Source organism: Dendropsophus ebraccatus, chromosome 12 (genome assembly GCF_027789765.1).
Source record: "Dendropsophus ebraccatus isolate aDenEbr1 chromosome 12, aDenEbr1.pat, whole genome shotgun sequence".
Lineage (NCBI taxonomy): Eukaryota > Metazoa > Chordata > Amphibia > Anura > Hylidae > Dendropsophus > Dendropsophus ebraccatus.
Genome location: NC_091465.1, coordinates 81028269 through 81155768, shown reverse-complemented (window position 1 = coordinate 81155768; position 127500 = coordinate 81028269). Strand labels below are relative to the sequence as shown.

The following is a 127500-nucleotide window of genomic DNA, read 5'->3' as shown; positions in this document are numbered from 1 at the left end:
GATAGCTGCTTTTAATCCAAGATCTGTCCCGGGTCCGTTCAGCAGGTGATGCAGTTATTGTGCTAAAAAACAACTTTTAAACTTGCAGCCCCATGCCCAACGGGAGTGTCTGTGCCCTAACTTTGCACCACCCCTCCGTCCCTCCTCCCCACCCTCTTCATCATTAGGAATGCCACTGGAACATTTCCTCCTGTCTGAACATTGCGCAGGTGCCTTAACGATCCAGCCCATGTGCCGGGCTGACACAGGTGATGAACAGGAGACAATCTGCCTGGAGCATTCCTAATGATGAGGAGGGCGGGGAGGAGGGACGGAGAGGTTGTGCCAGCCTAATGCATACACAATCTAGGCCACGCCCGTTGGGCACAGGGCTGCAAGTTTAAAAGTAGTTTTTTAGGACAATAACTGCATCACCTGCCAAGCGGACCCCAGGACAGATCTTGGATCTTCTGATCTTAAAAGCAGCTATCTGAAGGTACAAGCGGTTTGGGAGGGACAGTTTGTGGGAACAAAGTCGCTTTTAAAGATACTATAGAAAGCCTCCTTGCATGGGCTTACCCCACCAACACAACCTCTTTCTATGTTCCCTATTAGGACTAGTTATGTCACATCAGGGAAACCGCCAAAGTATCTCTGCAAATCTTCAGTCTGCAAAGTTTTCATGAAATATTCTATTGACTTGCTATAAAATATTGATCCTAGGAAAGTTCAAGACACTTTTCTTGGAAGCCATACTGTGTGTCACTCAACAATTGGGAAAAATCTGTTTATAGGATTAACACAGCCCTTGCAGGACCTGTCCAGAGCAGGAGAGGTTTTCTATGGGGATTTGGGGGTCTGTTCTGGCAGTTCCTGACATGGACAGATGTGGCAGCAGAGAGCACTGTGTCAGACTGGAAAGAATACACCACTTCCTGCAGGACATACAGCAGCTGATAAGTACTGGTAGACTGGAGTTTTTTAAATAAACCAGTTGATTTGAAAGAAAAAGTTCCCATTTAAGTGAGCAAATATAATAATAATAAGGTTTTTAACCCGGCTGGTTCTGTAAAGAGTGAGGATCCTATGCATTTTTTTTAATAATTAATAATAAAAAAAAAATGTGTAGGATCGCCCACTTTCCATAACCAGCCGATACAGGGGGTGGGGCCTACCGGCCGGGGGCGGGGGCTCTTACAAGAACTGCTATCAAGGAAGCAGCAGGTAATTCTCAGCCCCTACCATCACACTCCCCCACCCCTACCCCCCATGGAGAGCTCATTGCATCTGCCACAGCAAGGAAGGGGACACTTAACCCCCTTCCTTGCTGGTGCAGATGCAGTGCCAGAACAGTCTGGTTCCTAGGGTCTTAAGTCCCTGGGAGCAAGACTGTAACTTCTGTGGGGGGATTTCAAATGCTTCTGGGTGGGAAATCCCGTAGGGCAGGGAATCCTGGCTTAATGAGGGAATTCCCTACTCCTGTACTGTAAGGTGGGGTGTGCTATGCACCTGTCCTTACTGTATAGCCCCAGAGGGTTAGTAGTGATGCTACTACATCACTACTTAACCCCTTACACTCCGTGTACTGTACCCGACCCACGGAGCATACCAGCTCCACATTAGGTGCTGAAATGCACCCCCTCTAGTGTGGAGTCAGTCTGCGGCCCATGTGCGACTATTTTCGTTAGGAGCACATGATAAATCATGCCTATTTTCAGAGTAAGCTGAAGTAGGCATGATTTGTGTAAGTGGCGCTAAAGTAGAAAAATTTTGCGCAGCTATGTAGTTGCGCAAAATTTTGTGACTTTTCCACTCCTAAAAAGTGGCTTATCTCTTTACCATTACATAAAATACAATAAACTCTGTAAGTCACTTTTTCACATTTTATGTTGCCAAACAAAATGCTAATTCCAGTTTTCCCCATCGTTCTGCACTCATTATTCCAGAATGAGAATGTGAGAACAGAATGGTAGAAATCTTTGCTAATTTACTGAAATCTCACTTTTTATTTACTCAGCATTAAAGGGGTAGTGCGGTCGGTAAGAAATTATTCACAAAATAAAACACACATTACAAAGTTATACAACTCCTCCTTCCCCGTGTTTCCCTACCCCCCGCTCGTGTACCTGGATGTGTAGTGCAATATACATACCTGATTCGTGTCGACCCCCGTCCGCCGTCTTCTGACAGTGATGTAATCTTCGGGAGGCCGGCCGACCCGCTCCTGCCAGCCCTCATGCCGACCCTCTGACTGTGCTCAGCCAATCGCGGCTGAGCAGCTGATGACGTGTGCCGCGTCATCAGCTGCTCAGCCGCGATTGGCTTAGCATAACTGTGCTTAGCCAATTGCGGCTGAGCATAGTTATGACACGGCAGAGAGGGCTGGCATGAGGGCCAGCAGGAGTGGGTCGGCCGTCCTCCCGAAGATTACATCACTGTCAGAAGACAGCGGACGGGGTCGACACGAATCAGGTGTGTATAATGCACTACACTTCCGGGTCCACGGGCGGGGGTCAGGAAACCTGGGGAAGGGGGACATTCACATACATAACATATATTACAATGTTGTGTAACTTTGCAATGTGTGTTATTTTGTAAATAATTTCTTACCGCCGCACTACCCCTTTAAGCTGAAGCCTTTCTGGCAGCGATTCTGGCCTCTGGTCTTCTTGGCTATGAGGCTACAAGGTTTCCAGCTGTATTTAGGGGTTTTCTGCCATTCTGCTCTGCAGATCCTCTCAAGCAGGTGGGATGTGGCTGTTGGTGAACATCATTGTCACTTCTATTCAGAAATGTTCCATTGGGGTTCAGATTAGGGCTCTAGCTGGGCCACTCAAGAACATTCACAGAGGCGTCCCTGAAGTGTTCAGAGATGATCAAGAAAAAAAAAAAAAAGTCCCCAAAGCTAAGGGTCAAGTGTCATAGCAAAGAGTCTGAATACTTACGTCCATGTAAAATTTTTGGCTTTCCCTTTAACTAAAAATTTCAAAAAATTCTACATTCTGTTATCACATCCAAACATTAAAATTAGTAATATAAAATAATAAAATAATAAAACTTTATGCTTTTATGTGTTTCTCTCTCCCCCCCCCCCCCCCCCCATAAATGTTTGTATTTTTTTTAAAGGTCTTCAGTCCAGCATTGCAGACTATTACATTAAACTTCCTACAACTCTTTGGGCGGTCAGAGGCTCCTGTGTGGTTATTCCCTGCCGTTATAACTATTCAACTCCTAAGCTACCAAGTGAGAATATTACGGGAATCTGGTATAACGCCAGTGATGAAAATGAGAAAGATGAAATATTTTTTGAAAGTAAAACTCCCAGGACCCACGCATCTTTCATCGGAGACCTGGGCACTGGTGACTGCTCCATAGAAATCCATAATGTCCAGATCAACAACTCGCAGATCTACAAATTCAGGGTAGAGATGGAACATTTTAAGTTTTCGTATCGACCTTTTGTCCAGTTGACAGTTTTAGGTAAGAAAATTATGGGATTTTTGCTCTTACTTAAATGAGATTGTCTTTTATAGATACATCCTCCCATTTAATTGTGGAATTTAATAAGTTAAATGGGGAATGTCACCAAAAACGGACATTTCAAAAGTTTTCATCATTTACGTTCAGAGTGTTCAGACTGAGACAGATCAGGAGAAAAAGCTGTGAGAAAACCGCACTAAGTCCATTCTGTCCTGGCTCTGTGTCACATGACGGCTGCATAATGTAAGTCATAGAGCGGGGAGAGGTGCATGGCAGCACATGTGTCTCCTGGCTCGTGCTCCTGATCGGTCACAATCTAAACACTCAGACCTACGATAAAATTTTTGACATGTCTCTGTGACATATCATATATTGAATATCCAACAGCCCCAAAAACAAAAGTTTAAACTGTGCCTTTCTCAGAAGTAGAAATGGGATCCACAACAGATGGTCCCCAATCCCTATAAGAGACCATGTATCATCACAAGTGAAGTGATCCAACAGCATCCAGTAGAATGTACCATCAGTTACATCGCTTTGGGTTTTTTACATTAATGGATCGGCATTAGCACAGGGATGCCGGTGGCGTGGTACTTTTTTTTAACTGCTGTCTGTTTTTTCCACTTTGCACTGGTCTATTCCTGAGCACCGGCCCGGCACGGACCACTGGGGGGGGCAAGCCCGCCAGCCCTCAGTGTGACGATCCTTCCTCCGTGACGCTGCTCTATTGATTCTAACAAAGCCATGTTACAGAGAAGAGGGGAATAATCACACTTGGGGCCAGCAGGCTTGCACCCAGTGGTCCGTTCCTGGCCGGTGCTCAGGAATAGACCAGCGCATTTTGCGGGGATTAGGCAAGGGTTCAATAAAAGGACTGTACCACCGGCATTCCTGCGCCGGCACTGATCCGTTAATGTAAAAAAAAAAAACAAAGATATGTAGCTGATGGTACATTTGCTTTAAAGGGGTTCTCCAGCACTACAAAAACACTGGCCACTTTCTTCCAGAGACAGCGCCGCTCTTGTCTCCAGGTTGGGTGCAGGTTTTGTAACTCAGTTCCATTCGAATGAATGGAGCTTAATTGTAAAAACCACCTGAACTGGAGGCAAGAGTGGTGCTGTCTCTGGAAGAAAGTGGCCATGTTTTTGTAGCGCTGGATAACCCCTTTAAGGATTAGTGAAGTTTATTCAAGCAACATACACAAGGGCAATGTTTCGATCCAGCAGGGTCTTTCTCAAGGCTAGACGTTTTTCTTGACAACCGGTACACTTTAAGCAGCAATACAGAAGGACAGGTGTGAGGCAGGGAATTCATATTCCTGTGTCTCCCCTGCTTGTTCTTTGCTTTATGGTTTAATTCATAACTTAAGACTTTTTCCATGTTTTCTCCATGTTTATGTTTGATATTTTATGTATATATGGTCATCCATTGGACACTTTTTTCATCTATTAAAAAAAAATATATATTTTTCAGATGACCCTCCAAATCCCATATTGGTCATTCCTAATGAGACAATCCCAGAGGCTGCAGATGTTACTCTGCAATGTTCCACAACCTACACATGTCCAGCGGATGTTGTGGATCTGGTCTGGTCTCTTCCTGGAGGACATGTTATTGTTACACGTTACTATCAGGGGGAAGGAGTGTGGAAAGTGGAATCTAATATAACACTTCGGACATCCAGGACTGATGAGATGGCCGTCAGCTGCCATGCGATCTACCATTCAGGGGCCAAGTCACAAGTCGTGAAAACAAATCTATGGATCGGCTCGAAGATTACATTGCAAAGTCAACTCAAAGGTATATGTATCAGCAGTAGTAGTGGAGAAACCCAGTCAGTTTGATCCAAAGCAGTGACCATATAGTGGAAGATACCAGCTCTACACAGGCTGTACGCAACATATATGTGATTACAGTGCAGTTATGGCATTCCAAATTCAGCTGAAACCTTCCCCCCCCCCCCATTTATTACCCAATAGCCACACAATATTGCTGGTATTATCGTAGTAACCACTACTGGGGTAGAAATGGGGGGCGTAGTTTATGCCCCATATAGAAAACATCCAAATACAAATGTGGAAACACAGCCGCATTGCCCACGTTAAGCAGGTGTTATCCAGTATACCAGGGACAGGATCCAAGAAAGTTTTACCATTCACAAATAAAAGACATAAATTTTTATGCTGTGACCAGCAGGTGGAGCTGTGTTGACATATGAGTTCTGCCAGATAACCCAGAACCTGGCCGTTTTTTGCCATACACAGTATAACAAGCGCAACTCCTGTTACATTTCATGCGTTTGTTAGAATTTAATTGTTGATATATTTAATTTAGTGAAATGATCTCACCTATTAGGATTATAATCTGTTATTGATAGAGTTTATTCTTTCTATTCTGTTCTGTCTGTAGTAACGTTTAGTAGGCGATATAATAACTGGTCGCGTTTTATTCTACAGTTGATTGGACGGAGTTTCTCCTGATTGGTGGAGGGATTCTCGCTTTCCTGGTACTGTGTATTATCGGTGCATTCTGTACCATCAGAAAATGCAGGTATATAAAGATCAGGCTCTAATTTACACCAACACTCAAGACTTATTGTAGTCAGTGATACGACCCCCTGTATTTCACAAGAGAACATGTGCTGTAAAACTTTTCAGTTTTTTCCAAAGTCCCAACGCACACAGTGTAAATGTTGCTATTACCCCTTTTACAAGATGCAGTACAGAATCACAAGGAATTTGAAATAATTGCAGAATGTTAAATTTGACTTTAAAAAGCTATTTTAAAGGTGCAGATACAGATCATCACAGTTTAGCAAATAGAACTTTTCTTGTAACAGACAGGAAACAGGTTTGTCGGCCAATTTTCCTTTAAGACAACTTAGACTTCTGCATTAGCAGGTATACTGAGACTTTTGGAAGACTTTACACTTGGGACTGAGCAGTCTCTGAGTTAGGTGACTTGAAGGGAGTAGCGACAGGGTAGACTACCGAGAGAAACACTGTCCAGGGTGTATGGTACTCTGCTGGAAAGGGTTCTCACAACTTTGCTTAGGTGTCACTGACTTCAACATGTAGAAAGAAGACCAGTACTCCAACCATGCTGTGTGGAGAGGCACATTCAGAAATACTTGCCACTAGCATGTTAACTGATAGGTGTCGAGCTTTGATATTTGCCAGAAAAGGATTTGGCAAAAGCAGAGGGGCACTTTGGCAAGATGTAGCTTCTCTAACCTATGACTTGACTACAAACAGTGCAGAATGCAGGACTTGACTGAAGTTGCAGGCAAGTTATGGTGGACTCATTTGTCTTTATGGGCTGTGCAGTTATAGTGAGATGAATATAACTAAACTGCATTACCACATATGACCCGTGGCCAGGTGTGGTGGTGTACCTGGAAGTAGAAACCAAGTTTTTCTAATCATGAACAATCTCTTTATCAAAATACAAAATACAGTAAATTCTGGGAGTAACTTTTTTCTCATTTTATGTTGCCAAATAAAGTAAAGATTCCAGTTTTCCCCAGTTTTGCCAACCTTTGTTGTTTGCCAGAAAAGGACTCGGCAAAAGCAGAGGGGCACTTCGGCAAGATGCAGCTTCTCTAACTTATGTCTTGACTACAAACAGTGCAGAATGCAGGACTTGACTGAAGACTTTAGACTGATGACCTTATGAGCGTGGACAGTCCCTTTGATGGTAGTCCTACCTCTGGTGTTTTAGCAGTCAGTGCTTAGATAGAAAGGAAACTGAAATAGACAGTAACATTTACTCTTCTAATACATTCTGTCTGCATTGAACTAAACTGAACTCATGGCCCTCTCCATAGACTATGGAGGCTCGCTCCCTATTGGTGGAGATGAGGATGAGGTAACTTGATAGACGATTGAAAAGGAGAGATGGGGAGATTTTGGCCAAGGCGGTGATAAGCCTAGGAGAGAAGTGAGGTACATACAGACTGGATCGACAAACATGTGGCAGACAGGTTAATTTTTGACTTATATCTACACTACTACTTATACTTGTCATATATCTATTGTTTTTTTTCTAGATCAAAAGAAAAGGAAACATCAAAACCAAACACTTATACAATGGCAGAGACAGTATATGATGTTGTTACCAAGGGTGCGGCCAGGAAGAGTCATATAAGTACAGACACAGAGGGTCCTTCTACTAAATGTATTTCTAACCTTCCTCCATGTTTTCCTTCAATAAAGGAGACAGAAAAAATTTACATGAATTCAGGATTTGAGGTATTGTATTACTAGAAATAGTGTTAAAGGGAACCTGTCCCTGTTTTCATGCTGTCTGAACATCAGGCAGCATGAAAGATTGACAGGAGTGATACAGAAATGGCTCTGAATAGCTGCACCATTTCAGAGTAATCATAGCTATAAGTTGGGCCGGAAAGGGGTCTCTGAGTCATTAGAGTGGTCCCTAGTCCTGACGGACTTTCTACAAACATACTGTAAATAGGGAAAGATCTGTCAATCATGGCCCCCAGTGTAACGAAACCCTTCTGTGACATGGCTCCATTAATTCTAATGTAGCCATGTCACAGATGGGAGGGGTCCATCACACTGGGGGCCGACAGGCCTGCCCCCAGTGCTTTATCCCGGGCCAGTGCATAGACTGGTGCCATGCACGAGAACGGAGAGGCGGTTCAATCAAGGATCACAGCACCGATATCCCTGTGCTGGTGCCAGTCTGTTCATGTAAAAAGAAAAAATACAAAAAAACTTTTCATATGTTGCTACCCGTGGTGCGACTAACTGTTCCTTCCATACTAGTTATTATCTATTCAGTCTCCCTTCTCCAGTTCTGAGCTGCTGCTTTCTGCTGAAGAAACAAAAAATTGTGTGTGAGTTTTTTTCTCTTTCTCCCGCTCCCTTCTGAGACAGCTGATGTAAATAATTCCCTATCTGGAACTTGGTGGCAATTCTGTAATGCCAGGAGGATTAATCACAGTGAGTTAATCAGCAACTTGACCTCTGAATAACCTTCCCATTATTACAGAGAAGCTACAGTGTTGCAGATGCAGCCTACCGGGGTTTTGTTTACATCAGTCGTCTCAGAAAGGAGGGGGAGAAGGGGGAGACAGAGAGAAAAACTCACACACAGATTTTTGTGTCTTCAGCAGAAAGCAGCAGCCCAGAACTGGGGGAAGGAGACTGAATAGATAATAACAAGTATGGAAGGAATTGTTAGTCTCACCATGAGCAACAACATATCAGAAGTTATGTTTGAGCAAAATACCCCTTTAATGATGGCGAGGTGGTGCTGTATAATCCTCTCAAAAGAAGTCATTGTGGATGTAGAATACAATGTAGTATTTTTTTCAAAAACTTTTTTATGTCAATATCTTTTTTTTTTTGTTTTATATACAGAATGGAAATGATAATGAAGGTTTTAGAGATTACATTAATGTGGAAGAAGAAAAAAAAAGAAAGTCGGAAAAGGAAGAAGGAGGAGGCTATGTGAACTACAAGCCAAATGTATAGGTGTATTATCTGGTTGCTTTATGCACAGCCAACGTTTCCTCCTATGAGAAAGATGAACTTTAAATATACTAGAGCCTCCATATTGCGGTCACATCTTTAATAGACTACTAAGCTGATGACAAGTATTATACTGTATTGCTTGGATGCTACTGAATGTTTTCTTGCATCTTTATTCTTTGTGTTACTGTAATTGTATGAACAGGCAAAATGGCAATAAGGCAACAAGGCAGGCTATCCTGGGTGCCACATGGCTGGGAGATTAGAGTTAGGCTTGGCATGGGAAGCTTTAGGCTAGACTGATTGGTGTATCTGATATCTGGCTGGTGTGAAGTGGCGCCACTGTTGTAATGGCGATGGCTACAGACCATCTGGGTGTAACAAAACCATCAATTACAAGAGAAGCGATGACTAAGAGAGTGTATCTACTGACTGGGCCCTGGAATTATGTAATTTCTATCAACAATATCTGGACTGGCAGCTAGAGCGGAGGACCCTTGGTACAAGAGGAAACTATCCAAGACATAAGAGACATCTATGCGAGTGCAGGATTAAAGGGGAACCATAGCTGATAGCTCCCTCCTCATCCTTGATGCCCTTCCTGCGCAGTTTAAATGTGCTGCTCTGTATGACCGTATGCCACACCACCAGAGCGTCGATCCGCCCCCAGATGGCCCACCCCTACTTATTATTGTCAATGGATCGGGCCATCCGAGAGTGGGCCTGATCAACATTCTGGGGGCCGGTCAGTTCTCCAAATGGCCTTACCGTACAGAACACTACATTAAAACTGTACGGGAACAGCACCAAGGATAAAGGTAAGGGACATGCGTATGTTTCTGGTAGACCTGTTTATCCACATACAGATACAGGGTATATGGGCCCATGGTTTAAAGTACCCCCCTGTCCACTAAACCTTGCCTAACACAATAGGAAGTTTGTCCTGACTTTGGGTCATAGTGACAGTAGCCATCTGTATAACCTACATTGGGCTTGACAAGAGGAGTGTATGCTTACCCAGATAACCATGGATTCTCTTAGCACAGTGGGTCCTATAATCTGCATAGTATGATGAGATAAACACATTGGCTCCATATTTGAGTTCTGATATTAGAATGGAGATTATATACCCCAGAGTAGAGGCTGGGCTTAATAGAGGTAATAGCCTAGGGGGAGGCCAACATGACATGGTTTGGAGGAACTATTAGCTAAAAGGATACAACAGGGCAGAGCAGATTAACAGTAGGTATGGTAAGGGTTAATAGAGAGCAGTTAGGGTACTGTAAATATATTATGGGGATTGGTGGAGATTGGGGAGTAGTTATGGAGGAAGCCTTGTGTGTGTGGTGTGTGTGTGTGTGTGTGGGGGGGGCTTATATAAGGCAGGGATCTTTGGGTCATCCTTGGATTATCCTTTGGAGGTTACAGAGTCTGAGGAAACAAATCTCTCATCCTTTCTCTATTTCTCGGCTTGTTCCTGTTGAGTGATTCGGGTGAGTTCTCACAGTGTGCCATGGAGGGGTGTTTTAATAATGGTATCCAATCAATGTCAAGGCAGTTAGGTTAGGGCATAGGGGTCCTTGAGGTTGGAGTAGTTTACTTATGGGGCTGGTGGTGTCTGAAGGGGGGGGAGCAAGGAGGTTCTGGGCTATCTAATTAATCAGACATGGTTGGATGGCAGTTTAGGTAGAGGAACTTGCTTGGTTTCTTGTGGGTGTAAGCCCGGGTCTATTAGCTGAACATGACATACACAGGTTTTTAGTGGACTTGCCTTCGAGCCAAGTGAGGTTGGCTGGAGGTTAATCCTGTGTAGGTGAACGTCAATGGGGGAACTGGTGGGTTGGGTGGGGGGTCAATAAGGTTGGTTAAACCTCATTGTATGAGAGATGCAAGGATGTTATTATGTTGGTTAATAAAACCACAGTTGTGACCAGCTCATTCCAGCATGGCCTCTTTCGTTATTAACAATGGATTTGGGGGGAGGGGGGGAGTGTGATAATATTTCCCATAATCACCACTACACATGAGATTTCTCATGATGAAGAAATATATATATTTATTTTTTAATCTTTATCACTCCCTATGACTAAATCCCCCCAATGCAATCATTGGTGGGGCTAAGAACATGACAACTTCTGCTTTTTCCCAGCAAGTACAGTTAAAATAGAGATAATCTAGGGAAGGGGAGAAAGAGGCTATAAGAGTAGAGATGAGCGAACCCGCGAGTCCGATCAGATTAAGATTTTTGGAAAGTCCGCTTCAATTTTTTTTTCTTGCTTTCTAAAATGACAGCTGACATTTTAGAAAGCAGAAAGTGTTCCAGGCGGGAAAAGCGCTTTCCCATGATGCCCGGAGCACATCCAATCAACAGGGATCTTGCACTAGCCCACCCCCTGTGATGTCGGTATAGCTTTAAGAGGAGCCGTCACATGACCGCATGAGGCAGTCTGCAGAAAGAGGAAGGAGACTGTTAGCAGTGCACAGAGCTCGTCAGTGACAAAACGCTGCTGCTGCTGTACTGAGAAGATATTCAACAAACGCAAAGACAAAAAGATTATTAGGAAAGCGGAGAGGAGAAACATAGTGATTGAGAGAGAAAAATAGAGAGGGGGCGAAAGATAGATAGGTAGATAGATTAGGCATAGGAGAGCAAAGGGTGCACAGAACAAAAACGTGCTATACAGATATCCAAGTACTATACTGCCACTATTCCTGCATAGTGCCTGTAATGGTGAATTTCCTGCATAGACCCTGTAATGGGGAGTTTCCTGCATAGACCCTATAACGGTGAATTTCCTGCATAGACCCTGTAATGGTGAATTTCCTGCATAGACCCTGTAATGGTGAGTTTCCTGCATAGACCCTGTAATGGTGAGTTTCCTGCATAGACCCTGTAATGGTAATTATTGAAGTCTAAAAAAATCGAGAAGATAATGATGTTACTGACATGTAGAGCCCTAAATTCAACCAAAAACACTACCCCCGTATCATATAGATGCTTTAAACTATGAAATCCGAAGAATTCCTAAATTCGGTTGAAATAAAAAAAATCCGTAAGTCCAGTCAGAACGAACTTTTGAAAAGTTCGCTCATCTCTATATAAGAGCGTATTGTGAAGGGATATATCATCCAAGATCAAGATCTTTAAAACATACAGGTAAGTCAATCATCACATTCTCTCTCTTGCAGCATACGCTATACTAACGGATTCCCTAATGTATATATCTGATGTTGACCTCTATGATGGGTGCCACTTAACTAGTTCAGAACGAGGATGCATAGTGCCCAATTGAGTGTGATGCATGGCTGAGAACCAAGGGGGATTTTTAAAGGGAACCTGTCACCCCCCGTGCCGGGGTGACAGGCTCCCGACCCCCTGCTACAGCCCCCTATACTCACCTGATCCCGCCGGGTCCCACTTCTGGATTCGGTCGGGTCACGGAGATCTCCCGGCGCGTGCGCTGAGAGATGAGTCCAATGCTCATAGAGAATGACAGGAGAGTCCAGGATCAGGTGAGTATAGGGGGCTGTAGCGGGGGGTCGGGAGCCTGTCACCCCAGCACGGGGGGTGACAGGTTCCCTTTAAGTATTTGCTCTACTGTACTGACACAGCATGTCAGTAAAGTAGCATGAACGTTTAAACAGCTTGGGAACTCTGAAACAGACATAGTTATCTCTACTAGTGTTGAGCGAACTTGGTGAACTGCTCGGATTTGGCAACATCCTTTGAACCCAAACTCTCAGCATTTGACTCCTGGTGGCTAGATATGTTGGATACAACCCTAGGGAGTCCTGGAAAACATGGATAAAGCTATAGGCCACAGGCTGTTTCCATGTTATCCTGGCAAACCTAGGGTGGCATTCAACATCTCCAGCCACCAGGAATCTAATGCCAAGTGCTCGGGTTCGAAGAACATTGCTAAATCCGCACAATTCGGCAAGTTTGGTCAACACTATTCTCTATTAGTACTAGTGTGATTTCTTGGTGAGAAGTGGGGGTGGTACTAAGAGCAGAATTATATGATAGTTTGTCTAATAAATGTTCTGTAGATAGAAAAGAGGAGAGTGCTTAAGACTGACCTCCGAGGAACCCCAACCACAAATGCAGGACAAGAAGTAGAGTTAGCTATTGGAAACCCCCCATTCTTGTGGTGAAAAGGTTGAGGAGTCTGAGGTTGTAGACCTGAAAGATACTGGAGGAATGGAAGGAACGCGCATTGTGTCTGTTCTGAGGTCTCAGGGTATGAGAATAGTGTAAACGACTACAAGTTACAGCAGTTGGGAAAGAGAGGAAGTGGGGGTAGATGAGGTAACACAATCTGAAGGGAGTAACTCACAAAATATTTTTGTTCCAGGACGCACAGAGAAATACAGTAGGTGAGAAGAAGCCGTATGGCAAATGGTGATCAGGTCTACACGATTTACTCGTGTAATAAGGCTGGCCAGGATTAGGGTACTATTACACGGAACGATAATCGTCCAAATCGGCACGATTCGGCCGATTATCGCTCCGTGTAATAAATACAATGATCAGCCGATGATTGCTGTCATCGGCTGATCGTTGATATGGGTTAGAACTAGAGATGAGCGAACCGGGTTAGGAACCCGATCGTTCAGCATTTGATTAGCTGGGGCTGCTGAACTTGGATAAAGCTCTAAGGTTGTCTGGAAAACATGGATACAGCCAATGACTATATCCATGTTTTCCACATAGCCTTAGGGCTTTATCCAAGTTCAGCAGCCACCGCTAATCAAATGCTGAAAGTTCAGGTTCGGATCGACTCGAGCATGCTTGAGGTTCGCTCATCTCTAGTTAGAACCTACATTTGTCGGGCGCCGACGTGTAATATGCTTAATAGCGGTGTGTGGCCGGTGACTGACAATATACATTACCTATCCACGCTCCAGGGCTGCTCCTGCGGTCCGCTTCCCCAAGTCCTGTGCGCTCTAGCTTCAGAGTGGCCTGTCAGCTGAGAGGTCATTCAGCCAATCACAGGCTGCGGCGGTCCCGGCCTGTGATTGGCTGAGCTAGAATGCGCTCTGTAGCTAGAATGCGCGAGATCCAGGGAGAAGCGGACCGCAGGAGCATCCCTGGAGCGTGGATAGGTAATGTATATAGTTCAAACAAGGGCTGCAAGGACATCGGTAACCCCTTGCAGCCCTTGTTAAACGATTATCGGGCGCTCGTTTACAGGTATTATCGGGCCCCCATCGGCCCGTGTAATATCACCCTTAGGAGAAATGACCCATGTATCTAATAGCAGGAGAACACAGAGAGGCAGCAGAGGGATTTACAGTATCAGGGTGTTTCCTTGTGGTGAAGAGTTCAATGGTTCAAGTGCTATACATGGATGGGGGATGGGGGGGGGAGGGCCATGCGGGTATGTATTGGTGGTAGGGCTAAAAGCCAAGAGTTGGTATAGGAGACAAGAAGCAGTGAACATGGGAATATGTAGATGAGAGAAGACAGTAAAACAGTATCCAAAAATAATCATGTTACATTGCGGTTCCCTTCTGGTGACATTGTGGTGTAGTTCTGTTTAGCACTCATACTGCACATTAATAACCACTTGTCCTAAATCTTTATACTGCTTGGGTGAAGTTGAACATGCCTGGTTCTAGACCGAGCATCCTGTAGTGTTTGGGTGCATTTAAAAAAACAAACAAAACTATATTTCCACAGCCCTAAAAACTTTCAAATCAGCCGGGTGCAGAAAGTGCCAGAGATTTGTAATTGACCTCTATTAAAAAATCTTTAGTCTTCCAGTACTTATCATGTCCTGCAGAAAGCAGTGTATTATTTCCAGTCTGGAGAGCAGGAGAGGTTTTTATGGGGGCTTGCTACTGCTCTGACATGGACAGAGGTGGCAGCAGAGAGCACTGTGTCAGACTGGAAAGAATACACCATTTCCTGCAGGACATACAGCAGCTGACAAATACTGGAAGACTGGAGATTTTTTTTCCCTTTTAAATAAAAGTAAATGACAAATCTCTGACATTTTCTTGCACCAGATGATTTGAAAGGGAAAAAAGAAATCACTGGAGTACCCCTTTAAACCCCATTAAAATTATACTTACCGCTTCAGTCTTCGAGCTTCACTATCGCCACCAATCAGCAGCTGCAGCATAGTAGCACAGATAGTCATCATCTCTGCCTGGTGGGAGAAGCTACAAGTAAGGATATAGGGATGAAATCAGAGAGGAAAGGAGATAGAAAGTAACATAAATACATGGATGTCATTAAAAGATGTGAGGAATAGATGGCCACAGCTATAGCTAAACTATGCTGGGATTTGTGGTGCGTCAGCGGTGGGGAACTCTGACAATACTTCCTGGAGACAGAAAGATTCTTCCCCTGTTTCTATTTTAAACAGTTTTTCTTAGTAAAAAAAAAAATATCGTTTTTGCACAATCTCTGAACCACAAGCCTGCGAGCGACTCCCGGCTCTCCGCAGTCACTATACAGCATCAAACAACAAATGGAAATGACTAGTATAATAGTGACCATATATACCAACTCCGGCCATTTCTACTTTTCAGCAAACTATCAGATATGGAAACACTGAATATACGGGTAAAAGGAAGGTTCTTAGCGCACAATTTCATCAACTTGTGTAAATCTGCTGTGACGAAGCGATCTCATGTTAGATAAGACCCCAAAATTAAAGGGGGTTGTCCAAGTTTAGAAAAAAAAAATGGCCACCACTCTGAGTTTTTCAATGGAGATGAATTTTAATACCACACACAACCTGAGGACAGGATCCTATTAGAAATTAATGGCAGGAGGGCTCACAAAATGTGAAGAAAATGTGCTGTAAAAATCTAGCGTTTGTACAAATCTGGTCTGCCACATATTTTTATTATTTAAAGTGATATTCTGAGTTCAAACATTTTATATTTATAAGGTTCTGAATCCACTATAAAAAAAATGAATACTCACCTTTCTGGGTCCCCCACTATTCCCGCTGTGACTTCTTTCAGTTTTCCACTCATCACTTTGCTTTCTACTTCTGAGACTAAGTCACTCACTGACTGCTATAGTTTATTGCTTCAGTCAGTGGCCGAGTGGGCTGTTACTACTGGGAGGAGGAGTGGGCACAGCGACGAGTTGGGAAGTAGAAGATGTCACAGCAGGAACCAGGAAGTTGAGTATGCCATATTTATTTTATAGGGGCTTCGGCTATATTTAAAAAATGTTATGTATCCAGAATACCCCTTTAAGTGACAGAATGCAGTTTCTTAAGGAAGACTTTGAAAACAATAACTTCATTTGTGATCAGAACACTCAGAAGGCCTCACTTAGATAAGAATCACCGTATCTCCTCTCATACACTTACTTACACAGAGCTTACACCTAGTGAGAGAAGGTCATATAGTCAAGTTCCTGAGAAATTCTGGTATCTCATATCAGGCATTGCTAAATATGTAGAGAGAATAGAGATCAGCTAAAAGTGGACACATCTGCATAGTAGATAAAGTAGAAATGCAGTTAAAAATAATTTACAATGGCTGCTTCTGTACCTCAAAAGTTTTTTCAAATTCCATGTAGAGACATTAGCGTTTTGGTTAGGCAGGATCACTACAGAACCCAAAAGTCCTTTTCAGGGCTAAGATCCAGCAAAAAAGGTCATCTTTGTGCCAATGCTAAGACATAGATGATATAACAGCAGCAGCAGGTGTATTCATTCCAGTACCCTGTGTGTACAAGTGACTTATAGTGTCCCTGGTTTAACCCACTAAGGGCACGTAAACGTTATACATATTGTGCCAGTTGCCCAGTAAAAGGCAAGTGATACGTATTGTGCCAGTTGCCCAGTAAAAGGCACGTGATACCTATTGTGCCAGTTGCCCAGTAAAAGGCACGTGATACCTATTGTGCCAGTTACCTAGTAAAAAGCATGTGATACCTATTGTGCCAGTTGCCTAATCTCTGCTCTGCTGCGACCTAGCATTCGTACAGCATGATGCGTGATACGCGCGAATAACGTGGCGCTCTACGGACGCACATTGGAATCATGTATGTAACGCTGCACACAAAATACGAAGGAAATGTTTGAACAGTGCAGTAAACATTCGTAAAGCGAGAGTGGCATTATACTGCGATTTTGGGGTGCACCCAGGCATGCTCCCCCTCATGTCAGAGTGTCATTCCGGAGGTTTTGGCATTGTTTAGGGAGGTTTCATGAGGACTTGGTGACCTCCAAGTGGTCGAATTTGGATTTCCAAGTGCCTCAAATTTTTTCCCCATAGACTATAATGGGAACGAATATTTGTTCGAATAGTCGGATATCGGAGCCTAGTCGAATATTTCACTACTCGCTCATCTCTAGTATCCAGTGTCCAGATGTCCCAGCCAAGCTTTCACATGATAGAGATCCAGTTGAAGCATCCACAATTTTTCGGGGGGCCAGCTCTTTACTTGGCTCATTTAAGTGTCATCTAAACCAGTACAGATTATTCAACCTGGGGGTGAATTGCAGGTAAGTATAGATTGCTGTATAAGAGCTAATAGGTAAGTACGTATGCTAACCAGAAGGTGGAAGCAAAACATTATCTTATCTTCTCTATCTACATTTATAGATGACGACATCTTTATGTCTGTATCACTGACCATTCTTCTGACTGATGCATGGCCCCTTACCGCATTTCTATCACTATCACATATGAAAACCTATATTAGGACAGCTGAGACCTGATCATGTATGTGATGTGGCAATACAGTTCCTATATAGAACAGGGAAATAACATAAAGGGGAAGTTGGTGATGAATACTGAGGACTGGGGGAGGACAGAACATAGAGAGCAGTGACGGCAGCCGGTGAGTATTATGCTGAGTGACAGGAGACACTTAGGTATACTTTATTTATTAGGGTTCTACATGTTTATAAGCTAATATTATCAGAGTGAACGTCCTGGGCCCTATTATATAATCAGTACTGGGGCCCCTGTTTACCCTGGGCTTTTTATATCTGGCAGAAGAGACGCTTTGAGCTCCCACTGGGGTCATATTATGGTGTTATCTACCTCTTACGGCTATAACCCTGAAAATTATATCTTAGACAGGCATTATAGGCCTATTAGTTCATTACTATTATATGCAGGTTAAGTTTTTACAGGGGTGACAAACTTCAACCCTGCAGCTGTTGCAAAACTACAATTCCCATCATCCCCCGACAGCCAAAGCTTTAGTTATCCAGGAGTGATGGGAACTGTGCAATAGCTGGAGGGTCACAGTTAGACACTTGTAATAGTATCTGGTTCTACTAATCTTTATTGATGAAGCAGCCCATAGGGAGCAAGGATGGAAGAAATAAAGAAGAACTTGTGGGAATGGAGCCCATATATGTCATGTTGTGTCTTCTTGGGAATTACTCTTTTCTACATATTGATGGATATTTTTTTTAAGGTGAAACTCCACCAATGGATTTTATTGTCAAAGAAAATTGCCAGGTTTTGCTTGGACTGTCACAATTTTTAAGGGACAGTCCCGTTAAAATAATGTCCTGGGTATTTCCTGCAAAGTCCCACCCCCTGGGAACATGGGAAGGCCCATCCCCTAATGCATGTTACCATAAGCACTCCTAATGAGTGCTTATAGTGCACTGACATAATGTCTCACCTTTCTTACTGTAACTCTTGTGCTACAAGAGGGTGCTCTCTCCCCCGGCTCCCATTGCATGAGTGACATGGGGGGAGGGTTAACTAACAGGGAAGATGCCTAACATTATGGGAGGGGGCTTTACAGGGGGTGTCTACAGTGAAATCCAAATTACATTACATGTTAGGGGAGGTAAGTGCCAGGAGGACTACCTCCATAGAATGCCTACTGGGGAGGAGGAGGTTAACTACCAGGGGGCATTACCCTAAACGGATGCCTTTATGTAGAAAACTACATACTGGGGGGATACCTTCGGGGGTGACTACCTGTCAGGGAGGCTACCTACAGAGGGACCTAACTTCTATACTGGGGCACTGAGAGCTGCTATCCTCTATATGGTGGCACAGAGGTATATCCACTATATGAGGGTGCAGATTATGGGGCCTTTTACTATATGAGAGCACAGAGGGGTCCTAAGTTTTATTTAAGGGCCCAAATTGGGCCTTCATACTTCCTGGGAGCACAAAATACATGGGACATGATTTATGGGAGCACAATGTGTGAAGCAGTACAGATATAGAGTTTACATAGAAGTGAGGATGGTGCTAATATTGGGGTCTGTAATATGCTGGGGTTCTGATACTGGGATGGGTAATATGCTGAAGGTCTGATACTAGCATGTGTATTATGCGGGAGGTCTGATACTGGGATGTGTATTATGCTGGGGGCCTAATACTGGGATGTGTAATATGCTGGGGGCCTGCTACTGGGGCGTGTATTACACTGGAGGCCTGATACTGGGATGTGTAATATGCTGGAGGTCTGATACTGGGATGTGTTATATGCTGGAGGTCCGATACTGGGATGTGCAATATGCTGAAGGTCTGATACTGGCATGTGTATCACACCGGAGGTCAGATACTGGGATGTGCAATATTCTGGAGGTCTGATACTGGATGTGTAATATGCTGGAGGTCTGATACTGGGATGTGTAATATGCTGGAGGTCCGATACTGGGATGTGTAATATGCTGGAGGTCTGATACTGGGTTGTGTAATATGCAGGGGGCCTGATACTGGGATGTTTAATATGCTGGAGGTCTGATACTGGCATGTGTATTATGCCGGAGGTCTGATACTGGGATTTGAAATATGTTTGGGCCTGATACTGGAATGTGTAATATGCTGGAGGTCTGATACTGGGATGTGTATTATTCTGGAGATCTGATGTGGAATTATACAATATACTTAACAAAAAAAGTGTGACACAATATTCTAGGTACTTCAGAGTAGCCCCTTTTTGCTTTGATTCCTTTTTTGCACACTCTTGGCATTGTCTCGATGAGCTTCTAGAGGTAGTCACCTGAAATGGTCTCCCAACAGTCTTGAAGGAGTTCCCAGAGATGTTTGGCACTTGTTGGCCCATTTGCCGTCACTCTGTGGTCCAGCTCACCCTAAACCATCTCGATTGGGTTCAGGTCTGGTGACTATGGAGGCCAGGTCATCTGGTGTAGCACCCCATCACTCTCCTTCTTGGTCACATAGCCATTACACAGCCTGGAGGTGTTTGGGGTCATTGTCCTGTTAGAAAATGAATGATGGTTCAACTAAACGCAAACCGGATGGAATAGCATGCTGCTACAATCTACAATTTTCATAGTCATGAAAATACAGAAAACACTTTGAATGAGAAGGTGTGTCCAAACTTTTGGTCCGTACTGTATATGCCAACAAACACTGACAATAGGTCACACCTAATAAACCACACCCACAAGAAGCCACACTCCTCACAGTCAAAGTGTCTGAATGTATGTCTGAGTCAGAAAAAATCAAGCCTTATAAAGATACAAATAAAATAAATACATAAATAAATAAATAAATAAGAACAACTTGGACCTTTATGATTTAAAGGGGATGTGTCTTCAGAAAATAACTTATTGTTTAAATAATGTTTTTATGTTAACCATATTTTTGTAATAAGTTAATTTACCATTTCACTGATTATTTTAGAAAATAATGCAGAAATCTTGCAGTTTTCTCACCACTGGGGCTAAAACTAAGCTGATACTTCCTGTTGCATCTGTGATGATAAGAGGAGGCTGCTGTACCCTCAAATGTATGTACACAGCATTGCAGCAACCACACCCACAAGAAGCCACACTCCTCACTGCCAAAGCCAAAGTGTCTATACTGGGGGGATTACCTACATAGAATACTGTGGAGGAGGGGGTTAACTACTAGAAGGCATTACCCTAAGGGGATGCCTTTATGTAGAAAAATACATACCGGGGTGGCTAGCTACCTATTAGCAAGGCTACCTACAGAGGGACCTAACTTCTATACTGAGGGTATGTACCGAATTGCAGCATCCACACCCACAAGAAGCCACACTCCTCACCATTAAAGCCAAAGAGGGGGCTGCTATACCCTTAACCCCTTAAGGACAGAGCCTGAAATGGCCTTAAGGACAGAGACAAATTTTATGAATATGACCTGTGTCACTTTATTCATTAATAACTTCGGGATGCTTTTACCTATCCGTCTGATTCTGAGATTGTTTTCTCGTGACATATGGTACTTTACATTTCTGGTAAATTGGAGTCGATACTTATAACGAATCTTTAATAATAATGTGAAAAAATGCATTTTTTCAACTTTGGAACTTTCTGCTTATACAGAAAATGGTTATGGCACATAAATTATTAACAACCGGGGACGCCGTGGTCTCACATGACTGTCAGCCGGCCGGACGGCACGCAGCTGCTGTGTCTTGCACTCAGGCTGAGTGACAGGTCGCCCGGCCGCTCAGCCTGCAGTGCACCAGCTGCAGTGAGACTGGACTCAGGAGGCCGGACCAATCAGCCTTTGGTCCGGGCTCCTGGTCCAGTATAAAGTCTAAGCATTGCCAGCATTTAATCGCTGGCTATTAGTTCATTCTGATCCCAGCTCCCCCCGTCCTATTCCTGTGAACCCCGTCCTAATTCCTTCTGCCTGATTTACTCGTGTTCTGACCTCCGCCTGACTTTTGACTATCCCTTGTGTTCCTGACTTTGTACTGCGTTGTCCGTGTGGTTTGACCTGGCTTGTTCCATTACTCTTTATTGTGTTCGTCTGTCTCTACTGTTCAGTATGTTCACTAACGTAGCGTAGGGAATGTCTCCGTGGTTGTCCGCGACCGCCTAGGGTCGGCTGAGGCAAGCAGGCAGGTGACAGTGGGCGGGTTCAGTTCAGGGCCCACTGTCTGGTTGTGTTTGTCCCTTCTGACAGGTTTAAAGTGTATTTGAGGGGACTGTATGTTAGAAAGCCCCACAAAGCACCCCATTTCAGAAACTGCACCCCCCAAACTCTGCAAAAGCACATCCAGAAAGTTTATTAACCCTGTAGTGGAGTTACAGAAATAAAAGCTAAGTATGTAAGAAATTTGAAAATTTTAATTTTCTGTGCAGAGATTTTATTGTAATCCAATATTTTTCATAATAATAAACCTATTACCAGAGAAACTTACCCCAATACTGATTGGCCCGTTTCTGCAGTTTATAGAAATACCCCATATGTGGCCCTAATGCGCTATTTGACGCAACCACAAGCCTCAGATATAAAGGAGCGCCTAGTAAATTTCAACGCCTCCGCTTTATTTGGTCATTTTTGACTTTACCACTTCAGGTTGGCAGAGGCTCTGGGGTGCCAAAACCTAAAAAACACCCCTAAAGGAACACCAATTAGAAAACGCAACAATTTTTAATGCACCATGGCCCTCAAATCCATTCCAGCCAAATCCAGGCTCCAAAAACCAAATGGCGCTCCTTCCCTTTGGAGGCTTACCCTGTACCCGCATGGCGCTTTATGTCCACATGTGGGGTATTTCCGTACTCAGTGGAAATTGCTCTACACATTTTGTGTTTTTTTTAATCTTTTAACGCCTTGTGAAAATGAAAAAATCAAGACAAGATCAATGATTTAGTGTAAAAATTAAACATTTTTTACACTAAATGTTGGTCTAGCCTTGATTTTTTTCCATTTCCACAAGGGGTTAAAAAAGAAAATGAATGCAAAAAAGTGAAGGGTAATTTCCCCTGAGTACGAAAATACCCCAAATGTGGACATAATGTGCCACATGGGCACAGGGCAAGCCACCAAAGGGACAGAGCGCCATTGAGAGGCTGGGATGGAGGATGGAGGCCAGGTTGCAATTACAAAGCTGCCAGGATAGTAGAAATCCCCCTTAAGTGATCCCATTCTGGAAACTACACCCCATAAGGAATCTAACAAGGGGTGCATTGAGCACATGGACCCCACTGGTGAAGGGCACATATGTAGAACATGTTCCGTGAAAATAAAGAATACCATTTTTTTTCATTTTCACGGCACAAATATGTCTGTCACCAGGGGGCCATATCCCCGCTGCCCCCCTTGTTAGATTCCTTATGGGGTGTAGTTTCCAGAATGGGGTCACTTGTGGGGGTTTTCTACTGTTCTGGCCGCACAGAGGCTTTGTAATTGCATCATGGCATCCTCTAATGGGAATGGCGGCCATACCTACTTAGCTGGGGAAAAGGGACAATTCTAATTTATTTGGGGTATTAGGCCAATTATTAGTTTATAAGGTTGAAAATGACAGGTGTCCATCAAATTCTATCTGTGTTGATCCAGAGGAAGGCAAAAAACCCTCGTGAGGCAGACGACAATAGCTTCATCACTGGGAAAAAAATCCTTCCCGACTCCATAATGGCGATCAGAATAATCCCTGGATCAACGTGACCCCTGAAATAGGAATAAGGGACAGAATTTAGAAAATGTAGAACCCCAGTGACGTGTGGTACGCCTTGAAGCGATCCAGTATGCAGAGGCCGGGGTGATCAGGACAGGTGTCACACTGGAAAATGGTGTCCTTCCTGATCCCCCTGTTACGCCACACTCTGCACTTCTTCTGGGGTCTCCTGTTTTCCAGTGTGGGGGACGTCACCTGGAAAATGTTTTCCTGGTGCGATACGGGGACCCACATATCCAAAAGCGCTGGGTCCGCTCCATGGCTGCTAAATATTAGGGCTTTATTACTGCTTCTGATATGTTCGGATCATGCCGCAAGCTACAGTAGCTCAGGCAGCGAGGGACCGGAAGAGGGGGGTGCTGGTAAAAAAGTTATCCCCGTACAGGTGGTAACCTTTATTCAGCAGTGGGAAGATCAGTTCCCGAACAATCTTCCCACTAACTCCGTGGATGGAGGGGGCATCTGGGGGCTGGATTTGTGTGTCCCTTCCCTCATACACTGTAAGGGTACGTGCAAACTGCGGAATGGTGAAGGATAACCCTTTGTGCATTCTGCAGCTGGCACCCGCTGGCGGACTGATACAGTCGCGCGTCTCCGCTCGAGTCACACTCCATTCTATGTAGGGTCAGATTCCGCCCTATGTCCAAAGAATGAACCTAAAAACACGCTGGGGGCCATCTTTATATGGGGACTAGTATATGGGGTATGTAAATGTGAAGTGGTGTAGTGTGAAACTTTATTTTGTGTAGTGCGGTGTAATGTAGTGTTTTTTAAGTTTTTTTTTTACTGTAAGAAAAAATATACCTACGCCAAGAAAGGAGCTGTTGATAAATGCCGCACTTATGTGCGGCACTTATCAACAGACAGTGGTGGTAAGATATAGGGGGAAAATAGGAGGAGTTGCTGATCAGCGGCGCACTTACGTGCAATGCTAATCAGCTCTCAGCGGCGTTAGGGCACATAAAAAGAAAAAAAAATTGAAAAAAAACAACAACTTTTTAACCCAATGCAACTGATCAGTAAATGTAATTCACTGATCAGCCGCTAGGGGGCAGTAGAGCGACGCTGCCAAAGACTTCCGAAGCCCGAAGAGCCGAAGATTTCCGAAGTTAGACGACGCTGGACCAGACCGAACCCGGAAGCGACGCGACAAAAACACGAGAACGCCGCCGATCGCCGATCCGGACGCCCAGATCAGGTGAGTATAGTGCACCTACACTATACACACCTGTTCTGCACCCCTCAGCTACCTAGCTGAGGGGTGCAGAACCCGGGGAAACAGATTTTTAACAGTTTGAAGGCCGTGATGGGCGATGGGCTATCTCGGCGATCGTGGGGGTGGCATCATTGTTTTCCGGGTCACCGGGTCACCGATGACCCAGAAAGCTGCATTTAGCTGCTATATGCTGATCTGTATTGATCAGCATATAGCAGCGATTGTCGGCACGGGGGGGGGTTTAATCACCCCCCGTGCCGACAAGCAGGGATGGCCTGCTATACATTATAGCAGGCCATCGGGCGTAAATGTACGTCCATTTGCGTTAAAGCCCACCCTGCGGGGAGGGGGGTACATTTACACCCGATGTTGTTAAGGGCTTAAATATATGTACAGATAGAGGAGACAATAGCAGCTCCCTGTGGAATAACCTCTTCACAGGTCACAGAGAGCGCTCAGTAATGTTTCACATTCATCTCAAGGGGACAGACTCCGTCTATTCTCGTCTGTATCCATGTGGAGTGGAGTCTAGTTGTAAAGTGTGTCACTAGATGCTGTTAAGAGCAGCCCAGGCAAGGTGGCTGCACCCATAACAATGTACAAAAAGTTGAAGTAGAAACTGATTAGAAAAAAAAAAAAAAAAGAACAATATTTTGTATCTGCCTCTATTCAGTAAAAAAAAATTTAGGTGGAACATCTCCCCTTTAAACCTGTTAGGATGCAGCCAATTTTTATTTTTAACCCCTAGACGACCCTGGATGTACCAGTACACCAGGGCCGCCTGTCACCGGACAACCAGACTCTATGTGTAAACCTTCAATCTGTGTAAACCTGCATATGGTTGTGTTCACACGGACCTATAGAATAATGGTATCATGTCAATTTTACCGTATAGTGCATTACAGGAGGGTTGAAAGTTGCCATCACAAAGTTCACCTGTTCCTGAAAAAATCAAGCCCTTACATGGCCCTGTAGAGAGAGAAATGAAAGTGCTAGAGCTCTTAGAAGGGGGGGGGGGGGGGGGAATGAAAGCACAAAAAAAAAATTGGTCATTTAGGTAATTTTTGTGCCGGGTAATGAAAGGGTTAAAGTGTTACTGACTAAACACGGGAATTCCGTCCAAAACAGAGAGTCACGGCTCAATTTGTCCATCAATCACACGACTGCCTTTCCTCTGCTAGCGGTCAGATGGTCCGGGATACACAGGACTTCCTGTTTTCTGACTGTTTCTTTTTTTGAGAAAAAAAAAGAGCCAGAAAACAGGAAGTGCCGTGTTCTCCATGATAACTTAAAAAAAAAAATAATGAATGTAATTTGTAAACTTGCTTTATATCACATCTACTGCAGATTTAGATTTTGAAAGTTATAAAGACGGTAACACTTTAACTCTGAATTTACTTCAAGCCAAAACACTCTTATTCTTCCATCTACAGAACCCAGTGTGTTTTTTTTTTTTTTCGTTAGATGTTAGCATTTTAAAAGAAAATTTATAAAAGCATTTTCAACCCCCGAAAAGAACTTTTAATTGCTTATCCAGTACATTGCAATACTATAGTATCACAGTGTACTGTCAGACCAGTGATTTCCTGATACACTTGTACACTTGAGGTTGTAATAGTAGTAGATTTCACATGGCAGCCGCTGAGTTTTGGGGTTTGGGAGTAAAGCAAGGAAACTAGTTGTTGTTCCAGACTTAGACTAGACAATGCTGAGATGAGTTGAATTAATTAAATAGTAAAAAACATTGTAAGTATTCTTAGGCTGTTTACACACAAAAGTCATAAGCTAATAATTTTACGGCTCATGAAAGGTCAAAATAAGGTCAATATAGAACTGGAAAAATGAAAAAATTCCTAGTAATTTCCATTCATTTAAAGGAGAAGTCCCACAAACTGTACAAATGGCAGGCAAGCGGGGGTGGGTGAGAAAATAACAAACAAGTGAACTTACCTATCCCCGGCCTCTGTAGAGTCGCTCACGGGTCCCGTTTAAAACAGCCAAGGTCTTGTAGCTCTGCTAGCGGCCACTCCCATGTCCCGTTCACATCAGCCAAGGTGTTGCAGCTCCGCTAGCTGCCGCTCCAGGGTCCTGTTCATCGCGGCCAGCTGTCATCTTCTGCAGGAAACCGGGTACATCACGGTGGGTGATTGCTCACCCAGCCAATCAGTGACTGGGGAGGACAGGGAAATAGATACGTGATAGATTGAACTGACAGTAGATGGTGCTGCCCCATCAGTGCATCATCTGTGAAATTGTTTTGAGCAGGAGAAGCTTTTTATGGCTACGCAAAATTTGACATCATTTTTTCATCATCAATTTTTCATCATTAGATGCAAGTGCCTTGATACATCTTGCCCAATTTATTGCACAATTAATGCCTGAGGCTGGGTTATCACTGCTTTTTTTGCAGTCCGTCCCCCCCCCCCCCCCTTCCTATTTAAAAAAAAAAAAAATTAAAAATTCTTTTTGCAACTTAATCCGTTTTTCCACCCATTGTTTATTATGGAAGTCAATAGAAAAACGCTTCAAACCAGAGGGACACAAATGCAGTCATTTTTTGTATCCACTTTTATCTATTATTTTGAGGGGGGGGGGCAGCTATAAAAGAAAAACGGACTACAAAAAGGTAGTGTGAACCCGGCCTAAAACAGCTTGGCTAAAAAGCTTTGATGGGGGTGGGGGGGGATTTAGTGCAAAAACTGGAAATTTGCATATAATAAATCTAACGAAAAAAGTAGTTACTGGAAAACCCCGCCCCCTCCCAGAGCAAACATTGGAAACCAGTGCAGGCGGCAGAGACTGATGGAAAATAGTGCAAAACCCTAAATAAATGTTGTACAGATTTTTATGAAGTCACAAAATCTCCTCCTTAGGCAAAAAACTCAATTCAATGCAAACTTAATAATATATGTCCCCCATGTGACTTCACGATTTCCATCAGTAGCTTCTCACTTAACTCGGCAGACAAAGCTGAATCCCAAATAAAAAGTTAAAAAATTAAGTAATTCTTGTGTCTATCACTCACTGCTACTGATTCCATAGGGGTATAATATGGCCTGAGGCTATAGTCGGGCCTGAGGGTATAGTCTGGCCTGTCACATTGGTTTCCTGCAGAAGTTGACAGCTGGTGGAGATGGACAGGACTCTGCAATGGCGCAATGGAGGCAGGAGGGACGGGGAAGATCACTTGTTTACTTTTGAGAGGGGGGGGGGGTAGTTTGAAAATTGCTGAATAAAAAACATCTGAGAAAATATAAAATGTTTCAAACAAAACAGCTAAACCCCTAGAACATATTGGCCTATAATTAAAAGAAAAAAAAGGAGAGAAAAAAATACACTTTTTCAAGGCTAGATATTTCTGTAAGGCAGTGGGGAGTTTATTGTTGGACAAATTTTTGCACAAAAAAAAAAAGGAAGAACAGCCGGGAGGAAGTTACAATACAGAGAGATATTGGGCAATAAGTGCAGGAAAGAGGTTACTGGTGAGCGACACCAGAGAAGCCTTGTGAGAAGCTGTCGGTGTGGAGGTGACAGCGTAGAGGGGCAGCCAGTGCCGCCAGGGATTATACTATACAAGGTGAGTTTGTGTTTGTTCATTTCCAATGTACAGTACAGTGGTGCCTTGGATTACGAGCATAATTCGTGCTTGTTATCCACATCCACTCTTAAACCAAAGCAAAATTTCCCATAAGAACTAATTGAAATGCAGAAAATTGGTTCCACACCCTAAATATAATATTTTTTATTCTGAAAAACATGTAAAACAAATGAAACAAACATTTAGAAACAGCCGAATATGTGATATTATAAGTTACTGTACAGTATAGCAATCAGCATAATGTGTATAATGTATAGTAACTGCATAAACCTGATAACACTGCAGCAGGTTGTAGATACAGGATGGAACCACAGATCCCCATAATGCAGCAGGCTAGACTAGAGAAGCAGGGCTGCTGTCAGAGGTCTGTGTGATCACATGACAGCAATGGTAAAGGGGTGTGTGTTCAGCATGGACCAATCAGGAAGTGAGAATCACACAGGTCTGCCGGAGGACAGTGACAGAAACTTTTCTATACAGCAGTGTGTATAGCTGAGTGTAAGTGCAGGCACATTATGGAGAGGATGGGAAACACAAGGACTGCAGGGAGCATGAAGGAATGAGCAAGGCAGATGTGGGCACATAAATGCAGCACTCTGTCCGGCAAGAGAGGGGTTACAGCTATTGAAAGATAGTCTATAGCCTGCTCCCATGATGCAAGCCCCAGCCTGAAGTGGATCTGCTATGATTTGGAAGGGGAGGGAGACTTCCTGGGTAAGAGTACAGTGCTGTAGACCCCGCTATACAGACCATGCCCCTCCACCACTCCACCTCCCACCCAGTACAGGGAGCTCTTACACCAAAGCAATGCTCTTAAACCAAGGTATTTCCAAAATATAGATTGACATGACATTCATATACAGTAGATAGATAGATCGATAGATAGTAGATGAATACTTTTAGCTGCTGTATGTCTTGCAGGAAGTGGTAGATTCTTTCCAGTCTGACACAGTGCTCTCTGCTGCCACCTCTCTCCATGTCAGGAACTGTCCAGAGCAGCAGCAAATCCCTATAGAAAACCTATCCTGCTCTGGACAGTTCCTGACATGGACATGTTTTTCACATTTATTGGAGTGCTACGGTCTTTTGTATAGTATAGGGTTTAGAGATAAGCGCTGTTTGAACATGCTCTAGTCTGATCATTCTGCCTTTGATTACCATTGGCTGAAGAAGTTGGATGCATCCATAAGGAGTCCTGGAAAACATGGATACAGCCTATGGCCTATGACTGTACAGTATACATGTTTTCCAGTTCTTTCTAGGACTGTATCCAATTTTTTCAGTCACCGGTATTCAAATGCCACACACTCGGGCTTGCTATTCGGGTCCAATATTGTAATCTGTATTTAGCGCCAGCTATTGCCTGTAGAAATATCAGTATAAAAATACTGTACATAGAAACAATAATTATAGTATAATATTAATCAGGGTAATATAGTGAATCCACATCAGGGATATGATGTAATAATAGTAATATAAAATCTTCTGCCAATTATTTTACTTCCAATTTATTGTCAAAGAACAATATGACAAGTCAAATCTGATTTGTTCCATAGAATCTACAATCCATACTGATCTGAGCCGAGGATCCATCTCAGTATCAGGATGGGGCAGATAAAGCCCAGCAGCATGTGGGTCAGGCTTGTGGTTATCCTCCCTCTCGTATGGAAAGGTAAGTACAATATACTGATATCCCGGTGATAGTTCTATTTTGCTTTTGAGTAATGTAGATGGGGGGGGAAAGGGGGAGGGAGCTCCAGTACACAGGGCAGGTCTATGTTTGATGTAAGGGTTAAGGCTATGTTCACACTACGTAAAAGTACGGCCCTTGTTGCAATCGTACTTTATGAGGTGTGGACATAGCCTTACCTTCTGTGGGATCCCGGCCAGAGCGTATACACATCGTATATGCTCCAGCCGGGATCCCGTACGGGGCCGCAAATAACTGACATGTCAGTTTTCTGCGGCCGCAATTCAGTGAATTGCGAACGCAGAAAGAACCTTTCAGCTCACACAATGAAGCGAGAGGCTCCGGCTGCTTGCTTCATTATGTGCTGCGGGAGGTTCTGATGCAGGCACGAGCTGATGCGCCCACATCTGAACACTCCGACCGGAAAGATCACCCGGGGTCACAGAACGGCCGGTCTCTTACTGAATGTGAACATAGCCTAAAGATGCAAGTGTTATATGGAGGATTAAAGCTCATATTGTAAATACGTGAGTATAGAGAATTGTAGAAAAGGAAAAGTTCTTTATTGTAAGGGTTTTTTTTACATTATGTAAGATGCCATCTTGAAAATAAAAATATCTCATACGTCATGGTGCCGTTAGGGGAGTTAAGAGAGAGGGGCCCACTGCTTTCTGCAGCCCAGGAAGGCGGCTATCGCCGCGCCTGCTAAAAAGGACATTCAAATGCAGCTGTCAAACATGACAGCTGCATTTAAATGCCCTCCATAGCCTCTCCTTCGTGGTCTAGTGGGGGAGGTGAGGATCCCTCTCTTCTTATCCGGCCGGGCCTCAGCCTCGGAATGACGCTGGTCCCGACTCGGTATTCTATAGATCTGGTCCAATGGATTAGTGCTCTATAATATACACAGCATTGATCTCAACAAGAGATGAGTACTGTGTATACAAAAGTACCCCAGAAGGCTTCTAATTAATGTGAAAGGTTTTTTTTATATTTTTATTAATAAAAAATCCCCTCCCTTAAAGTCAAAATCACCCCCTTTTTCCCATTTAATAAATAAAAATAAATAAATAAAATAAACATATTTGGTATTGACGCGTGCGTAATCGCCGATACTATTAATTTATCCCATTCCTGATCTCGCAGAGTAAAGTTGTAAGCACGAAAAAAATTCCAAAGTGCAAAATTGTGCATTTTTTGTCGCATCAAATCCAGAAAAAATTTAATAAAAAGTGATTGAAAAGTCGGAAAAAACGCAAACAAGGTATGGTTAGAAAGAAAAGATCATGGGGCAACAAATGGCACCTCAAATAGTCCCATAGACCAAAGGATAAAAGCGCTATAAGCATGGTCATAAAGCAATTTTCAAAATTTTTCAAAAGCCATCAAATAAAATAAAAGTTATGCAAGTAACATATCGTTGTAATCATAACAACTTGAGGAACATATATAACACGTCAGTTTTACCACAGGGCAGATGGCGTAAACACAACACCCCCTCCCCCCCCCCCCCCACACACACACACACACACAATTATTTTAAAAAAAATGCATTTTATTTTCAATTCCACCATACGTATATTTTTTTTAATGGTTTTGCAGCTTGTTTTTATACAAAAATTAAGTCTGACATTGCAAAGTACAATTAGTGACGCAAAAAATGAGGGCCAATGTGGGTCTGTAGGTGAAAAAATAACAAGCGCTTTGGCCTTTTAAACACAAGGAGGAAAAAAACGAAAGTGCAAAAATGAAAATTGGCTCAGTCCTTAAGGGGTTAAGGAACGGCGGCTGAAGACTGGGGGACCTCACAATGAGCGGCTGCACTCTAGACCAAAATCCCATAGAAAGCCTATGGGATCAGCCAAATTGTTGTGTAGAGGCTCGTAACTCAGCACCCAAGAACCTCAATGACCTGAGGGCCGCCCTTCAAGAAGAGAGGGGTGCCATGCCTCAGCAGACTATAAGATGACTTGTGATCAGCAGGAGACATCATTGTCAAGCTGTAATTGATGCTCAAGGGCACATGACAAGTTATAGAGACAGCGACATGTTGGGATATACGCACCACTGTGGTCAGCCTTTGTTTCAGTAAATTGTATGAGATGAGGAAATCATCAATACTGCTTATACTTAATACCCCATGATATAATATCACTGGACGGGGAACTTTTTAGGTTTTCTATAAATTTCCCCTGCAAGCCAAGTATTCCAAAGTTTTTGTAAGAAGTGTATAATTCTCTAGCATAGAGGATAAGGAGCACCAAAGGATAGATTGTAATGGGTTCTCCATTCTAGTATTTGCCACACCTATAAGGAGAGAAGGGCTTTCCTTGATATCTCCCACAATGCTGGCAGCCATCAGTTCTGCTCAGTGTGAATCAATTTTCATCAGTGAACAGCCGTGAGGCCCACTGGTCCCTTGTCCATGCTCCCTGGCCCATTCAAGATGAGGACATCTGTGCCTGGTGGTGTGATCAGGTACCTTGCAGATCATTTACCAAACAGAACAGTCTCATGTAAATGGTTTTTAATGGTCTGACGTAACCAGGGGCGTAGCTAGGATTCACGCGGCCCCATAGCAAAACATTTTAAAGGGCCCCCCTCCCCTATGCACAACACAAAGCACTGCATATGTATGTATAGATAGATAGATAGATAGATAGATAGATAGATAGATAGATAGATAGATAGATAGATAGATAGATAGGAACAAGGCGGCACTCCAAAAGTAAGTGAATAAAAGTGGTTTTGTTTATTCACCCAACATGCAATGTTTCAATCTTCTCAATGAGATCTTTGTCAAGCTATGTGATGTGGCCAAAAGATAAAATCTCTTGTGGCCAGAGGCAGAATCCTGGCTGCAGCCACAAGAGTGACTGGCAGAGCAGAGAGCCAATGGCTGCTTGCTCTGTCAGTCCACTGTTTTTACCTATAAGGCCCCATTTGGAGCCCTTATGGTTAAATAGATAGGTGCATGAGCAGACTACCTTCTGCTTAACCCCTTATGTACTGCAGTGTGTGAGTGACTGAATGTTCAGAAGACAAGAATATATCTGCTTTATTGCTTGTGCCCTGATAACCCCTGACCTCTTCCTACTTGATGGCACAGCTGGAGAACAGAGGTCAGAAGTTATCAGAGGATCATTCTGCTTGCTAACCCAATTTTTGTGTTGCAGCATGAAAGTAAACACTGGGTCCCTTACACACTGCAGTACATAAGGGGTTAAGCAGAAGGACACATGCTCTCACCTTCTCCTCCCGCACGGGCCCCATAGCAACTGCCTACCCTGCCTCTATGGTAGCTACGCCACTGGACGTAACTCTTTGTTCACAATGAAGTTGTCATCAGTATAGTACCTAGCCAAAGGATGTCCACTTTTATGCCTTTCTGTGACTCTTCCAGTCTCTGTATCTTTTTTTGGGAAGGTCACATTAAGTTCACCTGTAAAGATTACACTGCATTTTGGGTTAAGGATTTGTTCACGAAGGCCTTTTTAGTGGACGTCTGCCATTTAACGGAAAATGACGGCCATTATGTGGTGTTAAATAACGACTGTCCAATCTAACCGTCATTTTGACGGTGGGTGAACATAGATTCATCCATCTGCAAGCCAAATGTCCCTAATTTTTTTGTAAGTAATGTATATTCATTAAGATTATGTTGAGATTTATAGAATTTTAAAAGAATAGATATAGATTAAAAACACAAATTTTGTAAACTTTTTGGGACTTATGCTACCTGTGATACTTGATATGTAATCAGTTCCATCCTTTATCTTTCTACAGGTATCACATGTCTCGCTGGCTATTCTATCCAAGTGTCTCCCAGTGTCAGTGTCCAGGAGGGTCTCTGTGTCACCATTCCTTGTACCTTTACTGCTAATAATACAAATACATTCAGGGATTCATTTGGATACTGGAGACGGCCACCTCTCCATACAGGTGATATTGTGGCCACTAATGATAAATCCAGTGATGTGAAGAAACCAAACTTCCATCTGAGGGGAAATCCGGATACTGGAGACTGCACCCTGACCATAACTGATGCCGGGAGAGAAGATGAGGGGAAATATTTCTTTAGATTTGAAGGAAGCAAATACAGTTCAGTGAAATATAGTTATTACAGAGAAGTAACAACCACTATTACAGTGACTGGTAAGTGTGAGTGATGTGCAGGATCCTGCAAAACTGATATCTGATATCACTGGGCTCTATATGTGCTATATGTGACTGCTGTATATACATGTGCTATATGTGACTGGGCTATACATCTCATATATCATTAATAGAAGGTATAAGAAGGCTCAGAACTTGAAAATTTGGTTCGACCCAAAACAGGTCTCAAGTAACCATAGAGAAATGGCTTAAAACATGTGTTTAACAGTATTTTACACTCCAAAATGCCTCGCAACACTCTTTTGGCTAATCTAAGAGTGTTTTAAGTACTGTGAAGCTCTTCTAAAGCAAAATAATCCTTAGCTCTCCCCGCCTGTATAATTCTGTCCCTTGCTGAGTGCTACGGCTGCTGACTCTGATGGTGATGAGACAATGAGCTGAGACTCGGCTGCCTTGTCACTTAAAACGCTTCAGCCGGGGAGGCATGGCTGGAAGCCGTCGGGACCAGACGTGTGTACTGCGAGCTCCCGTCTCAGCGACTGAAACTACGACCTACAGCACCCAAAATCTACTTCTTTGGAATACTCTTGCTGGATTTACTTCTTGGACTCCTATCAGCAGCAGAAAATGCACAGACGAGCGCCCAAGATACCTTATGTGACTCCGCTCAGAGCCTCCTCGGAACCGGCTGCTGGCAAAGATGGCGACGCCTACGCAGTTACAAAAGACCCAAGCTACCCCTGCACTACGCCAGCAGAAACGACAAGACGAGATCCTTACTCGCCTGTGGCTGGTCCGATGATGAGCCCACTTTGTTACACTGCTTCTTGACCGAAAATTCTGCATGTATCACCTTTTATCCGACTCTCTGGAGGATCGAGAGGAGTGCAAGAGACCTATAAACCCCAGCTACAGCCGACTCGGAGACCCGAGCCGCTTGAATCTACATTACAGTCCAGGTCCTCTTCTGTAGCTTCCTCATCGCAGCAGCAGTCGGAGAAGGGGGGAGACTATCCAAAACCTTTACAGCCTACATCCTCGGGTCACTCTGCGCCCTATACAAGCAACCCCGCACTGACAACCCCTGCTCCTATTAACCCTGTAATTCCTGCTGGTACCGCAGCTGCATCTACTACTGAAACCATTGACTGGCAGGACAAGGACTGCTTGGATGCTATACCATTTGAAGACACACCAATTACTTCTGCTTCGTTAAAACGAGTCCTCCTACCTTTCAGGCACTCTAGCTTGCGGAGCTTGCATTTGGCCTCCGCTGGCATTGAGCAAGTTGTGGACGCAGAGGAATCCCGGGTTCAACAGGTAGAACTTAAAGTGACTGATATGGCTGACGCCTGAACCTCCCTGTCTAACTCTTGTCCTGGAAGCGGAGAATATGCAATTAAAGAGCAATCTAACAATTCTAGAAGACCGATCCAGGTTAAATAATATTAAAGTAAGGGGCATAGCGGAGGATGTTTCTGTGGCTGACCTACCAGGTTATGTGCAACGCTTCTTTAAAATTATGCTTCCAGACTGCTCCTGGAGAGACTTGGAGATAGACTGGGTGCGCAGGCTCCCCAGACACAGGAACATACCAAGGGACAGTCCCAGGGACACCATAGTTCGTGTTCATCATTTGCATGTTAGGTCTGCACTACTAGCGCCCTGAGGGAGAAAGTACCCATGCCTGCCCAGTATAAAATCATCTCAGTTTTCTTGGACCTCTCTGCTGCTACCATGCGATGGCGAAAAACTCAATCTACAATCACTACTGTTTTGAGAGAGAGACATATAGCCTATACTTGGAGGTCTCCTATGTGACTGTGAATTCATCATGGGCGATCCGGGCCATCGAGAAAGGCATTAACTTGCTTCGCTCTTACCCACCACTAATCACTACCCTCTGGCCCTTGACTGTCTTTGGAACTCATTCCTTCCAGCAGGACGTTTAACACAATCCTCGCAACTACTCGGTGCGGGTATTTTGCTGACTCACTACAGTCTGACTACATCTGATCTGACCCGAGATGCGGCATCAGCTGAACACTGTGCCCTCACCAGTTTTTACTGCTTATACATATTAGCAGTTTCTTGTTGGCGCTGACAGCGCCTTTGTTGTTATTTGTTGTTCTCTGAATGTTGCTATTAAGGCTGGGTTCACACTGCGTTTTTACAATCCGTTTTTTTTTGCAAAAAACGGATGAAAAAAACAAATGCATTTGTGTGCATCTGTTTTGATCCGTTTTTCCATTGACTTCCATTGTAAAAAAAAAAAAACGGATCCGTTTTGATTGTTTTTTTTTTTTTTTACAATGGAAGTCAATGGAAAAACGGATAAAAACGGATGCACATAAATGCATCCTTTTTTTTCATCAGTTTTTCATCCGTTTTTTTTCAAAAAACGCAGTGCAAACCTATCCTTACTGCTACGCCACTTTGCCCATTTTCTAGGTTACTCATCCGCGACTGGTGCCTTGAGTTGGACTATACCTCTAAGCTACCTATGATCCTGTGTCAGTTACTGGTCATCTCCTCTACTCCAGCTACTGCCTGATCTATGATATCTCACTCCCAATGTTTGACTGAATGGTATCTATGCTTGTCTGTTACGTATGTTCCAGCGACTGTACTTCTACATATGAGTGTATTCCCATTCACTCACCTGGTATATGCGCATTGTACTACATATATTGTTTTAGTGTTTTTCTTGTACTTGCTACTCGATCTGTACTCGGTCAGTTGTATTGCCTTCTCTGTTGCTGTGCACACTGTAATCTTCCTAAAAATAGCCACTGTCAAGATGGCCGCCAGCTTCTATATGGCCTGTGACAGTAATGTATGTGCCTCCAGATGGCTATGGGGCTTTCCTGCTGCTGCCAGTTGCAATGATCATGTTATTTCCTCTTCTTTTTCCTGGTTTCTTGCTCTGCAATGTAGCCAGCGCCATTTTACCAAGGTTTGCCAAGGCGAGCCTGAAAAAGTTTTGGTTCCATCCAAATCCAAGCCTAACCTTAGGGTTCAGGTAACACTCGGATTTGGGTGTCCTTGCTTAGGCATCTCTAATTAGAACCTCATGAAGCAGAAGTGATGATCTGCAGGGCTGGACTTTACAGAAAATATATTTATTCTGTCTGTAGCTCTAAAGATTGATATGTCTACATGTGTTCCAGCTACAAACAACCTGACTAATCTTATTCTGCAGTCATACAATAAAGGAATATTCAGAAATCTAGAAAAGAATAAAGAAACACTAATCCTATTCCTATAAATGCCCAGTTTGGAAATACTTCAAAATGCAGTAAAAAATTAATTTCTAAAATGATAATGAAATGTTAAAAATCTGTTTTTAATTGAACTAAGAAAGAACAAAAATATAATTCTTGAATCCTTTATGTAATCACAAAATGTTTCCATTTGCTTTTATTCCATGTGCATGCCATGCTTGGCTTGGCAGCAGCTGCCTGGCATTAGTTACCCCAGATAGTCCAGTCTTTACGTTATTACTACACAGCAGAATAAACATTAGAAAGATCTTCATACAGTATTTTCCTTTTATATTGTTTATTTATATCTTTGTGACCAATCGTATAAAACCTTACAGAATAACAACGTGGACTTATTGCTGCTGGGATGATTAATTGACATAAGTCTTTATTACATCTTATATCTCACTGGTTCTTCATCCTGTAGATCTCACAGAAGAACCAGTCATCTCAGATCTTGGGACAGTGACTGCTGGTATAGATAAGACAGTGACCTGCTCTCCTCCTGGGAACTGCTCTGCCACATCCTTAGTTATCCAATGGAAGAAGAGCGATGTGTCCGGCATCTGGAAGAATACACCTACTATAACATTTACCCCATCTCTAGATGATCACCAGAAAACCCTCACATGTGAGATGATAACCTCCAAGGGGAAGACAACTAAGAAAACCATTCTTCTTGATGTCTGCTGTAAGTAAATATTATATTTATAGATATGAGCCTTCAGGGAGGACAAACAAAGTACCAAATGGTCCTCTAGTCCTCTACAGTGGTTCTCAATTCCAGTCCTCATGGCCCACCAACAGGTCCTGTTTTAAGGCTATCCCATACAGAGATACCTGTGATAATACCTGATGCACCGAGTATAATTATAACACCTGTAAAATACTAAGGAAATCCTCAAAACATCAACTGTTGGTGGCCATGAGGACTGGAATTGAGAACCACTGCTCTAATAGGTCTAGACTCTTAGGGGGAGATTTATCAAAGGGTGTAAAATTTAGACTGGTGCAAACTGCCCACAGCAACCAATCACAGCTCAGCTTTCCTTTCAGCACTGCCTAAAGCTGAGCGGTAATTGGTTGCTGTGGGTAGTTTGCACCAGTCTAAATTTTACACCCTTTGATAAATTTCCCCCTTATGGTATATGTACACTGAGGAAAACACACAGAGGACTAGTGGCGGATTTCGCCGCTTGTCCCAGCGCACTGCCCGTGGAACCCATACATTCTTTGGGCAGAGGGCGGAAGTAGGAGAGTGAAGTAGGAGTATAGAGCAGACTCTATGCACAGATCGAAGATCCCACAGGATGAAGGTAAGTGGCTTACCCCCGCTTGATGGTACAAGTCCTTGTCCTGTCACCGACTACCTTAAACGCTGCGATCGCAATGCATCGCTGCATTTAAGGGGGTTAATGAAAGGCAGCTGCTTGATAGCTCTGGAGCCGGCCACACTGATGTGAGTGGGACAGTCCACATTGGAGCGGTCCCACACACATTTAAAGCCCCTTCAGTCTAGGAACTTATATATACGAATTATGGACGTAAAGGGATTAAGGTACATCAGACACTATCAAAGTACAAAAATATAAGCAGAGAACATATCTCAAATCTCAAAAGCCCTTCTATGGTGGGCCAGGGGGATCACTACCAAATCAAATCACAAACCCCTGAGGCACAATACCTGCCAGTGAAAAACTCCTCATGTAGATCATGCCTAAATTATAACTTCAATTAAAATATAATATATAAAGAACAAAAAAAGTTTGAGAACACAGTCCTCCTTGTGTGTTTCTGACTAGTCTAATAATTCAAGGCTTCTCCCTAAGTCTCACATATACATAGACACACAAGGAATGACTGCTGTTTAAAATGAAAAGGGGCTTTTTTAACAACAGTCATTCCTTGTGTATCTATATACAGTACGTGAGTCTTAGGGACAAGGCACTGAAATATGCAAAAGAAGAGCCCGTGGAGCCTCATCAAAGAGTCTCGAAACACAGGACTAGCCAGATATCCCTCCGGTAAGGACCCAGCCAAGGGGTGGCTCCTGTAAGGAAACCACCATATTGAGTGGCTCTATAAGTCAATGTAATGAAAAGGGAAATACCAAGGCCAGGTATCCATCCACAGACAGCTGTTTCAGGGTGTTACCCCTCTTCAGTGTGGAGCAGGATTCTGGTTAGGTGGGAGCAATGCCTAGTAGAGCCATAAGAGAAACAGTTCACTGATCTCAGGGAGACCAGCCAAATGATAACACCGCCGGCTGCTAGTGAAAATGGTCAATGCAGTGAAATCCTCATAGTGGTTTTGGTGGATTCCTTACAGGAGCCACCCCTTGGCTAGGGATATCTGGCTAGTCCTGTGTATCGAGACTCTTTGATGAGGCTCCACGGGCTCTTCTTTAGCATATTCATGTTTCCCAGGGGGCAATGCACCTAGGATTTCACTACATTGAGTGCTTTCACTAGCAGCCGGCGGTGTTATCGTTTTGGCTGGTCTCCCTGAGATCAGCGATCTGTTTCTCTTAAGGCACTGAAATGACCTCTAGCCTTAAATTATTAGACTAGTCAGACATGCAGGAGAAGTGTGTTCTCAAACTTTTTTTGTTCTCTATATATATATTAGTTTAATTGAAGCAATAAAGTTATATTTTATGAATGAGCTACATGAGGCTTTGTTTTTACCGCCAGGCCTTATGCCACAGGGTTTAGTCATTTTAGAACGTGTCCCTGTACCATGAAGTCAATGTGTTAATAATAATGATTATAACATACATATATTCTATGTTGCAGCTCCAACATCTGTTACAGTCACATGGGAGATCAATGGTAAGGCCATACTTATTCTACAAAGAGCCGATATTGACATGTCACCATGATAATGTTCTATACTAAACCATATCTATCTTCTAAGGGATATTTGCTAAATCATGTCCACCAGTTTTATTTTGCACATTTTTGTCCGAGCCTCACTTGTGAGTATTTTACCTTGCACGCGTCAATATGAAATAGATAATTGTGGATTAGCATTGATGGGGGTCTCATGTGTAGTGATGAGTCAACATGTTCATATGTACATACGAACATGGCGCTAATTGTTCATGTTCGCCGATTACAATCAATTTAGAACATATTCAAACTTGCAAACGTACCGAACTGTGTAACTTACGCTTTGCGCCTGATAATCTGTATGCATGTGCGTAGGCTGAAACCTATGCTTCTACTGTACGTTTATTATCTGTTCGTGAATGTACAGCGAACACAAACTGATCACGATCATTTTTTTAAATGTTTGTGTTCGGGACGTTCGCTCATCACTACTCAGACTTATAATGCCAGAAACTGGAGTAAATTATAGCTGAAATCTACAGCAGGTAATAGCTGGGATACATATTATTCCACAGTGTGTAGACCGATAGAGATACAGCAAACCTATTAGTCTGGAGAATTGTTATTGATGTTGTTGTCAAAATACCAGTTGGCTGCCAAGAGAAATTGTCAGAAATGAGGAATCTGTAAACCACAACTGGTGGAGACCGAGCCAAAAAAGAGAACAAGGGGATAATGGGGAAGAACAATGAGAGATAAGATAAAAAGGGAATGATGACATATTTCCATCAAAATATATTAAATAGACTGATAACAATAAGAAAGGATTCATATTCTCATATTAATCAGACCTTGTGGTATGTTCCCTGTATGGAATATACATGGAAGTTTCAAACAGAGAAAAAGTAGAGCATTTTTCTGCACTATGGAAGCACAGACACATATATGAAAGGTCTCATGTGTCTTCTTGTCTCAACAACATCTAAGAGTATCAGCAGTCTGAAACATGACTTACATTTCACAGATTCATTTTAAGGAGTTTAGATTTTTTTTTGTTTTTAATGTTGCTCAAACTTTTTTTTAAAAACATTTTGTCACTCTGAACTAGCACAAGGAATTATAAATTGACCCAATTTTTTTTCCATAAATGATATGTCAAATCAATGTATTCAACTCTATCTGCCAAAAAAAAAAAAGAGGAAAACAGAGACCCCAATTTATATATAGGATCCTGAACACGAACATAAAAAAAATAATAAAGATCAATTCGTGTTCACCGAACATTCACGAACAAATAACGAATGTACAGTAGAAGCGTCAGTTTTGGTCTACGCACATGCATAAAGATTATCTGGTGCAAAGTGTAAATTGCGCAGTTGCGTACGTTTCAGTCATGTTCGTACGAACATACGTACATTTACGAACATGTTCGCTCATCACTAGTCAGGATATGAAGAAGAATATTTTTTTGGGTTGAGGTAGAATTTAGATTGATATTATAGGTTATTAATACTTTTTTTTATTTTGTAGCTGTATACAGGGGTGTACATTGCTTGTTTGCCACAATTTTAGAGTTTCTAAAGCGTGGGCCCGGCTCTTTCTATCCATGTTCTCTATAGAAGCTGTATGGGATCTATGGTTCTTTCGTGGTGGTAAATCTACTTCATTTCTTCTCCAGGTCGTATAATAAACTTTCTTTTCCAGGAAAGAAAAAAAATAAAGCAGACAACAAAGACATCAAAGTGGTTGAAGGCTCAGAAATGATATTAACATGCTCAGTCCAAAGTATACGAACATTTAATGTGACCTGGACTGATTGGAGGAATAAAGTTCTTCAGGATGGGACTGAGAAAGAGCTAAAACTCAAACTAGAGAACATGACGATGAAGGACACTGGTACCTACACCTGCTCAGCACTGACTGACTGTGTGATAAATGGCACTAATATCACTATAAATGTACTATGTAAGTATGGTATTCTTTCAATATAATAACAGGAAATGTCGGTTTGTCTATCCATCCCATATTGGGCATCCAAACACCTGGACCATTTGGCCCTAAATTTGACATATAGGTCCAATAGCTGTCCGGTTTATTTTAATTTCAGTTTTGCTTTTGTAAACTAAAAATAGCAAAATGAAAACAAAAATATATTGTATTAGGTAAATACATAGTAAAACAACTGCCAGCATTAATGCAAGGGGATCACTATAATGCATTAATGCCGCCAGCTATTTCCCTATATACCTAATACAGCATATTTTCATTCTAGTTTTGCTATTTTTCATTTACAAAAGCAAAACTGAAATGCAAATATACTACAAATTTTATTTATAAATATACCCACAGTAATTGCTTTTTTACTAAATAGGGTAATTGCCGGTAAATTTATGAATGAAATTGCAAGGTACAATGTAGTAGCATGTGTACAACTAACTGATTGTGTAACAATTAGTCAATTAGCTTGTTACACAAGGGAACAATGTCCAATAAACTCTCTTTTACAGTTTAAGAAAAGAAACAGACAAAAACATACAGTATATACCAAGAGACTCATAATCATCAATTGCATGCGTTATTGTGGGACATTGTTTCACTTTCAAAAGACAACTGTGCATTGCTAAACAGGTCGTTTTAGAATAATTACTATTGCATCACAATTGTTTCTGTATTAGACCAACTGTGCCCTCTGGTATACTTGTTTATTATAGGAATTTCAGTTAGTGATTTTATGGAACTTTTGTAGTGTTACTATTAAAGTATATGACAGATATTTGAGTGGATTTTCGGACATACATACTTACTTAAAATTACTCACAGACATGCTTTGAGGGCTAAGCAATCTTGTGTTTTATTTTCAGTCTATTTTGTATGACTAGGGCGGTCATAGCTAACAAACCTTGGCAATTTATAGTGTGCTGCACCTACAGTGCCCTTTTTTGTTTCTGGCTTACTAATAGTGTAGTACTTGTGGTGCGGGGCCCTGATTAGTGAGTAGAGTGACTCCTAGAGTCTTGGGAGCACAGTGACCCGGCGGCGTATTTTTTATATGCTATCACTTGCATATTGATGCTTTTATGTTTTTTTTTATGTTTTTGTCTTTTTCTATTATTAAATCAAATTTTTTAACAGAGATAGGATTTGGAGGACTATCACTTTGTTCCTTTGTGTAATAAGATAATTGATTGTGTCAGTTGTACACATGCTGCTACATTGAGCCTAAATTTACAAGAAATTACCTTATTCAGTAAAAAGGTAATTGTTGCTGGAAAATGTATGAATGGAATTTGTAGTATATTTTCATACAGTTTTGCTACTGTATATGAAAAATAGCAAATCTAGGATGAAAATATGCTGTATTAAGTAATAAATAGATAGTAAAATAATTGGCAGCATTAATGCATTATAGAAATTCCCTTGCATTAATGGCGGCAGTTATTTCACCATATATTTACTTAATACGGTGCATTTCATTCTATTTTTACTATTTTCTATTTACAAAAACATAACTGAAATGAAAATATGCTTTTTTCACATAATATATGTTTTTGTTTTTTTTTTTCTGAATTTGCGAACTGAATTTTTAAAAAATGTTCACTCAGGTTCTGCAGCATAATCAAAACCCAAACACTCTGCCTTTCATCTACGGTGGCTGCAGAAACTAGATTCCCCCCCTAGGGCTGCCAGGAAAACATATAGCTTATAGCTGTATCCATGTTTTCCCTAAAGTGGCACATGGAAAACAGATCACTAATCTCGGGGAGACCAGCCAAAGATAACACTCGCTGCCATCTAAAGCTCTCATTACAGTGAAATTCTAGGTGCATTGCTCCCGGGGATATATGAATATGTAAAAAAAAACTAAGTCTCAAAATCCCTAGAGTGGCATCTAACTCCATCAGCCCCGGGGTCCTAGAGTAGGGGACCACCTCACTAATGTCCGTATGTGCTACTATGAGTGGGACTGATTTCATGTAGATTTACAGTACAGACTAAAAGTTTGGACACACCTTCTCATTCAAAGAGTTTTCTGTATTTTCATGTCTTTGAAAAATGTAGATTGCCATTGAAGGCATCAAAACTATGAATTAAGATGTGTGGAATTATAAAGTATACTTAACAAATAAAGTGTGAAACAATATTCTAGGTTCTTCAAAGTAGCCACCTTTTGCTTTGATTCCTGATTTGCACACTCTTGGCATTCTCCTGATGGGCTTCATGAGGTAGTCACCTGAAATGGTCTTCCATCAGTCTTGGAGAGGTTCCCAGAGATGCTTGGCACTTGTTGGCCCTTTTGCCATCACTCTGCGGTACAGCTCACCGCAAACTATCTGGATTGGGTTCAGGTCTGGTGACTATGGAGGCCAGGTCATCTGGCGTAGCACCCCATCACTCTCCTTCTTGGTCACATTGCCATTACACAGCTTGGGGTCATTGTCCTGTTAAAAAATAAATGATGGTCCAACTAAACACAAACCAAGTGAAATAACATGCCGCTACAGTCTCCAATTTTCATAGTCATGAAAATACAGAAAACTTTTGGAATAAGAAGGTGTGTCCAAACTTTTGGTCTGTACTGTACGTAAAACTTTAATGTCTTTTCTAAGTTGAAAAAAAAAATTATTAAAACATCAGGTTGCTGCAGGATGTTTGCAACAGCTGTTTCGCTTATCTAAGATTTCTCTAGGACACATCTGGAAGCTTAGGAAAGCGAAACAGCAAGTGCATTCATTCCATTACCTGAACGTGGTAAGTGGTGATTATGGTGAAAGCTGCAGAATAATTGTGGTGAGTACTAAAGACTAATTATGGTGAGTGCTACAGAGTGATCAAGGTGAGTGCTACAGACTGATCATGGTGAGTGCTACAAACTAATTGCTGTGAGTGTTGCAAACTGATCATGATGAGTGCTGCAGATTAACTGTGGTGAGTGCTGCAGACTGATCATGGTGAGTGCTACACATTGTAACATTCTTCATGGAGACTCTATGATGACTGTGTCTAAGTTGGGCCCCACTTGATGGAGAGGCATCTCTAACTGGAGGAATGTATAGCATGGTTGAATGGTTGGGACAGGTAAATAGATGGTCTCTAATGTGAGTATTTATGTAGTTACTAAAATACAGTATATTAAGACATAATAAATCATAAGAAAATAAAAAGAAGAAAAAATGGGAATATATCTTTTTTTTCCTACAGACCCACCAAGGAATATGGAAATCACCATTCAATCAGACAGTGGTAAAGTTTGATTTTTTATTATATTTTTTTTATGTGTAGATACTGTATAGTATATATAAATTTGTTATGTGGAGCTGCAGTTCATCATGATATAAAAATAGAGTTTTGACTGGTCGGAATTTCAGTGCTAAGACCCCCACAATCATTGGAAGAAGTGGTAGTAATCTCCATCCTGCTTCAGTGTACGATCCATTGAAAGTCTATGGTGCCATCCAGTGAAGCGGGATGGGGAATGTTTTATGCCAGGGAGTGAAGTCTGATACCGCACATTTCTCCTCGGTCATTTTAAATGTTTTGCAAAATGTCAGCTCAGACTCTCCTGGAGCCCTAAGCAAAGGAGGACATTACTTTGGAAGGAGGAACCCGGAACCCCCCACAGTTTTGCCCGTATAGTAGTATACACTTGAGCACAGGTGGTTCTGCTTTAAAAGGGAGCAGTATATGCCTAGTGTATTGCTATGAGCAGGGTGGAGTTTAGGTATAGATATAACTTCCTGCCTTGTCTCTCAATCCCCCCCCCCCTCTCTCTCTCTCTCTCTAAGAATATCTGGAGAAACATTTTTCTCTCCCACCCTGCCTTATTTAATCTTTACTCAACAACTTATTCTCTTTTTGCAAGTATAGTGATACATGTAATATTGTAAATATTAACAGTTCGTGCACAATACTATATATATATATATATATATATATATATATATATATATATATATATATATACAATAATTTAATATTTATTTGTTCAGTTACAGTTTGCCATTAACCCTTTAAGCCCAAGGGAAGGGCAATCCATTAGCCCCTAGAGGTTTCCTCCAAAGGGTTTTTTTCCCCTTTCGTGGGTGCCAGAGGTTTTCATAGTTTTGCCTGGACTGTAATTCTAATTTATACATTCATGGCACTGAAAGTGTACAACAATGTGTAAAATTTTTAAATGATAAATTAAACTCATAGCGAATGTTAAACCTCATGGTGGTGAACAGGCTGAGCCTTGGAAGTGACCAGCCTTAAGGATGGGAACATCATCCAGGGGCGGGCATGGTGTATAAGCACAGGAGTGAGGGTCTTCAGTAGAGTCATTGGGGTAGTAGACAGTAGACTGGCTCTGCTATAATGACTGCCAGAACCCGCCGCCCCCTTTTTGCTGTCTGACCGAGTGCTGTATATCAGACAGCTGGGGATCTCCCAGTATCCGTGAATCCCATTGACCGAGCACGTCACCTGACTCCTGGGATTGTTAGTCCAGTGATATAAATAACGCTGTGGCATCTTAACACCAAAACGTGTGTTTTGTGCCTTCATCTCATAGTCTGTGGTTATTGTTGTTGGATGGGTTTCAAAGGGAAAGCGAGAGTCCATCCCATATCCACAAGTCATGAGACCTCTGACAAGTCAAAAGTTTACTTTAATTTTACTTTGCCCTTATTAGCCCTGTCAAGGTTTCCTTTCTATCTGAAATCCCTGGAATCCTTTCCTTCATTTAGGTCATGTGACCCCTTGGAAATGCCATGCGTTTATGTGCTTCTCTCAATGGGGTCATCATCTTAGCCAGAAGACATTTCTATATGATGAAGCTGCATGGACTGTGTTGCCGCTCTTTTACAGAGGAATGAACAAAACTCCCATTAGAGTTACTGATGCTGGTTATCCTGCTCTTTTCACACAGTCAGGCTATGTTCACACGTTTTTTTCAGCTCAGTTTAAAATAACGCCCGTTATTTTGAGTCTAAAATAACGGACATTATTTAGCAGCCTGGCCTCCTCTTAGTGCAATGACTGGTGTTTGCACATTATTCTAGTTTGGTTACTAATTTCCCTTTGGATGCGGCTTAATTGAAAAGTCCATTGAATTTAATAGTAAAAACGGAGAAAGAACGCTGGAAAGAGGAAAACTTTGTGTGAACTACTAATAAAATACGTCCGCTGTTTGCAAAAGACATCCGAAAATAATGATCATGTTCATTATTTTAAAGTCCGCGGCAAAAACGTCAGTTATTCAATACAATAAATGCATTGGACGTCCATCTTCCCATTGACTTCAATGCATTGCCATTGCAGTCAGTTAAATCGCGGCAAAAACGGACAGTATTTTAAATAGGAAAATCGGCTGCCTTTTCTCTATTTTTGATGTTGTGTGAACATAGCCTTTTAATAATTTGATGCCTTTTTTACTGTATACTTACAGTCCCTTACCTTATTAAGAGATAGATAGATAGATAGATAGATAGATAGATAGATAGATAGATAGATAGATTAATAGATGAGAGAGAGAGCAAGACACACACACTGAGAATTATTATTATTATTGTATTGTCCTCCCAGCAGGCAGATGGTCACATGACCCAGATACAGTAATGAAATACATGGAAGCAGCAGAGCTGGCATGAAGCAGAGGACACTGCAGGAATAGTTATAGCTGGTGTTCAGAACACGGGGAAAAAATCTTTTATCTGATTCTTTGTGGTAAAATGTTTGCAGGTAAAAAACATCCAGCAAGATCACAAGTAAATATTAATGAAAATGAAACCCTGACCCTCACCTGCAGAGCGGATGGTAACCCTCCCAGTACTGTGGTTTGGGTAAGAGGAGCAGCTGGCAATGAAACCTCTATAACCAGTAACAGTGGATTGTCAGCAGAGATAAATGTGACGTCCTCACAGGCTGATGTCTACCAGTGCTTGGCATGGAATGGGCTTGGGCTCAGAGAACGACGAATTCAAGTTGCCATTAAACAAGGTAAAACATGTTGTATCCTCCAATATAACATTTATATAATATTATATGCCTAAAGGGATTCTACAACCACCATTTTTATTTAACGGGAGTCTGTCGAGAGATTTGTGCTGCCTGACCCATGGCCTCGATAAAATCCACAAAGGCTTCAATGTTACTAAAAATGATGTTTTACTATGAAATACTCTAGCGTTTTTAGAGAAAACATACTTGTGGTTTAGAAGATAGAATACCCTGCAAGACCTCAAATCTGAGATTGGCAAATAATTGGGAAATGTACAGACCAGATTAGGAAATTTGTAATACAGGAATCAAATGTGCAAGCTCCATCAGATGGGGAAGAACTAAGACTGCGATGAGTGGCTGTAACAGGAAGTCCGACAGTGGAATCTAGAAGAAGGGAAATCAGTAGCATTGAGCAGTCATTTCAGTATTTACACTCATGGCGCCATAGGATTTATGATCATATATAATCAAAGACCAAGTGTTGCTGTAGGGCAGCACCATTAAAGCCAAAGATCTCAGGTTGGATGCACGCTGTTAGGGTATATTCACACAAGTCAATTCTTTGGACGGACTGTGGATTGGACTTGAGAATATCAATGTAAATATATATATATATATATATATATATATATATATATATATATACTAGAAAATGTACCCGGCGCTGCCCGGGTATAAAGTGTCAGTGTGTTATTAGATTTGTTCTAAGGTGCCCAGGAGGCCAAGCTAAAGGTATTGTTTCATCTGAGTTAATCAGTGGAATTAGTGTATACCTGTAGTGCATAGTTGGAGGGTTTCTGTATACCCACAATGTATAGTTTTTAGGGGTCTCGCATATCTGTAGTGCATTGTTGGGGGGGGGCTGTATACCTATAGTGTATAGTTGGGGGGGTCCTGTATACCTGTAGTGTGTAGTTGAGGGGGGCTGTATACCTGTAGTGTATAGTTGAGGAAGGTCCTGTATACCTGCAGTGTACAGTTGGTGAAGGTCCTGTATACCTGTACTGTATAGTTCGGGGGTCCTGTATACCTGTAGTATATAGTTGGTGCTGTATACCTGAAATGTATAGTTGGTGGAGGTCTTGTATACCTGTAGTTTATAGTTTGAGGGTCCTGGATACCTGTAGTGTATAATTGGTGGAGGTCTTGTATACCTGTAGTATATAGTTCGGGGGTCCTGGATACCTGTAGTGAATAGTTTGAGGGTCCTGTATAACTATAGTATAGAGTTGGTGGAGGTCCTGTATACCTGTAGTGTATAGTTTGGGGTCCTATATACCTGTAGTATATAGCTGGTGGAGTTCCTGTATACCTGTAGTATATAGCTTTGGAGTCCTGTATACTTGTAGTTTAGAGTTGGTGAAGGTGCTGTATACCTGTATTATAGAGTTGGTGTAGGTCCTGTATACCTGTAGTGTATAGTTTTGAGGTCCTGTATACCTGTAGTGTATAGTTTGGGGTCCTGTATACCTGTAGTATATAGTTGGTGGAGGTCCTGTATACCTGACGTATATAGTTGGTGGAGGTCCTGTATACCTGTAGTGTATAGTTTTAGGGTCCTTAATACCTGTAGTGTAAAGTTTGAGGTCCTGTATACCTGTAGTATATAGTTTTGTGGAGGTCCCGTGCACCTGTAGTGTATAGTTTTGGGGTCCTGTATACCTGTAGTGTCCTGTATACCTGTAGGGTTGTATTTACCCGTATGGCAGTGTTATTCAGTCACAGTATGGCAGTATTGGTCAGGTCTGGTGTGGCAGTGTTATCCAGTCACAGTATGGCGTTATTGGTCAGGTCTGGTGTGGCGGTGTTATCCAGTCACGGTATGGTGGTATTGGTCAGGTCTGGTATAGCGGTGTTATCCAGTCACAGTATGGCAGTATTGGTCAGGTCTGATATGATGGTGTTATCCAGTCACAGTATGGCGGTATTGGTCAGGTCTGGTGTGGCGGTGTTACCCAGTCACAGTTTGCCGGTATTGGTCAGGTCTGGTATGGCAGTGTTATCCAGTCACAGTATGGCGGTATTGGTCAGGTCTGGTATGACAGTGTTATCCAGCACAGTATGGCGGTATTGGTCAGGTCTGGTATGGCAGTGTTATCCAGTCACAGTATGGCGGTATTGGTCAGGTCTGATATGACAGTGTTATCCAGCACAGTATAGCAGTATTGGTCAGGTCTGGTGTGGCGGTGTTATCCATTTACATTATGGTGGTATTGGTCATGTCTGGTATGGCGGTGTTATCCAGTCACAGTATGGCGGTATTGGTCAGGTCTGGTATGACAGTGTTATGCAGTCACAGTATGGCGGTATTGGTCAGGTCTGGTGTGGCGGTGTTATCCAGTCACGGCATGGTGGTATTGGTCAGGTCTGGTATAGCGGTGTTATCCAGTCACAGTATGGCAGTATTGGTCAGGTCTGGTATAGCGGTGTTATCCAGTCACAGTGTGGCGGTATTGGTCAGGTCTGGTGTGGCGGTGTTACCCAGTCACAGTTTGCCGGTATTGGTCAGGTCTGGTATGGCAGTGTTATCCAGTCACAGCATTGCGGTATTGGTCAGGTCTGGTATGACAGTGTTATCCAGTCACAGTATGGCGGTATTGGTCAGGTCTGGTGTGGCAGTGTTATCCAGTCACAGTATGGCGGTATTGGTCAGGTCTGGTGTGGCAGTGTTACCCAGTCACAGTTTGGTATACCTGTAGTGCCCTGTATATACATGTACTGTATAGATGGAGTAGGGGGCCCTGTATACATGTACTGTATAGATGGAGTAGGGGGTCCTGTATATACATGTACTGTATAGATGGAGTAGGGGGTCCTGTATATACATGTACTGTATAGATGGAGTAGGGGGTCCTGTATACATGTACTGTATAGATGGAGTAGGGGGCCCTGTATATACATGTACTGTGTAGATGGAGTAGGGGGCCCTGTATATACATGTACAGTATAGATGGAGTAGGTGGTCCTGTATATACATGTACTGTATGGATGGAGTAGGGGGTCCTGTATATACATGTACTGTATGGATGGAGTAGGGGGTCCTGTATATACATGTACTGTATAGATGGAGTAGGGGGCCCTGTATATACATGTACTGTATAGATGGAGTAGGGGGTCCTGTATATACATGTACTGTATAGATGGAGTAGGGGGCCCTGTATATACATGTACTGTATAGATGGAGTAGGGGGCCCTGTATATACATGTACTGTATAGATGGAGTAGGGGGCCCTGTATATACATGTACAGTATAGATGGAGTAGGGGGTCCTGTATATACATGTACTGTATGGATGGAGTAGGGGGTCCTGTATATACATGTACTGTATAGATGGAGTAGGGGGTACTGTATATACATGTACTGTATAGATGGAGTAGGGGGCCCTGTATATATATATGTACTGTATAGATGGAGTAGGGGGCCCTGTATATACATTTACTGTATAGATGGAGTAGGGGGTCCTGTATATACATGTACTGTATAGATGGAGTAGGGGGTCCTGTATATACATGTACTGTATAGATGGAGTAGGGGGTCCTGTATACATTTACTGTATAGATGGAGTAGGGGGCCTTGTATATATATGTACTGTATAGATGGAGTAGGGGGCCCTGTAAATACATGTACTGTATAGATGGAGTAGTGGGTCCTGTATATATATGTACTGTATAGATGGAGTAGGGGGTCCTGTATATACATGTACTGTATAGTTGGAGTAGGGGGTCCTGTATACATGTACTGTATAGATGGAGTAGGGGGTCCTGTATATACATGTACTGTATAGATGGAGTAGGGGGTCCTGTATATATATGTCCTGTATAGATGGATAAGGGGGCCCTGTATATACATGTACTGTATGGATGGAGTAGGGGGCCCTGTATATACATGTACTGTATAGATGGAGTAGGGGGTCCTGTATATACATGTACTGTATAGATGGAGTAGGGGGTCCTGTATACCTGTACTGTATAGATGGAGTAGGGGGTCTACCAGTTATTACTGTGGATGTTGTGAGGCAGCTTCCCTAGCAACCATTGCTCCCTGTGAAAATGAAAGCAGTAATCCTATTGGTTGCTAAGGCTCCAACTGCCGTGTCTGCTGCAGCTAATTATATCACCTGTGTTTGCAGTGAGGAGATTTTCCCATTCATCTCTATGAGGCGCCTCTCTTTCCCCTCCCCCTCCCCTCCTGTACATCAAACGGTTCAGGCGTTTGGAAGTCTATAGAGGACAGACAGACAGACAGAAGGACAGACAGACAGACAGACTTTGATTTTTATGATATAGATATATACACATATATATAAATATATATATATATATATATATATATATTATATCAAGTAATCAAGTAATATCAAGTAATCAAGTATCAAGTAATATCAAGATATATATAATATCAAGTAAATAAATAAATAAATGTGAACATTTATTTATTGTAAATAAATAAATATTCAGCCAATGTGCAAGATTTTGACCTATAACTTTCTCAAGCTTGAGAACTGGCAATATGTAATGCTTATAGTAATGCTAAGGTGGGTGCAGCAGCAACCAGCAACCACATTAGCTCTACTACCAGACACAGCCCTGGCTTCCTAGAATTAAGCTCAGATTACAGTATATTTGATGTGTATAATGAGATTTCATTCTTTACCTTTTCAGATCATTTGGAGACGCCAGCTGAGCAGACGAGCAGCGGTATGCAGTTATATTTCATTACTTTAGGATCCTTTTCATTGTGATTTGTCTTTGTTACATTAGCTCTTACTTTTTCTCTTTATCATTTGCCTTCTCCGTTTTTCTGCTCCTCATCTTTCTCTTCATTCTCTTATTTCTGTTATCCCTTATTCTGTTCCCTTAAGTTTTTTTTTTTTTTTTTTACAATTTCAACAAAGGCAGAAGAGACATCTAGAATTTAGATAGCAGTACAACATGGATAATATACATCCATATCCATTACAGCAAATCAAAACTTGGGAGATGTCATGAGTATAGGGGGATAGTTTACACCAATCATCAGATATCCCTCCGGGAAGGACCCAGCCAAGGGGCAGCTCCTATTAGGAAAACACTAAATCCACCATATTAAGTGACCCCATAAGTCAGTGTAATGACAAGGTGTAAACCAAGGCTAGGTTTCCATCCACATACAGCTGTTTCGGGGTGTTGCCCCTCATCAGTGTGGAGCAGGATTCTGGCTAGGTAGGAGCAATGCCTAGTAGAGCCATGAGAGAAAAAGATTGCTGAACTCAGGGAGACCAGCCAAACAACAACACTGCCAGCTGCTAGTGAAAGCGCTCAATGCAGTGAAGTCCTAGGTGCATTGCCCTCTGGAAAACATGAATATGCAAAAGAGGAGCCCGTGGAGCCTCATTGAAGAGTCTTAAAACACAGGACTATCCAGATATCCCTCCGGGAAGGACCATGTGGATGTTTACCTAGCCTTGGTTTATCCCTTGTCATTACACTGACTTATAGGGCCACTTAATATGGTGGATTTGTTGGTTTCCTAACAGGAGCTGCCCCTTGGCTGGGTCCTTCCCGGAGGGATATCTGGCTAGTCCTGTGTTTTGAGACTCTTCAATGAGGCTCCACGGACTCCTCTTTTGCATATTCATGTTTCCCAGGGGGCAATGCACCTAGGACTTCACTGCATTGAGCGCTTTCACTAGCAGCCGGCAGTGTTGTCGTTTGGCTGGTCTCCCTGAGTTCAGCAATCTGTTTCTCTTAACAATCATCCGAGGAAGTCCTAAGGAAACCCCCCACCCACCCACTGTACTGCAAAGTACACAGCTAAAAGCACGGGAAAGGTGCTGAGGAGGAAGGTTAGAGACACACCTTCCTCCCTGGCGTCTGTGCAATAGGGATATATCAGCATGTTAGAGACGTCTAACCTGCTGAGAGTTCCCCTTTAATTTACTATTAATTATATAATTTTATATAATTGTATACTATAATTTTTGCTAGTATCTCATAAATGTCTTTATCTTAGTCTTTTCTATAGTATTAGAGAATGACACACACACACATATATACATATATATATATATATATATATATATATATATATATATACGTATATATATATATATATATATATATATATATATATATATATATATGAAAATCTGTATCCCCCCCAGCTGACAATACACATATGGCCTACAATGCATATAGCAAGATGCCCAACATCATGACAGTCACATGGGCTTTCTGACAGCTTGTCTCCAGCCTTCCTTTATTCTATCCTGAATGCTTACATAGGGGCCACACATACAGGATCTGATGCTGCAGATATCAATGTAACTAAATTATTGAATACAACTGCAAATCTACAGCTTAAGGCTAGGTTCACACTATGTAACTGTGCGGCTGTATTTTTTATGCGGCTGTAAATGTGCGGATGAAACTACGGCCGTGGGAAAAAATAGACATGCGGCTCAAAACATACGGTCATTTACTTGGAAATCTGGTTCAATTAAAAATAACAAATAAAATCTTAAGAAAGTGATGCAAACACCTCTGGATGCATCTGGGAAAGCAGGGAAACAGTTTACATGAATCGCTATTACCGGGGTTTGCGATCCTCTGCAGTATGCCGATGTCTCTCATGGTTAATCTATTAAAATAATAAAACACATTTTCGTTGTAATAAAGTCCCTTTCGTTGTTCAATAATTAAATTTAAACTAATCCATCATTTTGCAATTAAATATACTGTTAAAATAAATATATATATATATATATATATATATATATATATATATATATATATATAAATAAATGTATATTTATATATATATATATTTATTTTTTGACAGTATATTTAATTGCACAATGATGGATTCGTTAGAATTAAATTATTGAACAACTAAACTGATTTTATTTCAACAAAAATGTGTTTTATTAATTAAATATTAATTAGTACAGGAAGCTCTATAAGCCGTTAATTCATATGCCGGCAATAGAGCATTCTGTACTAATCATCACTTTACTTTAATGAAAACATCAAATGTTTCTTCTAATTATGTTATGACAATAGCATTATTAGAAGAAACATTTAGAATTATATGTGTGCTCAGCTGATTGGCTGATCGGCTGAGCGCACATATAATTAGCGGGTCCGCAGTACAGTGACTTCATTGTGCTGCGGACCAGCGAAGAGGACACATCGGGGTGAGTATAGAGCTCTCTCCACCCCCTCCCCAGCACTGCACCCCTCCCAGCAAGGAAGGGGGGGTCAGTTAACCCCTTCCTTGCTGGGATGGGTGCAGTCTGACATCAGTCTGGCCCCCAAGGGGTTAAGGGGGATGCAATACATCCTCCCTTAACCCCTTGGGGGCCAGACTGTAAGCAGCGATCTGTAAAGATGCTGCATACTGTAAGGTACACAACACTGCTCACAATGATGGGTGTTGTGCTCCTGTTTGTGTGTTTTTTGAGTGTTTCTCCCTTTTTGTTTTTCAGATATCGGTATCCTGGGGATTACGTCGGATTCCGTGGACTACGTCGATGACCAGCGTTTTTTATTTATTTTTAATAAAATGGTCAATGAGGGGTGTGGGGGTGTTTTTATTTGAATAAAAAATTTTTTTAACTTGTGTCTTGTCTTTATTTCTTTACTTTATAGACTTAGTAGTGGAAGCCGTCTAATAGACGGAATCCATTACTAAGTCGGGGCCTAGTGTCAGCCGGTATAAAATGGCTAACACTAACCCCCCATTATTACCCCAGTACCCAATGCCACCAGGGGTACTGGGAAGAGCCGGGTGCCAGTGGTCCCGGAGCGTCAAAATTGGCGCTCCCGGACCGGGCGGCAGCAGGCTGGTAAGATTTAGGCTGGGGAGGGCCTAAACCAATGGCTCTTCCCACCCTGGTGTTACCAGGCTGCTGTCGTTTGGTTTTTAACCCGGCTGGTTATAAAAATAGGGGGGACCCTATGCGTTTTTTTTAAATTATTTATTTATAAAAAAAAAACACGCATAGGGTCCCCCCTATTTTTATAACCAGCCGGGTTAAAAACCAAACGACAGCAGCCTGGTAACACCAGGGTGGGAAGAGCCATTGGTTTAGGCCCTCCCCAGCCTAAATCTTATCAGCCTGCTGCCGCCCGGTCCAGGAGCGCTAATTTTGACGCTCTGGGACCACTGGCACCCGGTTCTTCCCAGTACCCCTGGTGGCATTGGGTACTGGGGTAATAATAGGGGGTTAGTGTTAGCCATTTTATACCGGCTAACACTAGGCCCCAACTTAGTAATGGATTCCGGCTTTCACTACTAAGTCTATAAAGTAAAGAAATAAAGACAAGACACAAGTAAAAAAAAAATTTTATTCAAATAAAAACACCCCCACACCCTTCATTGACCATTTTATTAAAAAAAAAAAAAAAAATGCTGGTCATCGACGTAGTCCACGGAATCCGATATCTGAAAAACAAAAAGGGAGAAACACTCAAAAAACACACAAACAGGAGCACAACACCCATCATTGTGAGCGGTGTTGTGCTCCTTACAGTATGCAGCATCTTTACAGATCGCTGCTTACAGTCTGGCCCCCAAGGGGTTAAGGGAGGATGTATTGCATCCCCCTTAACCCCTTGGGGGCCAGACTGATGTCAGACTGCACCCATCCCAGCAAGGAAAGGGTTAACTGACCCCCTCCCTTCCTTGCTGGGAGGGGTGCAGTGCTGGGGAGGGGGTGGGGAGAGCTCTATACTCACCCCGACGTGTCCTCTTCGCTGGTCCGCAGCACAATGAAGTCACTGTACTGCGGACCGGCTCTTTATATGTGGGCTCAGCCGATCAGCCAATCAGCTGAGCGCACATATAATTCTAAATGTTTCTTCTAATAATGCTATTGTGATAACATAATTAGAAGAAACATTTGATGTTTTAATTAAAGTAAAGTGATGATTAGTACAGAATGCTCTATTGCCGGCAATATGAATTAACGGCTTATGGAGCTTCCTGTACTAATTAATATTTAATTAATTAAACACATTTTCGATGAAATAAATTCAGTTTCGTTGTTCAATAATTTAATTCTAACGAATCCATCATTGTGCAATTAAATATACTGTCAAAAAATAAATATATATATATAAATATACATTTATATATATATTTATTTTAACAGTATATTTAATTGCAAAATGATGAATTCGTTAGAATTAAATTATTGAACAACGAAAGGGACTTTATTACAAAGAAAATGTGTTTTATTAATTTAATATATTAACTATTAGAGGCATTTTTTACTAGTCCGTTTACGATCGGGCCGTAGATTCATACATAGTGTGCACTGTGCAGCCGTATATCGTATACTTTCCAGCGTACGCATGAACCACCAAAAATCCCGCTCACTATTACAGCCGCAAATACAGCCGCACACTTACATAGTCTGAACCTGGCCTTAAACCTGTGACATCAAATCTGCAGCAAATCCTATACATGTGAATGGATCCTAAATCAGAATTCAGGACAGGAGACAGAGGAGCTGGAGACTAACCATCAGAATGTATGTATTGCAATAAAAACAGCTGCAAAAAAAAATGCTTTTTTTCACAGAGGATATTTTACAGATCATAGATCTGTACAGACATTAAAATATGTTATTTTTTGTTGAATCTGTTTTTATTTTCGGATTACAATTTTTATTTAGGGTTAATTGGACTCTGCAATCTGGCTCCTCCCGCTTTTGCCACAATCACTTTTAGCATCACAGTAGATCTGAACCAAAATAATATTAGCAAAACTTTATTTTTATTTTTTTCATTGACAGATAAACTTTCATTCTGGAACTTAGTGATTGCATTTATTTGTGGAATCTGTATCTCCGCTTTAGTCATTCTGCTGTACAAATTAATTACAAGGTAAGAATCCATATGCACTATATTATCTAGCTGTAACACTCTGCATTAACTAAAATAATACCATAGAGACATGATATCGGACTATGTGAACGTAGTCACAAAAAATTTTAAAGTGTAAAATTCTATGAACTTGCAATACTCTGCCTGACCACATGGTGTGCTGTTGTATAAGCATTTTCTTCTAAAAGGTCTGGAACATATACAGTAAATAATTCTCTAATCACTTATCCAACTCATTTGCAGGAAAAAGAACGCAAAAACCGAGACATACATGAGTGTAAATGGGGTTTCTTCTAGTGCAGAGCAACAGAGCACAGATGACATCTACATGAATGTCGACAAGCCTAAACAAAAGGCTGAGGTACACAGATTGTAATTGGTGGTAATAGTCAGTATGTGGTGGTATTAGTCAGTATGTGGTGGTATTAGTCAGTATGCGGTGGTATTAGTCAGTATGCGGTGGTATTAGTCAGTATGTAGTGGTATTAGTCTGTATGTGGTGGTGTTAGTCTGTATGTGGTGGTATTAGTCAGTATGTGGTGGCATTTGTCAGTATGTAACATAGTAACATTGTTAATAAGGTTGATAGAAGACAAGAGTAATCAGGTTCAACCTAGGGAAGCCCTATTGTGTTAATCCAGGGGAAGGCAAAAACCCCTATGAGGCAGATGACAATTGCCCCATCACAGGGAGGATATTCCTTCCCGATTTCAATCAGAATAATCCCTGGATCAACGTATCACCAGAAATCTAATGCCCATAACTTGTAATATTATGTTGTTCAAGAAAAGCGTCCAGGCCACCCTTGAACTTATTTAATGAATCGGCCATGACAACATCATGTGGCAGAGAGTTCCACAGTCTTACCGCTCGTACAGTAAAGGACCTGTGTCAATGCTTATGGTGAAACCTTCTTTCCTCTAGACGTATTTTCAATCAGTATGTGGTGGTATTAGTCAGTATGGGGTGGTATTAGTCAATATGTGGTGGTGTAAGTCAGTATGAGGTGGTTTTAGTCAGTATAGGGCGGTATTTGTCAGTATGGGATGGTATTAGTCAGTTTTTGGAGGTATTAGTCAGTTTGTGGTGGCACTAGTCAGTATGGGGTGGTATTAGTCAGTATGGGGTGGTATTAGTCAATTTTTGGTGGTATTAGTCAGTTTGGGGTGGTAACACTTGTCCCTCATTAACTGGAACTGTTGTTATTATAGGTATGATTGTACTTAGTATACTGGATTTTGTCAGTAACAGTATGGTGGTAATATTAGTGGTCATGGAGTGACCAATAGTAAAGTTGTATTATTGGTAATAATCCGCATACAGGATTTGGTCAATAACAGTGTGATGATGATATGTATGGTGATAATTTTTGCTCCTTATATACTGGTGCTATAATACCATATCTGTTATTCATAACCATGTAACATAAGTTTGTAACTACACCTGACCCAGCCACTTCTAGTTACGTCCGTGCCCATTATATTGCTCCAGGAGGAGGGGAAGACGTTTATGTGCGGTGGTACGCTATGGGATTTGTGTGCCAGGACTGTTTTTTCCTCCCAGTCCAGACCTGAGAGAGCTGATCCATTTCAGGGCAGCCCAAGACTTCCACTAAGCCTCAGGCAGGCTTTACCAATGGAACAGCTCTCTTTGCACTTTGTAATGCCGGGAGGGTTAATTACCGTGAGGTCACCAGAAACTTGACCTCCAGGCAATACAGAGTGCAGAGATAGCTGGCCAGGTAGACTGCTTACATGAGCCGCCTTAAAAAGAAGGAATGGGGGATCAGAGCGCAAACAGAGAGAACAGCTTACACAAAGTTTTCTATGTCTGCAGCAGAAATCCGCAGCCAAGAACTGGGAAAAGGGGACTGAAAGGATAATAGCAAGTATGGAATCAATTGTTAGTCACTAGGAGGTTGGATGATTCAACATTGACCCCGATTAACTCTTAGTCAGTTTGATCAGCAGGAGATTAGTGTCTTGCAGAAAATCCTTCACGCTTACCAGATTATCTCCTGCTTACTTTTATCATTTATATGTAGGTTTAGTGTGTTTTACAGTTAGATTTTATATTTGTTACACAGGAGGCCACATACAGCGACATAAAAAATGCAAGTGGAGCCACATTGGATGAAAATGAGCTGCACTATTCCACTGTGGCCTTTACAGAAAAACCCTCCAAGGGGCCATCAAGCCAGCCAGAGACTGAATACGCAGAAGTCAAAAGGAAATAGAAAGAGACCCGAATAATATGGACTCATCATGTTTTCTGAAATCTGTGAAATTATTTGTATTGTTTTTATGAATATATAAGTAGAGATGAGCGAAACAATAGCATCTGAGACAGTAATTTCTATTATTTGGTTGAAACATATTCCCCGTCTACCAGCTGCACCATTACACAGGGCCGGGTTAATCATGTTCCTATGTGTGGTCACCCAGTATTGTAATACACTTTCCAGCCTGCTTATATGTTTAGCATGTCACAATATAGTACTGGATATCATGAGATATGGGAATCCATAATCAATACGAAGACACAACTGGTGTTAGAAAGTTATACAGATTTGTAAAATACTTATGTTTAAAAAAAAAAAATGTAATTTATCAGCTGCTGTTTGTCCTGCATGAAGTGGTATATTCTTTTAAGTCTGATACAGTGCTCTGTGCTGCCACCTCTGTCCATGTCAGGAACTGTCCAGAGCAGCAGCAAATCTCCATAGAAAATCTCTCCTGCTCTGCACAGTTCCTGACATGGACAGAGGTGGCAGCAGAGAGCACTGTGTTCGACTAGAAAGAATTCACCACTACCTGTAGGGCATACAACAGCTGATAAGTACTGAAAGACAGGAGATTTTTAAATAAGATTTACAAACTCATATAACTCCAGTTGATTAAAATAAAAAATTAAAACTATGCTGTACCCCTTCAATTAAAGGCACACAGAGACTGGTTAAAGATTGTCTAATAGGATTCACGCCTTGATGGAAACTGCTAGCAAAAATTGAAACAAAAACAAACAAAAAGTACAAGCAATTTTAATAAACTCTGCAATAGTTTTATTAAGCAAAACAATCCTCTTTTGTACTCAAAAAGCTGATTTGCAGCCTACCCCCCTCACTTCTTATCTGTGCATTATCAGGCAAAGCCGTCTTCATTACAGAGAAGCAAAGGGAAGATTGGTTTGCTGTGTCCATTATATCCAACGGAGGGGGAGGGGCCAAGTAGATGAGTAAGCAGGAAAAGGAGAGAAACAGCCCTGCCGTTTGGAGACTGTCTGGACACAAAGTTAGAAAGACCAGTGCTAGTCTGAGGTCTTGGGGAGATAAGCATGCAGGATGTTGTGTTTTGCAGACTGCCTTTACTCCTCTCCGTGTGCATTTATCCCCCTCGGCCCCTCCCCCCACCATAGAGCATAATGGACACAGAAATTCAGCTTCTTCTGAAGGAGGGGTTAGGAAAACATCTTTTGAGTATAGAAAGAAACCTTTTTGCTTAATAAAACCTATTACAGAAGTTCTTAAAATCGCTTGTACTATTTATACTTATCGATTTCGTGACAATTTAATGACATTTTAAAGTGGCATTGTTGTTATAATTTTCAAAATCTAAACAAAGAAAGTGTCTAAAGTATAAACACAGTCCAAACACAGAAAGTCTCTTGTTTCCCAGGTCATCTGCACTCACAGAGAAGGCAGTCATGTGATTGACGGACATATTGAGTTGTGACTCTTTGTACTGGCTGGGACTTCATGTGTTTAGTCTGGGTTTTTTAAAACCAGCAGAAGACTAAAAATCTCCAGGAAACCTTGGACCTGCATATAGTAAGTATAGCTGTTAAGCTCCGTTCACACGGAATAAAACTGGCAGAAATGCGTGGCAGGGATTTGCGCCAGTTTTACTCCGCATGAACAGAGCCTAATATAGCATCCTTCAGGAGACTGGACCTGGATACAGTAAGTATAGCTGTTATATAGCTGCCTTCAGGAGACTGGACCTGGATACAGTAAGTATAGCTGTTTTATAGCAGCCTTCAGGAGACTGGACCTGGATACAGTAAGTATAGTTTTTATACAGCTGCCTTCAGGAGACTGGACCTGGATACAGTAAGTATAGCTGTTTTATAGCAGCCGTCTGGAGACTGGACCTGGATACAGTAAGTATAGTTGTTATACAGCTGCCTTCAGGAGACTGGACCTGGATACAGTAAGTATAGCTGTTTTATAGCAGCCGCCTGGAGACTGGACCTGGATACAGTAAGTATAGCTGTTTTATAGCAGTCGTCAAGAGATTGGACCTGGATACTGTAAGTATAGCTGTTATATAGCAGCCTTCAGTAGACTGTACCTGGATACAGTAAGTATAGCTGTTATATAGCTGCCTTCAGGAGACTGGACCTGGATTTCTGGTAAGTTTTAGTTGTTTTAAAGCATGGGAACTAAAAAAATAAAAAAAATTAATGCATATTGCAAACTTGCTTTATATCACATGTTGATTTAGATTTTGAAAGTTATCACAGTGACACCTTAACTATAACATAGCACATGGTTCCTTTTTCAAGGAACAGGCTACATGCGCAGGTGTGGCGGTAGCATTAGAAGATGTAAAGAAATCATCCCAGCCTTTGGAATAGCCATTAGTTTGGGTCAGGGGCTTCTTCCAGGAGTGCCAAGATGAGGGGACCCTTAAAGGGGTAGTGCACCAAAAAAAAAATTCTTTCAAATCAACTGCTGCCATGAAGTGCCAGAGATTTGTAATTTACTTCTATTAAAAAATCTCAAGCCTTCCAGTACTTATCAGCTGCTGTATGCCCAGCAGGAAGTGGTATTATTTCCAGTCTGGAGAGCAGGAGAGGTTTTCTATGGGGATTTGCTCCTTCTCTGGACAGTTCCTGACATGGACAGAGGAGGCAACAGAGAGCAATGTGTCAGACAGGAAAGAAAACACCACTTCCTGCTGGACACACAGCAGCTGATAAGTACTGGAAGGCTTGAGATTTTTTAATATAAGTAAATTACAAATCTCTGGCACTTCATTGCAGCAGTTGATTTGAAAGAATTTTTTTTTTGGTGCACTACCCCTTTAAGAGTGGGTGGATATAAACTGTGTAGGTTTGGGTACAAACTCATCTAACTGGATAACGTCCATAGGAAAGGTGTTTGCTATATGGTGTCCTCTGGTCAGGTGCAGCATGGCAGAGGGCATTGGCTATAGCCTGACTGTAATATGTATGATTAAATGGGTGTCAGAGAGGTGCCTTTCAAATACCCCTTTATTATGTTTGATTAAATATATGCACTTTATAATTATTCTGAGGATGTTACATTATATTTGCTGTGCGGTTATTATATATTATTGTCTAGTTGTTTGGACAGTTTTTGTATGTTGCTTTACATTTATATATATATATATTGACTGCTGTGTCCTTTTTATGAAAACGTGGTTGCTGTGTGTTCATTGGGGTAAGAAAGGGTCGTAGATAGACAACAGCACACAGTCTACTGCCTCCAGAGTTGACTCTGACCTAGAACTTATCATTGCTGATTGTAAATGTGGTGGTAACCATCCCAGCGGCGTACGAAATGCGGTCAAACTCGTACGCAGTGTGAACATAGCCTTAAAGAACAACTCAGCCGATCAAACAGTATGTTTAATCGGCTGATCGCCGTTTGAATTTCCTGCCAGCCGTGGTCCCTGTCCCCTCTGGTCGGCATCTTTGGTTCTCTCTGACCTCCAGGTTCCAATGTAACGAATGGGAGAGAATAGGCTACTGGTGCGCATGCGCACTGGCAGTCTTTTCATTGGCTGGATCACATCACATGGCTTCCAGCTTGCTCGACTAATCTAACCTCCTGAAAGCCCCATATTGTGCAGGAGGAGGATGGAGGTGTGTCTTTTATCCTCTGTGGCATTCCCCTGCACTTCGTTTTCGCCACAGTTTGGTAAGGCTGTTAGGAGCACTGGGGCACCCGTTATGAGCACTGTCCTGCCCCATGGCGTCAGTAAGCCCCCGACCGGCCTGCCCCTTTCTAATGATAATCAATGGAGCTCGCCGGGTGCTATGGGATGGGCAGTGCTCCTAACGGTCTTGCCGAACTGCTAAGTAAATGACTGAGTGCATAAGAAGGGTAATGAGGGAGGAAAACTTGAACATAACATGAAAAAGTGAAAGTCAGAGACTTTTCAAATGCATTGAATATTGTTCAGCTATGGGCTACAAGTTCATTACAGCCATTATGTAATGGTATATGCTTATTGTGGAGAAAAATAACGTTTAAAGGAAAAGTCCGGCCAAAAAGATTTTTTTAATATGTTATGACTTATGGAAAGTTAGACAAATTCCTAATGTACATTAGTTATGGGAAATGCACATATAGGGCTATTTCTCTTAATTTAGTAGATCAAGAAGTCTTCAAATTCTCTCAAAAACCGTGACGTCACGAATCAGGTGTAATTCCTATAGAGTGTCCATCAGGGGGCGCACTATATGTAAAAGCCTATGGAACTGTCTTGTCTATGAAGCTGTATGTAATGGAGTGTTAGATGGGATTACAGTACACTATGCTTTATTGATTGAATACGTTTATGGAATACTTTGGGGAGCAAGTGTCCTTGCTCCCCGCAGTATTCCATAAATGTGGACGGCACCAAGCAGAGAGGGAGAGAGGTGCCAGTGAATCTAACTACCTCCTCCCTGCTCGGTGCTCTGGGCACATACACACTGTACTGCTCCTCCCATCATGTGCTCATAGTATAAGCACACGATGGAGCAGTAGTACCAGTGCCGATCCCCATCGCCAGCATCCCCCCAGCGCCACCGCTGCTCCGCCACTCAGATCACCAGCATCCCCCTTCCCAGCCCCCTTGATGCGGCTGTCAACGCTGCTGCTGCACAGTCGTTCACATCCCCTGCCGTGCGGGCTGACAAGCACACTGCCGCCCCAGCCTCCTGCTGACTCATTCCTTGTGACATCAAGGAACGAGTCGTCAGGAGGCTGGGGCAGCGGTGAGCTCACCAGTCGGCCTGACAGAGGATGTGAACGACTGTGCAGCTGCAGTGGTGGCGGCCACGTCAGGGGGGCTGGGAAGGGGGATGCTGGTGATGTGAATGGCGGTGCAGTGGGGGGGCTACTCCCCCCTGGTACTACTCCCCCATCATGTGCTTATACTATGAAGTGTGTAAGTGTGTATGTGCCCACAGCACCGAGCAGGGAGGGAGGGGGTAGGTATTTAGATGCACTGGCACCTCTCTCCTTCTCTGCTCAGTGCCGTCCACGTTTATGGAATACTGTGGGGAGCAAGGACACTTGCTCCCCAAAGTATTCCATTAACATATTCAATCAATAAAGCATAGTGTACTGTAACCCCATCTAACACTCCATTACATACAGCTTCATAGACAAGACAGTTCCATAGGCTATTACATATAGTTCGCCCCCTGCTGGAAACTCCATTGGAATTACACTTGATTCGTGACATCAGGGTTTTTGAAAGAATTTGAAGACTCCTTGATCTACTAAATTAAGGGAAATAGCACTATATGATATATGTACATTTCCCATAGTTAATGTACATTAGGAAATTGTCTAACTTTCCATAAGTAATAACATATTAAAAAATATGTTTTGGCCGGAGTTGTCCTTTAAGTGTCTAGAAAAGAAGTGAGGCTAAAAGAGGGATAAAATGCACCGGCTTTTATAATAATAATTATAATTATAATAATAATAACGGCCAAAGCAAACAGCCTTGTGAAACCTCATAGACAGGATAAAGGATAAGGAAGTGTGACCTTATAGTCTTTATATCAGTCATAGTACTGGAGGAGGTTTTTGCTTCCTAACAGCTATAACCACATGTGTTTCATTTTAAGTGTTTCATATATTTTATTGAAAGGTTTAAAAAGTATTTGCTAGTGTCCTAGAAAAATAGAAAAAAGGAAAAACTATACTTCCTACCCCAAGCCCATGCTGGTCCTGCAGCAGTTCTGATTCGTCTTCTTCTGGTCCAACAGTCGAGACCAGTGCTTTGTGCTGGACCTCCCTGCTCAGTCAGTTGCCACAATGGTGTCCTGTCTTGGTTAGTGATTGGCGGAGTCCTAGTCTAAGTACTCATCTCGGAAGCAGGTAAAGGAGATGAGCGGAGGAGAACCTGAAGAAGAACTGAAGCTGCAGCAGGACCTGCTGGTAGGTGTAGTTTTCTCTCTATTTTATCAGGGTCCCAGTGCTATAGTATTATATTTTTAGAGCTTTAGAGTACTTTTTTAAACCTTATATTTTGTTGTATAGTTATAAAAATAAACTACAGTCATACTTTGTATTTAACCTTAGATTATGTTTCTTTTTACCGGTGCCTCATTTGTAGACATATCCGAAAACCGACATCTACTGTAACTTTAAAGCATAACCAGGACCCCCTTTTATTTCATTATTTGTTTGGAAAGTCTCAATTTCACACAAATATAAAGAGAAAAAAGGGTGAAGTGTTTCTACTCTTAGGCTATGTTCACACTACGTAAGTACGTATGTAGTGCTGCAGGCTGAGGGGTCACATAGTATACACTCCGGCCAGGATCCCTAGCGGCGCCATAAAAAACTGACATGTCAGTTTTCTGCAGCCGCTATTAAGTGAACACTATGGAGCAGGCGGCTCCAGCCACATGCTCCAATATGTGTTGTGGCGAGTTCGGATGCGAGCGTGCACAGATCCGGCCGCATCAGAACTCTGCTGTGCTAAAGATCATCCGTCCGATACTGCAGTACCAGCCGGGATGGGTCACGAAATGGCTGGTCTCTTACCAAGTGTGACCATAGCCTTTGGACGGGTTCACACTACAGAATCAGGGTGGATAACCCGCCACGGATTCCATCGCTCGTCCCCACTCACGACAGCACACATCTCCGCCAGTGCCATAGACTCCATTCTATGGTCGGGCGGACTCCGTCGTCCACCGAAAGAATTGACATGGATACTGTGTCACGAGCGGAGATTCACGCTGGCACGAGAGGAAATGAGCGATTAAATCAGCAGCGGGTTATCCACCCGGATTCCCTAGTGTGAACCCACCCTTATATTGTGAAGTTGGTGGACTCCAGATGAAATCTAAATGGCAAAACTGGCCGGCACAAAAACTGTGTATAAGAGCTTTTATGTGCATTTATCATGTAAGCGCAGTAAGTCAGTTAGTCAAGATCTAAAGAGTCTTTTTTAGTTCTACACCTACGCAGCCTGCAATCTGTGTTGGCATTGTAAATAGAGATGAGCGAACCGGCCAAGGTTCGGGTTCGTATGAACCCGAACTCTCGGCTTCTGATTCATGCTGTAGAGGCTGTATCCCAGTTTTCTAGGCGGTCCTCAGGCTGTATCCATCCTCTCCATGGAGCGGGCAGACAGCGGGAATCAGAAGCCGAGAGTTCAGGTTCATACGAACCCGAACCTCTGCCGATTCGCTCATCCCTAGTTGTAAAGTATGGGAGCCATTGTAGTGAAGGATACTCAGATTACAAGTTTGTTCCTCCAGAGGCGGACCACACTTAAATACACATAATGGGGGAGCCAATCTGAGTTATCTAAACCGTCTGCTGCTGTATATTACAGTGTTATCTGGCTGACCAGGTGTGAGGCTGAAAGCACTAGGACAGCATGGGCATAATAATATAACTTCTGCTTGGCGAGAGATCTCAGGGAAGTTGTGAGATAAATACCATCATGGTCAGAACATTTGGTGCATTGTCTTACATAATAATTGTATCATTATTAAATGTTGTTTTACATTTGTACTCAAAAGATTACATACCCACCAGAATTTTTACCCCCCCCCCCCCCCCCATGGTTAGTGGTCGTGTGAAGCGAATAATTGTCAAACTATTGTGTTTTCTCTTTTTAAATAATAAAGACAACAAAAACATCCAAATGCCCCTGATCAAACGTTTACATCCCCCACTTCTTAATAGCGTGTATTGCCCCCTCTAACATCGATGACAGTGTAGAGTCTTTTGTGGTAGTTGTGAAATAGGCTCTTTAATTTTTTAGATGGTAAAGCTGCCCATTCAACTTAACAAAAAGCCTCCAGTTCCTGTTACCTCCCAGACTGTGTTGCATGAACTGTGCGCTTGAGATCTCCCCAGATTAGCTCGATGATACTTAAGTCAGGATAACGACTCCAGAACCTTCACTTTGTTCTGATGTAGCCAATGACAGGTCGATCATGACAACCAAAAACATCCAAATGACCCAGATCAAATGTTCACATACCCTGAAATGCTCCCAAACCTAGCTGGTCTTACTAAGCCACACTGAGTATTTTGAGGCATTTCCTGCCATTGCCATCTCTAGCTGTTGCCATTCCTGAGTTACAAGTTTTTCTAACAGCCTATCTATATCCAAGATGGCGCCAGCCTGGAAACTACATTTCCCATCATGCATCTCCGTGATTGTTATGTTTCTGTACTCACTCCCTTAGCTTTTTTTCCTGCCCACTGCTGTCATTACTATTGCACAGTAAAAACAGGTTTGTTTTTTCACTGATCTTGCATCACATCACCCTAGTATATATTCCATACTAGCAGAGTTGACACGTGCATGATGTAGCTGAGCTGACATATGCATAGTGTAGCTATGTGCTGCATAACAGGTGTTTGTTTACCAGGGAGTTGGGGATGTAGTGTAGGTTTAGATCTCTGCTTGCTGACTGTGAATGAAAACATTCTAGTTCCATCCAGACTCTAAGAACATCTATAACTCTTACAATATACAGAGCTGTGACACAAAGACAGGTACATGTACCTGAATTCACTGACAGCAAACAGAGATATAACTAAAACTTTTCATATTACAGAAACCTAGACTGATGGACACATGTAAATTTATAGAAGTAGCACTATCACTTTCACTAGCAGTGAACAGGTGCAGATGATGTCTCCTGAGGGACAGATTACCAAGTCAATATACAGCTACTAACTCAGCCCCAGAGAGGAGATCACATGTCCTGTGTCAACAAAGGCGGGAGGGGGGGGGGGAAGTGTTGTCAGAGAGAACACAAAGAAGATGATTTTAGATGTCCAGAGCAGGTAAGTATGAAAAGAAAAAAAAAATCGCAAGGGGTGCAGGTTATACATGTATATTAGACATAGGGTAGTATTGGGAAGGGGTGTTGTTTAGAATATTGTTTTTGTTACCTAGATAACCCCTTTAATTATATACAACATCAAAACCAAACTGATAACCTAAGAGCAGCAGCAGAACAAAGCTTAGAACATATATACAGTACCAGTGTAAAGTTCATAAAATAATGCATCAGAACCAAGCTCATGATGTGAACCCTGTACCAAAATCACACTCGATACATAAATACAGTACCAGAACCTAGCTCAGTATATAAATATTGTAAAACTAAACCAAGCTCATTATGTAAACTGATGTACCAAAACCAATCTAAGGGCCCTATTACACAATAATCAGCCAAATCAGGCTAGTTCGGCCGATTATCACGCCGTGCAATAAAGAGAACGATCAGCCGATGAAACGAGCGTTTCTTTAGGTTCAGACCTAAAATCATCGGGTGCCGACCGCACTTTTGCTAAGTGTAACAGTGATGCGCGGCCAATGGCTGATGAATATAGTGTAAGGGTCCCTTCACACCTACCGGATATGCAGCGGATTTGACGCTGGGAGTTAGCGGCGAAATCCGCTGCGGATTCAGTACTGTTAATGGGTCCCATACAAGCAGCGGATCCGCTGCGTGTATGGGACCCGGCCCCTTTAACCCCCGTGGCAGCTGAAAGCCTGCCAGCCCGAAGCCCCGGCCCCCCGTCCGGCATTACCAGCTCGGTGCCGCGGCTGTGCGAAGCTCCCGGATCCCTTCACTCCACTTCAGCCAATCAGTGCACGGCAGCCTGAATCAAGCCGTGGCACTGAGCTGGAAATGTATGCTCAGGGTGGACGGCAGTGCGGGCGGACGGGGTCCAGGGCTGCGGGCTGTGGGCGGGCAGGCTTTCGGACGGCGGCGCAGGGGTTAAAGGGGCTGGGTCCCATACACGCTGCTAACTCGCAGCGTCAAATTTGCTGCGGATCCAGTAGGTGTGAGTGTACCCTAAAAAAATAAATATTAACATCGCGGAACTCGGTAAGGTGAGTTATTATTTATTATTTTACACTAAATGCAAGGGCTGCACAGACATCGCGAATGATGTCTGTGCAGCCCTTGCTGCCAGATAATAGACCCGTGAAGTAGCTCAGTAAACAAGCCCTGATCTAACAGATTATTGTTTATTATCGGGCCGTGTAATAGGACCCTAAGCGCATAAATACAATACCAGTGCTAATGGAGTGGAGATAAAATGTTATACCATGTATTGAATGTAAATGATCGGTCTCTATCACAGAAGGAAGTGAGTGGGGACAATTTTAGATTAAGAACAAGGATACAGACTTATTATTCAAACACAGAGAGGCAATGAATAGGTCAGTGCTGTGATGGTAAGGCTAGCCAATGCTGGAGCGGGGTTTGTGGTCAGGAATGGTGAAATGTAACGATTTGTCTTCGGTGTACAGAGACAGATTGGATTTTTCTCCTGTTTCTCTGTAACTTTGCATTATTTCTGGACCACTAGACTGTTTAGGACTTCCTGTTATTCAGAAAATGGGGGAAATCACATCAACAGTCTGTAGATGAATGATCAGCAGCTATGGGATGATCCCACCACCAGTCTGCAGGTAATTGATCAGCAGCTATGGGATGATCCCACCACCAGTCTGCAGGTGAATGATCAGCAGCTATGGGATGATCCCACCACCAGTCTGCAGATGAATGATCAGCAGCTATGGGATGATCCCACCACCAGTCTGCAGATGAATGATCAGCAGCTATGGGATGATCGCACCACCAGTCTGCAGATGAATGATCAGCAGCTATGGGATGATCGCACCACCAGTCTGCAGGTGAATGATCAGCAGCTATGGGATGATCGCACCACCAGTCTGCAGGTGAATGATCAGCAGCTATGGGATGATCGCACCACCAGTCTGCAGGTGAATGATCAGCAGCTATGGGATGATCCCGCCACCAGTCTGCAGATGAATGATCAGCAGCTATGGGATGATCGCACCACCAGTCTGCAGATGAATGATCAGCAGCTATGGGATGATCGCACCACCAGTCTGCAGATGAATGATCAGCAGCTATGGGATGATCGCACCACCAGTCTGCAGGTGAATGATCAGCAGCTATGGGATGATCCTGCCACTAGTGGAACATCACTGCTTCTTTTGAGCACATCTGAGCACATAGGCTATGCAGCAATCCTGTCGTGTCTTCATAGAACAGGAAGTACCAAAAAGAAGAAGTTGGTAATAAATAATACAGTATTAAAATACTGGAGTAAGAACACAAAGAGAACTGAAAGGAGGCGGTAAGTATCATGATGGATAATAGGAAAACCTTATTATCTTCTATAGTTCTATAGTTCTGTTCATTAATAATCAGAGGTATAAAGTGAATTTCCTGGACCCTAAAGGGAAATTAGTACTATGACCTTCATCTACCATGCACTGTGCATAAAATGGTGCCGCCACTAGACTCAGAAGGGATACTGCAGAAACATAAAGAGAGAGTAACAGAACAGGTAAGACTTTTTTTTTTTTTGCGGGGGGGAGGGTGTTTGCCCCCTGGATAACCCCTTTAGTATACGGTAAATGTGAACTATTTGCCACTATTCTGTCTGATTATAATATAATTTCATAGGGGTTGAATCTCTGTTTCTGTTTCTGTTCTGATACAGAGCTCAAAATCTCCTGCCTCCACTAATGACAAAGTTCTGCCTACCAGCAGCCACCACTAGAGGGAGCCTAGAAGCTTCTGTATATAGATTCCATTGCAATAATAAGTCTAAGAGCAGAAGCTCCTAAGCTCCCCCTAGTGGTTACAGCAAACAGTCAGAATGTTAATATATATATATATATATATATATATATATATATATATATATATATATATATATAGGGGATTTGGCACTGCAGTAGGAACAAATTCAGATCTGTCAAGTTAGGCTAGGTTCACACTGCGTTTTTGCAATCCGTTTTTTCGGATGGAAAAAATGGATGCATTTGTGTGCATCCGTTTTGATCTGTTTTTCCATTGACTTCCATTGTATAAAGAAAATGGATCAGTTTTTTTTGACGGACACAAAAACGCAGCTGACACTACTTTTGTGTCCCTCAAAAAAAAAAAAAAAAAAAAAACGGATCCTTTTTTTTTACAATGTAAGTCAATGGAAAAACAGATCAAAACAGATGCACACAAATGCATCCGTTCTTTCATCCATTTTTCATCCGTTTCTTGCAAAAAAAGGATTGCAAAAACGTAGTGTGAACCTAGCCTTATATCACAGAATTTTGCACATGAGATCACTTCAGGAATGGTTTTAGTGTTGACCTATTAATATATATTTATTTATTTTTTTGACTTTTGCACATAACCTTTTTAGTGATGAGCGAATATTCGCTATTCGTACAAATATCCCAATATTCAAATATTCGATCGAATATTCAATCCCATTAAAGTCTATGGGAACAAGTATTTGATTAGTGAAAAACATCTATTTGACCATTTGGAGGGTAAAACCGGAAGCTGGGGGATTTGAACGCTTATTGAATATTTATTGAATATTCGCGGGATATTCGTACGAATATCGAGTATTCAAATATCTCACTATTCGATCGAATATCTATTTGACCGAACAGTATTCGCTCATCACTAAACCTTTTATGACACCCTGTATTCCCTGAATGGACAAAGGATTCATATTTGGCTAAATCACCACAGACCCTTTGGTCACTTGTAGCCTGTGAGCCTTCTTAGAGTCTCAGATTACTGTGTCGTGTACATGACCACAATGTTTTTCTAGGCAGAAAAATTTTCATGAGAACAACTGGAATTTCTAACTTTTTTCATAGTCAAACAAAACTGTCTGTGGAGCCTTAGTCTTAAAGGAGGTTTCCAGGCAAAATGTTCTATCAACAGGATAGGTCATCAGTCACTGATCAGCAGGGTGCTGACACCGGATTTCCCCTCGATCAGAAGTTCTCAACCAACACTACGCTGAGCCGGAAGCCGTTGCCTCCGTTGCCTCCACTCACTGTGTAGGACCCGGTTGCTGCAGCTCAGCTGCCTTTAACTTGAACAGGAGCAGAACTGAAGTTACAGGTCACCACCACTATATAGTAAATGGAGCCGACTATGTTCACTGTGTAATGTGGCAGATTGATATGGCTACTAAGTGATCAGTGACTGACCTATCCTGGTAACCCTTTTATAGAGGTACTCCTGCAAATATAAATCAACTGGTGTCAGAACGTTATATAGATTTGTAAATTACTTATGCTGTATTTAAAAATCTCCAGTCTTGTAGTACTTATCTGCAAAAGAACACTGCAGAGACAACATCACATGTCTCAACGTCAGTGAACAAGCCAGACCTTCCTCCGGGAAGGAAAAACCAAGCCAAGGAATGTCTCCAATCAAAGAAACCACCCAAGCAAGGTATCCATCCACAGACACCTGTTTCGGGGTATTTGCCCCTCATCAGTGTGGAGTAGGTTTCTAGTTCACTGACGTTGAGACATGTGATGGTGTCTCTGCAGTGTTCTTTTGCATATTTGATTTCCCAGGGGGCAATGTTCTAGAATACACTGACGTTAAGACATGTGATGGTGTCTCTGCGGTCAACCAGTGTCCTTTTGTAATACTTATCAGCTGCTGTATGTCCTCCAGGAAGTGGTGGATTCTTTCCATTGTGACAACAGCAGCAAATCCCAATAGAAAACCTCTCCTGCTCTGGACATATAACTTTCTGAAACCATTTGATTTGAAAGAAAAAGTACCCCTTTAATGTCACTAAAGGTGAAAGAATATTTAGATGTGGTATTATTATGTTCATTGCTGCTCTTCTCTTATACAATACCTTTAGTATTAGTGTAGCTAGAGTAGTTCTTCACAATACTTTAGAATTTCTTTTGTTTGCCTATGACGAGAAGTTGGAACACATTCCTCCAACATAACAAGGTAAAAATTAACTTTGTGAAAAGTCCGAGCTGCCTCAGGAAATCGATGTATGCAGACATTACAACATGTTAACCACCGGCTTGCTTGAGATGAGTTACATGGTTTAGTAGACCCTAAAGTTCTCCATTCTTAATTCCTGTAATGTACAGTACTGTGTAGACGGTTTAGGCGGGTGTAGGAATATGCTTCACAGTAAAAAGCTTTCAGAAATAGAAGGGTTAATAGTTAATTGGTATCAATTAAAAAACCACAAATTAAATGAACAGAAATCTAATCAGGTGATCATTCAGTTCGCCCTTGGCCTTCAGCATCTGTTCTTCTCAGTACTTGGTACATGGCTCTGATGTCAGCCATGCACTACCATAGTTCCCGTGGTACAGATCAAATACAGATCCCACCATTGCTCAGCCCTAGGTGCATGTCTTGGCTGCAGATAGGGAGCCGAGCCAGGTACGTGGAGCAGTGACAGAGGGCATTTTCGTCCAAGTTGTTATGACATCACGGCTCAGGGGAAAATGGCTGTCCTGGCTGATGGACAGTCCATCAGCCAGTCAGTGACTGGAGCCAGTCCATCAGCAGAGTCTTGGCATCAGAGATCCTCGAGCCTGGTGGGGGTCCCGAGGCTGGTCCCGCTGCTCTCGGCAGCCACGGGGAGATGTAAATTCATACTCCTGATCAAATTCCCCCCTGCCACCTGAATAATTTTTAAAAATGTCTGGACTTCTCCTTTAACTATAAAGTGGCCAGAAAGAACTCAGCAGGGAAGAGATAGGTATGGTAAGAAATCAATCACCAGAGCAGAAGCAGTAAACCTGTTCATACTAGTGCAAATAAAACATAGAATTCAAATACAAAACCTGACTAAATGTGCACTCTTGGCGGTATACCACAAGCCAAGAACCTTGCCGAGTTTCATACAGACAGGCACATTTACAAGTGTTTACAACTATATTTGTTGTTCAGCACAACCAATAGGTTAAAATATATAAATATTTAAATCAATATCACCATCATTGACACATAGGGTCACAATGTCACTATTATTCTATTTTCTTTCCCAAATATGAATGTTCTGGTTAACAAATAGTAATATAGTATCATAGTATGGATGGCTGCTTTGTTTCTCTTATACACAGATCATTCTTTGTATGTATGCACTATATGGTATGTAGACGTTTGTTAACTGAACACATTATTATAGGGAAATGAACCCTAGAGGAAGAAGCTAAAGGCTTATTTATACAGCTAGTACTGAGTTCAACGACCCTGGACTTGTGTCCATCTCCAGTTATCTCCACCTGGTTTGTCTCTATGTGAATGTTAACAATTCCAGGTCAGAGGAACAGAGAGGAGAGCCCTGTTATATGACAGTATTATATTAGTTAAAGGGAAATCAGAATCTTTTTCAGTAATACACATAAAGTATCCTTCTAATTTGTTCCATAGAATTTACAATCCATACTGATCTCAGCCCAGGATCCATCCCAGTATCAGGAGGAGGCAGATAAAGCCCAGCAGCATGTGGGTCAGTCTTGTGGTTATCCTCCCTCTCTTATGGAAAGGTAAGTACAATATACTGATATCCTTTGTAAAAAAAAAGTTCTGTTTTGACACATTCAAGTTATAATGGTATAAAATATATTGTAGGTATTGATATTGTAGGTATTGTATGTTTTTGAAGTGGTTTGACCTGAAAGATTTATTGTCTGTTTGTCAAACAAAGAGCTTAATGTGTTCTTGTCATTACAAAAAAAAAAAAAAAACTTTTGAAATGTCACATAGAAATATCAAAACAGCCAGGTCAGCTGTTACATTGGTGTGATAGCTGAGCGAGTCTAGGGTCACTTAGGCACTTGTCACGGTAGCCTGGAGTGGTATAGGACCCACCCTGGATGATTTGGCACCTCCCTAACACTGAAAGAAATTAACCCAAGTGTAGTAATATGTGTGCGGGTGTGGAAGAGATAAGCAAGAGTCCAGTGCTTCTGCAGAGTGGAATAATTTACAATACAAGAAAAATACTTGTGGTAGCAATACAGTCCAGTGCAATACAACAGTTACGATCTTGTGATAACTCAGGTACTAGTAAGTGAGGTAGAGACCAGGTGCTTGTAGTAAGAAGGTGCTATGCATTAGAGAGAGTAGAGGAGAGGAGTTGCCAGAGGGGCCCTGCCCAAGGTAGAAGTGTACTCTGCTAGAACAGTAGAGGTGTGTAGAAGAAGAGATAGAGAAAACTCGTACTCATGGATTACTTTAAATCTGACAGCCTTATTCCCTCTAGTTGCGAGCTACTCATCCTAGGTGGGTAATACAAGCTCCAGCCGCGCTACGGTGCTAAGAGTTAACCCTATGGATACTTTAGTCAGGAAGACCGCAGCATCTATAGGGCTCCAAATAGAGAATGCTCCCTCTACAGAGAGAGAATTCTCTGTCCACTGTCCATCAGGGCTCTCCGAAATGATCGCAGAGCCCCAATGGCTGCCATGGAAACCGGAAGCCTCAGGCTATGGAGGCCGGCGGGGGTCTGGAAGGAAGGCGCGTGCCCACGAGTTCTGCCCCCTACCCTCTCTCCCCTGCTGCTTTTACAAGATAGTAACAGCGACAGGGGACCAAGGAGAGGGGGCAGAGATAAGGACATCAGCATATACCATTATTATACCATATATCATTGCATATACCTTGGAGAATTGTATAGCAGTGTTCCCCCACTCCTCTGTTTAGCGCTCAGTCTGTTTCATTGCAGGAGATGAGCTCTATTATAATTCCTGCAACGAGCTCAACTCAGGAGGGGGGAGAAGTCTTCTGCCGCACACTCTTACCCTGACTGATCCAAACTTTTGATTTGTCTGTATGTCACAGTAAAGACTATTGTATATTACGATATTGCAAAAACAGCATTTTGGTCTTAAGAATAGTTTGAGGTTTACTGAATTATTAAAGAAACGAAGAAGCAAAGAATAAAAACCCATTGCCAATGTCTATAGAGAATACCTGCTCAATGTAATATCTACTATGTAATAATGCCATATTTTATCCTTCTACAGGTATCACAAGTCTCCCAGGCTATACTATCCAAGTGTCTCCTAGTGTCAGTGTACAGGAGGGTCTCTGTGTCACCATTCCTTGTAACTTTACTGCTGATAATAGAAACACATTCAGTAATACCACTGGATACTGGAGACGGATGCCTCTCCATACAGGTGATATTGTGGCCACTAATGATAAATCCAGTGATGTGAAGAAACCGAACTTCTATCTGAAGGGAAATCCGGATAGTGGAGACTGCACCCTGACCATAACTGATGCCGGGAGGGAAGATGAGGGGGAATATTACTTTAGATTTGAAGAAAGCAAAGACAGTCCAGTGAAATATAATTATTATGGAGAAACAACAACCGCTATTACAGTGACTGGTAAGTGTGAGTGATGTGCAGGATCCTGCAGTAACATCTGATATTACTGGGGCCTATATGTGATATATATGTGACTGGGCTATACATCTCATATCACATTGATGGAGGTTGTAACTCTTGTAGCGGTAGTGATTAGTTACCTATAGTGGTATAAGCTACAAAATAGCATTTACAGGCTATATTACAACTAACATTGATCCAAAGAACCATAAAAATATCAAAAAATACAGCTTTACCCAAGCCCCTGTGTAGATCTACTGTATGTGCCTCTGTGAATTCAGGCTACAAGCAAACCCTACATAATCTTATTATGCATTCGTGCAGTAATGGAGGGTGAGAATAATAATAATAATAATAATAATAATAATAATAATAATAATAATAATAATTATTATTATTATTATTATTATTATTATTATTATTATTATTATTATTATTATTATTTGAATGTGCATGTTTGTTGGCTTGCAAGGGTCATTTAGATGGACTGCACATTTTGAAGAGGAGAAAGTACATGGCATGGCTCAAAAAATGTCCTAGGGAATTTACACATCTAAATACAAAGGCTTATCACAAATTCTACAGATATGGTATCACATAAACCATATCCTAATGAAAATAATTCCTAATAATTTAGAACATAAAGACAGTACCAGAACTAAGCTGATATACAGTATGTGGTACCAGAACCAAGCTGATCTATAATTATTGGGAAAACCAAGGTTAGTAACTCCTCAGTGATTTTTTGTTATTTTTGTCCCTTTCTAGAGATGAAAAAACCTTAGGGTGCGGCATTTGATTAGCGATGGCTGAAGAAATAAGCTGCACCGGTATTCAAATACTGCCCCCTCAGGTTTCTTCATCTCAACTCTTCTCCTTCTTGGAGCAGGAACACCTTTATTTTGTCATCTGAACAGCCATATGAGGGTTTGGTTGGGGGGGAGGGGGGAGGGCTAACCTTTATTAACGTCATAACAGTTTTAACAGTGTGTACATTTCTGTATGTGAAAATACCGAATATATTTAAGTGTTTGCTTTTTTGTAGTTTTGTATAAAGAAAAATTGGTGGAGGGTAATTTAAAATTTAATTGCAGAGGGGATGATAGATAGATAGATAGATAGATAGATAGATAGATAGATAGATAGATAGATAGATGGATGGATAGATAGATAGATAGATAGATAGATAGATAGATAGATAGATAGATAGATAGATAGGAGATAGATAGATAGATAGATAGATAGATAGATAGATAGATAGATAGATATCAGCAGAAAGTCCGCGGCACACAATAGTATAAGTGAAAATTAAATGTGGTTTATTCCATAGTGCAGCAATCCAGACGCAACGTTTCGGTGATTACATATCACCATTTTCAAGCGTATCAAGTGAAACATTAATGCAACATATATAGTGAAATCAACAACATGATTGGTGTACAATAATTAGCAAACAAAGAACAACTGTGTCACGTATATTCTTATTGGTAAGAAAATCTTCACCGCCCAGTGTGGGCGTAAAAGTCCGTGTTGGTGATTTTAAGTCACATGGGCTTCATGGCCATTGTGATAGGCAAATAGTCCGTGCAAGTCCGTGTGTCACCAAAGTGTAGTGAAAAAGAGTGTGACCTCTTGAAAAGGTGACATTCCATCACATATTCGGAAACATTCATAAGTTATAATGAAAAATAAGAGTAGAATTAAGTTGCTGTCGGATCCGGGCTCACCACTTCTCCAACGGGATGTCTGTAAGTTCGCGCATGCGTAATACATCGGCCTCCCTCGCGTCCTGTGTTGTCATAGAGACTGGAGCCGGGAGCGCATCAAGGAGTGTCACTGCAGTAGTTGTCAGGAAGCTTATCTGTTTGTCACACGGCCCCAGGACTTTGCGGTCCAATTAAGGATCGTATAGGTCCCCCGCCACCTAGGAATCAAATACCAGCCCTGTGAGGGGCAGCATTACCTTCCTTGGAGCGAGGCCAGTGACACGGACCTCTCCAGGTCCATTAAGGGAAACGCATCTCTACCGCATCGTGTGACCTTCTCCTTCCAAAACTGTTGCTCCACAGGATGTCCGAGAGGAGGTGAGTAGAAGACATTCAAAACGGGTTAGTGTGGTGAGTCCTTATCCTACAGCGCAAAAATAAGATTTGTAATACACAAAGTATATAGGTAAGAATTCATAATATTGTACACATGTTTCACATAATTGGAATACTCAGTGTGAAAAGTCAGAAAAAAATAGGCAAGTGGATTAGAAGATCACTTCAACATCTTGTTACTGATTTTATATTCCACATTCAGTCCCTGTGGGGTTAAAGCCCCTAATCTGTGAATCCATTCCAGTTCTCTCTTTTTTAGTAGCATCAGTCTGTCACCCCCATATTTTAATGGTGGTACCCTGTCAATGATCATAACTTTTAGGTCACCTTCCGTGTGTTTCATTTCACTACAGTGTTTGGACACAGGTAAGTCCATTCGTTTGCTAATTATTGTACACCAATCATGTTGTTGATTTCACTATATATGTTGCATTAATGTTTCACTTGATACGCTTGAAAATGGTGATATGTAATCACCGAAACGTTGCGTCTGGATTGCTGCACTATGGAATAAACCACATTTAATTTTCACTTATACTATTGTGTGCCGCGGACTTTCTGCTGATATTTAAATCGGTCCTTGGTCAGGACTTGGACCGCAGGCACCTGCAATCCCTAAGCAGTGCTGCTCTTTATCTTTTTCGCTAGATAGAAAGATAGATAGATATACGTAGAAATTCCCACAGCAGTCCAGGTTAGCAAAAGCAAACGTGATTTATTGCATAGTGAAACAGCACAAAGTAGTCAGAAGCGACGTTTCAACGACCTCCGTCTCGGCTGCCCGCTGGCACCCACATTACGTTATCTGGTAGTGCTGCTCCAAGATACAAACTCGATAGATAGATAGATAGATAGATAGATAGATAGATAGATAGATAGATAGGAGATAGATAGATAGATAGATAGATAGATAGATAGATAGGAGATAGATAGATAGATAGATAGATAGATAGATAGATAGATAGGAGATAGATAGATAGATAGACAATAGATAGGAGAGAGATAGATAGATCGATAGATAGATAGATAGATAATGAAAAGTTTTTGGACTCTTTTTTAACCTATTTTTAAGATCCTAGGTAAGGATGGTCCGAACCTGCCAAGGCATCAGATTCCCGCTGTCTGGCCGCTCCGTGCAGCGGGTGGATACAGTGGGAGGACCGCCTGGAAAACTGGGATACAGACTATGGCTATGGCTGTATCACAGTTTTCCAGGCGGAAATCATTGCCGAGAGTTCGGGTTCATACAAACCCGAACCTCGGCAGGTTCGGACCATCCCTAATCCTCGGGGACTTTTACACTAATTATCTATTTGCTTATTCAATTTCAAGCAATCATTTTTGCACCTATAAACGGATTTCTATCTTTGTAAAATCAGCATATAATTGGTTTTTCACTGTTTTTCTGCTATTTAGGTGCATTCACCCCATCTGGAGGCATAAAATCGAAAACCTACTTACTCCTTTGCCCTACCTTATGTGTCGGGGATCAGGTGTCCTCCATCTCTTCAATGGGCTAGGTGAGTGCTTCTAACCCTGCCCACTGAAGAGAGGGAGGACATGTGATCCACTAAGAGCGCTTTCCTTCCTCCAGTTCCCCTAGCTTCTCCCCATGCTATGTCTCCTTCACCCTGACAGTACCTTGCGGCCTAGCTGCAGCAGAGAGAGATGTTCCTAAAGTTTCGACCTATCCTGCAGCAGGTCATGGAGTCCTTTGAGACGTCGAATGACAGCAACGGCACCCGCCACTCCAGCCCAGGGCTGGATCCCCGAGCTTGAGTAGTGGCGTGAACAGTGGACGCTGTCACTGACTGCCTCCACGGTCTCCCTGGCCTGCTGCAAGATAGGTATGAACATTAGTAAAATCTCTTTCTGCTGCTTTGAGGCCGCAAGGTACCGCTGTGCTACCACTACTTCCTCCATGGTTGTGTAGGGATGATGCTTCTCCCTTACACAACACTGGATCACCCTACTGCAGATGTCTCCATCTTCCGTCTCCTGTCTCCCTCACTGTGCGCAGCGTGCCATGTGGCGGGGGTGGCAAACAGTGAGGGAGACGGAGACATCAGTAGCATCGGGCTCCTGTGACTCGGTGCAGGTGAGAGCAGATGATGACAGATTATTGTGTGCCCCCCATGATCACTGTGTTTACTGTGCAATGTAGTAATGACCAGCAATTGGCAGGAAAGAAAGCTAAAGGGGCGAGTACAAACAAACCAATCAGGGAGAAGCACTGCATGATGGGAAGTGTAGTTTCCTGGCTGGCGCCATCTTTGGTGTAGACAGGCTTTCAGAAAAACTTGTAACCCAGGAACGGCAGCAGCTAGAAAGACAGGAGATGGCTCAAAATACTCAGGGGGACTTGGCGAGTAACACTAGCCAGGTTTAGGAGCATTTTATTTTTTAGCTCTTGAGGGAATACCCCTTTAATTTATTAGTCATCTGCCTATAGCAGACTGTAAGAGCAAATCTATCATGGAAGGCAATTGGACCTCCTTGACCTCAAGGCGTCAGACTGCAGTGAAAAGAAATTGTCTCTCAGCAATCCTATTGCCCCAGAATGAAAGTATATTTATAAATATGCTGCCAAAAAAACATGTAAAAAATATACAGTGCATACAGTACCCGTACAAAGCTCAGTATGAAATACAGTAGCCAAGCTAAGTTAAGTACATAACTACAGTACTAGACTTATTACTAGATCCAAGCTCAGTGCATGAATACTGAACCAGAACAAAGCCCAATAAATACAGTACCAGAACAAAGCATAATACAGAACCAGACTTAGTACAGTAGACAAATTTCAAATCAAGTAAAAATTATGTTCTTTAGTTTAAGTCTATGTTCACACGCTATACACAGTGCTCTCTGCAGTCTACTCTGTCCATGTCAGGAACTGTCCAGAGCAGGAAAGGTTTTCCATGGGGATTTGCTCCTGCTCTGGACAGTTCCTGACATGGACAGAGGTTGCAGCAGAGAGCACTGTATCAAACTGGAAAGAATACACCACTTCAGGCAGGGCATACAGCAACTGATAAGTACTGGAAGACTTAGGACTTTTAAATAGAAATAAATTACAAATCTACATAGCGTTCAACACCGGTTGATTTGAACGAAAAAATGCCTTGGTTCCCCTTTAAAGACTCACAACTATTTCTGTTGGATACAATAAAGTAGATTTTTGATTAAAATGGGGTATAATATATTATAAATTTTACTTTTCACTGCCTGTAGATCTCACAGAAGAACCAGTCATCTCAGATCTTGGGACAGTGACTGCTGGTATAGATAAGACAGTGACCTGCTCTCCTCCTGGGAACTGCTCTGCCGCATCCTTAGTTATCCAATGGAAGAAGAGTGATGTGTCCGGTATCTGGAAGAATACATCTACTATAACATTTACCCCATCTCCAGATGATCACCAGAAAACCATCACATGTGAAATGACAAATTCCAGGGGGAACACAACTAAGAAAACCATTCTTCTTGATGTGTCCTGTAAGTACCAGATTTATGATAATACTTTACAAAATAGTGATACAAATAACACCAGTAGACAAGAACAAATGATCACCTTATACATCGTCTCCATACTATTATTAAACAAAACAGAGTATACCAAGACTAAAAATACCAATAATACCCCACAGGAGGGGTAACCACCTGTCAGGAACTTACCTGACCGCGCTCCAGCGACGTCTTCCCTGGCTAGAGTGCAGCACTGCCTTCCCTGCCAGGGCCGCGTGACGTCATGGATACCCGACGGCGTCCCTGGCTGCAGGCTCCATTGACGTGCGGCTGCTCAGCTGAACGGCATCTGTCACTCAGCCTGCAGCGCAGCATGTGTAATGGATCAGGACTCAGGAGTCCCGACCAATGATGTTCTGGTCCAGGCTCCTGGTCCTGTATATAGTGTGCCAGCAGTCTGTCAGTCCCTAACCCCTCTGATTGCTACTCGTTACTTGACCTCCCGCTTGACCTTTTTACTATCCGTTTGCTTCCTGATTTTGTACTGCGTAGTCCGTTTGGTTCTGACCTGGATTGTCGACTGTCCCATATTGTGTTTGTCTGTCTTGTTCAGTGTTAAACGTATTAAGTGTAGGGCACGTCTTTGTAGTTGTCCGCGGCCGCCTAGGGCCGACTGAGGCAAGTAGGTAGGGACAGTGTCTGGGTTCAGCTTTAGGGCCCACTGTCTTTTCTTGTCTCATAACTCCCGTCCTGACACCGCCACACTATCACTGGATGTTACTGTTACAACTGGGGTCATGGATCCACTGTACCACCGCTAGCCATGGCATAAGCTGCACCAGGGAGCGGAGTCTAAGGGGCCACTGGTCTTCACTAGCACCAACCACAAGGTGGGAAGGACTTACATGTCACCCCCAGGTCGATACCCCTGGCTTAATTTGTTAGTGGTGGCAGGCGAGGTGCAGCTCAGTGGTGGACATATTACTTGTGCAGCCTGTTCAACTGCACAGGGGCCCAGGTCAACAGAGGGGCCCTCCAGGTTAGGACTATTAGTCTCAGCCAGTGATGTCACCTGGCAGTCGTACATTGGCGATGGTGGCAACCTGATGACCTGGAGGATCATTGGGGGATCAGAAAGGTTATTGTGTGTGTGGATGGGGCCATCCAGGGTGGGTAGTGAGTGGAGATGGGTGGCAGCCAGGAATGTAGTGGCATGGTTTGGTTATGGGGGGGGGCAGGCACATTTTTATTTACACAGGGGCCCTATGGAGTCTGTGTCCGCCCCTGGTGCAGCTGGAGACATGTAGACAAGCAGGCAAGAATATAGCAGGACTCATGGCTGGAACCAGGACAGCAGTCATGGGTTGGGACCACGAGCAAACAGAAGGAACCATGGTTAGGAACCACAGGCAGGAATCATGGGAAAGCTTTGATCACACACTAGGAAGCATGCAGAGGTCACTAAGGTCAGTGGAGGGCAGGAATTTGTATGAAGGTGTTTGTGCACATTAACCAATTAGGGATGCACTATCCCTTTAAATCACAGACAGTCAGCGTGCCCTAGGGGGCGGAGACGCACACGCCGGATTAGCCACTAAGAGATGCTGAGGAGGAGGCAGCTCTGGGCCCTGACACATGGAGCTAGGGAAGTTGGTGCAGTGGCAACCAATTACTGTACCTTTACATTACAATAAATACCACAATACTGTTGATAAATAATACTGCCAGACCATGACTATTTCCACTGAATAGTTTAGTGGAGCTTTTTTGTTAAAAACTTGGTAGGAATCTGGATGTGCAGATATAGCCTGTTTTATAGTTTTGCCAAGTTGCTGGTCCACATAATACATTAGAAAATATTACGTTTAATCAAGATTAATGGACAGTAAATCAAGGAAATGCAATTCAGGCAACATGTATCTTTGTCTGCCACCAGGAGTTGGAAAAGTTTACAGAGAAATATTATTAAATATTATCAAGGAAATGAAAAAAATAAAAAAAATTCATGTGTATTATCCAACCCTGGTAACCAAGGCTGATACACAGTGGATGTTTATAAAAGGTTAATCTTCTACAGGAGGACACAGCTGCACAGTTATATTTGCAAATAGGAACTTGAGGGTTTGTGCCCATGATTGCTGTCTTTGAAAGAGAATCACTAAGTAAAAATATAATAATAAAAATACTTTTGTAGTATCTGTTGCTGCAGGGAAAAAAAAATCCACATGTGGAAATCTACAATGACATTAACCCCCAGATTTGCAAGTGCAGCATGCTGATTATGTTGTAGATTGATTTAATCACTGTATCTGGTGGATCTGCGTATAGTGATTAATGGTAAATGTGCAACAGATTCCACATACAGTATAACACATGCAGTTTTTTTGCAAATCTGTGACAGATTGGTATAAGAAAAACTCAGATGTATTTAGACTCACTCTTTATGGAGTGTATTTCATCCAAGTGTCTAGAGCAGCCCTAGCTGTAAATAAGACTCTGTATTCTGTAGCTACTTATAAAGGGTTAATCTACCAGATATGGCCAAAGATCCCCGGCCGCTTCCTGGTGTCTGACACGGGCCCGAGACGTGGCGTCTCAGGTCCGCTCAGGCAGTCAGTGACGGAGGCGGGATCCGTTTCAAGTCCGCTCAGATCCCGCCTCTGTCACTGACTGGCTGAGCGGACCTGAGACGTATCGGCTCGGGCCTGTGTCAGACACCAGGAAGCGTCCGGGAACCGGGGACCGGAGCGGGACCCGCCGCTAAAATCGGGGAGGTGAGTGGACGTTGTTTGCCTCAGCCACCTCCTCCCAGGTCCCAGGAAAAAAATCCCCCCCCCCCCGCCGGAGTACCCCTTAAAAGTGTCACTGTTGTTTAGGGAAACTTTTGACCCATACCGATGGGGAGGACGCGCCAGGAGAAGACACGCTGCAGTGAGTCCTCTCCCCATTAATAAAATGAGCAGGGAGAGGACACACTGCAGTGCATCCTCTCCTGCTCGTTCTTCCAATCAGTACAGGTCTGAACACTCAGATCCAGACCAATCAAAACTTTTCCCATGTCTCTATGACATGTCAAAAGTTCTCCCAAATGACAGTGACACTTTAAATGCACTTGCAAATAGTCTCCTAGTGATCCCTTAACGACCACGGCCGTATCTTTACACCCTGAGGTCATTAAGGGAGTTCAGAGGGGGGCCGCACGGCGACCCCGCTCTGAACCGACGCGATCCGGGTGCTTTATGCAGCCCAACACTGCGGCTATTAGCGGGCACAGGCCGATCAGCGTGCCCGATAATTAGCTTTTTAAATGCAGTTGTCAAAGTTGACAGCTGCATTTAAATAGCAGATTTTTCCATTCCCTGATGTCTAGTGGGGGGGATTGCCCTCCTGCGACGTTGTCACAAAGGAGCGATCCCTGCATCTGAAGTTGGCCGGGGTCTGCGCTGTAATGCCGCTGATCCCGGCCCGACATTCTACTGTTTTCGGCTGCAGCATTGATCAATGCAGTATTACTATACTGCATAGATCTCTATGAGAGATCAGTGTGGCTATACCCTAACCTCAGGGGGAATAACCCTAACCTCAAAGGGAATAACCCTAACTCCAGGGGGGAATAACCCTAACCCAAGGGGGAATAAACAACACTCCGGGGGGAATAACCCTAACCCCATGGGGAATAACCCTAACCCCAGAGGGAATAACCCTAACCCCAGGGGAAATAACTCTAACCCCAGGGGGAATAACCCTAACCCCATGGGGAATAACCCTAACCCCAGAGGGAATAACCCTAACCCCAGGGGAAATAACCCTAACCCCAGGGAAAATAACCCTAACCCAATGGGGAATAACCCTAACCCCAGAGGAAATAACCCTAACCCCAGGGAGTCTTCTGGTATAAGTGTAAAAAAAATGTTTTATTATTATTGAATAATCCCCTCCCCTAATAAAAGTTTCAATCAACCCCCTTTTCCCATTTTATAAATACAAATAAATAAAGATTTTTTGTATTTCTGCGTGCGTAATCGCCCGAACTATTAATTAATCACATTCCTGATCTCGCACGGTAAACTGCGTAAGCGCAAAAAAATTCCAAAGTGCAAAATTGCACATTTTTGGTTGCATCAAATCCAGAAAAATCGTAATAAAAAGTGATCAAAAAGTTTCATATGCGCAATCAAGGTACCGATAGAAAGATCACATCATGGCGCAAAAAATGACACCTGACACAGCCCCATAGACCAAAGGATAAAAGCGCTATAAGCCTGGGAATGGAGCGATTTTAAGGAACATATATTTTTGAAATTTTTTAAAAGCCATCAAATAAAATAAAAGTTATACATGTTATATATCGTTGTAATCGTTGCAACTTGAGGAACATATATAACAAGACAGTTTTACCCCAGGGCGAACGGCGTAAAAAAAATATGTTTTTGTTATTTCTTTCCAATTTTACCACACATTTAATTTTTTTTCACAAAAAAAATAAGCACAAAAATGGCACAAAAAATGGCACAAAAATAAGGGCTAATGTGGGTTTCTAAAATAATTAAAAACAACTGTTTATTATGACAATATTTGCCTTTTATTTTATGGCACTGAAACACCCCTGTATAACATGTAGATGAAATATTATTTGTGATGTTAAAGTTCCTAAAAAGAAATTAAAAAGAAATTTGATTAGGAAATGAATAGAGAGGATGAAGTGGTTTATAAAGCAGGAAGTTACTGTCCAAATCAATAAATGAGGAACAACTAATATTACCCAAAATAACTGAAACAGGAAGTCCAGAGTGTGTAAGAATGAAAATAACTATTATAGAGTCTTTCCATTCTAAACTGATTCTATTAAAAAAAAAAATCTCCAGTCTTCCACTACTTATCAGCTGCTGTGTGTCCTGCAGGAAGTGGTGTATTCTTATCAGTGTGACACAGTGCTCTCTGCTGCCACCTCAGTCAATAACAGGAACTGTCCAAAGCAAATCCCCATAGAAAATTTCTCCTGCTCTGGGCAGTTTCTGTCACGCAGAGAGGCAGCAGAGAACACTGTGTAAGACTGGGAAGTATAAACCACTACCTGCAGGGAAACGTCACCTGATAAGTACTGAAAGACTGGAGATTTAAAAAACAAACAAAAAAAAATACTGTAATTTACAGATCTATATAATTTTCAGACACCAGTTGATTTGAAAAAAAAAAATAATTTTTTTTTTTACTGGAGTACCCATTTAGTATTACGTCTGTCATCCCTTTTGGTGTCTATATAGTGAGTGATGAGGGGAAGGACCTCTGCCTGTTTGACTCGTTGATAAGATGATTGACATATGAAAAAACAAGTATAGTATACAGTGGTATCTTGGTTAAGGAGTAACTTGGTTTAAGAGCATTTTGCAAGAAGAGATCACAGTTTTTCAAAATTGTGACTTGGTTTAGGAGCATTGTTTTGGTGCAAGAGCTCCCTGTACTGGGTGGGAGGGGGAGTGGGGGAGGGGCAGGGCCTGCATAGTGGGGTCTACAGCACTGTACTCTGACCCAGGAAGTCTCCCTCACCTTCCAAATCATAGCAGATCTACTTCAGGCTGGGGCTTACATCAGGGGACAGGACTGTGGAGGTAATCTTTTCACAGCTGTAACCCCTTTCGCCCCGGAGAGAGAGTGCTACATGTATGCGCCCACATATGTCCTGCTCATTTCTTTATGCTTCCTGCAGTCTCTGCCAGTCATTGTGTTTCCCATCCTCTCTATTCCTGCTATAATATACCTGCACTTACACTCAGCTATACACACTGCTGCTATAATCTGCCTGCACTCACACTCAGCTAAACACACTGCTGCTATAATCTGCCTGCACTCACACTCAGCTAAACACACTGCTGCTATAATCTGCCTGCACTCACACTCGGCGATACACACTGCTGCTATAATGTGCCTGCACTTACACTCAGCTGTTCACACTGCTGTATAGAGAAGTTTCTGTCACTGTCCTCCTGCACAGCTCTGTGATTCTCACTTCCCGATTGGTCCATGCTAAACACACACCCCTTCCCCATTGCTTCCCCTCCCCCACCCAGACCTCTGACAGTAGCCCTACTTCTCTATTCTAGCCTATTGTACTACGCTACTGCATTATGGGGATATTCAGTCCCATCCTGTATCTACAAACTGCTGCTGTGTTATCAGGGTTATGCAGTTATTATACATTATACACCACAGGCTGATTGCTATACTGTACAGTAACTTATATATCACATATCCAGCTGCTGTGTTATCAGGGTTATACAGTTACTATACATTATATACCACATGCTGCTATACTGTACAGTAACTTATATATCACATATCCAGCTGCTGTGTTATCAGGGTTATACAGTTACTATACATTATACACCACATGCTGATTGCTATACTGTACAGTAACTTATATATTACATATCCAGCTGCTGTGTTATCAGGGTTATACAGTTACTATACATTATATACCACATGCTGCTATACTGTACAGTAACTTATATATCACATATCCAGCTGCTGTGTTATCAGGGTTATACAGTTACTATACATTATACACCACATGCTGATTGCTATACTGTACAGTAACTTATATATTACATATCCAGCTGCTGTGTTATCAGGGTTATACAGTTACTATACATTATACACCACATGCTGCTATACTGTACAGTAACTTATATATTACATATCCAGCTGCTGTGTTATCAGGGTTATACAGTTACTATACATTATATACCACATGCTGATTGCTATACTGTACAGTAACTTATATATCACATATCCAGCTGCAGTGTTATCAGGGTTATACAGTTACTATACATTATATACCACATGCTGATTGCTATACTGTACAGTAACTTATATATCACATATCCAGCTTCTGTGTTATCAGGGTTATACAGTTACTATACATTATACACCACATGCTGCTATACTGTACAGTAACTTATATATCACATATCCAGCTGCTGTGTTATCAGGGTTATACAGTTACTATACATTATATACCACATGCTACTATACTGTACAGTAACTTATATATCACATATCCAGCTGCTGTGTTATCAGGGTTATACAGTTACTATACATTATATACCACATGCTGCTATACTGTACAGTAACTTATATATCACATATCTAGCTGCTGTGTTATCAGGGTTATACAGTTACTATACATTATACACCACATGCTGCTATACTGTACAGTAACTTATATATCACATATCCAGCTGCTGTGTTATCAGGGTTATACAGTTACTATACATTATATACCACATGCTGCTATACTGTACAGTAATTTATATATCACATATCCAGCTGCTGCTGTGTTATCAGGGTTATACAGTTACTATACATTATATACCACATACTGATTGCTATACTGTACAGTAACTTATATATCACATATCCAGCTGCAGTGTTATCAGGGTTATACAGTTACTATACATTATATACCACATGCTGCTATACTGTACAGTAACTTATATATCACATATCCAGCTGATGTGTGGTTATACAGTTACTATACATTATACACCACATGCTGCTATACTGTACAGTAAGTTATACTCCACATGCTGCTAAACTGTACAGTAATTTACTGTATATATCACATATTCAGCTGTTTCTTAGGATTTGTTTTATTTAGTTTTACATGTTACTCAGAATAAAAAAAAAAAAAAAAAAACATTATTTTCGGAGTGTTGAACGAATTGTCTGCATTTCAGTGATTTCTTATGGGAAAATTTGCTTTGGTTTGAAAATGGATTTGGATTACAAGCACGGTCCCGGAGCAAATTAGCCTCAAAATCCAAGGCACCACTGTAGTAATAAGTACTAAGAAGTATAGTTCAGAAAGTATAGAACGCTAAGGGGGGAGTTTATCAAGATGGGTATTTTATTTGTATTTTTATTTATTTATTTTTACTGAAAATTTTTATTGAATTTTAACAGTTAACAAAATAAACACATATCAATAAAATGTGTCATACCAGACAAGTGTTGTAAAGGGTTAAAAATGATGCACCCAGTTAGGGTGCCTAACAAGTACAATCCAGACAGGGGGATATAAGGTACTCTTTGGTAAGTATAGAACGACATGTCCTATTTGTCCCTGTGTAATACCTGCCCACTTCATGTACTAATGATCAACACAAATAACATAACATAAACATACAGCAACCAAAACGCAACGTATTTCCTGCCCTCCTTGCTCATACTCTGTAGTGTAACAAAACTTTCAGTTCTTATCTGTAGTGAGTCCAACCCTTCCACCTCACCTTTCTCCATTAAAGGGGTACTCCAGCGGGGGGGGGGGCACTTTTTTGCTGGGACCGGGGAGGCGGTGGCCGAGGAAAAAGACGTCCACTCACCTCACCAGTTCCAACGGCGGGTCCTGCATCGTGGTGCTCCGGTGCCCGGTTTCCGGTGTCTGACGCGGGCCCGAGACGTGACGTGAAACGGATCACGCCTCCATCACTGAGTGGCCGAGCAGACCTGAAAGAGTCAAAGAGGCTTTCCCGAGCTCCTGATCCACTGCAAGCTGTAACTACCCCCATCCCTGACCCTGCTTGGGACTCAGCTTCCAGGTGTCAATCAAGCAGAGAGGAGGAGAGAGGAGACATTCCAGATTACAGCTTTTCTGGTTGATAAAGCCTCTTTGACTCTTTTACCAGGGAATAAAAGTAAAACCTGGAAGGCACAATGTGTCTCCTTGACCTACCAGCTATTTAACAGTGTCAGCAGTTTAGAACATAAATAACAGCTGACAAATTCCCTTTAAGACCATGCCCCCCCCCCCCCTACGAGTGGGGTGCAATGTAGGGTTTTGTTAAAAATGTCCGTTGATCTATGTTCCCTATGTGTTCCCCTTTTCACTAGAAGTATCATCATCCTCTTTATATAGTCACCTGAAGTATTACTGACACTGTATTTTGCTCTGCTTACAATATGTGGTGTGTCATGACTATTTTATTCTTTTTTCTGTTTCATCTGACTCTGGACCTGCAGCTAATATGACGACCAGTGGTAAGAATTTACTGCTATTTTATACTATTCTCTTTATTTTGTTCATTTTATATTACGCTTGTCTCCTCTTTGTAGTCTTAGGCTGCGTTAACACAAAACGATAATTGGCCCGATTGTACAATTAACGATGTCGGAGTAACGTTTTTTTTTTTTTCATAACGGTCAGCGTTTAGACGGTACAATATATCATACGGAAATTCGTTCTGCGATCGTTTTGCGATCGCTTAAGCCTATCTCATACATTGGTTAAATCGGCGAACGACTGTTTACAAGGAACGATCTGCAAATTTTTTGCGAACGATGAACGACGATTTTGGAACATGTTGTAAGATCAAAATAAACGATTTCTCGTTCGTCATTTGATCGTTCGCAGCGTTTACACGTACGATTATCATTCAAATTCAATCGTTATCGTGCGAATTTGCACGATAATCGTTCCGTGTAAACGCAGCATTACTCTCCTCTTCTTACTGATTAGCCTCCTCCCTTGCTCTCCCCTCTCACCTTCTCTTTTTTTCTTCTCTCCTTCTGATTTCCCCTCCTTTTCTTTCCTCTGTCTTTGTCTCCTTTCCTTTTTGTCCTTATCTTCTTTTTTCCTCTGTAAGCCTTTTCTTTCTTTTTTTTTTTTAATCTTCCTAACCTGTTTATTCTTTTTTTGCAGTCTTTTACTCCTCATTCTCCTTATTTATTTTTTCCTCTTTCTTCTTCCTTATTTGAATCACCCAATTCTCCCTCGCTTTCTATTTTGCACTCCTCCTCTTATTTCTTCTTTCTCCTTTCATTTCATATCTCATCCCCCTCCCCCGCTTTACCCTTCCCCATGTTTTTCCTATTTCTTTTTTTTACCCCTTAGTTTCCTTTCTCTTATAACTTTCCCCTGCCGCTTATCTTTTTGTCTTATCCTCAGTCTTTCTTTTCCCTTTTTGCCCTTTTTACTGTTCTCTTCTCTCCTGCATCTTTTCCCTATTTCTCCTTCTCCATTGCTTCTCTTCTTCTTCTTCTCATACATCTCCCTATCTTTTTGTTTCTGCTTCCTTCTTCTTCATTGTCTTCTTGCTTCTTCTTCCTACCTCCTCTTCAGCTTCTCTCTTTGGCTATGTTCACACAATGTTTAACATCGTCCGTTGCATAGCAACGTACGCTGTTAAACACCCGGCCGCCGGGCTGCACTCAGCCCGTTCCTGCAGCCGTTACCTCCCTATCGGCTGCAGGCACGTTCTTCTTTCACAATTGATTTGCGAGCACCGGCGGCTGTGCCCGCAAATCAATTAGCCATTCACTCCAATGCAATGTGCGGCCGCACTGCACATTACATTGTGTGAAGAGCTGATGTTTCTGGATGCTGTTCAGTGAATAGTGTCCGGAAATAATTGACAGGCACATTATTCTAATGCCCGTTCTAAAGATCGGGCATTAGAATAACGATGTGAGAACACAGCAGACGGCATTGCATTGAAGTCCTTGCAGTAAAGAACGGACGCTGAGGCAATTGCAATCAGCATCCGTTCTTTACTTAAAAAGAACATTGTGTGAACATAGCCTTTCTCTAAATGACAGATCCCGCTCAGCACTCTTTTATCTCTTTTATTTCTATAGTGTTATATCTCACAAATCTTTTTATCTAAGTAGTTTTGCCACAGAAAAAAAAAATCTAGTTCATACAGAAGTTAAAAAAATATATATACAGATTAGTGATGAGCGAATAGTGAAATATTCGAATATTCGATATTCGTACGAATATCTCCCGAATATTCGAATATTCGATCTAATATTCAATCCCATTAAAGTCTATGGGAACAAGTATTCGATTATTGAAAAACATCTCTTCGTTCAGTTTGAGGTAAAAAACGGAAGCTGGGGGATTTGAACTCTTATCGAATATTTATCAAATATTCGGCGAACTATTCGATAATATTCGATAGAACAAATACCTTACTATTCGATCGAATATCTATTCGATCGGACAGTATTTGCTCATCACTAATACAGATAGCACAGAAAAGGAAGCCTTTCAGTTTTATCCATTGGCTTTGTCAGGAACCTACGAGAGAAGTAGCAAATCCCTATAAAAAACTTCTCCTGCTCTGGACAGTTCCTGACATAGACAGAGGTGGCAGCAGAGAGCACTGTGTCAGCTTCAGGACATACAGCAGCTAATAAGTACTGGCTTGAGATATTTAAAAAGAAGTAAAAGAAGTACAAATCTATATAACTTTCTGACACCAATTAATTTCTAAGAAAAAAAAAATCAATCACTGGAGTACCCCTTTAAGTTTCACAGTATTTCTGAATCAAAATAATATTAGCACACGTTTCTGTTTAGTTTATTTTTCTTTTTTTTCCATTCGCAGATACAAGTATATACTGGTATATAGCAGTTGCAATTATATGTGGTATCATCATCCTCATCACTTTAACCGCTCTGCTGTACAAATTTGTTATAAGGTAAGATGCCATATGTGTTTTATCTTCCTGGAATAACACACACATACAATTAATAAATTATCAAGTCTAATATTTCTGACTTAGTATTTATATATATATATATATATATATATATATTTAAGACGTGAAAATTTGATGTAGTTTTTGTAGAAAGAAAGAAGTTCGTAAGAGTTCACAAACTTTTTAGCGCCACTGGGCAGAGTGTAATGCCATAATAGGGGGAAATACATGAAGCCGTATAATCCAAAAATCTGCAACATTTTATGCAAAAATAAAAATTGCCATTACTGGACATGCATCTGATTGAGCTTGTATATGCTTATGGAGGACACAGGGGGCGGGGCATGGTCACATGTTCCTCCATGTCAGACATCTTATGGACAGATTCACCACAGGGCAGGACAGCCTGGAGTAGGGAAGTCTCATTTTAGCTCTTTGAAGTGCGCAGGGAGCTGCTGTCAGTAAATGCAGTACACTTACTAATACTATACACTGAATTTTATAATAAAGTAGCCAACCCCTTTAACCTTTTGCACTTTGCCTGACTAGGCCACAGGAAATACAGCAGGTGTCAGTTTGCTGAAAAAGGGCATGGCTTAAAGGGAATCTGTCAGCACTTGTACCTGACCTGAGGTGCTGACAGTGTTCAATAGTTGGTAGGCCCCTTGTGAGTATGGTACCTTTCGGGGATGCATCCGTGGTGCAGATTACAATCACATCAGAACTGTCAAGAGTGCACACGCGGCAAGCAGCGGTGCATGCGCAGACTGCAGTGATGGTGCGAGCAAGCAGGAGGCCAACCAGCAAAAAATATTCATAGAGAAGAGGGAGCAGGAAGTAGTGGTGCGGCGTGCCTTGTGCAAACCCTTCTTCTCCCCTTTGACTCTTTATTACAATACGAGACCCGAGATTGCATATAATGCACTCCACGGACGCAATACCAAAAGATACCATGCTCGCCAAGGGCCTGACACTTACAGTACATTGTGAGCACCTTGGGTCGTATCCAAGTCGTTATTGATTCCTTTTAAAGGGGATGGTGTGCACCAAAAATGAACTTACATTTTGAAACACACTTTTTTCTTTAAGTAAGCCAACTACAATATGATATGAACCTAAACCAGGTAAACTGAATGGATTCTTAAACTGCCTGGTCTAAATTTCAATATTAGACAGTTTTTATCTTGCCCAGTTACGTACGTACCCATGCTATGTAATTAAACTCTAATTCATGGCACATTTTAAACAAAATATAATATTCTATTTGCTTGCAATACCCTACGTGGCCACATGGTGTGCTGTTATAGCAGAAATGGGATTATTTCAGTAAAATATTTATAGTAGTTGAAATATGGGAAACAATTTATATTTTCTTTTGAAATTCTGATAGAAACCTGTTGTTCATTCTCTAATCACTTACCCAATTCATTTTAAGGAAAAAAATGACCAAAAAGACAATTTATGAAAGTACAAAAGAACTGTCTGCTGGTGCCGAACCACCAACAGATGAGATTTATGTGAATGCCAACAAATCTAAACAAAAGGTATGTGGAGTGATGGGAATAATATATAGTATATTTTTGTTTCTTACATAATGTACAGCTGTGTCCAATCTTACTTTTCATTTAGTTAACTTAAAGTATCCCTGTCATCCTAGACTATTTTGACATTTCATAGAGACATAAGACAAAAATTTTGATCGTTCGGGGTGTAAATGTTCAGACCTGTACCAATCGTCAAAACAAGCGTGGAGAGGATCGCGCTGCAGCATGTTCGTTCCACGCTCTGTGTCAACATAATCAGTCGGGCTCCATAGTCTTACATTATGAGCCAGACTGATCACGTGACACAGAGCCAGAAGAGGACTGCGCTTAGTAACTTGTTCTCTCGATCAGTATGGGTATGAACACTCAGACCCGGACCAATCAAAATTTTTGACATGTCTCTATGACATACAAAAAGCAAAAAGGGATGATCTTTTCTGAGACTGGCCATTCCGTAAACGGCCGGTCTCTTACAGCGTCTGAACATAGCTTGATACTACATGTCCTTAATTGCTATTTACCTGGGCCAGGATGAGCTGCTCTTTTGGGCACCAGGTGAGGGCATCTTCATTTTTCTTTTTTGTTGGACCTTGTGTCGTCTTTACAGGACTCTGAAAATGTTTTGGTCCTCTAGCTAGAAAGTAATTTGCCGTCTCCAGTAGCTCTTTCTGACTGTTGTATGCAAGGACTTGCTTTATCCATATTAGTTAGCTATTTACTTAAAATCTTAATTTTTGTTCTCATTTAGTGTAGTGATGAGCGAATAGTGAAATATTCGAATATTCGATATTCGTACGAATATCTCCCGAATATTCGAATATTTGATCGGATATTCGATCCCTTTAAAGTCTATGGGAACAAGTATTCGATTATTGAAAAAACATCTATTCGACCACTTGGAGGTAAAAACCGGAAGCTGGGGGATTTGAATGCTTATCGAATATTTATCGAATATTTGGCGAACTATTCGATAATATTCGATAGATTGAATACCTTACTATTCGATCGAATATCTATTCGAACGAACAGTATTCGCTCATCACTAATTTAGTGAGGAAAATTTAGAGGTTTCAGAACCAAGTATCAGTTTTCCATAGAGTTTTGGTCTCAGGATGCAATATACAATGGCCGTCCTGGAACCGATTAATATTGTAACATGAGGGGCCACTGTATGTATTGAAAATATTTATACTGTATTTTGTATTTGTTACACAGAAAGAAACAGAGAACAATATACAAGTGATTTCAAGTGATGTCTCATTGGATCAAGACGGCCTGCACTATTCCTCTGTCTCTTTCACTGTCAAACCCTCAAAAGTGCCATCAAGTCAGCCAGAAACAGAATATGCAGAAGTAAAAAGGAATAAGACTTAACCAATCATAATGTGAACTCCCGACAGAACCTATATATTTATTTATGTTGTTTCTATAACATTGATATAGGATTGTACAGTAAGAAATGTATACAGTATTTCTGTTTGGCCCATAGAGATATGTCCAGCATCACCTTTCCTTTAGTTAAGTCAAGGAATAAAATTTCTCATGAACCCAAATTAACAGATAATAACAGTCAAACATCTTTATTTACATAACAATCACTGGATGTCCACACATAGACAGCTCCTGACCGAGTGTCACCAAATCACGTTGTTGTGAAAAGCTGGTAATCTCACACCGCACATCTCAGAATATATTAAGTTTAGAGATAAATAAAAGTGTGAGTATCATTTCACATGACTTTTCAGGATACACTATCCTGTGTATACATATGAGGAGCAGGGCTGACTATTCTATCATTAGCCCTTTTTCCCTTGTTACCACCCTGCACTCTGTCTCTGCTGGCCCTATGCTCAACTGCAGTCTGGATATAGACAACCCTTTGTACTTCTTCCTATACACTATAGACACAATAAAAACCAGGATCCTGCAATCCTCTTTCACTGTAGCAAGCCTTCAGAAGTTCCCAGACAAGCACTGAGCAGTCTAATATGCAAATACAGTGTTTTTCGATGGCAACAAAGTCTGCAAACTGCACAGACTGCTTATTTCCTCTTCCTGCATCTTCATCCCCCTATGCACCTTCCCCTCTTTAGACTATAAAGGAGAGCGCAAACCTGTCTTTGCACTGCTCCTCTGTATTGTAGATTGCTTTTTCTTGATAATGAACAGCAGATAACAAGTGAGGGAGGCTAAAAAACAGCCTTGTCAGTACAGAAGGAAGCTCTTTTGCCTAAAAAGATTTCTTATAATTACTTGCACTATTGATTTCTGCAAAGTTGCATGAAACAACAGTTACACTTTAAGGCTAAGGGTTTATGTTCCCACAATGTTTTTTCTTGTCCATTCATAATTTTTAAAATGATGTCCGTCATTTTGAGTCTAAAATGACTTCCATTATTTTGAGGATTGGCCACCCATCAGTGCGATAACAGCTGCTGGTAGATTGTTCTAGGTCAGGTCCTAGAATATCGCCCTTTGTGTCTTTAATTGAAAAGTCCATTGAATTTAGTAGTAAAAACAGAGAAAGGATGCTGAAAAAAGAAACACGGCATATAACTAACTAAAAAATAATGTCCGCTGTTTGCAAAAAAAAGGTCCAAAAATAATTGACATGCTCATGTTTAACCTCCAACAATTACCTTTTTTTGGATTTCCATTGACCTTCTAGAAGCTATAACTCTACATACCCATATGAGGCCATGTTTTTGAAGGATTGATTGTACTTTGTGGTAGCACTGTTTGACTACGAAATTTATGATGAACAGAGAAAAATATATTAGTGAGGTTACATTGGGGAAAAAAAAATGCAAAAATGCAAATTTTGAGGTCCTTGAATTTTTTTGAATGGCACTTTACAGTTAAATTTCCCTTCTATCTTATTCATATTCTGTGGGTCAGTACAATTGCAACAACATAATTTTTTTTACTATTGTTTTATTTTACTACTTGTAAAAATAAAGAAATTTTCTTAAAAATTGACTTGCCTAAAATTGCTCCATTTTATTGTTCAATTTGTGTGGCTGTATGAAGGCTAATTTTTTTGCACTGTAATATCTAGTTTTATTGATACTATTTTGGGTTGGATTAAGCTTTTTGATCACTTAAAAAAAAAAAACTTTCAGAAATATGGTGTCATTTAAAAAATTAGCAATTTTGTTTGTTTGAATAATAATGTTGTATTTTTGTACTGGTCAGGGCCACTTCTGCCATGAGGCGAGATGAGTTTACTGCTCAGGACGGCAACTTTGAAGAGCGGCACATTTTATGGAGTGGCCATAAATTATACTATCTGCTACACACCACTGACTGCATTGACCCCATGACCTGCAGATGATAGCTGGACACAGATGTAGAATGCAAGTAAGCCAGGACTAGAGACACCTTGCAGGTATTTTTATACGTGTCACACATCACTACACTACAAGTGATCATTACCCCTGAAGAAGGAAGTTAGTGCTGGGACAGGGTGACTTCTGGTGAAGCTGGATTGTGTATACAGGATGAGTCAAGGTAATGAGGTAATGAGTAATGAGTCAGAGTGGGCATGGGGGGAGGGGGGCGCCATTTCAGGTATTGCCTCAGGCAGCAGTAAACCTAGAATCTGCCCTGGTACTGGTACTTTACCTTCAGTTAGATGCGGCATGATTTCCTATCGCAGGGTACATAAAACAGAAAGCATCAGCTCACGAGCCAGTCCGGGGGTGAGCAAAGGCCCCTACTCCAATGAGTAATAGACAGAAAATGGTCTGATGCTTGACTACAGTAAAAATGTCTTTTATTTCATCTACATGAAACTGCTCAGAGACGGAGGGTGCAGGGTGCAAAAACTGTTATGAAGTGTAAGCACTAATGCTACCTTTGAGCCCACAAAGAGTGAAATGGATGCAGAAGAGTCCTTGCACTGCTAAATTCTCTTTTGGGAATAGACAATTTTCCCTCTTGGAACAGGAACGGGATTGAAACTGTTCACTGTCCTCTCGCCGTGGACTGTGGTTTCAAAAAGAGGCCGGTGCTGTTTTTGGATTAAGGCAGCAATTTTTGTTCTAATCCTAGATCACTGCTTTAAGATGGGTCAATTTTTCTGATAATGGCTAGAGATGAGCGAACCTCGAGCATGCTCAAGTTGATCCGAACCCGATCGTTCGGCATTTGATTAGTGGTGGCTGCTGAACTTGGATAAAGCCCTAAGGTTATGTGGAAATCATGGATATAGTCATTGGCTGTATCCATGTTTTCCAGACAACCTTAGAGCTTTATCCAAGTTAAGCAGCCACTGCTAATCATATACCGAACGTTCGGGTTCGGATCAACTCGAACCCGAACCCGGTTCGCTCATCTCTAATAATGGCTGATAACTGAGAGCAATAGTGTATACAGTAAATCCTCTGGATACAATCCTGTGTTATTGGTTGATAGCAGAGAACAAATAAGTAAGGTGTGGAAAACTTGCAGCTAAAAGCAATAGGTGCATATACACAATCCAGCTCCACCATAAATCACCCTGGTCAGGCTTTATCTCCCTTCCTTAGGGAGAACAAGACAGAAAAAGTTTCCAATTCCACCAGTGTGTAACCAATTTTTCCATCTTTATTGCCTCTCCAAGGATAAAAGCCCCTGACATATACAGGAAGCAATGCATTGTGACTGCTCCTGGTGATCTTATTCATGGTCATACTACCATTACACCTTGTGCTCCACTTATACTTGTAGTGATCACTTGTAGTGATTAGGGATGATCAACCATCGGAAAATCTTAGGTTCTATCAAACTCTATTACCTAGGCTGTATCCCGGAATTCCAGGCGGTACTCGGGCTGTCTCCTCCTTCCTCACGGACCGGGAAGGCATCGGGAATCAAATGCGGAAGGTTCAACAAGGTTCGAGTTCGATAGAACCTAACATTTTCCGATGTTTGATCATCTCTAGTAGTGATGTGTAAACCACATAACAATATCAGTATGTCTGTGTCCAGCTATTACAAGTCATGAGGTCAATGAAGTCAGTGGTGCGTCGCAGGCAATATATAATTTATCGCCCCTCAAATCTTCCGCCTGAGCAATAAACTTTTTTCACCTCATGACAGAAACAGCCCTAATCCTACTGTTCTTTGGTTGCTGGGTACTTACCTTTACAAGTCCTAAATGAAGGTCCCCCCTATTCACTCATTGTGTAAATGCGTATTCTAAACCAGGCAACCTCTTTTTTGAATGCACTAGATTAGTTAGTGCAGCGGGCGCCGAGCAGTGCTCCTGTAATACATAGCGCCCTGTACGAATCTACATCATTTCACTAACAAATACCTTGCTATAAACATCCTAAAAGAAACTTTTGTTAGTCTGTTTTTACTTATTTCAGATGGGAAGAGATATGCTATGGAATAATAGTTATATTTATACAGAATAGGGAAATTATGTAAAGGAGAAGTTGGCGAGGAGGGATAAGGTATTGAACTGGCAGAAAAAAAGAACACAAAGAGCAACGGAGGGAGAGGGTGAGTATCATGCTGTTCTGTGTATTAATGGTTAATCATATTTAGTGCCTTTTTATAGGTTTTTATTTGTGGATTTTTTACAATATAAGTTAACATGGAAGAAATGTTACATAACAAATACAAAAATACAAACAGCATTAGGTTATGTTCACGCAACATTTTTTAAGGTAAAAAATATGGCCACATTTTGATAATTACATCCGTAAATAATTATCATAATTATCAAAGTACGACTCAAAAAAGGTTGTGTGAACATACCCTAAAACCGTTAAGTCTCTGCAATATGATAGTATAAATCTTTAGCAGAGTCTATTAAGTAAGGGATTATGGAAGATCTTCTTTTTCTATTTGTACCATATTCTTAATTATGTGTTTGAGGATCCAATATTATATTGTAACTAAATTTGTTGTGGGATGTAATCCACAAAAATCTATGTATATTGTCTTCTAAAACATCTTCAATTTCAAGTTCAATTTTTAAAGTTTTTTATAAAGGAAAATTGGTAAGCCAGGTAAGCCAAGACATTTAATGTGGATGACATGATTATTTAGCGCCTTCTTTTCTGCTTTTTATTAATGTTGTGTATTTAACTCTATAACCTTTCTGCTAAATTAAGTTAAAAGGATTTTTTTTTTTTAGCTTGATTAACCTCCTCCCGCCGCTGCACAGTTAATTAACATTGCTGCAGCCTATGCCTGATGCTGCAGTGACGTTAATTAACAATCCAGGATGACGCAGGCGCAGGACCTGCCGCTACTCTCAGCAACGGAGCCGCTCTCTGGGGCTGAGAGTCAACCCTATAGATACTGCGGTCAGCATGACTGCAGCATCTATAGGGCTCCTTACGGAGAATTCTCTGACGGTGTCCATTGGGGTTTCCTAACTACAGAGGCAGACGGGGGGGAGGGGACGGAGTGAAGGTTGGGGGCGCGAGGTGCGCGCCCGTGAGCTCTGCCCACTTCCCTTTTCCCTGCCACTGTCACAAGATTGTAACAGCGGCAGGGGACATAGGAGAGGGGGCAGACATACGGATATCAGCTTATGGGATCATTATTATCCTATGAGCTGATGTCTAAACACGACCTGGACATTGAGGCATCAATGATCCCAGGTCACGAAAGGGTTAAAATATTTAAGGTTATCTCAATATAGAGAATTCCAGTTATTTATATGTTCGATCTTAGTCAATAAAGGTAAATGATAACTATACAGGACTAAGTTTAGAATTTTTGTGCCAAGGTAAACAATACACGAATTAGAAGTATTAAAGGGAAAGTCTTTATGGGAAAGGAATCCATATGTTTTTAGGAAGATTAATGTTTAGTACTGTAAATCGGACTTGGAAATTTTACTTAAAAATTTTAAAATGACCCCCAAATTTTTAAAGCCTTTAAAGAGGTACTCCGGGCTAGGGGTATTTCTCGTGTATGGTTGGGGAGGAGGTGGATATAGCCGCGGCCGGTCACCTTCCCGGTTCCAGTGCTGGGTCCTGGATTGCCATTGTCACTTCCGTTTATTTATTTTTATTTTTTGCAGAAATCAACAGCACAGACGATTTTAAGAAACTTTGTAATTGGGTTTATTAGCTGAAAAATGCATTTTTATCATGAATAAGCAGTTTGAAGCCCCCCCCCCCCCCCCGAGTCTTCATGGTTCTCTATAGAGAGGGGAGGGAGATGAGGCACCAAAACAGGACAACAAAGAGTTAATTTACAGCTACATCACCGAGCTATCTCCCCTGACAGTCAGCACTGACCTCTCTGACCTCTGAATACCGGCTTTCACACAATTTGCGCTGTGTAATCCTTTGTTCTCTGCTCTCGACTAATCTTCCATAGGTTACACAGGGCTGGACTGATGTAAACTAGTCAAGATTTCCTGATAATGAGCAGTGAATGAGAGAGAGGACGGGGGAAGTCTTTTTGAATGTAGATAATGGCATATTTGCCTAATAAACCCAATTACAAAGTTTCTTAAAATCACCTGTACTATTGATAAAAGGAAACAACAGTGACACTTTAAAGAGAAGTTAAAGTAAAAGTTCTAAAGTTTTTCTCTGACTTTTGCTTGTGTCTAGCACCAACACATTGTGGAAAGGGGTTGACTTAACATTTCTGGGAGTGTGTGTTGGAATCCTGGGAAAAGCTGGTGTACCGCTCAGGCCCCCTGACAAATGCCACAGTATCCTTCAATACCTGCTAGCCCTGCATATAACTCCTTGCTGACTCCTTGATCACCACAGATATATAGTTCTAATCCCATTCAAATTCATAGGTTTGTCTCTTGATTATGCTCTAAGCTTGATAACGGTTTCTAGAGAAAGCGGCAATCAGGAAACAACAGGAGTAGACGACACTCGGCACTACTGAACCCAGGATATAACTCTGTGTAAACAGGTAGATCACTTAGACACTGTTAAATCTGCTGGGGTGGTGCTCTTGTCTAATAACAAGCAAAAATCCAAGCAAACGAGTAGACACAAAGAGACGAGCACTCACCAGATAGTATGAAATCTTATCTTTATTTCGTGATGAAGTTCACAAAACAAACAGCTGGGAGAGGGAGCATGGTCTCGGCATCCACCGTCTATCGCTGCACGCCGAGACCATGCTCCCTCTCCCAGCAAATCGTTTTGTGAAGATAAGAGATCAGGTGAGTGCCCGTCTCTTTGTTTCTACTCGTTCTAGAGAAAATTGAATGTCATATTGTGGAATAAACCATTTCATAAACATTATCAGGTATGAAGCATAAATTACGCAGTGGCATACGTTCGCAAGTTTGAATATGTTCAAAAATGATCATTATAACCATTCCGATCATCTAACAATTTGTTTGTGATCAGTGAACACGAACAATTATGGCCACGTTCATACCAACATACAAACATTTAGGGACATGTTTGCTCATCACCACTCAGGGTACAATGGGGGAGCTATTAATGTAATATCACATATTAATAATGTTGTTAAATGTTCTACCATTTATTTAATCCTTCTTTACTTTTACAGAGCCATAGGACGGCCACACATTAAAATCTAATTTGTCCTATAGAATTTACAATCCATCTGTGATCTCAGTATCAGGAGGAGGCAGATAAAGCCCAGCAGCATGTGGGTCAGTCTTGTGGTTATCCTCCCTCTCTTATGGAAGGGTAAGTACATCAAACCACTCTCTTGGTAACATAAATGAAGTCAATAATGAGATCTATGGGACTGTTTTACCGGGTTTATAATTGTAAGAGCCACTTTAATATTTGTCAAAAAATGCCATGAGGTAAGTATGGAGCGGGTTGGTGATCAGAAGCCTTCCCAACCCCCGATAAGTGGCAGCTTCTATCCACAGCTGACACTCACGGGTAATGACTGACATCAGAGATCACTCTGATGCCCATCATTTCATTGTTTCTGTGTCACATCCCACATTCTATAGTGGTCAAATCGGCCCCTGAGCGACGTAACCCTTGTATGCCGACCTGCTAGGCCCCGCTGCCTGCTGATACAGTCTGTCTATTGAAGGTTTTACCAGTAGAGCTCTGATCTAATAGAATAATGCTGTATATGCTGTAATCCTACTAACCATCAGGAATAACAGAAACATGCCAGTTTTTGGAAATCAATCAAATAATTTAGAAATACATTTATTACATCAAAGGTGCCATTAAGTAAAACTGGTTATGCAAAAAACACGTGTCTCTAATGTTAGAAAAAGGTGGAAAAAATATGTTCCTGGTAATTAAAAGATTAAAAAACAACAACAACAACAACAAAAAAACATCTTTTTAGACTAAGTAATGCATGTGATTGATGATATGTAATAATACAATCCTTTATCATTCTACAGGTATCGCATGTCAGGTTGTATATACTCGGGGCTATACTATACAAGTGTCCCATAGTGTCAGTGTACAGGAGGGTCTCTGTGTCACTATTCCTTGCACTTTTACTGCTAATAGTACAAATACATTCAGCAATTCCTATGGATACTGGAGACGGATGCCTCTCCTTCCAGAATATACTGTGGCCACTAATGATAAATCCAGTGATGTGAAGAAACCAAACTTCTATCTGACGGGAAATCCGGATACTGGAGACTGCACCCTGACCATAACTGATGCCGGGAGGGAAGATGAGGGGGAATATTACTTTAGATTTGAACAAAGTAAAGACAATCCAATGAAATATAATTATTATAGAGAAGTAACAACCACTATGACAGTGACTGGTAAGTGTGAGCTATGTGCAGGATCCTGCAGTAACATCCGTGCTATATGTGACTGGCCTATACATCTCATACAGTATATTATTAATAGAAGGTACAAGAAGACATAGAAACTCATGTTGTAGATTTGTTGATCGGCAGGATCTGACTTTTACTGAAATGTTACATACAGGCTACGTACTTTTACACAACCTACACGCTTGTGGTTATTAAAGAAATATATCTTTAAGTAAGGACAAGAAGAAATTGAAACTAGAATTGTAACCATATATATTATTTTGGATTAGTCCACCCTTACATTTGTTTTCGATAAGTTAAGGATAGCAATGTCTCATTGTTGCCCGGTTAAAAAACTAGAGAATTTTATTCATACCAATATGGAATTCCCATCTCAATCATTTGGGGGTCCTATTGCTTGGATTCACACCAGTCCATATCAGCAGCATGTTATCCCCTATCTACTGTGGATAATAGTTAAATATTTTGGAGCTAGTAAACATCTTCCATTGTTAAGCTGGGGATTATTGTTATCCTATAAACTGGCTAGCACAAACCCCTTCATTATCACCCCAGTAACCACTGTCACCAGGCCTGAAGCTTTAAGAATTATTCTATTGACCTGGGCGGTGGCATACTGGCTTTATGTAGACTGGAATGGCACTCCCTACACTGGTAGTACTAGGTGGTGTCTACTTAGTGTGTATCTGACTGGCTCTATCCACTTTTTTCAAGTTAAACAAAAAAGCAGTGGAAAAAAAGGTAAAGACCATTGCCTCTACCAAGTAGCAGTCTTGTCCTTCCCAATCTAATAACTCCAGCCTGCCACAGCACAGCCCCATTTTTACCTACAGTATTTTAGCCACCCCTGGTAGTGGAGGATAGTGGGTAATAAGAAGCTGTTAGTGCCAGCTGGGGCTAACACTAAGGGTGAGATGTATGAAAGGGTGTAAATATACATCTGGTGTAAACTGCCCACAGCAACCAATCACAGCTCAGCTTTCAGCTCTGATAGAATAAAAGAGGAGCTGTGATTGGTTGCTGTGGGCAGTTTACACCAGGTGTATATTTACACCCTTTCATAAATCTCCCCTTAACTGTCTACTTTGTAATCAGCTTTACAACACAGCAAAAAAAAAAAAAAAAAAAAATGTAAAATTAAAACACACACAAACAACAGTAAAAATAGTAGGTAATTATTAGTCTAAAAACAATTATATAATTAAAAACAAATAAAATAAGTAATTTAGAATTAGTTCATCAGACCAGTGGAGGAAAAAAATTATCTAGGGATCCTACAAGCCAAAAAGGGTATTTAAAATGAAAATAAAAAAACAAGGGGCAAGATGGAGGCATGATGGAAACCTTCAAGAGAAAAGCAGGGGCACAATCTGACAATGGTCAATTGGGGGATGGGGGGCAATGCTAGGAACAAAAGATAGGAGATAGATAGATAGATAGATAGATAGATAGATAGATAGATAGATAGATAGATAGATAGATAGATAGGAGATAGATAGATGGATAGATGATAGGTGAGATGGAACTACATGTAAATCTCTGCAATCAATCATCCATGTGCATGACATTAAATTATTTGGCGGGAATTCTTCCCATTTTTTTATTGGTTTTATATACATAATCATTCATTTAAAAACTTTCATATATTAACTTTCATATATTAATACAGAATAATAGTCAAGGGGTTATTTTTAGGGTATGGCCAGGGAATGGGTGGAAATAGAGGCCGCCGGTCACTTACCTCCTCAGTTCCAGCGCTGGGTCTCGGATCGTGCCACCCATTTTCCTGTCCGGACGCCGCTTCCTGGTCTGAGCTGCAACTTGAGACGTTACGTCTGAAAGCAGCTCAACCATTCAGTGTTTGGAAAGGAGTCCCGCCTCGGCCACTGAATAGCTAAAGTGCCTTGAGACGTCACGTCTTAAGCCGCAGCTTAGACCACGAAGCGGCGGCCAGACAGGAGAATGGGGCGGCACGATCCGGGACCAGGCGCTGGAACTGGGGAGGTAGGTAACTGGGGGCCTCTATTTCCACCCATTCCCGGCCATACCCTAAAAATAACCCCAACACAGAGTACTCCTTTGAGTTATTATATGCCTTACATCTTTCTGATCTTTCCTTATATAGATCTCACAGAAGAACCAGTCATCTCAGATCTTGGGACAGTGATTGCTGGTATAGATAAGACTGTGACCTGCTCTCCTCCTGGGAACTGCTCTGCCACATCCTTACTTATCCAATGGAAGAAGAGTGATGTGTCCGGCATCTGGAAGACTTCACCTACTATAACATTTACCCCATCTCCAGATGATCACCAGAAAACCATCACATGTGAGATGATAACTTTCAAGGGGAACATAACTAGAAAAACCATTCTTCTTAATGTCTACTGTAAGTACGGTACATATTGGTTTTATAGATATTCTTCAGGGTTGTAAAAGACCAACAACCAAAACTCAGGGAGATCAAGGGAAAAAAATCCAATGAAGTACTCATACAAGAGTCTCAAATGATACATTGCCCCCTATAAAATTTGAATATGCAAAAAAGGGGTCCATGGAGCCTCAGTTGCGAGTCTCAAAACACAGGAAGAGCCAGATATACCTTCAGGGAAAGTAACCTGTTGCCAAGGGGTGGTGCAGCAATCACTAAGCTCAGGGAGATCAGTGAAAAAATCCAATGGAGTACTCACTCAAGAATCTCCACTGATACATTGCCCTTAATAAATAAATTGCTCAAAAAAATAAAGGAACACGTAACACATCCTAGATCTGGATGAATTAAATATTATCATTGAATACTTTGTTCTGTACAAAGCTGAATGTGCTGACAACAAAATCACACAAAAATCATCAATGGAAATCAAATGTATTAACCAATGGCGGCCTGGATTTGGAGTCACACACAAAATAAAGTGGAAAAACACACTCCAGGCTAATCCAACTTTGATGTAATGTCCTTAATATAAGTCAGAATGAGGCTGAGTATTAGGTGTGGCCTCCACGTGCATGGATGACCTCCCTACAATGCCTGCGCATGCTCCTGATGAGGTGGCGATTGGTCTCCTGAGGAATCTCTCCCAGACCAGGACTAAAACATTCGCCAACTCTTGGACAAACTGTGGTACAACATGACATTGGTGGATGGAGGAGACATGATGTCCCTTATGTGTTCAGATTCAGGTCTGAGGAATGGGCAGGCCAGTCCATAGCTTCAATGCCTTCATCTTGCAGGAAATGCTGACACACTATAGCCACATGAGGTCTAGCATTGTCCTGCATTAGGAGGAACCCAAAGCCAATTGCACCAGCATATGGTCTCACAAGGGGTCTGATGATCTCATCTTGGTATCTAATTGCAGTCAGGCTAACTCTGGCAGCACATGGAGGGCTGTGCGGCCCTTGAAAGACATGTCACCCCACACCATTTTTGACCCACTGCCAAACGGGTCATGCTGAAGGATGTTGCAGGCAGCAGATCATTCTCCATGACGTCTCCAGACTCTGTCACGTCTGTCATATGTTCTCAGTGTGAACCTGCTTTCATCTCTGAACAGCATAGGGCACCAGTGGTGAATCTGCCCATCCTGGTGGAGGTCATTTTGCAGGGCTCTGGCAGTGTTCCTCCTGTTCCTCTTTACACAAAGGCCAGGGTAACGCTTCTGCTGCTGAGTTGTTGCCCTCCTACGCCCTCCTCCAAGTCTCCTGGTGTACTGGCCTGTCTCCTGGTAGCACCTACAGCCTCTAAACGCTACATTGACAGATACACCAAACTTTCTTGCCACAGCTCGCATTGATGTGCCATCCTGGATGAGCTGCACTACCTGAGCCACTTGTGTGGGTTGTAGAGTCCATCTCATGCTATCTCAAGTGTAAAAGCACTACCAACATTCAAAAGAGACCAAAACATCAGCCAGAAAGCATAGGTACTGAGAAGGGGTCTGTGGTCCCCACCTGCAGAACCATTCCTTTATTGAGAGTGTCTTGCTTATTGCTAATAATTTCTTCCTAAGTGGAAAGTTTGATTTCACAAAAGTTTTATTCGCTTGGAGTTGTATTGTGTTGTTTAAGTGTTCCCTTTATTTTTTTGAGCAGTGCTCAAATAAAAGCAAGTGCATGGAGCCTCAGTTGTGAGTTTCAAAACACGGGAATAGCAATATATCCCTTTAGGGAAAGAAAGCTGTTGCCAAAGGGTGCCTCCAAGTGGGAAGATCGCCAAACCACCCTGATACATAGCCCCTTAAGTCCCACTTGTAAAAGACCCCGTAAAGCACCATAGGCTCCTCTAGTGAGCTTAGACTATTATGTAGTATTTGGCCAGAATGTCCCATTATAAGACACATTTTTAAAGGACTTTGGAGTCGGTTACTTAACACCAGGATCTGTTTCTCATAATAAATAACCTATTAGATCTTATTAATTATTACGTCTCCTGTACTTTAAACCATGACAGCAAATATGATGATGGAAATAAAGTGGCTATGAAGATGGTGGGTCCAGGGCATCCTGGTGCTATACTGTCTCTCTCTTACCTTCCAGTATTGAATGCGACGTTTTGAACAGTGTTAGGGATGATGCCAATGGTATAGGTTAGAGTATAAGTCTACAAGCAAAGTTTCTTTAAGCTCCTATATACATTAGACATATGTTAACCAAACTCACTGACTTCGGCTGGGCCAGCTAATCATCCAATGTGTATTGGTGTCTCCTACCCCCCTCCATTGGCAGATGTCTGAGAAAGTATGGATTTGGCATGTCAAACTTCAATTGGCTGATACTTTTTTTCTTATGCCTCATCAACCATTTACAATGATGTATTGGTATGTCAGGATTGCAAGAGTTTTACTGCAACCAATGTAAGTCAGAAGGATTACACCACCTTAGAAGCAGTGTCCGGGTCATTTGCAACTGGATCAGGCTCATTTGTGAGCTCTCACCATAACTGTCAGGAGTGGAGGTTGGAGGGCCTGTGAGGAGGGGGACATGGGAGGGAGGGGCAGTGTGGTGCACCACAGCCGGCCCCGCGCTCCTACTCCACCTTGGTAAACTGGGAATTCCCCCTCACAGAATTATCTGCTTGCAAAGGTGGAGTCGGAGCGTGGGGTTGGCTGTGGTGCACGCATACTGTCATTGTGGTGTTGGGGGACTATCGGTGGGCTGCGAGCCAAATGCAGCCATCTAAAGATCCACTTCTAGCTCACTTGCCATAGGTTCCCAACCTTTGGTCTACAGGAATATGAGCCATACCAATAGAGCAACTCTCCATAGTGGTTTACTCTGTCAACATATGTTGTAGACCGATAAAATGTAATTTCTTAAAACATATATTTTCTTACAGACTCCCCTAGAAATATGAAAATCATCATTTATTCATCCACAGGTAAAGTTATATAGTATATTATATACAATTTTGTAGATATAGCGGGACTAAGCATTGTGCAAAAAAATTACGTTTATCACTTGGCAACTCTTCTACTCGTCAAGTATGATGAAATCCCTTATAGCTGATCTATCATTAGACTAAGGGTGGCATAGTATGGGGGACAGATCTCATATAGCATTAGCCAAAACAATACAAAAGGTATTGCAGCAAATTTGTCTTTGTTTTCCCATTTGTAGCGCAGATGTTTTGTCCAAACTGTCGTTAGAATTATGATTGTGTTGCCGGGATTTCCTTAGAATAAGGTTTAGAATTTCTGCAATATTGTTTTGTGCTAAAATGTTTGCAGGGGGGGCACGTCTAGCAAGTCCACAAGAGATTATTGAGCAAACTGAAACCCTGACCCTCGTCTGCAGCACGGATGGTAACCCTCCTGTTACTGTGGGCTGGATTAAAGGGGGCGATGAAACCTCTATAAACAGTAACAGTGGATTGTCAGCAGACATAAATGTGACGTCCTTAGAGGCTGATGTCTACCAGTGCTTGGCATGGAATGGGCTTGGGCTCAGAGAACGACGGATTCAAGTTACCATTAAAGAAGGTAAAACATATATATATATATATATATATATATATATATATACATATACAATGGTGCCTTGGATTACAAGCATAATTTGTTCCGGGACCGCGTTTGTAATCCAAATCCACTCTTAAACCAAAGCAAATTTTCCATAAGAAATCATAGAAATGCCGACAATTGGTTCCACACCCCAAAAATAATGATTATTCTGAATAACATGTAAAACAGATGAAACAAACAATGAGAAACAGCAGAATATGTGATATTATAAGTTACTGTACAGTAATGGAGAGGATGGGAAACACAAGGACTGACAGACTGCAGGGAGCATGGAGGAATGAGCAGGACAGATGTGGGCACATACATGCAGCACTCTCTGTCCGGGGAGAGAGGGATTACAGCTATGAAGAGATTACCTCCACAGTCCTGTCCCCTGATGTAAGCCCCAGCCTGAAGTGGATCTGCTATGATTTGAAAGGTGAGGGAGACTTCCTAGGTCAGAGTACAGGGCTGTAGACCATGCTATGCAGACCATGCCCCTCCCCCACTTCCCCTCCCACCCAGTACAGGAAGCTCTTAAACCAAAGCAATGCTCTTAAACCAAGTCAAAATTTTGAAAAACTGTGAGCTCTTTAACCAAAATTAAAGTGACACTGCATTATGACTTCTCTATAAAGGTGTAAAGGGTAAATATAGCTCTGTTCATACCTTATTTCATATCATACATCATGGTGCTTGTTCCAGTAAAAAGTGATCTTTTTTCATCTGCAGATTGTGCTATCTGGGCGGGGCTTCACGGCAACAGCGCCACTTAGTCCCACCCACAAGGCCATCATTGTCCCTGCCCCTGAAACATCATCTGTGCATAGGCCCCGCCCCTTGACGGCCTGAACTGCTAAATTTCCCTTAACACCTGTGTAGAGAAGTTAGCAATAAAGGGGGTGACAGTGTCACTTTAAGCAGTTAAATGGTTGCTTTATTTCTGTACAAGCAGTGTCATGCTTGTCTAGACTGGGCACAGTGGCGTAGCTATCATAGAGGCAGGGAAGGCGGTTGCAATGGGACCCTGGAGGGAGGGGGCCCAGGGAAGATAAGAGCCTCCTGTGTCCTTTTGCTTAACCCCTTATTTACTGCAGTGTATAAGTGACCCAGTGTTCTCTAACATGCTGCAAAACAAAAAAAGGGTTAATATAGAAAACAATTAGCTCTCTGCCTGACTACTCTGATAACCTCTGACCTCTGTTCGCTGAGTTCCTGCAGAGGTCAGGGGTTATCAGTGCAGGAGTAGTGAAGGAGAGAGCTGATTGTCTTCTTTATTAACCCTTTTTTGTGTTGCAGCATGTAAGAGAACACTGGGTCACTTACAGACTGCAGTAAATAAAGGGTTAAGCAAAAGGTAGTCTGCTCCTGCACCTATGTATATAACCTCTGGCCACAAGAGAATTTTTTTTAGGCCACATCACCGAGTATATATATATATATATATATATATATATATATATATATATATATATGTGTGTGTAGGGGTGGGAGGGGCCCATACAGTTTTTTGCTAAAGGGCCCCATGAATCCTAGCTACGCCCCTGACTGGCCCTGGTACTATATTTCAATCCCAATCAAGACAATGAGGATGAGCTTCAATACCAGGCACAGATGGTATGGACGGGAATAGTGCTTAAAGATTTTAGCCTTTTCTTGTATGTATTTATCTAAAGTATTAACTATATGGAGTGCATAGATTACATTATATGATGTATACCACCAGATTTCATTCTCCACCTTTTCTTATCACTCTGCAGCTGAAGGATCTGAAGCTAAACCGAAGACCTGTGGTACGAATTTACTTTTCATCATTATTTTTTTATTTATATCAAGTATTTATTGACCATATTCATAAACTAAAAATCTAACCCTAAAAAAACAGAGAGGGCATACCCTCTCAAATCCTCTAATAACCTGTAAAACATACAGTTTTCACAATACTTATGTATAAAACTACATAAACATAAAAATTAAGCTACACAAAAGACTAGCCAGCGTACATAAAAACCCTGCGAATGGGGATGTAAGATATACACTCTATACTACTGACATGTTTTAGTATAATCTCCTTCCTCTTGTTCTTCTTCTTTACATTTCTTTCTTTTATCGCTTCTCCCCCTTTTTCTCCTCTCTTTTTATTTATGTCCAATATTTTGTTCTCTTCTTCCTCTTCAGTTTCTTCTTTTTATTTTCCCTTTATTTCTCCACCTCCTTGCTCATCTTTTATATTTCCCTTTCTTCTTTTTACCCTCTTCCACCTTCTCTTTATTGTCCTCTTTCCCATTCTCTACTTTTTTCTACCTTTTTATAATTCTCCCCTTCTTTACTTTTCCTCCTATCCCGTTTTCTCTTCATCTTCTTCCGTTTCCCTACTCTGTTCTTGTAAAAAGCTGATGATTTATTTGGAATCATTTGAAAGTTTCAGAGAAATTTTTATTTTCCCACAATGAGCAACAGTAGTTTTAATTTTTTTTTAAATTTTACTCATTCGATAGTAGAAGCCTTTAAAAGAATTGCCTCAGCGTTACGACCCCTTTAAGTTACTTGGTGCTCTTGGTCAATAGCTGATTTTAATCATCAGAGAAAGGCTATGTTCACACAAGGTCAAAAATATTGAAAAGGCGGCGGATTTTCATATTAAAAAAAAAAAAAAACTTCCTTTTTTGCCACGATTTAACCATCAGCAATAGCAATGCATTGAATTCAATGGAAAGACGGACGTCAAATGCACACAATGTATTGAATAACGGACGTTTTTGCCGAGGACGTCAAAATAATGAACATGGCTTTTATTTTTGGACGTCTTTTGCAAACAGTGGATGTTTTTTATTACTTGTTCACACACAGTTTTTCTTTTTCCATCGTTCCTTCTCTGTTTTTACTAGGACTTTAAAGTTAAGCCTCACCCAAAGGCCAATTAGTAACCAATAACTAGAATAATGTGCAAACACCAGTCATTGTACTAAAGGGAGGCCAGACAGCTAAATAACGTCCGATATTTCAGACTCAAAGTAACAGACGTAATTTTAAATGGAGCTGAAAAAACGTTGTGTGAACATAGCCAAATCATGGCCAGCTTAAAAGTTGACCCACAGCTGTTGATGTAGGGGGGGTTGGGTATTACATGGTGGTTGTTGTTTTAATAATTTGCCCTTCATGTTTTTATTTTTTTAATTCTTTATTAATCATATCTCTTAATTGCATGTACACACACACACACACACACACACACACACACACACACACAAATCACAGTACAGTACAACATTTACATTCAGCAGATTATCCAGGTTTCTACACCCTTTCCCCCCTCAAAAATTAAAATAAAATAAAAACCTGCACAATGAGGATCAAGTCACTTTATCATGGATTTATCATGCCCATTTATCCCTGGACAACACGAGTCTCTATAGAGCCATTCTCGAATGTTTCTTGATCTCTCAATATATGTTGTAAACCTATATAGGGGGAGGGGGAGGGGGGGACAAAGCAACGATACAATAACAGAAATGTAATTTGCTTTCTTACAGACTCCCCTATAAATATTGAAATCACCATTTATTCATCCAAAGGTAAAATCATATAGTTTACAAAGAACGTTGGTGTTGCCTATGAGTATAAAAAATGTAAACTCTAACAGTACATAATAGTCAAACTGGTAGGAGATGGAGTCGTAGGACTGGTAGGAGATGGAGTCGTAGGACAGGCAGGAAATGGAGTCACATGACTGGTAGGAGATGGAGTCACATGACTAGGAGGAGATGTAGTTAGAGGACAGGCAGGATAAGGAGTCACATGACTGGTAGGATATGGTGTCTTAGGACTGGTAGGTAATGCAGTTGCAGGACAGGCAGGAGATGAAGTCACAGGACAGGCAGGAGATGGAGTCATGGGACTAATAGGAGATGGAGACCTAGGACTGGTAGGAGATGGAGTTACAGGACTGGTAGGAGATGGAGTCATGGGAATAATAGGAGATGGAGACTTAGGACTGGTAGGAGATGGAGTTACAGGATTGGTAGGAGATGGAGTCATGGGAATAATAGGAGATCGGGAGTTAGGACTGGTAGGAGATGGAGTCATGGGAATAATAGGAGATGGAGACTTAGGACTGGTAGGAGATGGAGTTACAGGATTGGTAGGGGATGGAGTCATGGGAATAATAGGAGATCGGGACTTAGGACTGGTAGGAGATGGAGTTACAGGACTGGTAGGAGATGGAGTCATGGGAATAATAGGAGATCGGGACTTAGGACTGGTAGGAGATGGAGTCATGGGAATAATAGGAGATGTAGACTTAGGACTGGTAGGAGATGGAGTTACAGGATTGGTAGAAGATGGAGTCATGGGAATAATAGGAGATCGGGACTTAGGACTGGTAGGAGATGTAGTTACAGGACTGGTAGGAGATGGAGTCATGGGAATAATAGGAGATGGAGACCTAGGACTGGTAGGAGATAGATTGCAAGTCTCTGACACTTTCTTGTACCAGTTGATTTAAATTCAACCATTACGGATGAAGGTAGTCTCCTTACCTTTATCTTCAGTGCTGTTTTTGTTAAGTCTTTAGTTGAATCCATATGCTAATGAGGCGGTTTGGTGCACTGGGGGTGGGATTACTGCCCTCAGTGCACTGACCCACGCCAGCAGCCCTGAATATCCATCCAGTGCTCTGCAGTGATGAGTGCTGGAGTGATGTTACTGCAAAACACTGCTGAAATATTCATTAAAAGGAGCTGTGCGGCTGGTGCACTGAGGGTGGTAGTCCTACCTCCAAACTGCCTCATTAGCATATGGATTCAACTACAAACTTAACAAATCCTTTGCGGTATTAGGACATAACAGCAGAGCAGGTTTGATGTGTTGTTGAGTTTTTGGACTTTCTGACCATGGTAAAATGTTTCCAGGTGAAGAGTGTCCTGCAAGTCCACAAGTGCTTATTCATCAAACAGAAACCCTGACCCTCCTGTGCAGAGCGGATGGTGACCCTCCTGTTACTGTGGGCTGGGTGAGGGGGGAAGATGGCAGTGAAACTATAACCAGTAGCAGTGGATTACCAGCAGGCATAACAGTGACGTCCTCAGAAGCTGATGTCTACCGGTGCTTGGCAAGGAATATATTCGGGCTCAGAGAACGACGCATTCAAGTTGACACAATACTAGGTATTAACATATTGTAGCACTATCATTAAATCCATATTTGAAAATAAAAAATTTAATTTGAAGAGAATTCTGGACATCTCTTAAATTTATGTTTTACTGATCAAAACTAGATATAAGAACATTTTTTTTTTTATCTAATCCATTTGTATTTTCTGTGTTTGTTTCTATTAAATCTTTGTGTATTTATTATAAGGCAGCCATCTTTCCTGAGCTATTTTAGAAGCATTCAGAAATATACTTTACAACAGGCTGTATGGATCATAGGACACAAAAAAGGAGTACATTTTCCATTCAGATGAGTGAAAAATGCTTCTGGGCATCCTCAGTGACCTTTAGAGAGGTCATTCTATAGGACAGGGCATGCTGAGTTGTTAGCACAGTCATTGAGTTATCCATATATTGGTCTTTAGCAGAGGTGCAGATTGACGATAACTCACCTATCAGACATTGATCTCTTATTCTCATGATATATTGATCAGAAATAGGGATGGTCCGAACCTGCTTCGGTTCGTGTTCGTATGAACCTGAACTTTCGGCATCAGATTCCCGTTGTCTGGCCGCTTCATGCAGCGGGTGGATACAGTGGGAGGACCGCCTGGAAAACTGGGATACAGCCTATGGCTATGGCTGTATCCCAGTTTTCCAGGCGGTCCTCCCGCTGTATCCACCCTCTCCACGGAGTGGGCAGACAGCGGGAATCATTTCGAAGAGTTCGGGTTCGTACGAACCCGAACCAAAGCAGGTTCGGACCATCCCTAATCAGAAACCCTCTCTATATGCACCTCACTTGTATGTTGCATTGATCCTAGCTATGCTTGAAGTAGCACTCACCTTCTAGAGCTCCTTCATCATCTGAGACTTCATTAGCCTCTTACAGTCTCATCACCCGCCAAAATGGGCAATATAAGCAATAATCCTTATAAGAACACCTTTGAGATCCCTAAAAGGAAAAATTCCAGCCAGAGATGGGGAAATGCCAGTTAGAAGTTTGTGGCCTCCTCCACCACTACGTCCAAGAAGGTGCCTGCAGCTCAGCACATTCTAGAACCTATTGCAGACTTGGATAAATACAGTGTAGCAGACTCCTATGATGCACTCTATACCCATCTCTAGACCCTCCCTGAGTCAACTCATCATTGCTTGCTTATCTGAAATCTGCATAGGACCACCCCGAGTTGACTAGACATTCCATGGACAGTGAGCCCTGATACTGCACCCACCAACTGTCCCTACCTACTTGCCTCAAACGTCCCTAGACGGCCGTGGACAACCACGAGGACATTCCCTGTACTAGATACGTGCACACAGAACAAGACAGACAAAACAAACACAATAGCGGATAGTAAAACAGGCAGGGTCAGAACCAAACTGGCAGCGCAGTACAAAATCAGGTAACAATCGAATAGTCAAAAAGTCAAGCAAGAGGTCAGTTAACAGAGTCGAGCAAGCAGAGGGATTAGGTATGGAGATCGCAGGAGTAGACAGGGGGAAGCTGGGATCAGGGAATGCACCGAAATAGCCAGCGCTGGGACTCTGCCTCAGCTTTGTTTTATGCTGACCAACAGCCCGGTCTGGATCCCCATTGGACCGGCTCTCTGACCTTCCAGGTACAGACAGGCAGAGAAACCTGTCAATCACAGAAACAACACAGGTGTAAAATCAAGTCCAGAAGCTTCTCAGCTTAATTCCTGCATTGCTGGAAGCTGAGAAGCAATCAGGTGTGGCACACAAAAGCAAACACCACGCCCAGTTCACACCAGGCTACTGCATATTCCTGACACCACCACTCCTTGGTGATCCAGGGGATCCCCCTCCTCATGCCTGGACCATCCAATACACCAATACCACTATATCCACACTTTGAGAATGAATGGAGTGACGGGTCACATGCCGACCCGTGGCTTCATTCAAAACAATGGAGTTTGGGAACCATTCTAGAGATCCAAGGGCAACCCAGAGGTCGGACCCAACATGATTTCATACTTCTCCCCTAGTTATTCAATGTCAATTATGCCCCACTTCTCCCAGAGATAAGATCTCCCCCCCCCCCCCGCGCGCGCGCCCCCACCGCCCGCCTCATTTCCGTATTGGTTCTGCAGAGTAAATAGTTTAAAGACCTATATCCTTAGTTCTATAATTCTTTCTGTTCATCCCTCCACCCATGCATTTTTTTTTTTATCAGAAAATCAGACAGAAGAACATGCACTCTTTTCTACATGACTAGCTCAGCATGTTCTACAGAGACATCATGAGTCTACATGTCTACGAGTCATGTCTATAGAAGAACTCTCCATTATCGCTCACCTCTTCAACATATGTTATAGACCCACAGTATGTAAAAGAAAATCTATGCAAAGACAGAAATGTAGTTTCTCAAAAAATATGTTTACTTACAGACTCACCTATAAACTTGGACATCATCATTTATTCATCCAAAGGTAATGTTATATAGTTTATGATATGTATTTTGGGGGATACAGCAGAACTGAGCTTCGTGCATATTAAGGCTGTGTTCACACAGCGTACAGTATATTTTTATAAAATCACGGCCGTTGTACAAAAGACGTGATTATTATGAGAATATAAGTTGCATTGCTGTTTATGGGATCCTGGCCGGAGTGTTTACACATAGTATACTCTCAGGCCGGGATCCCTAGCGGAGCTGCAAACAACTGACATGTCAGTTTTTTGAGGCCGCTATTTAGTGAGTAGCGGCCATAGAAAACCATGTCAGTGCACACTGTGGAGCGAGCGGCTTCAGCCGCACGCTGCATAGTGTGCTGTGGGGAATTCTGATGCGGACGCGCACGGATGCGCCCGCATCAGGACTTTGCTGCCCGAAGTACCGGCCGGGATGATCTTTTCAGAGACCGGACGTTCAGTTACCAGGCTGGGTCACGGAACGGCCAGTCTCTTACAGCGTCTGCACATGGCCTAAAGGAGTGTCCGCAAAAAAGTGACATGTCAGTTTTCCGTGCGGCCGATTGGAGTGTATATACATATACTATGTATATACACCCCGGCCAGGATTCCATTCATTCAAATACAACGTATCTTTTGCATTAATCATGGCCGTTGTTGCAAATGGCAACAACAGCCGTGATTTATGTAAAAAATATGTTGTGTGAACGCAGCACTATGCTGTCCAAGTTTGTACCATTGAAATTTTTGGTCCTAAGCTATTTTTATTTGTACTTAAGATTGTGCTGTTCGGAGTTTATCAGAATTAGTTTTTATTTTACATTTCCAAATGTCAAATTTCCAGATGTTTGTGGTAAAATGTTTGCAGGCGGAGAACGTCCAGCAAGTCCACAAGTTATTATTGAGCAAACTGAAACACTGACCCTCATCTGCAGGGTGAATGGTTACCCTCCTGTTCCTGTGCGCTGGGTAAAAGGAGAAGTTGGCGATAAAACAGCTATCAGTTACAGTGGGTTACCAGCAGTGATAAATGTAACATCCTCAAAGGCTGATGTCTACCGATGCTTGGCATGGAAGGGGCTTGAACGACGTATTCAAGTTGCCACAATTCAGGGTAAAACATATTATTAATGCAAAATATAAATTTAAAGGACCTGAATCTCCTGTTTTTCTTTTACTGATCAGAGTCAGACACTGGGACATGTTCTTCTTTTCTAATCTCAGTGACCGTTATAGAAGGGAGGGGGAGGCTAAGCTGTGAGCAGTAGCTATTGCATGTTCCTCTGTTTTCTACATACTGGCATCTGGTGGGGGTGCGGATTGCCGGCAATCTACCAATCAGACATTGATGGCCTATCGGCAGGAAAAAATGTACTCTCATAGGGAAACCATCATATAGATGAAGCCAAGTTATTGGCACAGCAAACAACCCCAGCAGTCAGATTTTTTTTTTTATATCATTACTCAGAAACTCGTTAACATAATCAAGAAACTCATTATTTCCTATGCTACATTTGTATTGTACAATTTCTAAAATATGTGCCATCATCTAGAACTGAAGCGCTCTAACCCTCCATCACTATGGGGTCGCCTTGTTTTATGTACAAACAGCGTCATGCTTGTCAATCCCAATTAATACAATAAGGATGAACTGCAATACCAGGCCCATCCGATTGAGGGAAGTACAGCTCAAAAACATATCATTTTCTGCAGTGTTAATTATATAGCGTGCACAGATTACATTATATGATGTATATCACCAGATTTCATTCTCCACCTTTTCATATAACTCAGGGTCTGCAGCGAAACACAAGACCTTTGATACAAACTTTTCATCCTTATTTAAAAAAAATTTTGCTTTCTTCTATTTCCTCTTCTTTTTATTCTTTTCTTGTATCAATTCTCCTCCATTTTCTCTTCCCTTTTCCCATTTATCCTCAATTGTTTATTTCTTTTTTGTTCTTCTCCTCCTTTTCATTTTCCTATTTTACTTCTTCTATCTTTCCCTCTTTCTTCTTCTCCTGCTCTTCTTCCTCTTCCTTTAGATTATCTTCCTCTTTCCTCTTATCCTATTTCACAGTTATTCGCTCGGTATTTCAGTCAGTTTTTTCAACCAAAATCAGAAGTGGATTAAAAACAAAGGAACTTTGCAAATCTTTCATTTATAGATTTTCTCTCTTGGATCCATTTCTGATTTTGGCTACAAATACTGACCAAAATACTGACAGACAGAGGTGTAACTCCCGCCATAGGATAGGAATCATAGCGAGTGCTATGGGGCCTGCCACATCAGGGGGCCCGGTCTCCACTCCTGCAATCAAAGTTTGCTATGGGGCCCAGCCATTTCTAGTTACGGCCCTGCTGACAGAAACACTGACCAAAATTGTGTGCCTTAGGGTCCTTTTAGACACGCAGATCTCTTGCCCAAGGGGGCCACAAATGAGCGCCGATCAGCAGGATCGGTGGCTTGTTTGCTCTGCCTTTACAAGACATAAGAAATTGAGCAGAGGGGCTGCATGAACAATCCTTTATCCTACATCATTGCAGAATATGTATGTATTTGTGCTGTCAGTTTCCAGATCACAAGCAGTCAATACTTACTATCCATGCCGCTTGTGATCGGGTTTCTGGCTCTCTGGTTCTTGCACAGGCTCTATGTTTCCATGTATCTTCAGGCCCCACCACCTCTGACTGTCAATTATTCCGAAGGAGGTGGTAGCCTGAAGTTACAGCAGCAGCTAGAGGACTGGAGAACAAGATGCTGGATCAAAAGACGGTTTCCTGGTCTTCAGCTGATCATTGATTATCGGCTGTAGAAGCGTTTCCAGCTAGGCTCCTTGCCAATGATTGGCTTGTGTAAAAGGACCATAAGCCTCCAAAAAGTTCTTCTCTGTTTATTTTTCACTCAATAATACAGAAGTATTTCTTCTTAATAAAAAAAAAATAAAATAACTAAACAGATACTAATGGTATCCCATAATGACGGGCCACTAAGATAAGGACACTTATGAGATACCCCAATACGGTTCTAGTACTTGGCTCTTTTATATGCACCAAACAGGTTTTCCCCTGCAGAGTTTTATCTGGCCTTCAAACTATTGAGTTTTGCTTCTTTACCACTCCTTCCTTACCACTCTTGTTTCTCCTGTTTTTTTCTGTGTGTGGCTGGGATATCAGAGACTGGTCCAATCAAATGTGGACTGGGTTCCTAGCATCTTATAAAAAAAGTTTGCTAGCCTAGACTCTAGTGCTTGCTATTTGTCTAATTTGAGCGTGCTAGCATTTCTTCCTGTCTTTCACCCTTTACCTCCCGTATCTGTTTGTTGACCTTGTCTGCATTTTTTTAAATTTACACAGGAAGGGGACATCAACAAGTTGTCCTTAACTGCTTAAGTTAGTTGAGGCAAGTAAGTAGGGACAGCTGCGTTTGTCTGGCATTAAAGAAGAAATAAGGTGAAAACTTTTATAAAAGTATTGTATTGCCCCTCAAAAGTTATACAAATCCCCAATATACACTTATTATGGTAAATGCTTATAGAGTGCTTTTATCCCTGCACTTACTACTGCATCAAGGCTTCAATTCCTGGATAACATGGTGATGTCACTTCCTGGATAACATGGTGATGTCACTTCCTGGATAAAATGGTGATGTCACTTCTTGGATAAAATGGTGATGTCACTTCCTGGATAAAATGGTGATGTTGCGCTCCGACTCCCAGAGCTGTTTGGGCTGTGGCTGCTGTAGGGGATGATGGCAGGGGGACACTGAGGGACAAAGGACACTGGGGGGGCACTAAGGGAAACAGGGCACTGGAGGGACGCTGACCATCCCTCTGCCATCATCCTCTCCAGCAGCCACAGCCCGCACAGCTCTGGGAGTCGGGTCGTGACATCACCATTTTATCCAGGAAGTGAAGCCTTAATGTAGTAGTGAGTGCAGGGAAAAAAGCACTTTATGTACATTTTCTGTAATGAGTGTATATTGGGGATTTGTTTAACTTTTGGGGGGTAATACGATACTTTCATAAAAATTTTAGTCTTCTCCCTTCCACCTAGTTTTACTGCAGTAGCTGTTGGCATAACACTATTCATGTGAAAGGCAGTAACCTGAGCTCTCTTAAAGGGAATTTGTCCCCCTCCTAAGCCAACGTCATCATGTCTATTGAACTGTGATTAGAGTAAAATTACTGCTCTGAAGTTACGCCCGAACTCCTTGTGATTGTGTCTTGCACAAACATTGTGGAAAGTGGTAATAAGAACATTTTCCAAAGCTTGTAATGGGAATCTAGGATCTATCACTCAGGTCTGTGACAAGTGCCGCATAGGTACCGCAACACCTGATAGCCTCCTACAGTATCTTACAGTCCCCTCAGTCACCATATCTAGAGCTGTTTTTTTTTTAATCACTGGCCTTCCATGTTCTACATGGACAACATCAGTCTACAGGACTATGAAACATACCTATAGAGTAACTCTCCATTTTGGCTCAATACCCCAACATATGTTGTAGATCTATGTAGAAGAAAATCTAGACAATAACAGAAATTGTCAAATTTCTATGTTTGATTTCTCTAAAAAAAGATTATTTTTTTTTTTACAGACTTACCTAGAAATATGGAAATCACCATTTACTCATCCAAAGGTAACATTGTATAATATATTATAATTTTATCATTGATGTCCCACTTTGCACTGTTGGGCTTTTGGACTTTTTTTTTGTTAGAATTATGATTATAAAATTTTGGCCAAATTTTTGGTGGTAAAATATTTGCAGGTGGAGCACGTCCAGCAAGTCCACAAGTGATTATTGAGGAAACTGAAACACTGACCTTCGCCTGCAGAGCAGATGGTGACCCTCCTGTTACCGTGGGCTGGGTAAAAGGGGACGTTGGCAATGTAACATCTATAACCAGTAACAGTGGATTACTAGCAGCGATAAATGTGACCTTCTCACTCGCTGATGTCTACCGATGCTTGGCGTGGAATGCGCTTGGACTCAGAGAACGACGTATTCAAGTTGGGACAAAACAGGGTAAAACATATTATCGGATCAATAAATTCCTATTTTAATAAGTAATTTTTTTTATTCCGTTTGTTTTTTGTTTTCTTTATACTGACCTGAACTAGTTATTATTTTTTTAAATTATTTTTTTTATAGTACATCATAATGAGGTCAGCAGTCTTGCCTATTTTAACCCCTACATGTCCAAAATACGGCTATATATTTTCCTGCTGCTGATGCCCCGTGCAGCAGGAATGTACACAGTTTAAATGTTTGTTGCCATGAAGGGATCTTAATGTGTGCAGGCCTGTTTCAATGTGGATGGCCCCGCACACATCATTGTCCCCCCGGAGTTAATGACCGGCAGCGGTGGTCACGTGCAGTGAGTACACTATACTGTATACTGAACAATCTTACTATAAAGTGGCCAACCCCTTTAACTATATAGAGTGCACAGATTACATTATAAGATATATGTTACCAGACTTCATTCTCTACCTTTTTTAAATTATTTAGGGTCTGCAGCTGAGCAGAAGACCAGTGGTATGCATTTATATTACATCATTGTTTTAAAATTATATCCTGTATCTTCTTTACATCCTTTACTTGCATCGAAACTTCCCTTTTTCTCTTAATTTTTTCTCATTTATCTCCAATTGCTTATCTCCGCATCTTTCTTTTTTCCTCTTTCTCTACCTCCCTCTATTCTCTTCTATATATTCTTTATCCTTCTTTTTCTATTCTTCTTCTTCCTTCTCTCCAAGTAATCTGGGTTGAAAGATATCTTGCTATGGGGGACATTTATTAAGTCCGGCGTTTTTTTACGTCGGGCTTACAAATGTCCCTGCAGCTCCGGAGCTCTGAGGATTTATGTAGATGCGCACTGCCTCTACAAAAATCCCATGTGCACAGAGCCCGTCCAGCTCAGAGCCGGCGTAGGTTTCAGTATAATTTTTGCCCTGGAAAGATGATAAATGCAGCGCACGCGGAGGCCGCGCCCCCTCTGCGTGCTGCCGCACTCCCCGTAACGCCCTCTCCACCCCACCAGCGAAGGGGGCACAGATGTGCTCGATGCATATAAAATTTTCACAAAAAGACCATTTGCAAATATTTTCCCGCCGTTCGGGCCCATCTGGGCCAAAAAAAAGGCATTTTTCGCCTTTTAATAAATATCCCCCTATGTCTTTTTAACAAGGTTTCCAGCAAGCATATGCCATAGGACACAAAAGGGTTAAGTGTATACATATCTTATTCCACGTAACTCTGTAAGCCACCTGGTGGAGGAGCCAGTCTCTCTGCCCCTCCTCTCACTCTTGGCCTGTTACAGACTTTTACAAAGTCTGCTAACCTATCAGCAACCCATTTACCTCAAGTCTCTCTCCATCAATGGGAGCCCTCTCTTTGTAAAAAAGTGGTACCGGCCTGGGGAAGCTAGTTTTTGTTAGTTTGCTATTAAGTTCCTTTGCTTTTTATACCAGCTGTATTCAAAACCAGTCAGTTGTTTTCAAAGAGCCTGGCCTCTACCCAGTGCCTGACCTGTGCTGCTGTACTTTTTGTTCCAGTCTGCTTAGCATAGATTGTGAGGGGTGCGACTACACCTGAGGGAACCTGCTGTCCATACTGGGGGGTCAGTAGTCTCAAGTCTTAAGTCAAGTTCTGCGTTCCTCAGTGTTTCTAGTCAGAGGTTTGACAAGTGTGTTTATGCCGAAGTGCCCCTCTGCAAGTCACCAAGTCCTTTTGACAAATTTCGGAGATTAACCTATACCAGTGTTTTTCCTGGTGTTGCTCCTGGATGTGCCACCCCCACATACTAATCAGAGCAAGATAGATATTCTATTCTATTCTATTTTTAGGACTCTCACTAGTAAAGTACAATTCTGTACACAAAGCATTAACTTTAGAATTTTATACTTTACTTAAAAGTTCTTTAGGCTATGTTCACACTACGTATATGTACGGCTGTAGTTCGTACGCGGCCGGACATGTGCGGCTGAAACTACGGCCGTGGGAAAAATAGACATGCGGCCGGATTGCGAACATGCGGGCGAACCGTGAACATACGCCCGTAGTACAGTTATGCTTCCCTAGCTTATTTTGAAGCGATCTGAAACAAGTCATTTTCTTGGAAATCTTCGCCCAGCCAATAAAACACACAGAACCTTTTGGATCTAAAAATCAAGTTCAATTTGGCTGAAATAAGTACTCCGTACGGGACCGCATTGAAATCCACGGCCGTGAGTTAGAACAGTTCCGGCCGCAAACAATGGTCTTCTTCATTTTTCATGTCGCCGAATACGATCCGGCCGTAAGCTCATACGTTGTGTGCATTGTTCGGCCTGAAATCGTATACTTCTAAGCGTACACATCAACCTCAAAACTACAGGCGTATATTTGCGGTTCGCTCTACGGCCAGAAATATACGTAGTGTGAACATAGCTTTAAAGTGCAGATACAGAGTAATTGAAACAGTTTTAGTTGAATACTGTCATGAATGTGCCCGGGATGAACTCCATGCGCCCCTCAGCTCGTGCTACGCGACTAAGATGGCGCTGATATTCAGTGTTTTGTATGTTTTGTGCAGTAACCTGAACCCTGTCTGAACACTGGCCTATTTCTTGTATTGTGTTCAGCCCCACCCGTCTGCTGTGTGCTCTGGCTATTAAGGAATTACACTGCTGCCAGTTCTGATCCGCAGGTGATTTTGTTTGGAACCAGGAGCCTTGTCCAATAGGGGGCTGGAACTGTCTCCTTGTTCCCTATAAGTATTTGGTTGAGGCTCATTCTAGTGCCGGATATTGAGCTTGTCTCTGCCTGGTTCTGTTTCTCTTGCTCTGTTTATTCTTACCCCTTTGCCTGTATTTCTTACCATTCCTGCTAGCTGCCTGCCCCTGACCATACTGCCTGTTTATTGACCTTGCTTTTGGATTGTGATTTTGTACTGTGCTGCCTGATTGTTGTGACCCGGACTGTAGACTACTCTTTAATGTGTTTTGTCAGTCTGTCTTGTCTTTGTGTCCCACCAAGCCAGTACAGGGACCGCCGCCAAGTTGCCCGCCGCCATCTTAGGGCAGATAGCGGCAAGCAGGTAGGGACAATGGGCGGGGTTCAGCGTCAGGGCTCAATGTCTTGTATTGTCCTGCTGTCCGGTTCCTGACAAATACAATGCTTCGTTCAGAAGAGACAATAGCTTGGAAGTACAGTAGGTCCTTAAATGAAAATAATCAGAATTAATCAACACAATTG

The 127500-nt window shown here is 41.9% G+C and overlaps 2 protein-coding genes across 2 annotated transcripts; both read left to right on the top strand.

Annotated features, from left to right (window-relative positions):
• The first annotated feature begins 28042 nt into the window (after positions 1-28042).
• On the top strand, positions 28043-60329 carry LOC138768814 (sialic acid-binding Ig-like lectin 13). Its single transcript, XM_069946769.1, has 12 exons — positions 28043-28112; positions 29690-29805; positions 33607-33975; positions 37627-37890; positions 39995-40030; positions 41735-41995; positions 45230-45271; positions 47747-48004; positions 52669-52704; positions 57786-57876; positions 58120-58237; positions 59963-60329. Exons 2-12 carry the CDS (start codon positions 29739-29741, stop codon positions 60110-60112), a joined length of 1692 nt encoding a protein of 563 aa, XP_069802870.1. The 5' UTR covers positions 28043-28112; positions 29690-29738; the 3' UTR covers positions 60113-60329.
• An 11047-nt stretch (positions 60330-71376) lies between these two features.
• LOC138769119 (myeloid cell surface antigen CD33-like) lies at positions 71377-98851 on the top strand. Its single transcript, XM_069947349.1, has 8 exons — positions 71377-71497; positions 75382-75497; positions 76980-77348; positions 82685-82948; positions 91937-91954; positions 94306-94399; positions 95835-95943; positions 97159-98851. The coding sequence occupies exons 2-8, from the start codon at positions 75455-75457 to the stop codon at positions 97315-97317; spliced, it is 1056 nt and encodes a 351-aa protein (XP_069803450.1). The 5' UTR covers positions 71377-71497; positions 75382-75454; the 3' UTR covers positions 97318-98851.
• Positions 98852-127500: the final 28649 nt, after the last annotated feature.

Coding starts and splice junctions, on each gene's coding strand:
- LOC138768814 (XM_069946769.1), top strand. CDS start 29,739: ATGGGGCAGATAAAGCCCAGCAGCATGTGGGTCAGGCTTGTGGTTATC. Junction 29,806..33,606: donor CCTCCCTCTCGTATGGAAAG/GTAAGTACAATA, acceptor ATCTTTCTACAG/GTATCACATGTCTCGCTGGC. Junction 37,891..39,994: donor CATTCTTCTTGATGTCTGCT/GTAAGTAAATAT, acceptor TCTATGTTGCAG/CTCCAACATCTGTTACAGTC.
- LOC138769119 (XM_069947349.1), top strand. CDS start 75,455: ATGTGGGTCAGTCTTGTGGTTATCCTCCCTCTCTTATGGAAAG. Junction 77,349..82,684: donor AACCGCTATTACAGTGACTG/GTAAGTGTGAGT, acceptor CACTGCCTGTAG/ATCTCACAGAAGAACCAGTC. Junction 94,400..95,834: donor CTGTACAAATTTGTTATAAG/GTAAGATGCCAT, acceptor ATTCATTTTAAG/GAAAAAAATGACCAAAAAGA.